This window comes from Narcine bancroftii, chromosome 3 (genome assembly GCF_036971445.1).
Source record: "Narcine bancroftii isolate sNarBan1 chromosome 3, sNarBan1.hap1, whole genome shotgun sequence".
In the NCBI taxonomy this organism is placed as follows: domain Eukaryota; kingdom Metazoa; phylum Chordata; class Chondrichthyes; order Torpediniformes; family Narcinidae; genus Narcine; species Narcine bancroftii.
In genome coordinates this window covers 49,064,132-49,175,492 of record NC_091471.1, presented here as the reverse complement: position 1 = coordinate 49,175,492, position 111,361 = coordinate 49,064,132, and the positions used below count along the sequence as shown (strand labels likewise).

General features: G+C 40.8%; 2 protein-coding genes across 3 annotated transcripts in view; both read left to right on the top strand.

Moving 5' to 3' along the window:
* Positions 1–24,495: 24,495 nt before the first annotated feature.
* lman1 (lectin, mannose-binding, 1) lies at positions 24,496–91,893 on the top strand. 2 transcript variants are annotated; one of them, XM_069924027.1, is made up of 13 exons: positions 24,496–24,685; positions 49,403–49,557; positions 49,637–49,744; positions 52,221–52,282; positions 56,353–56,452; positions 59,269–59,392; positions 59,512–59,570; positions 62,631–62,763; positions 64,245–64,432; positions 67,787–67,857; positions 80,432–80,576; positions 82,209–82,330; positions 89,586–91,893. In XM_069924027.1, the coding sequence occupies exons 1-13, from the start codon at positions 24,526–24,528 to the stop codon at positions 89,620–89,622; spliced, it is 1,464 nt and encodes a 487-aa protein (XP_069780128.1). In that variant the 5' UTR covers positions 24,496–24,525; the 3' UTR covers positions 89,623–91,893. The 2 variants fall into 2 exon arrangements, with proteins under 2 accessions (XP_069780128.1, XP_069780127.1); XM_069924026.1 differs by having other exon boundaries at positions 64,242–64,432.
* Positions 91,894–99,227: 7,334 nt separating this feature from the next.
* Positions 99,228–111,361, top strand: part of LOC138756099 (complexin-4-like) — a 52,084-nt gene continuing 39,950 nt past the window's right edge. Inside the window, exon 1 of the mRNA XM_069922755.1 lies at positions 99,228–99,394. Within this exon, the coding sequence (XP_069778856.1) occupies positions 99,228–99,394 (167 nt within the window). The remainder of the gene's footprint in view (positions 99,395–111,361) is intronic.

Sequence of the window (111,361 nt, the reverse complement as noted above, 5' to 3'; positions counted from 1 at the left end):
TTGACTGTTGCTACCGACCTCTTTGAATGACAGAGCCAACAGTACCTAATACTAATAGATTATACTCAGGCTGGTTCAAGATAGACCTTCTCCAAAACGCAACATCTGCGGCCATCATCACCAAACTAAAACGGCACTTTTCAGTACATTGGTTACCTCATACATTTCTCTTAGACAATGGCAGTCAATTCACCAGCCAGAGGCTCCGCGACTTTGTGACAGCATGAGACTTCACCCACATTACCAGCAGCTCAGATTACCCACAATCAAATGGGCTGGTTGAAAGAGCAATGAGAAGAGCCAAGCAGCTAATGGAGAAGTCCCACAGACAGAAGGGAGACAGGAGGATCAGGGAAAATGGAGAGTGGCTGAATGGAAAGCAGAGAAGTCAATGTTAATTTCATCCAGTTGGAGAGTGTCCAGACAGAATATTAGGTGTTGCTCCTCCAAATTGCAGTTAGCCTCAGTTTGGTAGTGCACGAGGCCATGGACAGACGTGTTGGTGTGAGAGTGGAGTGTGGAATTGAAATGGTTGGTCACTGGGAGATGCCCACTGTTGCTGCAGACAGAGTGAAGGTGCTACTTGCACGGAGTTGTGGGACACAATGGTCTGTTGCTGTGCTGTAGGTCAAAATTTAAAAAAAAATATTATTCAGGTCCTGGCTGCTTTTTGCTCATTCCTTGATGAAAGGCCCTGGCCTGAAACATTGGTTATGTATTTTTTATCTTTGCTACATAAAGAACACTGTGTGACTTGATGACTTTCTCCAATATTTTAGTGTAAACTGTAATTTCCTTTCTTTTGCCTCTATCCCTTCTTAAAGAGTAGAGTGATATTTCAAAATTACTAGTTCTCTGGAACCATTCCTGACTCTAGCGATTCTTGAAAGATCACAAGTGATATGACAACAATATCTTTCAGAACCCCTATCTGGTCCAGGTGGCTTATCCAGCCTCCAGCAGCCCAAGCACCATCTTCTTAGTAATTGAAACTATAGTCACTTCTGCCCCCTAACTTCCTTGAATTTCATGCACTTCACTAGTGTCTTCCATAGTGGAGACTGATGCAAAATATCTATTCAGTTCACTACCACTCCTTTGGTCCTTATTACCACTTCTCCGGTGTCATTTCCAGGTGTCCAATGTCAACATTTGCCTTTTTTTTACTCTTTATCTATCTGAAATCACTTTTGTTATCCTTGTTTAAGTCATTGGCTTGGTTACTATCATATTTTTCCCTTTATTTTTTTTTGTTGCTTTCTGTTGGTTTTGGTTTGTTTTGTCAGGCAAAGATTCCTCATCCTCCCTTTAGAATGCTTTTTCTTCTTTGGGACAAAATGATCCTGCGTCTTTTTAATTGTTCCCAAATCTGCCATTGCTGCTCTATGGTCTTGCACGCTAGAATCAACTTTGGCCAGCTCGTCTGTCATGACTCTGTAGTTATCTTTACTTCACTGTAATGCTGATGTATCCAATTTTAGCTTATCCTCCACAAACTGCACGGTCCATTCTATCATAATGTGATCACTACTTCCTAATGGTTCTTAAGCTCCCTCGTCAAATCCAGTTCAGTGCACAGCAACAAATCCAGAATGGCCTTTTAAACAAGTATCTTGTTCTAAAGTGGGTGATGTCATCAGACATTTAACAGATATATTCAATCATTTTAGTGAGTGTGAAATTATTAGTGGACCCACCCCCTACAGTTACATTCTCTTCACCCTCCTCCAATTAGACCGAAGAATCATGAGCTTGAAAGCGCACTCCACCAGATTCAAGGACAGTTTCTTTCACTGTGATGGGACTATTAAATAAACCTCTCATTAATAAAATGCTAACATTGCATTGATTTTATCTTAACCTTTTTTTTTCTCTATAACAATATACTCTACATTTTTACAATTAACTTGAACTACCTATTGTACTCAGGTATAGGTGGACATAACTGGATGGCAAGCAAACAAAGTTGTACAGTGCCCTGATAACTGTAGAAGCGATCATGTCTGAGCAGGGGATGGCAAAGGGGAAACATGAAAACTCATTGATGACTATTTCAGTTGATGGAGGGGAGGAGGCCCTTGAAGTCCATACTAAAGCATTCAAAAGACCATGTGGCTTTCACCAGGTGTGCCCTATCTGGTTGGTAGAAGTGCAGTTTGCACTCTGCGCAAACCCAGCTGTCCCTGGTCGTGTCTCTAACCTCATTGATTGAGTACAGAAGATTACGAGATTTAATAAAGTGAAAAAAATCTCATGATACTGGGGTGGCAGAGGTAATTGTGGAAGGTTTTGAGGTGGTCTATCATGTCTCTTGGAATAGGGCATCTGGGGGCTCATTGAACCAGATTACTGGTAATTGTAGTTACAGGTGGAGAGTTCAATCCTCCACCGCAGAATTTATCATTCTTTATCTTACCCTGCTGTTTATTGTTAAATGTGAATGTCGTGACCCATTGGTCTCTGAGCAGGGTAAAATGTCTGCCAGCCAATTAATGTCTCCAGTGCTGCACCATCTCAACTATTGCCTGAGCCTCCTTCTTGATGGAGGAGTGTCAGATTAGGGCCCTGGAGGGTACGGGAGAAGAAGGCCATGGGCCAACTTGCCTTGTTGAGGGTGACGGCCAGGGCAAATATATTGTGCTTCAGCGATGTCTTCTTTTATAGGACTGAAGGGTGCCTGGGCCTCTCTTGTCAGGGGGAAGGATGTGAACTTGATAAGAGGGTGGGCTTTGTCTACTTAATTAGTTAACCATTAAGCATAATAGGAAGAGAAACCCAGACACCTTTTCAGGACCTTGAGGCTGTGAGGGAGGGAGAGCTCTAGCAGTGGGTTCAAGCAGTTGGGGTCGGTCCAATAACAGTCAAGGCGGGTAGTGCAGAAAACACATTTATCCCTGTTGTAGGTGAGATTTAGGCGATTGGCTGTTGTGAGGAATTTCTGGAGGTTGGCGTCATGATCTTGCAGGCCATGGCTGCAAATTATGATGTTATCTAGGTAGGGGAAGGTGACACACAGGTTGTTTTGGTCCACTATTCTGTCCATCTTCCGCTGGAAAACAGAGATGCCGTTAGTAACATCGAAGGGGACCCTGAGGAAATGGTAGGGGCGGCCATGTGCCAGAAAGGTGGTCCTCCAGAAGGATGGGAAGCTGGTGGTAGGCAGATTTCAAGTCAATCGCAGAGAACACACGATATTGGGCAACTTGACTGAACATGTCCACCTAGATCACCACTACTTGGGCTCTACATGGGCTGGTACTGTACTTGATGATCCCCTCATTCAGGAGTCACCGGGACGTCTGCTTCAATAAATGCCCTGTCCTCTTCACTGTATTGCCTGCTCTTTGTAGTGACTGGTTTACAGTTGTGAGTGAGGTTCGCAAACAGTGGTGGGGGATCGATACAGATTAACGAGAAGGCGTGTCAGTTGGGCCAGGGGGGAAAGGGGGATGGTGGGGGAGGAGCAGGGCAGCATACTGACAAACTGCGGGTTTCGAAGCATGAGGAGGGGAGAAGGGACAGTTGTATTGCATTGTAACATTCTTGAGGGGCACTGTAAGTCCAACCCCAGCAGCACTGATGTGCAGAGCTGCAACATGATAAAGAGTTTAAAGTTCCTGTAAGTCATGTCCCACAAGGTCAGCATCACAGTGGTGTAGCTACAGATCTTGGCTGAGTGGGACTTTGAGGCCAGGACAACTTTTTAGTTTACTGGCCTTGATTTAAGGAAGTAATGCTACACTGTGTTGGGGTGGATAAAACTCTCAGTGCTCCCGCTAGCAAAAAGGCACTTGTCATCTGATCATTGATTAAGATGTCCATCATAGACTGGGAGAGTTGATGTAAACTGTTTTGGTCCAGCACCACAGTAGCTAGTGTCCATTCATAGTCAGGCCCGTGTAGACTCGTAGTCTGGAAACATAATGGTGTTGCCCTTGAGGTGGTGTGGTTATCCCCGGAAGTTGGCAGTGTCCAACATGGTGACCCTTGTGTTGTGGCATGATCATCCCTGGAAGCTGATGGCGGCTAAGATGGAGGTTCCCGTACTGTGCATATAACAGCGTTGGGACTGGAAGGTAGCTGCGATCGACATACCTTTGTGTAGTGCCCTTTCTTTCTGGACTTCGAGCACATAGGGACCTTCAGCGGGAGGCATTTTCAGGGATGCTTTGGTTGGCCGCAAACATAGGAACATAGGAACATAGGAAGTAGGAACAGGACTAGGCCAAAAATGGCCCATCGAGCCTGCTCCGTCATTCAATACAATCATGGCTGATCTAATTTATGACCTAACTCCACCTACCTGCCTTCTCTCCATATCCCCTAATTCCTCTATCTTGTAAAAATTTATCTAACCGAATTTTAAATATGTTTAATGAGACAGCCTCAACCACTTCCCTGGTTAGAGAATTCCAAACATTCACTAATCTCTGGGAAAAACTATTTTTCCTCATCTCTGTCCTAAATCTACTCCCCCGAATCTTGAGGCTGTGTCCTCTCATTTTAGTTTCCACGGCCAGCTCAAAAAACCTTCCTACATCTATCCTATCCATACCCTTCATAATCCTATATGTTTCTATAAGATCTCCTCTCATTCTTCTGAACTCAAGCGAATGCAATCCTAGACAATTTAATCTTTCATCATAAGTCAATCCCTTCATCCCAGGGATCAACCTAGTAAACCTCCTCTGGACCGTCTCCAAAGCCAGTATATCCTTCCTCAAATATGGAGACCAGAACTGGACACAGTACTCCAGGTGCGGTCTCACCAGTACCTTATACAGTTGCAACATTACCTCCCTACTCCTGAATTCAATTCCTCTAGCAATGAAGGCCAACATTTCATTTGCCTTCTTAATAACCTGCTGCACCTGCAACCTAACTTTTTGCGATTCATGCACAAGCACTCCCTAGTCCCTCTGCACAACAGCATGCTGTAGTTTCTCACCCTTTAAATAATATTCAGCTCTTTTATTTTTCTTGCCAAAGTGGGATAACCTCACACTTACTAACATTGTACTCCATCTGCCAGACCTTTGCCCACTCATCCAGCTTAACTATATCCCTCTGCAGACTCTCCACATCCTCATTACAGTTTGCTCTTCCACTCAATTTGGTGTCATCCGCAAACTTGGCTACACCACATTTTGTCCCCTCCTCCAAGTCATCAATGTAAGTGATGAACAGTTGTGGGCCTAACACTGACCCCTGCGGCACCCCACTTACCACTCTCTGCCAACCTGAAAAACTCCCATTTATCCTGACTCTCTGCCTCCTGTCAGACAACCAATTTTCAATCCAGGCCAATAGACTTCCCCGGACTCCACTTTCCTGTAACTTATTGAGAAGTCTCTTGTGCAAAACTAGCACTTCGGGTGCTCCTGGGAGGATGGGGTCATGGTGAGTTTGCTCATCGAATGCGGTAGCAAGCTGCTGGCCTGTGCACCCACGTCCAAAGATGCCATCCCCCATGTGGACCCCGTGCCATTCACCAAGTAGGTTTCCATGTTACGCAGGGCGATCACCAGTGATTTCACAAAGTTGATCACCCTCTTAAGTCCAACTTACTCTGCTCAATAGTCTTTGGTGCATGTAGTCTGACCTGATGCCTGAAACGTAGGTGTCCCAGATCATGTCCACTATGTTTTGGATGCCCAACACTGACTGGAAGTTGCAAGCTCATGTTAGTCCATGCAGGGCCTGGAGGAAATCATCACTCAATTCACCCGGTTGCTGTCTGCAGGTAGCCAGCCTGTGCCTGGCATATACCTCATCGACTTTCTCCCTGTAATGGTCTTTGAGTATGTTCATTGCCTCCGTGTACATTGAGGCATCCCTGATCATTGGGAACACTCGATGTCCGACCCGGGAGAAGAGTGGGTGGAGCTTGTTTGCCTCTGTGACCATGACTCCACTGGAGTTCTGTAGGAAGATCTCAAAATTGTGCAGTCAGAGTTCAAAGCAGTCTGAGGCTTCTGGCGATTGTGGGTCAATTTCCAGCTTATCAGGCTTCAAGAGTTGTTCCATCGTTGGAAAAACAATTGATGTGCTATTAATAACTCAAAAGACTAGAGTTGCAGAACTATCAGATTTTATTTACAATCAACTTGAAGGTCATCCTGTGCTGTGCTGTGACCCGGAAGGGGTTATGGTGTTGGAGCCTTTGGGAGGAGCAATGGGTACAGTCACAGGATGGAGTGGAGCCAGATGAATGAGTTTACAGCAGTTCACTATAACTTACTAAACAATTGAGTGGTAAAGCATATAGTGAAACAAAGGAATATTTGAGTATGTGTCTAGATTCCTAAAGGTAGTTGAAGTACCTTTGAAGACAAACAGGATATTGCCTTCATGGCTAATTTTAAAAAAAATATAAGAGTAGAGAACACATTCTGGAATTATATAAAACTCCACTTTGGCAACCTTGTACAGTGTCTGGTTACAGCATTGGAATATGTATGGATCAAATTCAGAGGAAATTTATGACAATGTTGTCAGGAATGGAGAATTTGAGTTTTGAATAAAAATTGGCTGAGAAGGTATTGAATTGAGATGGATAAAATCACGAAAGACCTATTGCAGGTCAATTATCAGGAAGTGTAGATTTAAGGTAATTGGTACAAGGCAGAGAGGTGATTGGAAGTTTCTTTTAATCCAAAGAGTTCCAGAGGACTGAATTTAATACCTGAATGGATAGTGCAGGTAGCAACACTCAATGCACTTAAAATGTACTTGGATGAGCACTCGACGTTCACAAGACTCTGAATGAGGAGTTGAAAAGTGGAATGAATTAAACTTGATCTTTTTAGGATGGCACAATACATTTCAATAATGATTAAGAGATGTCCTGTAAATGAAAATTACATATTGTAGATAATTCCAAGAATCTCACAGTTTTTATTTATCTTACATTTGTGTACATTTTTCTTTCCAACCCTGGATAAAATTGGCATGAATGTAAAGGAAGGAATTGCCCTCCTCCCCATCATGAATCTAAGCTGCTTATTTGTTCAATTTAAAACAAAACAAAAAGGCACAACAGTTTCCATAAAGTTGTTGCTCTGTGTTTCAGAGGGTGCAGAAATCATTGCAGTGTGAAAAATTGAATTATTTGAGTTATATTTGCACCATTCTCACAGGTAATAATTACAATTTAAGTATATTTTAATTGACAATTTAATGCAAATAAACCTTGCAGGAATAATCCACAGAAAAGTAGAAAAGTATATAAAGAATGAAAATGGAGCTGTAAATCTTATGATTTACAATGTAATCCAGTAACTGTTTAGAAATCAGCTAATTAGGAATCTTTTTACAGCATCTAATTTCTTACTTCCATAATAGCAAGTGAGTTCAACACAGCTATTGTCAACAGTATGGGTTTACAGCTTTTGTTCACTCATGTATTTAGCCCTCTTTACAGGATTAGGAGTACAATTTGCTATTTTAGTCTAATTGGATAAATGGACTAAAGATTTTGTCTGGGCCATGGTCTTCCATGTTTGAAGCAATAGAAAATCAATTACAAGCTTTTTTTAATACTAATGGGAGAGAAGGAGATGGCAGAGGAACTAAATGCATTCTTCACTGTGGAAGACACTAGCAGTGTGCCAGATGCTGAAGGGTATCAGGGAAGGGAAGTGAGCACAGTTACTATTACAAGGGAGAAGGTGCTCAGAAAGCTCAGTGGTCTAAGGGTGCATAAGCCTCTCAGACCAGATGGATTGTCCCCCAGGTTCTGAAATTAATAGCGGTAGAGATTGTGGAGGCATTGGTAAATGCATTCCTGGAATCAATAAATTTTGGTATGGTCTTGGAGAACTGGAAAATCAGAAATATCATCACTATTCAAGAAGGGAGGGAGGCAACAGAAAGGAATTTATAGACTGGTTAGTCTAACATCAGTAGTTGGAAAGATGTTAGAGTCGATTGTCAAGGATGCACTTGGAGGCATATGAAAAGATAGATGTTTTCCTTAAGGTAAAATCTTGCTTGACAAACCTATTGGAATTCTTTGTGTTCTGTGGATCTAAGTGACAAGCAGGCTAGATAAAGGAGAGGCACTGGATATTATGCGTTTGGATTTTCAGAGGTCCTTTGACAAGGTGCCACACGAGGCTACTTAACCAGATAAGAGCCCATGATATAACAGGAAACAGAGCAGTGTGGGTAAAGCATTGATTGATTGGCAGGAAGCAGAGAGTCAGCATACAAGGATCGTATTCCGATTGACTGTCAGTTGTGAGTGGTGTTCCACAGGGGTCAATGTTGAGGCTGCTTCTTTTTACAGTATATTGTATATTAATGATTCAGATTATGGAATTGCAGTGAACTGGAATTCACTGTCTATGTATTTTTCAGATGGCTAGCTCCTCCCTTGGCTCCACACTCACCTACCCCAATATAAACCCTGGTTTCCCACCTTACCTCTGATTAACATGAGGACTATTGTGTCTACTGGCCATTGATTGCAAGTTATTAAAAGCACTTTAGTACTCCTCACTAGTCATTGAGTGCAATCAGTCACGTTACAATTTTAATAACTTAACTTTGAAACAGGATTGAAGCCCTGTTGAAGCCAGGGATGCTCTGTAATGATAGTGAACGTGGTTGCATTTGCTACTAGCAAGGTCTTAAGGATTATACTTGGCTGCTAGCAGGGGATAACGCAGAGCAAGAAACTGCAGTAATGGAGGTTTGCAGCCTCATGGTTGTTTACATCAATTTGAAAGTAAAGAACCTTTTCCTTCATCCATGTGTTGTCTAATAACTCACACAGATGAATACAAGATGAAACATGGTGTCAGAAGTGGGAAGAAGGAAATTAAAAGGAAATACTTTAAAAGGCAAAATCTAAAGTCAGCAACTGAATAGTGAAGAGAAGCTAATGAAGTAAAAAATGGAAGGATTACACCCATCAGCAAAACTTCAGCTGACAGGTAATGTTGCTGAAAATTGGAACAGATGCAAACAATATTTTGGATTGTATTTAGAGGCAGTTGGAGCTGATTAGAAAAGTGATACATTGAAAGCATCATTTTTCTTACAATATCATGAGTGATGAAACCCTAGAGGTGTATAATAACTTCATATTTGCTGCTGAAGAAGACAAAATGAAAGTGGAAAAAAATAATGGAACAGTTTGAGGCATACTGCATTCCTAAACATAATGTGACGTTTGAGAGAACAGATTTTTCACGTTACAGAAAACAGAAAAAAGTATTAATCAGTAAGTGACTGAATTGAGAAACAGAAGCAAAATGTGAATTTGGTGGACTGACCGACTCGGTGATAAAAGACAGACTTGTGTGTCTAAGGGAAAGACTACAAAGAGAGCAAAATCTAGACTTGGAAAAAGCCATAGCACTCTGTAGGGCTATAGAAACTGTAAAATTGCAGGCAAAAGAGCAACTAGCTGCAATGTGGATGCAATGAGCAAGAATAGACATAAACTGTTTAACAAAAAGAGTGCCAAAGTGGAAAGAGAGGTATGGCCAGTGAACAAAAATGAAAGGGACAATTGAAAGCCATGTCATCGATGCGGTGCACAAAACCTATCAAAAGCATCCAGCATATGGTAAGACATGCTATATGTGCAACAAAAGCAATAATTATGCCTGTTGCTGTAGAAACCAAGTGCAACAAAAAAAAAAGGTTAATGCAGTAGTTTTTCAGCAAGTTAGATGCATCATCAGGATTTTGACAGTTAAAATTGGATGAAGCAAGTTCAAGACTGTGCACGTAATAGTCCATTTGGCAGATACAGATTCCTAAGGTTACCATTCAGAATTGCCTCACTCCTGAAGGGCATCATAAAACTGTCCATATGGTCAATGAGCACATGGACAGAGTTGATACCTCAATGGATGACATCATAGTATGGGGAACCACGAGAATGGAGCATGATGAGAGACTAATGAATGGGCTGGAAGCAACAAGGAAAGCAAACCTGAAGCTGAATAGAGAGAAATGCCAGCTAAGCTAATATTTGGAGGAGATATTATTGGCAGTGATGGCATCAGACCAGATCCCAGTAACATGTCCACCATTGGGAACAATGCAAAGGCCACAATGCAAAAAGGATCTACAGAGGTATAATGGAATGGTCAACTATATGGGTAAATTCATATCCAACCTCTCAGAAAAGATTATTTCATTGAGAAGATTAACAGAAAAGAACATTGAATGGGAGTGGAATCATGAACATAAAAAGTCATGGAGTGAACTAAAGAAACTGCTCACAGAGGAACCAGTTCTGAGGTTTTACGACCCAACGAGACCCATCAAGACATCATCAGATGTATCACATAGTGGGCACAATGCAGTTCTTCTGCAAAAAAATATGATGACTAGCAACCCACTGCATGTGCATCATGCTCAATGACAGACATGGAGATGCGATACGCTCAAATCGAAAAGGAGCTGCTCAGCATCATATTCATCAGTCTGTGTCAGGACAAGCAATCAGTTTAGAGAATGACCATAAGCCCTTTATTGCATTGTTCCAAAAGCCATTAAATGAATGTCCACTTAGAATACAAAGAATAATGATTAGGTTGCAATGCTATGCACTGAATGTGGCGTACAATCTGGGTAAGCTAATGTACACAGCAGACACGTTATCTAGAGCTGTTGACACAAGAGAGCCCGCAAACACCAAAGTGGATAAAGACATGAACGCCTTTGTGGACATGATCACAAGTGTTCTGCCTGTATCAGATGCAAAAATGGAGCTCATAAAGTCAGAGACAAAGATGAAACACTGAGAAAAAACATCTTGGATGGATGGCCAAACATGAAGCAGGACTGCTCACCTGACATTGCAGACTGGAACTGCAGGGCGGAACTATCAGAAGATGAAGAGATCATCTACAAAAGAAGTAAAATCCTTATCCCAAAGAGATTGAAAAAAGAAATGCTAAAAAGGATCCATGGAGGACATCTCTGAATCAAAAAGTGTAAAGAGCACGAGAGGTGATGTACTGGCCAAGAATCAACAATGATCTAACAAATTAAGTGTCAAACAGTACAATATAGTGGGAATATCAAGCAAGCAATCCTCCAGAACCACTAAACCCACACCCAGCACCACATGGACCTTACCAGAAGGTAGGCACTGACCTAGTCGTATGTCAAGGGAAGGACTATCTTGTAGTCACAGACTATTCCCTGTATCCAGAGGTGTGTATACTGAACACCACCACTGCAGATGCTGTTATAATAGGTATGAAAGCCATATTCTCCAGACATGGCATGGCAAGTGAGGTCTTCACAGACAATGGACCCCAGTTTTTTAAATTCAAAGTTCTGATAGTTTGCCAAAGAGTGGACTTTGTACACACCATATCAAGTCCTCATTTTCCACAGTGCAATGGTCTAGTGGAAAAATTGGTACAGACAGTAAAAATACTGATGTACAAGGCAAAAGACAGTGGATCGGACTTCTACCAGAGCATGTTAGTATATCGCACAATGCTGCTCGAATGTGGTATGTCACCCTTACAACTCTTTATGGGATGTAGGCCAGGATCAAACCTATCCATTCAGGAGAATCTCCTAAAAATAAAAGAGGGGGATAAAATGAGGAAATTCAAAGAAAAACAGAAAGAAACACAAAAGTATTATTTTGACAGAGGAACAAAAAACCTTCCAGAACTCTACACTGGTGACCAGGTAAGGCTGAAAGACAAAACAAATTTAAGGAGTCAGAAGGGAACTGTCCTTAGTGAAGTCCAACCGAGGTCATACACCATTCAGACAGATGAATGTGCTGTTCTGTGAAGAAATCATTAAGATCTTCAAATGGTACCAGCCACAGTAGATGGAAAGACGGATACTGTTGAACAACCTGAATACACAGCTGAGAAGACATTGTCTGAGGCAACAATTGAAATTCAAGGACAATCAATCAGGAGATCATCAAGACATGTGAATCCTCCTCAGAGGCTCATAGAACAACTTTAAAGACTCCTGTTATTGAATGAAGTAGTGATATCTTATTCTCTCTTCAGGTTTTAGTGTATGCAATTGTTGTGACAGGTTATGTTATATTTTATATTGTATATAGATATGCTTTTGGAAGATAAATTGGGGGTTTTTAGTGTAGGTCACATACAAACACTTCAAAACAAATTTCACTTAAAATGCAAGAGTTTGGCTCAAGCCAGACAGTCCAGGCTCCAAGAGCCTTTGCAAAAACTTTGAAGAATGCCTATAAGGACTTCACAAGTAGGTGTCAATTGGACATGCTGTGGAGGAATGGAATATTGTTTTGGAACCAACAGATGGATGATCTCGGAAGACTGGAGTCTAGTGCCACAGTCCGAGAGCAGCTTGCAGTTCTAAGAGAGTCATGTGGTTTTCTCTGTGAGGGAGAGAGAGAGAGAGAGAGAGAGAGAGAGAGAGAGAGAGAGAGAGAGAGAGAGAGAGAGAGCGAGAGACAGACAGACAGACAGAGGGAGGGAGAATTCAGTTCTACAGTTCAGCAACAGCAGCTGGGACAGGACATGACAACCTGGCAAGCTTGTGGAAAAACCCCATTTTGAAGATGGGTTGTGAGTTCTTAGTTCAGCCTTTATGATCCATTCAAGAGGAAATTGCTGGCTGTATAAAGTTTCACTTGAAATAAGAGAAACAGAAGAGGAACTCTGTGGTGACCTGAAAGAAAGAAAGACGTTATCATCTGGAAAGCCCTGATGGGGCAAATTTCTTCAGCAAGACACTGAAGTGGCTGATCAGAAGGAATCAGTTGTGGATGTCCAGTGAGCAACAAGAAAACTGGCAAGAACCTTCCTGAGCAGTAACCATTTACTTTTCAAGCACCAGAGCCTGGTGAAATTCATAAATGTTAAATTCTGTGTGTCATATAAATATTGTCTGCAACCGGTGAACTTGGAGGAGTGAGAAGAGAGATTGAACTGTGAATCAAAGAATTTTTCTGAACTTACACATGAATTACATACACATGAACTTAGAATTAGAAGGGGGGTTAAGTTAATAGTAATAAGTTAAAGTTTTATCCTGTTTTCATGTTTCATGTTTAATAAGTTCCTGGTGTTAAAAGTTAAAATTGCAGAGTTATACAAAGAAACCATGTTATTAAAAATAAGTTACTTTTGTTTTAAGAAAGCGAGGTGTAATGATAGTGATCAGGGTTGCATTTGCTACTAGCAAAGTCTTAAGGATATAGTTGCTGTTTGATTATACATAGCTGCCAGCAGGGGGCTAATACAGAGCAAGAGATTGCATATGTAAGATCTGTAATGGAGGCTTGCAGCCTCATGACATACCTCATGGCTGTTTACATCAATTTTAAAGTAAAGAACCTTTTTCCTTTATACATGTGTTGTCTAATAACTCACACAGACAAATACAAGATGAAACATGCTCCAAGTCTTTTCTGTCCCCTGAGGCCCCGGAGAAATTCATCTACTGGCTGGAATGCTTCCAGTCCCACCTGATGGCCACATAAGATGTCTTCAACTCGGATCATTTCCGGAGATCGGCACTTCTCTCTCAAGTCAGCCCCAAAGGGTACGCTGATATCAGATAATGTGCTCCTATAAGTCAGCCCACTACATGATGTGCTGGTAAGGCAATGACTCTTTCATCTGGGTGTGTCTCTGGAAGACTGTGTTCTTGAACAGTGTGCCCTGACCAGAAAATGCCATTATGAAGCGGCCTCGGCCCAGATGAGAGAGGAGGAACAAATCCAGGACACCCTCGTGGCAGGAGTGAGGTTAAGGTACGTGAGGCTAGAGCTGGGGAAGGAAGACTTGGGCAGCACCCTGGAACTGGCGAAAGCACTCGACCAGGACCAACTGGGAGCTGATGACCTCACAAGTAACCATATAACCATATAACCACTTATAGCACAGAACAGGCCAGTTCGGCCCTACTAATCCTTCTTTGGCTTGGCTTCGCGGACGAAGATTTATGGAGGGGGTAAAAGTCCACGTCAGCTGCAGGCTCGTTTGTGGCTGACAAGTCCGATGCGGGACAGGCAGACACGGTTGCAGCGGCTGCAGGGGAAAATTGGTTGGTTGGGGTTGGGTGTTGGGTTTTTCCTCCTTTGCCTTTTGTCAGTGAGGTGGGCTCTGCGGTCTTCTTCAAAGGAGGTTGCTGCCCGCCAAACTGTGAGGCGCCAAGATGCACGGTTTGAGGCGATATCAGCCCACTGGCGGTGGTCAATGTGGCAGGCACCAAGAGATTTCTTTAGGCAGTCCTTGTACCTCTTCTTTGGTGCACCTCTGTCACGGTGGCCAGTGGAGAGCTCGCCATATAACACGATCTTGGGAAGGCGATGGTCCTCCATTCTGGAGACGTGACCCATCCAGCGCAGCTGGATCTTCAGCAGCGTGGACTCGATGCTGTCGACCTCTGCCATCTCGAGTACTTCGACGTTAGGGATGAAAGCGCTCCAATGGATGTTGAGGATGGAGCGGAGACAACGCTGGTGGAAGCGTTCTAGGATCCGTAGGTGATGCCGGTAGAGGACCCATGATTCGGAGCCAAACAGGAGTGTGGGTATGACAACGGCTCTGTATACGCTTATCTTTGTGAGGTTTTTCAGTTGGTTGTTTTTCCAGACTCTTTTGTGTAGTCTTCCAAAGGCGCTATTTGCCTTGGCGAGTCTGTTGTCTATCTCATTGTCGATCCTTGCATCTGATGAAATGGTGCAGCCGAGATAGGTAAACTGGTTGACCGTTTTGAGTTTTGTGTGCCCGATGGAGATGTGGGGGGGCTGGTAGTCATGGTGGGGAGCTGGCTGATGGAGGACCTCAGTTTTCTTCAGGCTGACTTCCAGGCCAAACATTTTGGCAGTTTCCGCAAAGCAGGACGTCAAGCGCTGAAGAGCTGGCTCTGAATGGGCAACTAAAGCGGCATCGTCTGCAAAGAGTAGTTCACGGACAAGTTTCTCTTGTGTCTTGGTGTGAGCGTGCAGGCGCCTCAGATTGAAGAGACTGCCATCCGTGCGGTACCGGATGTAAACAGCGTCTTCATTGTTGGGGTCTTTCATGGCTTGGTTCAGCATCATGCTGAAGAAGATTGAAAAGAGGGTTGGTGCGAGAACACAGCCTTGCTTCACACCATTGTTAATGGAGAAGGGTTCAGAGAGCTCATTGCTGTATCTGACCTGACCTTGTTGGTTTTCGTGCAGTTGGATAATCATGTTGAGGAACTTTGGGGGACATCCGATGCGCTCTAGTATTTGCCAAAGCCCTTTCCTGCTCACGGTGTCGAAGGCTTTGGTGAGGTCAACAAAGGTGATGTAGAGTCCTTTGTTTTGTTCTCTGCACTTTTCTTGGAGCTGTCTGAGGGCAAAGACCATGTCAGTAGTTCCTCTGTTTGCGCGAAAGCCGCACTGTGATTCTGGGAGAATATTCTCGGCGACACTAGGTATTATTCTATTTAGTAGAATCCTAGTGAAGATTTTGCCTGCAATGGAGAGCAGCGTGATTCCCCTGTAGTTTGAGCAAATTCCCACCCTCCTTGTCCCACTGACCAGCACCCGGTCCATACCCCATATCCTTAAATGTAACCAATGAAAGTGGTGCCTTTTCAGAGAACCAGATCATTGGGGCACTGGTGACCCCCGCAGCACCAGCGTCGACTGCTGCAGCCACGCGCCACCGGTGATGCTACATTTATGGACAGGCACAGCACTCCCATATCTGATGCCCCATGAAGGGATCCATGTGCTCAGGACGTGGTAAGTGAGGGCACTGGGTGAAGGTCTGCCAGGCTAAAGGGAACTCAAAGATGGTGACTGCGTGTGCAATTCCTGAACCATTACTCGACCTGTGACCAAGTCCCGAAGGGCTGGCATCAGCCTCTTCTTGCTGCTCGCCACCAGCATCTTGCCGTGCCTCATGGTGTGACCCGCCACTGGAAGTGAAGCATCGTGGGAAGCCACAGTGGCCATCTTGCTGCACCTCGAGGTCAACACCACCTAGTCTTTCACTAGATAACAATGGAGAGCAGCCATCTTGCCATGTCTCATGGTCGACACCATCCTGTCTGCCTGCAGGCCAAGAGGAGAGAGTTGACATCAGCATGGAAAGCGATGGGGTTTCTGGAGCACTGGCATCAGTTGTCCTGGATCAGGCAATATTCACCAATTGAATAACTCAATGATGGAGCTGAGGGTAAACAGACAACTGAGAGATTGTTTAGTAGACACTGGTTCCACTGAGAGCTCTATAAACTCTGCAACAGCTCTGTGGTACAACTTAAGAGTGTAAGTGATGGACTATCACAATTTCCTAGCATTGCACTCACATTCTGCGATGTTCCAGGGGTACTGTATAATACATCTAACTGTAAAAGAAGGGGTATTTTGTAAGTTCAATTGTATGTACTGAACGATTTGTGTGCTTCAGTGTTGCTGGGCCTGGACCTTCAATCACGGTACAGAACGGAGGGTCTCAAAAGCCGGACACCACATGCAGTCTCTCTTCCCAAAATATTGATATTCCCCCCCCCCCCCCACTGTTTCCGAACCTGACTCCCATTTTCAAACTAATAGCCTCAAAGAGCAGGCGATACAGTGCTGGGGATCAGGAATTTATTAGAGCCAAGAGGCAGCAACTGTTCAAAGAAAATATCATGGAGCCTAACAACAGCCCATGGAGAGCCCAGGTGATAGTCATAAAAGGGGAAGATAAGTCCAGGCTAGTGATTGACTATAGCCAAACAATTAATCATTTCACACTCCTGGACACTTACCCCCTCCCTCAAATTTCGGACGGTAAACAAAATTGCGCAGTACTGGGTCTATTTGACCATTGGCCTGAAAGCTGCATACCATCAGTTACTGATTCTTTCTGAGGACCACTCCTAAACAACATTTGAGGCTGACAGATGGCTTTATCAGTCCCAGAGGTTCCCTTTTGGTGTCACTAATGGGGTCTCGGTCTTCCAGAGACAGATGGATAAAATGGTCGACAAATATGTGTTGAAGGCCACCCTTTCCTTGTCACAACCACATCACCATTTGTGACACTCTCTAGAAAACCATGACACCAACCTCCAGAATTTTCTCCACACAACCAAGGCCCTGAATCTCACATACAACTCCAGTAAGTGAGTGTTCTGGACTAAATGTCTGGCAATTCTGGGCTACGTTATGGAGAATGGCGTCATTGGTCCTGACCCTGATCAAATGCCGGAGACCATGAAGGCCTTAAGGAGGTGCCTCGGCATCTTTTCTTACCACGCCCAGTGGATCCCTCACTACATGGATAATGTCCGCCCCCTCTTAATATCCACCTCCTTCCCATTATCGGCTGAAGCCCAGGCAGCCTTTGACTACGTATGGAACTACATCTCAAAGGCCACCATGCATGTGGTGGACAAGAATGCACCCGTCCAGGTGGAAAGCAATGCCTCTGACATAGCTCTAACCGCTACCCTCAACCAGGCGGGCAGTCTGGTTGCTTTTTTTCCCCACATCCTACAAGGCCACGAGCTTCTGAACCCATCAATAGAGGAAGAGGTGCAAGCCATAATAGAGGCCATAAGGCACTAGAGGCATTACCTGGCCAGCGGAAAATTTACACTGCTCACCAAACAACAACTGGTGGCATTTATGTTTAATAATGCAAAAAGGGGTAAAATAAAGAATGATAAGGTCACCAGGTGGAGGATTAAACTCTCCATCTATAATTATGATATAACATACAGGCCAGGAACTCTCAATGAGCCTCCAGATGCCGTATCCAGAGGAAGCTGTGCCTCTGCACACACCGTCCAGTTGCGATCACTGAACAATGAGCTTTGCCACCTAGGTGTCTTTCGCATGGCACACAACCTTCCCTATGCCATTGAGGATATCAGGGAAATGACCAGGTCTTGCAGGTCTGCTCAAAGTGCACTTCTACCACCCTGACAAAGCACATCTGATAAAGGTATCCCGCCCTTTCAAATGACTCAGTATTGATTTCAAGGGTCTCCTCACTCCAATGGAAATGTGTACTTTCTCAACGTTATCGATGAGTATTCACATTTTCCATTCGCCATCCCCTACCCAGACATGACCAGCACTACGGGCATCAGGGCCTTGTCACCCTGTTTGGATATCGCAACTATATCCATAGCGACCAGAGTTTATCATTTATGAGCGAACAGCTATGCTAGTATCTGCTTTTAAGAGACATTGCCTCAAGCAGGATGACTAGCTACAATCCCCGGGGGAACAGACAAGTTGAAAAAGGGAGCACGATGGTATGGAAGGTCATGAAATTGACTCTCTGGTCTAAAGGCCTTCCAGATTCATGCTGGCAAGAAGTCCGTCCCACGGCACTCCACTCCATAAGGTCACTCCTCTGCACTGCGACCAATGCAACTCCTCATGAACTCATGTTCACTTTCCAGAGGAAATCCACATCCGGGACCACTCTCCCAGTTTGGCTAATGGCACTGGGGCCAGTTTTGCTGAGAAAGCACATGAGGAGGAGCAAGACAGACTCCCTGATTGAGAAAGCACACCTGCTGCACGCCAACTCAATGTATGCCTACATAGCATACCCTGATGGCAGAGAGGACACCACCTTGATTAGAGACCTGGGACCCTCCAGAACGAGTATCTGAGGCTTCAAACGAGCCAGGAACCACCAAGTACCTCACCCAGGGTTCCGGACGACTCTGCTTGGGAAGTGGGTCAATCCACTCCATGACCAAAGCTGGAGCCCTCGAGACCCAGTAACCCTGTACCACAGGGGGTCTAGGAAGCCCAAAGTCCTCCAGTACTGAGGCCCTCATCCAGAATAACTAGACTCCCTGACAGATTTAACATAAATATTTGTAAATTTTGAATGTTTTTCACCCACAGGTTCTATTCTGAAGGAAGGGGTGATTGCAGTGAACTGGAATTCACTGCTCACTGTATTGTTCAGATAGCTGGCTCCTTCCTCACCTACCCCAATATAAACCCTGGTTTTCCTGCTTTACCTCAGATTCACCTGAGGACTATTTTATCTACTGGCCATTGATTGTAAGCTATTAAAAGGCTGTTTGTACTCCTCACTTGTCTCTGAGTCGCGTTACAATATCACTGTCCACAACTTTCTGATGATTATATTTAGACTGATTGAATAGTTTGCTAAATTGGATTTGTCCTGCTTTTTGTGAGCAGGATACTCTTGACCAAGAAACATCAATTTTTAGAAGAGTTGAAACCTCAAAAGATTGTTGTGTGACACAGGTCAAAGTCTAGATTCATGATTTGATTACAGGGAATTAAAAACACAATGCTAGAAAGACGCAGGTCAAACAGTGTACTTTGGAGAGCAAAGATAAAGATACAAAACCAACATTTTGGGCTTGAGTCCTTTATCAAGGTATCTTTACCTTTGCTGAGAAAGCACCTGAGGAGGAGCAAGACAGTACACTGTCTGACCTGTTGAGCTTCTCCAGCATTGTGTTTTTACTTCAATCACAGTGTTTGCAGACTTTTGTGTTTTATTTCTGATTATTGGGAATTGTTTATTCAATCACCCAGACTCTGAGCAGAAATTTGTAAAGAACCTCTTACCTCACCTTGTACGTGGTGGAATTTTCATCTCAGAATTTAATCATGTCTTATTGGAATCTCACAGCTGATTTACTTGGTTGCTGCACAGAAAACTGAAAATAGCCATAAAGGTGCACCAAATCACTGACTGGCTTTGATATTGTGGAGCTTTGATCTGATCTATTGATTGTGACATTGCTTCACTCTGAATATTGCATACTGTTTTCACTATTTAGTATACAAATATTTCAGTATGCCTGGTGCTGAAATGCCCTTCAGTACTCCTTGTTGAACCACATGTCATTCCTTGTCCTAGTGTGGCCAAGCTTTAGGCTGGTCAGTCTGACTTTTGAGGATTCTGTCCTCCATCTGGCGCCACCTCGAGACAGACATTAATTTGTCCTCCATTTGGGGGTGTACACCCCTAAATGGATGATAAATGAAGGGCAGAAACTGCAAGAGAAGGGGGATAAATACAGCATCCCAGGGTCTGAAGGGGATGCATGGTCATGTTTCTTTTCATGTGCATGCATGGCCATGTTTCTTCTCACATGCATGTTTAAGTCCCGGATGGCATATGTATGATGGATTGGAATACCGGGTATATCCTTCCATCAGAGGGAGGGGAAAGTGTGACAGCGGCACACAAAGGTTCATGGCAGGTAAGTAACTCACCTGCACCCCCAGCTGAGAGAGTTTTCTGATGCTATATTCCCTCTAAGTTATGCATGTTGTGTGTGCACACTGTTACAAGCCCAGAGGATCCCAAAATCCAGCAGGAATAGATATTCACCAAGACAAGCGGTCACTGAAACAAAAGTTGCTTTTAATTATCTTTAAACATGAAAACAGAATCAGACTTTAACTTATCACTATTGACTTAACTGACATAACATAACCCCCTTCTAATTTTAAACACAAATGTATGTAATGTGTGTGTAAGTTCAGAACGGTTCTTTGATTCACAGTCCAGTCTCACTTCTCACTCCTCCAAGTTCACTGCAGGCAATTCTTATACTGTGCACAGAATTTAACATTTAGGAAGTTCACCAGGCTTTGATGCTTGTAAGGTAAATGGTTGCCGCTCAGGAAGGTTCTTGTTGGTTTTCAGAGAGAGACTTGTTGTTCACTGGACACCCACAATTGATTCCTTGTAACCAGTCACTTCAGTGTCTTGCCGAAGAAACATGCCCCATCAGGGTTCTCCAGATGGTAATCTCTTTCTTCAGGTCACCACAGAGTGCCTTTTAGTTTCTTTTATTTCAGGTGAAACATTAGACAGCCAGTCCTCTTTTCTTACATGAAGCACAAGGGCTTTGACCAGGTTGAACTAAGCACTCACAACCCGTCTTCCAAATAGGGTTTTTCCACAAGCTTGCCAGCTTGTCCTGTTCCAGTTCCAGATGCTGCTGCTGACTGTAAAACTGCAGAAATGATCTGTCTCTCTCTCTCCCTCTCTCACCCAGAGAAAAAACCTGTTTGACTCCCTCTGCTTGCAAACCCACATGACCCTCTTAGAACAGCAAGTTGCACTCGAGACTATCTGCAGCTCCGACGAGCTCTTTCATCTGTTGCATTTTTGTAAACAACAATCCAGTGGTGAAGTCTCTGGGACCCTCTCCAAAACTTTTGCAAAGGGTCTGAGGCCCCGACATGTCAAGCATTAGCAGTGCTCTAGTATTTGAAATAAGATCTATTTTAAAGTGTTTGTATGTGACCTACACTAATAAACCCTGCCCAAATTTATCTTCCCAAAACATTTTCTGTCACAGCCTGTAAACACACAAATGTGCGCACACCCTTCCATTTGTGCACACAAACATGTGCACAAATTAGAGGGATGCCCTCCAATTTGTACATTTGGAAATGCCCACCCTACCTTGGCCTAATAGGAATGTTAGAGGAACCTGTTGGACCATAAAGTTATAGAGAGTGATACTGTTATTTTCTGCTGTTAATGACACTCCGCAGTGCCTTATACATGCCAGGTCTTGAGCTTCCTTCTCTGAATCCATACCATTTATCAGTTTGCTATGCCACAGATGTGCTGGATGACCCAGTCTGAAGATGACTTTGGGGGCAGGTAAATCCAAATTTTTACAATCCACTAGCTGAAAGAATTTCTTATCTCTACCCTCTCCTTTTTGTTTTGAGAGTGTGTTAGATAATCTGATTGGTTCTAGATATCCTAGTTGATAATTTGGGGAGGAACAGTTATCATAGCTGTTAGCGTGATGCTATTACAGTGCCAGCGATGCAGGTACGAATCTGGCGCTGTCTGTTTGTGCGTTCTCCCCGTGTCTGCATGGGTTTCCACCTGGTGTTCCAGTTTCCTCTCATCCTTCAAAATGTAGGTCAATTAGGTGTAATTGGGCAGCATGGGCTCATGGGCCAGAAGGGGCTGTTACCCTGCTGTGTGTCTAAACTAAAAAAAAGTGGATAATGATTCTGTTATTCCTCTTTAACTTTCTGTGAACCATATTTTGTTTCATTGGTTTCCCTTGATTTTGCAATATCCTGCCATTTGTGCCCTCTATCATATGCTCCCTTATTTTATTTACTAATCTCTCCCTGAATGTCTGACATTTTTGCAGTTGTGAAAGGTCATTTACCTGAAGTGTGAACTCTATTTCTCTTCAAGGACTCAGTAGTGGAGAGGGTCTAGAACTTCAAATTCCTGGGTGTCATCATCTCTGAGGATCTCTCCTGGAACCTCCATGTTGATGCAATCACAAAGAAGGCTCGCCAGCAACTCTACTTTGAAGTATTTGAGGTGATTCAGTGTGTCACTGAAGAGTCTCGTAACTTCTACGGGTGTACCTTGGAGAGCATTCTGACTGATTGTATTATGCCTGGTTTGGAGGCACCAACTCTCAGAACAAGGATAAACTCCAGAGGGTTGTTAACTCAGCTTGTGACATCACAGGCACAGACTTCACTCCATCAAGGACATCTTCATGAGGTGGTGTCTTTAAAAAGCAGCCTCTATCCTCAAGACCCCACCACCCAGGCTTACCCTCTTCACTCTGCTTTCTTTCTTTGGCTTGGCTTCGCGGACGAAGATTTATGGAGGGGGTAAAAGTCCACGTCTGCTGCAGGCTCGTTTGTGGCTGACAAGTCCGATGCGGGACAGGCAGACACGGTTGCAACTGAAAAATCTCACAAAGATAAGCGTATACAGAGCCGTTGTCATACCCACACTCCTGTTCGGCTCCGAATCATGGGTCCTCTACCGGCATCACCTACGGCTCCTAGAACGCTTCCACCAGCGTTGTTGTCACTCTGCTACCATCAGGATAAAGGTACAGGAGCCTAAAGACAAGCACTCAATGGCATAAGGAGAGCTTCTTCTCCGCTGCCATCAGATTCCTGAATAATCAATGAACCAAAGACACTGCCTTACTGTTCATGGTTATAAGGTGAATGTTGGCACTTCGATGCTGTCACAAACACCAGAATTCATGACAATACCGTGGTGGGGCTCATAAGCAAGAATGATGAGTCAACTTACAGAGAGGAGGTGCAGAGACAACAATCTACACCAGAACGTCAATAAAACAAAGGAGATGGTGGTGGACTTCAGGAGATCCCAGAAGTATCATTTTCTGCTGATCATTGACGTTCCACCATCAAGCTAGTCAAGAGCAACCAAATCCTTGGTGTGCACCTGGCAGAGAATCTCTCCTGGTCCCCCAAGACCAGATCCATTGCCAAGAAGGCCCAACAATGCCTTTACCTCCTGTGGAGGTTGAGAAAAGTCGATCTTTGACCCTCCACCCTCGCTACATTCTATAGAGCATCCTGTGTAACTGCATCACTGCCTGGTTCAGGAACTGCACGGTAGACAGCCACTTCTGTTGGCTGTCTGCACCCGCGGCAGCCACTGTACTTCTACGATGCTATTGTGCATGCATGAGTCCCCGCGAGGTGCGCAAGTTAAAAAAATAGGAGACGGAGCTTGGTTGGTGGTGGACGCTATTTTCAGGGGGTCCCGTTATACATTGTATTCTTGAATTTAACAGTAAAGCATTCGTCAGAGTTTGCTGCTTTGAGTTGTCTGGTTATTCGATGCATCAACAAACATGGTGTCAGAAGTCTGAACCTGAAGCCTTCAAGTGAAAAGTGAGTAAGCAATGCAACACATTTATGACTGCACCATAATGGCAGACAGATTCAGAAGGCCTGACCTGGTCATGTTTGAAGGCAATGTGGCTGAAAATTGGCGCTTATTCAAACAAGAATACGACATTTTCACTACGGCAGAGCATAGTGATAAGTCTGCCCGAGTCAAAACATATATTTTACTAGATTTAATGGGCTCTGACGCCATTGAAAGGGAAAGATCATTCACATGCGTGACAATGAGCAAAGGCCATCCCCAAGTGCCTGGCTTATGAAACCACGGAAGAGAACAGCAGAAAGGCGCGAGCGTAGACGCAGTCCAGGTGGGACCTGCAAACAGGTAGTGGCCAGAAGCCAGAAGATGACCCATTATGGCCACTGTTTGTGGAAAGCCATAAACATTGTGAAGGACACCACACACCCCTCCCACAATCTGGTCTCCCTCCTGCCATCCGAGAAGAGGCATAGAAGCATTCTGGCCCTCACGATCAGATTGCAATACAGTGTCCCCCCCCTCAAATCCGTGAGGCTTCTGGACTCCAAGGACACAAAGCTGGTATATGGAACATGATAAAGACCAATGAACGCAACTTGACAATAGATTCGGATTCTTTCTCCACATGAACTCTCTCGGTGAGTTTATGTTCACTGCAAATCAGTGCAATTGCTGGCTGGGAAATGCAGGAACTGTATCCTGAAGCTAACCTGGACACAAACACCATGGCAAAGCCACCTTGAGGAGAGGAAGAGAGGGGGGGGGTGGCTGTATTGCAATGGAGCTGCGACAACCCCGCCTGCCCTTTGATGGTGCCGCCGCCCAATGGGAAAGCGCCGTGTTGGCTCGAGCAGCCTTCCCGACGTGCTCCAGCCGCTCGTCAGCGCTGGGAAAGATGGCGGCGTTGAGCGGTTTCTTGCCGCTGCTTCAGTTTTTGGTGGTCGGCTGGGTGGCTGCCGATTTACCGACTCGCCGCTTCGAGTACAAGTTTAGCTTCAAGGGCCCCCACCTGGTACATAGCGACGGCACCATCCCCTTCTGGACGCACGCTGGCAGTAAGTGGGAGCCCCGGCGGGGGCGGTCGGCGGCCGCGCGGGTGGGGGGGGGGGGTTCACCGGCATTGCGGGTCGGCAGAGCCAGAAAGGTGTCGGGCTGTGCTGAGTCGGTCCTGCTTTGGAGGATGGTCAAGCCCGCGGACACCGAGGTTGAGCCGAGCGGATCCTCTCGTTGAGGAGAGCCAAGTTCTCTCGGACTGAGCCTTTCGCGATCTCCTTCCAATCGCTTTAACTTTATTCGATCTCTTGGATGTTTCCTACAGTAGTTAGTCACTGCGGGAAGTGTTCCTGATTTACAGCAGCTATTCCGAGATGAATTTGGCAGTTTCCCGTTTGGAAGACCGTTAATGTACAGTACACTTGCAGTGCCCGTTATAAGGGTGTGTCTCAATTTACAGGTCGCATTTATGGCTGCTAATTGTAGTTCACCTCTGGAAGTCGACAAGCCATGGACAGAAATTTCCACTGAGTTTATATATTTTCGTGCCACAATTTAACCAGATGTGTATCTCGATCAGACTTCTATTTGGGATTCACGAGGTCTGGCTTTCATTTCAAAATCCTTTTTTTATCCCTCTTTGTATCTGGCGATTTCTTCCCTTGGTAGAACTTGAACTCGAATTTGTTTTGGGGTCTGATGTTTGTTAAACTCAACTTGATGCGCCCGGTGGTGCTGACTGAGTGATTTCCAGAAGGCATTCAGTAAATTGTTGCATAAAATACTTGCCTTTGTGAGTGATGCATGGAGTGGGGATAATGTTGGGAACATCATCAAGGAATGGTTAGGTGATAGAATGCAGAGAGATGGGTTAAATGGATCGTTCTCATCTTGCCAATCAGTGATGAGTGGAGTTCCTCAAGTAGGCCCACAACTGTTCATTATGTATGTTAATAGTTTGGAACAAGATTTGTATCAAATATTTAGTGGTGGGACCAAATAGACTAATGAACATACCATTTCAATTACTTTGGTGATTGCCAATCTTGGGACAGTGACTGGACTTGGGAGGTTCGGAGGAGGGTATAAAGAGTTACTGAGGGGTTGTCAATGAACTGAATGAGTGGTTAAGAATGTTACAGATTAAATATGAAACAAAAAAGCAAGGTTTTCCACTTTGCACAAAACAGAAAAGCAAAGCTTTTTTAAATGATGAGAGATTAGGAAATGTTGCTGTTAAAAGGGATCAAGTTATTCTTGTATGCAAGTTGCTGGAAAACCAATTTTCAGTAGAGCAAGCAACTAGGAGGCCTTTATTTTGAGTGGATTTGCATATTGGAGTGAGATGGCTCAAATCATAGATCTTTGTGTATGTTTATTTTGTTGTGTAAAATAAAAGGTTGCACTCTTTCAGTATATCATTGATTCACTAGACTGGTTTCTGGAATAGCAAATGTGCTGAATAAGCTTAAGAATTCTCCAGATTTCAGATTGAAAGTTCATTTCTTTCAGGGCCAAACAGGATCTCTTCGGAGCATAGATAGGATAGGTGGTTCTTTATGTGGCAGATGGAGAAGACTAAGACTAGAGGACATAGGTTTAGGGTGAGAGGGGAAAGTTTAAGCACACAGGTGATTGTCGGTACATCAAATGAACAGTGAAAATAAGTGGTAGAAGGGACCATTGTAAAGTTCAAAAGACATTTGGAGAGGTGCATGAATAGGAAAAATTTAAAGGAGCTATTCTCAACCTTTTTTCTGGTCATGGCCCCCTTAAAACTCAGTTTATAGGCCCCCTTCCCTGTGAAGCAGTTATGTTTTGTTGGTTTTTTCCATGATTTCAGTTCACAATCCCCATTAAATGTTCAATGATGCCGAGGGCGGCTATTTGGCCTCTGTGAATATGGCTGGTTTACAGGAATATGGGCCTAATGCAGACAAATGGGATTAGTGTAGACAGATACCTTGGTTGTCATGGGCCAGTTGAGCTGAAGTCTCTGTTTCCACTTTGTAAAGCTCTGAATGTGTTTGAATGATTATGGCAATGGGGTAGGAAATGGGATTGAGGTGGAAGATTGGCCATTATCTTGAGGAGAGGGGGAGGAGAAAGCCCAATGGTATTGCCTCCTATTTCTGATGTTCTGAACTCTTCTGATTTTGAACATTCAAGTCAAACAAATACAGGTAAAATTTGGCTGGATGCCTTTGTAATAAAAATAGCAATTTAGGTGAAGTCAGCAAGAGAGTAAGACACTGACTGGCATCAAAACCTGCAAATGGATAGAAAAACAGCATTGATTGAGCTTGAGTCATTGTGCTGCACGCCATTCTAATTGACATTTAGCAGATGTGTGCATTTCCCAAATGAAAGCATCTGATGGACGTTTTGCTTGTTTTTCTTCATTATGTGTTGCTGGTTAAAATGAACCTTGGTGTACAGTTGCAACTTAGTTATGCAAGCAACTGTTTCTAGTTATCTTGTTCAATAAAACTAAATCTAAGGATTTCAACAGTGATGTGCTCTATCAAGCTTTAGAATCACAACCTGTTGATGTTCAGGGATTCTTCAATTCAGTGTCTGCATATTTCATTATAAAGCTGAAAGATATTGCAAATTTGATGTTATATTTGAGTTCTGCTGTGCATCTGATTTAGCTGCTGAGTCCAGTCACTGTCCCAAGATTGGCATACAAGTGGCAATCACCAAAGTAATTGAAATGCTATGTTCTGGTTAATTTTGTTTTAAAAATGTGAAAATATCTTAACTGCTTTAAGATGTCAGAGGATGTCATTGTAGTTCTGAGGAGGGACAAAGTCCCCATTTGCTGTGAGCTTGTTGCTGCTTCTAGTCTATATTACCTCATGGAGGAGTCATTGAATGAAAGCCCACCATGCAGCCTATTCATTAATGCTGTGGCAAGTAAGAGGCATTGCTAAGTGCAGGCAATGGTTGAGATTGAATGTAGCTGTAATATTCCTTTTGGTTCTTATTTGAACTGTTCTGGGCAGGTTCATGCATATGCAGAGTATGTGTTGATTCAAGTGTAGAACAGCCAGAAGTGCTAGATGCAGGGGCACGTTAGTGTGGCAGTTAGCACAACACCACTGACTTGGGTTCAAATCCGTCGCTGTACGTTTGGTGTTTGTATGTTTTTCCTCATGTCTGCAGGTGCTCCATTTTGCTCCCACCCTTCAAAACATATGGGGGTTATAAATTATTTGGGCAGCATGTGCTTGTGTTGTGGAAGGGCCTGAAACCATGCTGCATGTCTAAATTTAAAAAAATATGTATGAATTTAAAAATAGGTGCATGGACCTTCAGTCATTGTGGGGGACTTCAATCAAGCCATCTTAAAGAAGGTACCCCTAAACTACCACCAGCATGTCTTCACCACTGCTACACTATCATTAAGGATGCTGACCACTCCATTTCCAGCCTCGCACTTTGGAAAGTCAGGCCACCTATCCATGCTCCTCCTTGCATAAGACATACTGGAGAGTGTGGAGCCAACAGTGAAGAGTCATCCAGTCTGGATGGAGTCCCCAGCCTAGTGCTGAAAACCTGTGCTGACCAACAGGGCGATGTATTCACAGATATCTCCATCTCCCTCCAGCCGGTCATGGTACCCACCTGTTTCAAATGGGCCTCAATCGTGCTAGTGCTCAGTGACTATTGGCCAGTGCCACTCACATCCACAGTGATGATGAAGAGCTTTGAGAGGCTGGTGTTGAAGCCTATCAGCTCTTGTCTTGGTGGCAACGTAGATCCATTCCAATTTGCTTACCACAACAATGGGTGCCATTTCATTAGCTTTGTATAAAACCCTGGAGCAGTTGGACAGCAAAGATGCATTCATCAGTATGTTTTTTATCAACTTCAGTTCAGTATCCAATGCCATCATTCCCTCAAAACTGATCAACAAACTCCCAGGAATTGGATCCCAATCCTATGTAATTGGATCCTGGATTTCCTCACCTCCGGACCACAGTCATTGAGGATTGGTAAGAACATCTGCACAATCTCCATCAGTACCAGACCATCACAGGGCTGCATTCTTAATCCCCTAACTCAACTCGCCTGTGTCTGTAGCTCAGTATGACAATAACACCATTTACAAATTTGCTGATGACATCACGGTAGTGGTTTGTTAAAAAGGAGGGTCGAGTCAGAATATAAGAGGGAAATTGAAAACTTAGATGACTGGTGCACTAATAACAACCTCACACTCAATGTCACCAAAACCAAGGAGTTGATCATGGACTTTAGGAAGACAAAACTAGAGGTGTACGATCCAGTGATCATTGGAGCATCAGAGGTGGTGAGGTGAAGCAACTTTAAATTTATGCGAGTCACCATCTGAGGACCTTTCCTGGACCCAGCATACTAATGTAATCATAAAGGAAGTACAGTGAAACCTCGTTAGAACACGATTCATTAATCTGCGGAATCACTTATAGCGCAGGTGTCTGTGGACCCCAAACATTGATTTTAGGAGGCCAGGCTAATGGCCACAAACTCAAAAATGGATTCTTATGACTCATTTACAAGATGTGTATGTTAACATGTGGAGTTTAAAGGTCTTATTATAGGGTTTGAGTCCCACTATTCTGTTTTCCTGCTTCCTGGATCATGACGTATATGCATCTGTTCTGCGATTTGGCTATAACATGGTATGAAATCTCGGACCCCAACTACCATGTTCTATCGAGGTTTTACTGTATGTGGAGGTTTGGTATGACCATGGCAAACTTCAATACATAGTGGAAAGTATGGTGACTGGCTGCATTACAGCCTGCAATGGGGCGTCAATACCTGGGAGTGGAAACCAATGCAAAAGGTAGTGGACATTTTAAGGCAAAACAAGACTGTATTGTCAACAGTGATACATCTCTCCTGGGTAAGCTCAATTCTTTCTGTAAAAACACACAGTGCTGGAGAAACTCGGCAGGTCAAAAGTGTCCTTTATATAGAAAGGTAAAAATACATAACTTGAGCCCTTCATAAAAATATGGGAAAAATGTCAGCAGGCATTCAGCAAAAGACTAAGGGGGTGAGGTGTGGTTGTAAAGACAGGAAGTGATAGGTGGAGAAAGGAAGGGAGGAGAGATTGAAGGGAGGGGGAAAGGAGCAAGAAGAACTGGAAAGGGAAAGGGGAAGAATGAGGGGGAAGAGGAGAGCAGGTTAGCATAAACTGGAAAAGTCGATGTTAATGCTCTCTGGTTGGAGAGTGCCCAGACACAATATCAGGTGTTGTTCCTCCAATTTGCGAATGGTCTTGGCAGGATAGTACATAAGGCCATGCACAGACATGTGAGTAAGGGAGTGTGACACAGAACTGAAATGGTTGGCTACTGGGAGGTCTCTCTCTGTTGTGGATGGAGCAAAGGTGTTCAGCGAAGCAATCTCCCAATCTGTGCCCAGTCTCTCCAATGTAGAGAAGGCCACAAATGGAGCACTGAATACAGTAAATCAGTCCTATGCATACACAAGTAAAGTGTTGATTCACTTGAAAGGCTTGTTTGGGGCCCTGGACCAAGGTAAGGGAGGAGGTGTGGACTCAAGAATTGCACCTCCTGCAGCCACAGGGAAAGGTGGGGGGAGGGGGGGGGGGAAAGATTGCATGATGGAGTCACGGAAGGAGCGCTCTCTATGGAAGGCAGAAAGAGGAAGAGAGGGGAAGAAGTGTCTGCTGGTGGGATCCTCTTTTAAGTGCTGGAAATTCCAGAGGATAATGTGCTGAATGTGGAGGCTGGTGGATGTTAGGTTGGGACAAGGAGGACTCTTGTTTGTTGTGACTAGAGGTGGGGGAGGGGGGCAGGGCAGATGAATGGGAAATGGAGGAGATGTGAGTGAGGGCTGAGTTGATGGTGGTAGAGGGGAAGCCAAGTTTGTGGAAGAAGGCAGACAATTCCTTCTGTGCTTGCTTCAAAAGAGAAAACAATGAAAGACCTTTGTGGGCCTCTGGTGACTGCTCCCAGTATCTTATGGGGCTGATGTGAAAAGGGTGAATCCTGAAAGCATTTAGCCCAGATCATATACTATCAATTGTTCTATAGATTTTTTTTCCCTCAAATACCAATTAATCTGCAACAAGAAAGAATTTTGGTGCATGTATATAATCTATCTCCCATTATTACTGTTCTGAATCTTCTGCGTTTTCTAATAGTTGTGGTAACTGCATTCCTTCCAGATGTGTTTGTTGTGGGCCTTAGTGGGTAAAGAGATTTGCCACTGGTCAACCTTTGACCAGTGCTAATGGCCACAGTTTGTGGCCAAGTCAAGTTTGGTATCTACTCCGTGATCTCTAAGATGATGATGGTGGTAGACATCATGGTAATGTCTCTGGATATCAATTAGAGATGGTTGGATTCTACAATACCAGACAAAGACAATTGGAGATAGAGTGCAATTATTAATTGGCTGAGCAAATACGTAGTTTTATATGGATGAATGCAAGATTATTTGCTTTCTTTCTAAAACCAGAAAGATTAATTTTCTGAATGGTGAAAATGCATAGCACCTATCCTTTGCTCCCCACCATCCTGGCCATGTTTCAAAGTTTTAACCTAAAAGTCATAGATCAATAAAATAGGAATAATAAGCAAGTGTAAAGGTCTTCCATTTTGGATTTCTTTTTCAGCCAAAAACACAGGATGTCTTCTTTGTGAACTATTGGAAGCAGTTGAGATGTATGCACCTGTAGCAATGTAATGGGTAGTTATTTCATGATTTTTAAATGCTTCATAACCTGCATTTCAAGGAGAATGGCCTCAATTTCTTTATTAAAATCACATAAAACCCTCATTTGTGGCTCTCCAAAGCTTTCACATCTTTCATAGTGCGGCACTCAGAATTTAAACACCATTCTCTAGCTGTGACTGAACCAAGGTTTGATAATAATACATCATATAATCCTTGCTTGTGTATTTTCTACCTCTGTTTATATATAAACCCCAGTATTCATTCTCAATCTGTCCTGCCACTTTAACAGATGGTGCACATAGACCCCAGACATCTTTATTTTTACCCCTTTTCAGAATTGTGGCCTCAATTATTCTGACCAAAATGTGACATTTAATATATCATCTGCCACCTATCTACCCACTTCATCAGCCTATGTATCGTCATAGTTCACAATGTCCGTAAGATCTATGTCATCTTCAACTTTTTGGTGTGAAGGGAGGTCCACGTTATTTATGAATAGCAGTGGGGAAAATTCTATCAGTATTCTGCAATCTCCCTTTTGAATGAAGTCATCGGTTTTTTTTGTTAAAAATGGTGTTGGTCCTGATAGGGTTGGCCCAATCTTGGTAGTTAGTGGTGGTGGTTCTTGCATAATATTGAATCCTGTTAATTTTCCAATTTTCATGCCATGTTCTTTAATCGTGACAAGCTTTTTGAGACAATATCTAATGCTTTGTGGAAGTCCACGTGTACTACATGACATATTTGTCCAAGTAACTACTAATTATGACCTTGATTGTTTCTAGAGTTTTCGCCAACCTTGAGATTAAATGAGCTAATCTGTAGTTACTGGTTCAGAATCTTTAATTTTTAATTTAGACATACAGCACAGTAACAGGCCCATTCAGATCACAATTCCTTGCTGCCCAATTTACACCCAATTAACCACTACACCTCCAGTATGTTTCAAACAGTGGAAGGAAGCTGGAGCCCCTGAGGGAAAACCCACAAAAACACGGGGAGAACATACAAACTCCTTACAGCGGGAGATTTGAATGCCAATCACTGGCGCTGTAAAGACATGGCGCTAACTGCTGCCCTAATTGTGCCATCCCAATGTTTGAGTAATTGCATTTAAGTCCTCTGGTTTCTATCCTTCCTTCAACAACCCAAGATATATCCCATCTGAGTTAGTGACTTGTCTTTTAAGAGCAAAAGGCTTTTCCATAGCTCTTATTAAATCCCATCCAAGATCTCAATTACACTTCCCTTGGTGAAGATTTATATAAACTATCCATGTCCTGTGCTATTGGGGTAATTTTCCCATTAGTTCTCTGATCAAACCCAACTCTATTATCCTGCCTCATCCCAATGACCTGGGGGGGAAAAAAAAGGTAAATTAAGACATCATAATAGTTCGGCACAGACTGAAAGGCTGAAGGGTATGGTTATCGATGCTGTATGGTTCTCTCTCCCTTTCCTGCTAAATTGATTTGAGGTACCTTGTCAGGAACTAATAGTCTCAAAATACAAAATGTGCTGCAGTTAGAGGTTCCCACCTACTGCAAAAGGGCATGAATTATGCTGTTGCCCAAAAAGAGCAGCATGAGCTACCTCAATGACTATTGCCCAGTAGCACTAACATCTTCTGTGATGATGCTTTGAGAGTGATCATGGCCAAAATTAACATGTACCTAAGCAAACACGTGCCCACTGCAATTCACCTGTCATCACAATTGCTCCACGGCAGATGCAATATCACTAGTTCTCCACTCAGCTCTGGATCATCTTGAAAACAGCAACGCATAGATATGGTTGCTCTTCATAAACTACAGCTCAGCCTTCAACACCATTATTCCCTCAGAGCTTCAGACCCTGGACATCTGCACCCCTCTCTGCAACTGGATACTTGACTTCCTCATCGAAAGACAACAGTCAATATGAATTGGAAACAATGACACCTCCTCAAGGATGTGTGCTAAGCCCACTGCTCTACTCACTACATATCCATGACTGTGCGGCCAGGCACAATTCCAATGCTGTCTACCAATTAGCCAATGACACCATGATTGACAGCAGAATAACAAAAATGGGAATGAGGAAGCATACATGAGTGAAAAAGATTAGCTCGTTGAGTGGTGTCAAACCAACAGCCTTGCACTCAACATTAGCAAAACCAAGGAGATGATTGTGGACTTCAGGAGGAAGTTAGAGAATGTGAATCAGTATTTATAGAGGGCTCAGTAGTGGAGAGGGTCAAGAAGTTCAAATTGCTGGGCACCAGACTTTACTCCATTGAGGACATCTATAAGAGGTGGTGTCTTAAGACCATTGTGTCCATGCCCTTGAGAAAAAGATACAGGAGGCCAAAGACAAACACTCAATGGCACAGGGACAGCTTCTTCCCTGCTACAATCAGATTCCTGAGTGATCAAGGAACCAAAGACACTGCCTTACTTTAACTTTTTGTGCACTGTTTTGTTTACCGTATATTTTGGCATAGAAGTCAAGTTGTGAAGCCCCCCAAAAAATCTAGTATTTAAAAAAAAAATGGGGGTTGACTTGTATGCCATATATACTTTTGAGACCTTAAATTCAGCTCAAAATCCAATCTGCATTGATCCGACGTCTAAGTTGACCCTTGAAAAACCAGAAAAAAACCTAATTGCAACACACTTTCATTAAGATTTTTATTGAAAACAACAACACTATTAGCACCCTTCAAAAATCGCTATCATTGTTTTACAAGATCACATGAAAAAGTAACAGGAGCAGGCCATTTGGCCCATCAAGTCTGCCCCGTGAAACCTCCCTGAGCTAAACTGTTCTCTGAAAATAACACATTTAAATCCTTTAAAAATCACTCTCCCTATCATCGTCTGAAGCAAAGATGGAAGCAAACACATCCATTTTCTCACTGTTTAAACAGTCATCATATGGGTCCCAATCTGTATCTGATGAGGTGGTTTCAGATTCATTGTCCCACAATAAATCATCTTCTGTGCCATTAATTGCACAAAAAATGCTGCACTTTTAAAATTATTTTATCACCGTGTATACTTTAACTTTGGCCCATGCCTTGAGCACAGTTACACAGCATATCAAATGATGCATTGCCTCATCTTTTGTGAACTACTTTTCTGCACTTGACATCCATGTACCTGTATTCCATTCCTCGCGCATATGGTCTTCTGAATGGCTTGTTCAAGCAGATATCGAGAGGTCCAATATAGACATCAAACCACTAGGGATAACCGCCATGGAAGTATTACGTAGTGCTAATCTACTTTTAGTGTTCTCAATTAAGTGGCTACAAAACATATCCCAGACCAGCAAACTCTGTTCTTTCCACTGACCGCCTGTTCCACACATTGTCTGTCCATAGTTTTACAACATGTTCATCCATCCATTTTTTTAATGAAAATATACAAAAATACCTGCAGGGAATTTCATTTTCAGTTTAATTTTGCATTTGAAGATTATCATGGGTCTTAATTTTATCCTTTTGGCCATGCACGATAACACCACAGTAAACTTGGTCTTTTTGTGGCCTGTACTTTTGGTTTGCACAGTTACAACACCTTTCCATTCCATTATTCTATTGCCTATCATGTTGAAATTCATGGGGGATTTGTCCATGTTTCCAATTATTTACTAATGCAAACTGGTGTTTCTACTGGTTCCATATAATAAACTAGTGAAAACTTACTTTATGATCTAGATCATTTAGTAGTTTCTGTGCAATTTTTGTTTCTTCTTGTCATAATATGAGATTTTTTCCTGTTCATAAAACAATTGCACTCGTCTACTGAAGCCTCAAAATCCTCACTGGGTGAGGTCTGGGTGCATATGTTCTTATTTTATTTCGGGTGACCATGTAGCAATCTTGCTTCTGTTCACGTACCCATTCTGCATCATGGTTTTCCAACTCTGGTCAACGAGTGATTCCTTTTCTCAATGAACATTGTCTTTTTGGTATTTTTATTAAAGTCTCTTCTTTCTTTCTCCATTCTCTTATCAACTTCTCATGCATATCAAATTTTCTTGCAGCAGTGCAGTTAATGGTTTTCTTGGCCATTTCTATCACTTTCAACAGAACTCACTTCATATTTTCATCACGTGCTGCGTTGTGTCAATGGACCCTCCATGATAGCAATCACCTCCAGCCAACACTCAGCAAATCAATTTGCTTGATCTATGTTGGTTGACGTATACACCCGTCAATGGCCCATCTCGGACATCACGAGCTTTGGGGGGTCGACTTGTACGTTGATCAGTGGGGCACTTCATGCACCCAGAAAAGTGGGGTTGACTTAAATGCTGGACAAACCATAAAACTCTTAAAATGAGGCTGAAAAAGGGGAAAATATTTTATGAATGTGCTGCCTCGAAACAATGGAACTCTTTGACTTGTTTATGACAATAAATACTGATTCTGAAATATATAAACAATGGACAATTTTCAAAAGGGGTGCTTTCTGAAAAAAAATAGAGATTATGATGGACAACTTCAAGATGAACACAAGGGAATCATTTCAGATTTGCTGTATCACGGAAATTGGAGAAACATTACATTAACTTATTGAATTTAACATGTTTAATTGCATAATGATGTTGACACAAGTTCTCAGTTGTCTTCGCTTTGCACAACAAATGTGAGCCCAGGGTTTGTCTTGGCCACCAACCTTACAAGCAAAGTAGAGCTTGTAGATTCATGATTGAAGATTCAATTTATTGTCATTGTAATAAAATTGTCATTACATGAAATTGCTTTTGCCTGCTGTAAGGCAGAGAGATTCACCGTTGGCAGAAATTGCCTGAAGTGCCTCCATACAGCCAGAAAGAGAAGGAAATGAGAGTTCCTGCAGTCACTGAGTATCTGTAAATTCGCCTGCACAGCCACACAGTCCAGTCCAAACCATTTGCAACCTGAGCTCCAGATCCAAACCTCTGACGTGGTCAGGAACCCTTCAGTGCCTTCGGCACCCCCTCGCATCCTGGTTCTGATACCCCTTCAGCCAGTCTCCAGCACCCCACAGCCTCCGTGGGTTCCTCACCATGAGTCGTCAGCAGTCCACTGCATGCTTTGGTATTTCAGCTCCTGATCTGCCACTGTGGTCACCGTTTCGTGGGTCACCTCCTCAGATGGGGGGATGGTTATAGACGACAGTTTCCAAATTCTAGCATTTCCCAATATCAGAACCTGTCATCTTCAAAGAGACGTGGGGCGATATTCCAAATTACTATCCAATAAACTAAACTTTGTAGATGTAGCTTTAATTTGTTGATAAAACAGATAAACATTTTGGATAACTTCACATTAAGATTTTTATAATGATGAATAAGCAAAGCATTTGACTATTTAAAGACAACTATATACAACTTTAAACATATATAAGAAGAAATAGATGAAATAAGACTAATTCAAAGAAAAGTATCTCAAGCTCGCGTCTCCTTCATTGTTCATCGAAGAGTGAGATGCAAGCTCTTGGTCTGCTCGGATATTATGACATATGATGTCATAGTCACTTATAGTAACACTACAAACAATATTCTTCAAGGGATAGACACAAAATTAACTAAGAATCAAAAACACAAGGTTTTAACCTTTACAATGGGCTCCTTGTTTTCTGGTGCTCTCTGCCAGTCCTCCGCTCCCTTGGAGACTGCAGCCCTAGTAGCTGCCACTGGTCAGAGGTTCTGGGTGCATACCCTGCAGCTGCAGGATTTTAAATAAAGCTACTATCCACTACTTTAACAGGCCGTTCAAAGCCTGCGTAGAGCTAATGACAGTTGATTGGGCGATTAGACACCGTGGAAGGGCTGTATCTCTCCTCCTCGCCCCCCATGGGTCAGCACCAGTGGCAACACTGCTGTTACAGCGGCTCCATTTTGCAGCCTTTCTTTGTACAGTAAATGCAGTCATGCTGTATCTGAGCTGTAAATGTATACTCGTTACAAATGTAACAGAATGTATCACAGCTGTTGTTACATTAATGAGACATTCTGCTGTATTGAATCTTTCTGAAGACAAATGTTATTGTTAAGTATGCTCACTATGCTATTGCCTGAAGGACCTGCGCAACAACATCCATTCAATCTAGATCAATGTAATACACAGCATTATATATGTGAGCTCCTTTTATTAATTTTGAATATTTAATTTTATTTTTTTTCCAAAATCATACATAATAAAATTTTCACTATTACAAATATTAAACTTCTTACAAATAACAACAAACAAAAACAAAACAGTCTATCCCTCTCTCCACCTCCCCCTCCGCCCCCGCCCCTGCACACTGTCAGAGCTTGTGTATCTTTTAAATATATAGAATAAAATTGGGGAAACGACGTTTAAATGTAGTTGCATTTATAGTCCTTTTTTTTTTTAATCGCTGTATTTGGGCCCCTATGTGGTCCTGGTCTGGCTGCCAGACCATTACAAAAGTGTCATATTAATTCTTTAAATTGTTATTTTTTTTCCCGATAGGTATACAGCTGTTCATTTTCACAGTTCATTGTGCTATAAGTAGAGGGGAGTCAGACTTCCAAGTGATCACAATACATTTTTTTTGCTACACTACAGCCAGTGCTATTTTTATGAATTGGTTTTGATATTTATTCAATTTGTTGTTTATTTCCATAAAATTACCTAGTCAATATAGCTCTAGGTCACTCATGAATGCCACTCCTGTTATCCTGGTTAATTTTTCCGTGATGTCTTGCCAAAATGGCCTCACCTTTACGCATGACCTCGTAGCATGTTTAAAAAAAAAGATCCTGTCTCAGTTCCACATCTGAAACACCTCTCTGATATTTCTGCTTTTGACCTATGTAATTTCTGTGGGGTAAGATATAATTGATGTTTTAAAAAAAATTATACAGAGACAATTTGTATCATGCATTTATAATTGATGTCATTGCTGTCCTGACCAGCTTCTTTCTGAAATCACTACACCCAAGTCTGACTCCCATTTTCCTTGACCTCCATAATCCTGGTTTTGCACTTTCACTCTGGAGAGTATAGTACATTTTTGTTATCAATTTGGATGTATTCCCCATCCAGACCATTTGTTCCATTTAACTAATTTCAGGTGGGGTCAACGTTGGCCCCCCAACTTTCTCTTAAGAACAATCTAAGCTAAGAAAGCAGAAGAAGGTTTCATTGGTCACTTCGTATTTATGATTTAATTGCTTGAAGGACACTAGATCCTTCCATGTAGCAGTCTTCAATATATCTTGTACCTTAGTCATACCATGATTTTAATATTCTATTGCCTATGTTCATGGGCAATAGCACATTTTTACACAGTGGTGCTTTTATTATTGAAATCCCTACTTTTTTTCCTATATATTCATTAATTTCTTGACATGTTCTGATCATATATATTAGTATGGGATTGTCTTTTTTTAATATAGAATTTTTAAAGTAATGGAATAGTCAGCGATTGAAAAAGATGCTGCAGTCTTGGCATCACTTTCAATTTGATGCATTTAATCCTTCCCACTAAAGCATTTGGTTTCTGCAGGTCCATTTCTACTCAAGAAGAGGAACATAATTTAGACAAATTTTGTAAGTTGCAAGTCACTATTCCAAGATATTTTATTCCATCGGTCTTCCATTTAAATTTACTTCATTTGCGGTATCTTTCATATTCAAAATTTGTTAATGGCATCATCTCGCTTTTGTCCATATTAATTTATAACCTGATATTTTTCCATATTTTTCTAGTGTTCCTTGTAATTGTTCCAAAGATTTATCCGGTCTGATGGATAAAATAGCACGTCATCAGCAAATAGACTAATTTTATTTTCTTGTCCAACTTTAAAGCCCTTTATGTCAGGATCTCTTCCAGTGGTTCAGTTGCTAAATTAAAAAGTGCATGTCTACAAAATATACTCAAGGCGAACACTGCTGACATCTGATTATTATTTATAATTTTAGCTCGTTGTTTATGGTATAAAGTTTTTATCCAGTTTATAAATGTTCTGCTTATTCAAATTTTTTTGCATTGTTTTAAATAGAAAGGGCATTCCAAATGGTCAAATTCTTTTTCTGCATCCAGTGGCACTGTAATGCTTGGATTCCATTAGAAATATATTAAATAATCTTCCTAGACTATTTGAGGAATGTCATCCTTTAACAAATCCTGCTTGATCTGTATGTATCAATTTTGGTAAATATTGTCCTAACCTATTAGCCAATGCTTTTGCTAGTTTAACAGGAATAGTGGTCTATATGACAAAATTTATAATGGGTCCTTTTTTTTGGTAACTCTAATAATCCTGAGAATGATTCCTGGGGACAGTCTGTTTCTCCTGCTTGGACCACAACATTAGCAGAGGCATTAATAGTTCTTTAAATTGTCTGTAAAACTCAAGTAGGAATCCATCCTCCCCCATTGATTTATTAGCCTATAGGGTACCCAGGGCCTTTTCAATTTCTTCCCTTGTAAAGGGAGTGTCTAGTTCTATCCTTTCTCTCTTTTAGTTTTGAAAATTCAACATTTGACAAAAATGTTTCCATTTAATTCTCATCTCCTAGTATATTTGTATAATTTTGTGTAATATTGTTTAAAAATGTAATTGATTTCCTTTATTATATGCTAAAGTGTCTGTCTCTGTTTTTATAGCATTTATCATTCTTGATTCTTCCTTTTCTTGAATCTGCCAAGATAAAACTGTGTCCATTCATCTAATTCATATTATTGTTGATTAATTTTTAATATAGATTTTTCTGTTTTATATCTTTACATTGAATTATATCTTAGCTTTTTATTCGCCAATAATCTGTATTCTTCTTGTAGTCCTGTTCTTTGATTTTTTTCTAAATTCTATAATATCTTTCTCCAGACTATTCTGCCCGCCATGTGTTCTTTCAAGATTCTTTGTATAGAATATAATTTGTCCTTTCAAATATGCTTTGAGCATGTCCCATATATATTTAAAAAAAAAACTATTGTTAGAAGAAATCTGATTTGTTTCATAAAATATTTGTCTCTTTATTAATTCACAGAAGTCTGTTATTTTAAGTAACATGATATTAAAGTGCCATCTGTATACATTTTCTTGGTTTTCAATTATTGAAATAGTTAATATTAGTGGTCCAATATGAGCTTTACTAGCCATCTGTTTTATCACTCTACTTTTTAACTGGGCAGACATTTAAAATTAAGTCAATCCTTGTATGTGAATCGTGGACTCTCTGTGGAATTTAATGGCCTCCATATATCGATTTAAAATTTAGATCCTTCAGATGTGAAATTGTGGTTTTTGCTGGTTTCACCCTCATTACTGTTCTTGCAGATTTATCTAATATTGGGTCCAAGCAAAAATTAAAATCTTATCCAACCCAAATATTTTGTCTTCCCTCTGTTGTTTTTAAGAAGGTATCCTTAAAGGTTTTATCATAATAATTTGGAGGATAAATATTCATAAATGTCCATGCTTCTCCATAAATTTTACAATGTACCATTACATACCTTCCAGCTTGATCAATCGAGTGTCTTCGATTAACACTGGTGTATTTTTAATTAGAATCGCTACCCCTCTTGCCTTTGAACTAAAGGAAGATATTATTTGTTCTATCCATCCTCTTTTTCATTTGTCATGTTCCATTTTGGTAAGATGTATTTCCTGCAAAAAAGATTAATTATATCTGCTTTTAATTTGTTTAGGTGTGCCAAGACCCTTTTTCTTCTTCACCATCTTGTTTATCCTGTTAATATTAAGACTAATAAGCTAGTGTTCTATCCCTACCATTTTTCAAACAAATATTATATAATAATAAAATCTTTCCAATTTTAAAAAAAAATACTGTATTATTTCCATTTTCACTTCCCCTGAAAGGAGCCCGTCCCCTGAAAGGAGCCCGTCCCCTGAAAGGAGCCCGTCCCCTGAAAGGAGCCCGTCCCCTGAAAGGAGCCCGTCCCCTGAAAGGAGCCCGTCCCCTGAAAGGAGCCCGTCCCCTGAAAGGAGCCCGTCCCCTGAAAGGAGCCCGTCCCCTGAAAGGAGCCCGTCCCCTGAAAGGAGCCCGTCCCCTGAAAGGAGCCCGTCCCCTGAAAGGAGCCCGTCCCCTGAAAGGAGCCCGTCCCCTGAAAGGAGCCCGTCCCCTGAAAGGAGCCCGTCCCCTGAAAGGAGCCCGTCCCCTGAAAGGAGCCCGTCCCCTGAAAGGAGCCCGTCCCCTGAAAGGAGCCCGTCCCCTGAAAGGAGCCCGTCCCCTGAATATGATATTCCTCGCAATACGTTATTTTGTTATTTTCAGTTGAGAGCTTATTTAAGAAAGAAATTAGGATCAGAAATGGTTTTTAAAAATTTGGAGCAAATTATAGTTGATCAACAGACTAAAAAATTATTTCAATTGCAAATATTTTGTTATAGGAAAGTCTAATACTATTGATGTAAGATATAGATTACTCCATTATAATTTTTGACATCGATTGTATATCACATCTCAGAAATTGAGTAGATGGAGATCAAATTTATTGGATCAATGTTTTAGATGTGGAAAAGAAATTGGAAATTTTTTTCATTCTGCCTGGTCCTGTTTGAAGGTTCATTTTTTGGAGGGGGGGGTTTCTGTAAGTAAATTCTTGCAAAGAATAACTGGAGTGATTTTTCCATTTAAACCCTGAATTATTGTTGTTAGGAAATTTTGAAATTATTACTCCTAGATTATTATTGTCAAATTCTCAATTAAAACTTGCTAAGTTAGCTTTAGTAATAGCAAGGAAATGTATTGTTGTAACATGGAAATCTGACGTTTCATTAACATTAGACCGATGGCATGCTGGGATTCCTTTTGAAAAAAATACTTATAATTTGAGGGGTAAATATTCCTTATTTCTATAAATTTGGACCCATATGCTATAATTGTGAGGTTGCTACTGCTGGAGAGGTTACGCTCAAAGAAGAGACACGCTACGGGAGTGAATTCAACACTGATTTTAAAATGCCCTTTAAACCCTCCCTCCTCTCCCAAACCTAATCTAATCCCATAACTAAGATACATAATATCGTTACTGCATAATAATTAATTCACATAGCATCAGATGACACTCAAGGATCCCAAAAAATATAGTAAAATTGTTATTTATTGATTTATTGTGGTGGCAACTCTCCTTATAAAGGGCTCAGAACCCCATCCCTGACGTCATCGTGCCACCTGATTGGTTGCATTACGATCTGCTTCCTGGGATTGGTGGTTTAGGTCTATCTGGGGAGCGGCCAATCAATGTGCCCCTTTCATCCACGGGTGTGATTGCTTCCCTAGCTCCACCTGATTGGCTGCTGCTGGCCAGCCCATCGGAGTGGGGTGCTGCAACCTCGTGCTGCTGAGCCAGGCGCCAACTTCGGAGAGTGTAGCCCGTCTCGGATGGGTGTGTAGGCTACAAGTTACCAGTGTCGAGTCGCTTCTTTGGGCATGGTGCAGTCGGCGGCCTGCTACAAGGCTAAAATATTTTTTTAAATTCTCCGGACCAGTGAAGTTTTCCCTGGAAGAATAACAATTTTACGATATTTTTTGGGATCCTTGAGTGTCATCTGATGCTATCTGAATTAATTATTATGCAGTAATGATATTATGTATCTTAGTTATGGGATTAGATTAGGTTTGGGAGGGGAGCGAGGGTTTAAAGGGTATTTTTAAAGTTTTAGTTAGGTTTTTTTCATATATATATTTTCAGCATATATTTATTAACATTGTATTATGGTTTGTTTATTATGTTGATTAAATAAAATATTTTTAAAAAATAAGCATTTCCCTTGTAAGAAGCATACACATTTCCCCTAGCAATAATTGAACCGGTAAGTTCCATCTTTTAAAACTGCACCTCTCCTGGGGCTATTTTTCCCCCTTTAAATCAGAGTTCCCAGCCTGCTACTTTCTTTGCCACTTTCCTTTCTTTCCAAAGCTCTCCATGCAAATTACAAAGATTTTTCTTTTAGCAGTAAGAATAAGACAGTTTAGTATTACTAAATTTTTTTTTTTTAAAAAGTCTTTTGGTTAGTCCCGTTTTTAAAATGGTCTTCTCATCTTTTCATAGCTTTTTTTAAAAAATTCTTCCACTTCATTGTTCTTCTGAGACATCAATTCTCAACATCTCTTGGGTAAGTCATTGGAGATTTAAAGTTTTTAGATTGCAGTTGTCTCTTTCCTTCATCAAATTCATTTATTTGACCAAGGCAGGGTGAAAGTCCTGAAAAACATTATTTTTACATTGTCCGTCACTAATGGTTCATTGTTAATTTTTGAGTATTTGTATGCTGCTCCCAAGATGGCATCCTTCTCCTGGTAACTTAAAAGTCTTACCTGGACTGGTTGCTGTTCACTGGTTCTGAGGGTCCAGTGAAGCCTTTCAATTTGCATCTTTGCATTTAACTTGCTTTGCCCCAGCATTTGTGGGATGCATGTTTCAAAGAAGCTCATCGGGTCTTTCCCTGCGATTCCTTCTCTCATTTCATTGATTCTTGCATTTTTCTGCTGCTGAAATTTTCCATTTGATTGGTCTTGTCCATCAATCCTTTTCTGTCTGTGTCCCATGATTTTGCATTTTCTTCTAGATGTTTCAGAGTCCAGAGGACCCCAAAACCTAGCAGCAATAGATCTGCACCACAACACAGGGTTACTTAAACAAAAGTAGATTTTAATTATAATTGAACAAGAAAACAGAATTAATCTTTAATTTATTACTTAACCTGCCTAACCTACTTAATCCCCCCCCATACTAAGTGCAGGTGTGTGTAATGTATATTTAAGATTAGAAAAGTTCTTTGGATCGCCGTCCAATCTCACTGGTTGCAGGCAATTCTTGTTCTGTGCACAGAACAAAGTAATTGGTGCTTAACAGGCAAATGATTACCACTCAGGAGGGTTCTTGCTGGTTTTCAGAGAGAGATTCCTTTTCCAGGACATCTGCAACTGATTCCTTCTCAGTCAGTCTTGCTGATTAAACTTGCCCCCTTCATGGTTCTCCAGATGATCCTCTTTCTTTCAGGTCACCTTTCAGACCACCAGCCTTCTCTTTTGACCAGGCAGCTTTCCAAAGTTTGCCAGCTTGTTCTTCTGGAACTGATTTCTGTGCCTCCTTCTGTCTCTCTGTTTCACACCCTCCTTCTCTGAGATCAAAACTCTTCTGGCCTGCCTGCAAAGATCACATGCTCTCCCAGGTAAGCTGCTGAATGTTGCTACTTTGTTGCTCCTCTGCAAAAAGCATCCTGCAGAAATTCTTAAATGTGTGTGTGCAAGCTGCTCTAGCAATTCCTCCCAAGCCACCTCAAAATACTCGGTCACATAGAGCCTTTAGCCCAGGGGTGTCAAACTCAAATTCACGGAGGGCCAAAATTAAAAACTTGGACTAAGTCGAGGGCCGAACTAAATATTTATTGAAAATTTTCAACAACATCTGCATGTTTTCTCTTCTTTCAACATATGTAATGTTAAACTTTTTCTTATTAAAATAAATGTTTAATAATAGTTTTGGATAAACTCTTTCCAGAAGCATTAACAAATGAGAAATAAAATATTCAATAAATAATATTTCTCTATAGAGGATTTGTCAAATGTTGCTAGTGTGCTGTCGAATAGTAAAAATCTGAGGGCTATTGAGAATGTGGGAGAATAACATGATTCCTGAAACAATCAAATGGGTGACTGATTGTGGGCATGAAGTCTAGCAGGGTTATTTGCCATGCCCTTTTTCCATTGGTACAGATATCCTTTGATTGACACACTTTTCAAGTTTTATGCCCAATGAGCTTGTATCCAGGTGCAGGACCATTTTTAACCAGGAATATATTTATCACTGTGACATGAAACTATTGGAAGATCGTTTTATCCTGAGATTAAAGTTCATAATACTTACTCAGGCCTGTGTGCGGGAGGGCGGGGTTTGCGGGCGATCGGGTTGGACAACGACAGTGCGGGGGCATCGGCTCTCGCTGCAGGGCGGCATCTCGGCGGATCAGCGGCCCCGTCACCGTGAGTCGCAGGTCGGCCTGCGGCAGGGAGGGGGAGTGGGCAACGGTCCTGGCGAGGTCAGGCCCGAGGCCTCCGGTTCCGGGCGCTGGGAAGTGGCCTTGGCTTCCCCTGACACCGGCCAGGCCCCAAAACCGGCCAGAGACCCTGCAACGTAAACAGAGGAGGTGGGGGCGATTAGCAGGCTGACGCCAATGCATTCTGGGATTTGTTGTATTACTGTGCATGCACTATACTGGCGCGGCTGACAGCGGGCCACCTCTAATACATTTTTGAAATGATCTTGCGGGCCAAATATAATTATATCGTGGGCCAAATTTGGCCCGCGGGCCAGAGTTTGACATGTGTGCTTTAGCCTGTCTTGTTTTGTTCCAGCTCAGCCTCCACTTGAGTCATTTGTTCCATTAAATCTTCCACGATTTCTTTAATTTTTGATATCTTTAATGATATGACTCAGTGCTGATTTAATACTTGTGAAAAGAGTGCACAAAGTTTCCATCTTGTTTAGGACGGTGGCTATATCTTGGGCCAATTCTCCCCCCCCCCCCCCCCCATTGCAAGCTCTGCTGGGTTCAGCTGGTCCCAAGGCCCCCCCTGAGCTGCTCCTCATCAGGCTTTCACTTACTGTTCCTGATGAGCTGTTGCCTCTTCAGTTTTTGTTTCTGGTTGCCTTGGTCATTTAGCACTAGTTTTTATCCATTTTTGACAATAAAATTCTGATTTTTGTGCTTTCAAACTGTCTTTTTAATACTTTATTGGAGAGCTCTTGCAAAACATGTCTGCTCAGGTCCTCAGAATGTCCATGTCCCCTGTGAGCTCCTGTTAGTGCCTGTCTGCATCCATCCTGTCGAGGCATGCCCAGGCCTAAGAAAACATTTGCATAGCACCCACACTAAGTGCATGACTGAACTAACCAAAATTGATTTGTAGGGAATATATTTGTAGATTTAAAATATGACAGGAAATTACAAAAATAGGTTGTATCTAAAAAAAAAAGTACGTGAATGGTGATTTTTCATGATCAGTAGCCCAAAATCTATTAAGTACATCCAATTGTTCCGGAATCAAGTGTAATAGATTACTTAAGAATTATACCTTAACACCACAAAAATTACATGTTTTAAAATCTCAAATTCTGAATGTGTTTTAGGTATGGTATAGAGGTTGGAACATTTATACATTCAACCTGGCTCTGCATGAAAGTAAGATCCTTTTGGTATGACTTGGCAGAAATTTTGACAAATTATAGAAGTGGATTTAGTGAACATCTTATGGTTATAGGCACCAAACTATCAAAATATCAAATGCAGTTTGTGAGGATTGCACTCGCCAGGAAATTGTATAGCTGTTATGTGGCTGTTCGACTCCCCCCCCCTACTTATTACTCACTGGAATCTGGAAATGCAAATTTATGTCCCCCTGGAAAAGATAGAAATATGACTGGTTTTTTAAAATTCGAAACTGGCTTAAGGATATAATTAACCCCCAAAAAGGTTTAAATAACATAGTTAGGTTAATAGTGTTGAATTCCTGAATATCAATATATGGACTAATTAATGAAGGCATACTCAAACACCCCTTCTTTTTTTAAATTTTTTTTTAATGTTAGCAGTTGGCGGGGGCGGGTGAGATTTTGGCGGTCATATGAGACTCCATAATTTTAAAATACTATTTATATGATGTATGTAATAATGTTCTAAATGAGTCTTGGAAAAATTAAAATAAAATATTTTAAAACACTTTAAAAGAAATTCTTAATTTCTTTTATGGAAATCAAATGCTTGTTTTTAAATTCACTGGGTCTATGTAGCAATGAAGGGCGGCACAATACTTTATAGTGCCAGCAACCCAGGTTTGAATGTAAGGAGTTTGTATGTTCTTCCCATGTCTGCCTGGGTTTCCTCTGGGTGCTCCAGTTTCCTCCCACCCATCAATATAATATAGATTATACATTAATAGGTATATTTGGGGGCTCATGGGTCAGAAGGGACTGTTATTGTTCTGTATGTCTTATCAATTTATTTTTAATTACTTTCGTTGGCCAGGCCTGTTTCTTGTGCATTTAATCTTTTCATCATCATGAAGAAGTGTGTGAATTTTTTTTGTCAGTTGTGTATTTTCAAATATATGTTATCAAATCTTGACATTACCCTTTGAACAACTCAGCACAAAGTTTGCCAGTGGGTACAAGTACAAACAAATATGAAATTCCATATACATTCATCTCTGAAAGTGTGAACTCTAAATCTAAATGGACTGATTATCTGAAGGATAAATCAGTGATACTTCACATGCTGAAGTTGTTGACATTTCATTTGTCTTGTAGGGAATAAATGTATATGCATAAATCAAATTTAATTGCAGTATTTTCAATACCATGTCATTGTTGGGTCTGGGTGGGGGTGAAGGGGTCAAGACAAGAAACAGAGGAGATGTGGGTGAGGGCTGAGTAAATAGCAGTAGAGAGGAAAGTCACATTTTTTTTGAAGAAGGGTATCTCACATGTCCTGGAACAGAAAGCCTCATCCTGAGAGCAATGCAGTGGAGACAGAGGATTTGAGAGAAGGGAATAGAATCCTTGCAGAAAACAGTAGACCCTTTCATATTGCCATGTAAAATGGGGTTAACCAGGCAATTTGCTTGGTTGATGACCCAGGTATTTGAAAGGGGTCAACAGGGTCCTACACCTATCTCTGAGGTGGTCAGGGAACCCAATAAAACTTACCCAGGCATCCTCCAGTGGAAAGGGAAATGGTGGACCTCGTTACTCTGGTCACGTCAGTGCTTGCGTGCGTGTGTCACAGAATAAACCCTTGGCTGGCTCAATGCAGGATGCCATTGCAGTGCTGCCTTGATGTGCCACTGCCATGAATGGGGGAAGGGATGGTGCTGTGATGTGCCGCTGGCAATGGAATTATGGGTAAGGAAGATGGCCATTGCTCCCGCACTCCTGCATTGAACTGTCACTGCGAACTGGAGCGGCAAGTCGTGGCAGCTGCATGTCATGGTGGGGGGAAGGGGGAAAATGACAGCTAGGAGCAGGGGTGACTGATGAGGGAGCATTCAGGAGAACTTAACTTTAAACAGAAAGGGATTGTCTGTAGGGCTACCTGACACGACACTCACCATGTTATTGTAGGGGCGGGATCCCTCTTAAATTGCCAGGTTGACGATTTAACAGGTAAGTTAGGCTGCTATTTGAAAGGCGCATCCTGCAGGTGTTGAAATTTGAAAGCACCTACTGGGAAGAGGTGCAGTCAAGGTAACTGGGAGTTGGTGAGTTTATAAAATACGCCTACAGGTAGTTTGTCTAGAAATGGAAACCAAGATCGAGAAGGGAGAGAGTCGCCAGAAATGGACTAAATGAATACGAGGTCAGAGTGGAAGATGACAGAAAAGTGGATAAAGATATGAACTCGCCAAGAGGCAGTGCCTATTCATCATTATAATGGACTAGAGTCAAGGAGCATTGTCTATGTAGGCTTCCAACATGGATTGTTCCACATGTCCATTGAAAAGATAAGCATAGCTGGGGTCCATCTCAGAATGATTACTGAGGCAATTTTATACAACAATCAATGCCTTTGATTTTTTTTTTCTTACATTTTCTGGATGTTTGACTTTAAATTCCAGTTTATTTTCCTGGAAGATGCAATACCTATGGGTTAGCTAAAATAAAACAAGAATACTTTCAAGCATAACACAACTTTTGGATTGTTGTTCATTGTTTTTTTGCGAATGGTTTATCTTTTTAAATTATTTCTTTGGGTCCAATGTGTGGTAATTACACTTTGACAATCAATTTTCTAAAGAATATCTTTACTCTTATAAAAGCTCATGTTTGGTGACTTCACTTTGTATTTTGAAATGCTTGCCTTGGATTTTTTAATATCAATCATTAAGGCTCCATCAGAGTCTGCTGAAAAACACCTGATCAAAGTTGAATAGTGAACAATCTGGTTAATATCATGCTGTTTAACGTGGCTTTTATGTTTTAATGAGTTTTGAGTTTTATTATGGAAATCTTGCTAGGGCTTTGCCTACTTCAGAATCGCTTGATAAAAGCTTGGGGTAAATTGCGGTTTTGTCATCTGTGCATTTTCTTTGGTTGTTTTTCCAGACGCAATAGCTAGTACAGACCAAGTCAGGATAACACCATCACTGCGAAGTCAAAAGGGATCTGTTTGGACAAAAAGCAAATTCAGTTTTGAAAATTGGGAAATTGAAGTTACTTTCCGTGTCACAGGAAGAGGAAGGGTTGGAGCTGATGGACTGGTAATGACATCTTAAAATGATTTTTGTATTTTGAAAATGACTAGTATTTGCAAACTTAATTTCCTTCCTTTCATTCCAGGCAGTCTGGTACACAGCAGGTCAAGGCTTAGATGGTCCAGTTTTTGGAGCATCCGACTCATGGAATGGTCTTGGAATTTTTTTTGATTCCTTTGATAATGATGGAAAGGTATGTATAAATAATTTCAAAGTACTCTGATTCTTTTTTTTCTTTGGCTTGGCTTCGCGGACGAAGATTTATGGAGGGGGTAAAAAGTCCACGTCAGCTGCAGGCTCGTTTGTGGCTGACAAGTTCGATGCGGGACAGGCAGACACGATTGCAGCGGTTGCAAGGGAAAATTGGTTGGTTGGGGTTGGGTGTTGGGTTTTTCCTCCTTTGCCTTTTGTCAGTGAGGTGGGCTCTGCGGTCTTCTTCAAAGGAGGTTGCTGCCCGCCAAACTGTGAGGCGCCAAGATGCACGGTTTGAGGCGTTATCAGCCCACTGGCGGTGGTCAATGTGGCAGGCACCAAGAGATTTCTTTAGGCAGTCCTTGTACCTTTTCTTTGGTGCACCTCTGTTACGGTGGCCAGTGGAGAGCTTGCCATATAACACGATCTTGGGAAGGCGATGGTCCTCCATTCTGGAGACGTGACCCATCCAGCGCAGCTGGATCTTCAGCAGCGTGGACTCGATGCTGTCGACCTCTGCCATCTCGAGTACTTCGACGTTAGGGGTGTAAGCGCTCCAATGGATGTTGAGGATGGAGCGGAGACAACGCTGGTGGAAGCGTTCTAGGAGCCGTAGGTGGTGCCGGTAGAGGACCCATGATTCGGAGCCGAACAGGAGTGTGGGTATGACAACGGCTCTGTATACGCTTATCTTTGTGAGGTTTTTCAGTTGGTTGTTTTTCCAGACTCTTTTGTGTAGTCTTCCAAAGGCGCTATTTGCCTTGGCGAGTCTGTTGTCTATCTCATTGTCGATCCTTGCATCTGATGAAATGGTGCAGCCGAGATAGGTAAACTGGTTGACCGTTTTGAGTTTTGTTCTCCATTTCAGGCAAAATCTTCGCTAGGATTCTACTAAATAGAATAATACCTAGTGTCGCCGAGAATATTGTCCCAGAATCACAGTGCGGCTTTCGCGCAAACAGAGGAACCACTGACATGGTCTTTGCCCTCAGACAGCTCCAAGAAAAGTGCAGAGAACAAAACAAAGGACTCTACATCACCTTTGTTGACCTCACCAAAGCCTTCGACACCGTGAGCAGGAAAGGGCTTTGGCAAATACTAGAGCGCATTGGATGTCCACCAAAGTTCCTCAACATGATTATCCAACTGCACGAAAACCAACAAGGTCAGGTCAGATACAGCAATGAGCTCTCTGAACCCTTCTCCATTAACAATGGCGTGAAGCAAGGCTGTGTTGTCGCACCAACCCTCTTTTCAATCTTCTTCAGCATGATGCTGAACCAAGCCATGAAAGACCCCAACAATGAAGACGCTGTTTACATCCGGTACCGCACGGATGGCAGTCTCTTCAATCTGAGGCGCCTGCAAGCTCACACCAAGACACAAGAGAAACTTGTCCGTGAACTACTCTTTGCAGATGATGCCGCTTTAGTTGCCCATTCAGAGCCAGCTCTTCAGCGCTTGACGTCCTGCTTTGCGGAAACTGCCAAAATGTTTGGCCTGGAAGTCAGCCTGAAGAAAACTGAGGTCCTCCATCAGCCAGCTCCCCACCATGACTACCAGCCCCCCCACATCTCCATCGGGCACACAAAACTCAAAACGGTCAACCAGTTTACTCTGATTCTCGACAGCTTGGAAAGTAGCATTTCAATAATTTCATAAAACAAAATATGAGTTGACTTCAGTTTTTTTCCATAAAACCCTGGCTGGATTTTTTCCACCCCCACCTTCATAATCCTTGGTTCCCTCAGTGTCCAAAACTGTCATTCATATTCCCTCAGGATTGTGAATACAGTGACAAATGTTTTCACATATTTGGCACAGACAGATGATCAATTCACAGGCTCTTCAAACAATGTTTGCAGCATTCTCCATTTTCACCTTTTTTTTAGATCTCAAAATTGTTTGCAATCCATTTTCATTCTCATGGCAATAGATGCTGCATACAATTGACTTGTCACATCAAGATGTTCAAAATTAGCCAAGTTTGAAAATGCTTCTGAATGATAAGGACTTTGATTTATTCATATAAGGATATAAATTAAAGGAAAACCCATTATCTGATCCATTCAGTATGCAAAGTTCTATTTTTCTGCCGCCATCCCATCCTGTATTGATCTTGCCATCAATAATGCAGAAAATGACCAGAATATGCCTTTTTTTGGTGTAAGTAAATGGTATTGTAATAAATTCTGTGCATTGACGTTCACAATCATGTTCTGGATTTTGTTCTTATAAAAAGTTGCTTCAGTGATCATATTGTTTGAATTTTTAAATATTACTCCTCTGCCCTATGCTTTGGAATGATTTTTATGGAGTTAATTTAATAGTTATTTTGAACACCTTTATCAAAGTACTTGATTGTTATATTTGTATCTATATTGAACATCATATAGAATCTGCATTAATTTTGAAATCAAAGATTACTTGTAGAATCATGACGGAAAATAAAAATGAGCATGTTTTCTAACTTACAGAAAAATAACCCAGTAATACTTGTGGTTGGAAATAATGGAAATCAGCTTTATGATCATCAGAAGTAAGTTTTCTTAACTTTAACAAAATGTATAAAGTATTACTATGGAATATGTTTAGACTCAGGCTCTTAGTTGTGCTGGTAGGCGACAGCTAACCCTGGAATATTTAATGTTAAATCCTGGTTCACATGGCAAGTGTTCCATTTCCTTATGTGGGTAGATCTCTTTCTAGGTGATTTATTCAAAATGAATTACAAGTATTAGTCATTTTAGTCTTTACCTTTGCCCTGATCTATAACATATATTAGGCCTATAAATTTTGGAAGGAAATGGGAGGACTTTGAATCAATGCATCCCTTCCTTAAATGAGTGTATAATATTTATTCAACCTATTCTGAGTGTGCAGATGTTCAACAGATATATTTGCAAATATCAAATAGAGGTAGATTTAAATCCTCCAGTCTTGAACTTGTAGTCGCACTGTGTTGCAGCAAGAGAAAGGAGTTTGATTCAAGTGGTGTCCAGTTGAAAACTGATTAATTGTTCACATATGCGTGCATTTTTAAACATTTCTCCCAGGAACCCCCGCATGACGTGGGGTGGAAATGACGTCCCTTTCCCTCCTGGTTGCTGACGTCAGCAGTTCACCTGTAACTTTCGAACTGCACTTAGTTGAGGTGCCACGTGCCTGGTGCCTGTGCTGGTTGTTTGGGTGAGCAACCTCGCCTTCGGTGCAGGCACTGTTACTGGTTGGTCGAGGTCTAGGTGTGCTGGTTTGAGGCGGTTGATGGTGAATATCTCTTCAAGCCTGCCGATGTCCAGAACGCAATTTGTGCCATTGTGGCATTCCACATTGAACGCCTCCTTATAGGGTCGCTGTGGGGGGGGGGGGGTGGGGGGACTGTGCACACCTCTCCAGATAAAGACTTACTTAAGCACTAAGTCCTTAGGCACAAAGGGTATTGTAGTGCCATGGCAATATGTTGGAATTTGGGCCAGTTTACTGAGCTGCTCACACAGTTTGTTGATGGCCTCTGATGGCACATCGTCCTTCCCTCGAGCTGTGGTCATGAACTCTCTGGGCACCATGAGTGGGATGCTGTTTACCAGCTCTGCCGATGAAGACTTCAGGTCCACTTTGGGTGCCGTTTGTATGCCAAGCAGCACCAAGGGCAGTTTGTCTACTCAGTCTGACCTGTGGAGGCATGCCATCAGGGTGGCCTTTAAGTGCCTGTGGATGCGCTCAACCAGGCCATTCGACTGCGGGTGTTTCCAGCAGGCGCCACAGTGCGGTCTACAGTGTGGAAGTGAATTGTGGACTACATGGGCTGGAGGCTGAAACATGCTACTCTGGTGGAAAGGATGGCCCTGGCGCACAATTCTGTGGGGGCGTCTGCTAGGGGAATTGCCTCCAGCCATCTTCACCATGATGAGCAGGTACCTTGATTCCCTTGACGTCAGTAGGGGGCAAACAATGTCTACATACACATGCTCGAATCTCCACTGTGATGCCTTCACGTGCCATTGTTCCTTGGTGGTTTGGCAGTCTGCACATGTGCTGGCTCATCTTTCTTCATGTCAACCCTTTATCCTAGCAATCTTCAATTCAAGTAATCTTTATTAAGCATGAAGACCAAACTGTTTGATGTACTGCAGGTGCAATCTCACCAGTATCTTGTAAAGTTGCATCAAAGATTTCCTACTACTTTACCCTTCACCCTTGAAATAAAGGTCTACGTTTCATTAACCTTACTAATTATTTGCCAAACATCCTTCTTTCTTTGGCTTGGCTTCGCGGACGAAGATTTATGGAGAGGGTAAAAAGTCCACGTCAGCTGCAGGCTCGTTTGTGGCTGACCAGTCCGATGCGGGACAAGTCAGACACGATTGCAGCGGTTGCAAGGGAAAATTGGTTGGTTGGGGTTGGGTGTTGGGTTTTTCCTCCTTTGCCTTTTGTCAGTGAGGTGGGCTCTGCGGTCTTCTTCAAAGGAGGCTGCTGCCCGCCAAACTGTGAGGCGCCAAGATGCACGGTTTGAGGCGTTATCAGCCCACTGGCGGTGGTCAATGTGGCAGGCACCAAGAGATTTCTTTAGGCAGTCCTTGTACCTTTTCTTTGGTGCACCTCTGTCACGGTGGCCAGTGGAGAGCTCGCCATATAATACGATCTTGGGAAGGCGATGGTCCTCCATTCTGGAGACGTGACCCATCCAGCGCAGCTGGATCTTCAGCAGCGTGGACTCGATGCTGTCGACCTCTGCCATCTCGAGTACCTCGACGTTAGGGGTGTGAGCGCTCCAATGGATGTTGAGGATGGAGCGGAGACAACGCTGGTGGAAGCGTTCTAGGAGCCGTAGGTGGTGCCGGTAGAGGACCCATGATTCGGAGCCGAACAGGAGTGTGGGTATGACAACGGCTCTGTATACGCTTATCTTTGTGAGGTTTTTCAGTTGGTTGTTTTTCCAGACTTTTTTGTGTAGTCTTCCAAAGGCGCTATTTGCCTTGGCGAGTCTGTTGTCTATCTCATTGTCGATCCTTGCATCTGATGAAATGGTGCAGCCGAGATAGGTAAACTGGTTGACCGTTTTGAGTTTTGTGTGCCCGATGGAGATGTGGGGGGGCTGGTAGTCATGGTGGGGAGCTGGCTGATGGAGGACCTCAGTTTTCTTCAGGCTGACTTCCAGGCCAAACATTTTGGCAGTTTCCGCAAAGCAGGACGTCAAGCGCTGAAGAGCTGGCTCTGAATGGGCAACTAAAGCGGCATCATCTGCAAAGAGTAGTTCACGGACAAGTTTCTCTTGTGTCTTGGTGTGAGCTTGCAGGCGCCTCAGATTGAAGAGACTGCCATCCGTGCGGTACCGGATGTAAACAGCGTCTTCATTGTTGGGGTCTTTCATGGCTTGGTTCAGCATCATGCTGAAGAAGATTGAAAAGAGGGTTGGTGCGAGAACACAGCCTTGCTTCACGCCATTGTTAATGGAGAAGGGTTCAGAGAGCTCATTGCTGTATCTGACCCGACCTTGTTGGTTTTCGTGCAGTTGGATAATCATGTTGAGGAACTTTGGGGGACATCCGATGCGCTCTAGTATTTGCCAAAGCCCTTTCCTGCTCACGGTGTCGAAGGCTTTGGTGAGGTCAACAAAGGTGATGTAGAGTCCTTTGTTTTGTTCTCTACACTTTTCTTGGAGCTGTCTGAGGGCAAAGACCATGTCAGTGGTTCCTCTGTTAGCGCGAAAGCCGCACTGTGATTCTGGGAGAATATTCTCTGCGACACTAGGTATTATTCTATTTAGTAGAATCCTAGCGAAGATTTTGCCTGCAATGGAGAGCAACGTGATTCCCCTGTAGTTTGAGCAGTCTGATTTCTCGCCTTTGTTTTTGTACAGGGTGATGATGGTGGCATCACGAAGATCCTGAGGCAGTTTACCTTGGTCCCAACAAAGCTTGAAAAACTCATGCAGTTTGGCATGCAGAGTTTTGCCGCCAGCCTTCCAGACTTCTGGGGGGATTCCATCCATACCTGCTGCTTTGCCACTTTTCAGTTGTTCGATTGCCTTATATGTCTCATCCAGGGTGGGAACCTCATCCAGCTCTAGCCTTAGGGGCTGTTGAGGGAGCTGGAGCAGGGCGGAATCTTGGACTGAGCGGTTGGTACTGAAAAGAAATACACCAAAAATACACCAAAATGCATTGCATTCAGTCTTGCAAGTGTTTTTCTTCCCTGCACAATTTGGTTAAAAACACAATTCTGGAGAAGCTCAGCAGGCCAGACAGTGTACTTTGGTTATGTAATTTTATCTTTGCTACATAATTCACATTGTTTGATCTGCTGAGTTTCTCCAGCATTATGTTTTTTTTAATTCAACCACAGTGTCTGCAGACCTTCATGTGTACCTTTTGGTAACCCATTTATATTTTTATCATCAGTAAAGCTGTCTTTAACCAGCACCAGTTTAATCCATTCATATTAATAAATGGTAGCTGTTCAGCACCCACAAAATTTATACAAAATTCCAGAACTTGGTCATCAGAAGTAGAAAATAATGCCTATGAAACTGAATTCCGTTTTTTTTTGTGTTCATTGGACGATCGACCCTGTGCTTTGTTTTGATACCAAAATAATTTATATCTGCAGTGATGGTGCAACACAAGCGTTGGGTTCCTGTTTAAGAGATTTTAGAAACAAGCCTTATCCTGTAAGAGCCAGAATTATCTACTACAGAAAAACATTGACTGTAAGTCTCCTGTGCTTTGACGTGGTCAAAATAAATTGCAGCCTAGTGAGATTATTTGACAAGAAAAATTGATCTGAACAACAGTTAAACTGGAAATGACTTCAACTTCTGTTGATGACATGTATTTGATTTTTTTAAAAATAATTTCACTACTTATCTTCAAGATTTAGAAATCAATAGATCCTTTTAAAAATAAAGTTTTATATTGAAACAATTGTGGAAATGTAGTTTTAAGCTGCTTTTCAAATCAGCTTCTTGTATAACTTTTTAAAAAACTGTTACCTATTATGATTCTGAGTATTGTATTATTGACTGCCAAATTTATATCCCTTGTTCTTTCTTTAGGATATATTCCTTTATTTATTTTGCATGTTTTCAGCATTTTTTTTTGTCTCTCATAATCCTTCTATTAGTATTATTTATCCATTCTACTTTTCCTTATACTTTTCTTTTTAAGTTGGGGCAAAGCATGCCTGCTTTGAGGAGAACCAAACAGTGCCTATTCAAATCCCTGTGATGTATGTCTCTGAGGACGATATCAGAATATCATTCAAAGGGGTGAATTGTTGCAAGGCATCAGGCCCTGATGGTGTACCTGGCAGGGTACTAAAAATCTGCGCCAACCAACGAGCCAGTGTTCACGGATATTTTCATCCTCTCATTGCTGCAATCAAAGATTCCCACCTGCTTCAAAAGGGTGTTGATCATCCCAGGGCCCAAGAAGAGCGGTGTGAACTTCCTCAATGACTGTAGCTACTGTGATGAAATGATTTGAGAGGCTGGCTGTAGCCAGAATTAATATGTACCTAAGCAAAGGCCTGGACCCTATAGTCACAGTCGCTCCACAGCAGATGCAATATCGCTGGCTCTCCACTCAGCTCTGGATTACCTCTAAACAGCAACTTGTACATGATGGCTGCTCTTCATCGATTACGGCTTAGCCTTCAACACCATTATTCCCTCAGTGCTAGTCAAGAAGCTACAAACTGGGCTTCTGCACCTCCCTTGACTTTCTCATCAAAAGATCACAGTCAGTATGAATTTGGAAACGATATCTCCTTCTCATTGATTGTCAAGATAGTCACACCTCAAAGATGCATGCTTAACCCACTGCTCTACACCCATGACTGTGTGGACAGGCACAATTCCAATACCATCTACAAGTTTGCCGAAGACACCACAGTTGTTGGCAGAATCACAAACGACAATGAGGAAGTGTACAGGAGGGAGAGCAATCAGCTCGTTGAGTGGTGTCACGCCAACAACCTTGCGCTCAACGTCAGCCAAACCAAGGAGATGATTGTGGACTTCAAGAGGAAGTCAGGGGAACATAACCCAGTCCTCATTGAGGGCTCAGTAGGGGAGAGGGTCAAGAACTTTAAATTCCTAGGTGTCGGCATCCATGTTGATGCAATCACAAAGAAGGCTCACCAGTGCTATATTTTGAAGTGCTTGAGGAGATTCTGTATGTCACTGAAGATTCTCAAACTTCTATAGGTGTACCGTGGAGAGCATTGTGGCTGGTTGCATCAGTCTGGTATAGAGACGCAAAATCTCAGGACAAGAAAAAACTCCACAGAGTTGTTAACTCGGCCTGCGACATCACAGACACCAGACTTCACTCCATTGAGTACATCTACAATGTACTTAAAAAAGTGTCTTAAGAAAGCAGCCTCTATTCTCAAAGATCCCCACCACCCAGGCCATGCCCTCTTCACTCTGGTACCATCAGGGAAAAAGGTACAGGAGCCTAAAGATGAGCACTCAATGGCACAAGGACAGCTTCTTCCCCGCTGTTATCAGATTCCTGAATAATCAATGAACCAAAGATGCTGCCTTACTCTTCATGCACTATTACATTTTTTTAAATTTATTCTTGTAAGGGGGTTTATATGAACATTTTCACTCTGATCCTGCAGCAAACACCAAATTTCATGACTTGGTCATGATAATAAATTCTGATTCATTTGATTGTACACATTATGTAATACTTACTTTAATATCATCATTTTCAAAATAATTGATCCTTTTCAGGTTTTACAAATTTTAAACATTTTATTTCTCCATTAAACCTCATTTACTTTTCTTAGCCCATCAAGCATTTTTGGCATTCCCATTGCCCCATTTATTTTCTTGTCATTTTCTTGCTTGCAAGCCCTTCATTTAACCACCAAGTGTTCTGTCACCTGCATACAAGAGGGTGTGTTTTCAGAAGTTGGTGGGAATAGTAAATACATGCAATGTGCATTGTATCTCTTGGATTTTTTGATATTCCGGTCTGGGAAAGTCTTAAAATGTTGCTTTTTTTTTGTATGGCTGTTTTAGATTTTCTGATTTGCTTTGATCAGATATGTTTTACTGTTCTTTTCTCCCCATGGATTAAATTGACCATCCTTTTTGTAAAGAAGTGAAAACTCAAGTGAAACTGAAGGTATAGGCAGCTTTTCATGGAATCTTTGGTGCAGAACATGTTTACTAAATCACCAAGATTTGAACAATATTCTTGTTTTCCTTTCAGAAGTTTAATACCTAGGTTTTAAGTAAAGGATTGTTTTAATAGTTATCCCGTGTAGCTTTATTTTGTGGGTGGGAATGGACAGAGATCTAGATATTGTTCCAGCCATGCAAGCTTGAAATGTCTTCATTATAAACAAAAGGTGCTTTCTAAACTGTATTCAGACTTTTCCCAAAAAATAATCTTGCCTATGAATTTGCCTGACAATCTGCTATCAGCTGCCAAAGGAAGTCTTGTTTTAGTACTTATTTGGGTAGATTAACATCCTGATTGGCAAATTTGTCTTGTCTTTCTGTTGTAGGTCATGATACACAATGGCTTTACTCCAAATAATGATGATTATGAACTTTGTGCCAGAATAGAAAATATGGTACTTCCATTTGAGGGTTACTTTGGAATATCTGCAGCCACAGGGGCTCTTGCAGGTAGGATTGCAGGGATTTATTTTTCAAAACTATTGGTTAAAGGTTTTTTTAAAAAGTTATTATGTATTTCACAATTGAATATGTAAATTAAAAAATATTTCACTTTTGTTCCTTCACAGATGATCACGATGTCCTGTCTTTTCTGGCATTCAGACTTTTTGAGCCTGGCAAACCAGTGGTGAGTTTTTCCCACCGAATTTCTGGAGTCAACCCAGTGAATCTCTTCTGCCTTCAAAGCCGGTATATCCTTCCTCAAGTAAAGAGACCAGAAATGCACATAATGTTCCAGGTGCAATCTCACCAGTACCCCATACTGTTGCAGCAGCATCTCCCTACACTTAAATTCAATCCCGCTATCAATGCCCAATGTCCCATCCTTTTAATTATTTTTACTGATCATTTATGATTGGATGGGATACTATTTGGTTCATGCCATTACTGGAACGTTATACAATTTATGTATAACAAATTGTAGTAATCCTTTTGAATACAATTTTCCTGTATTCTTTGATATTTTCAAATAGCAAAAGCAACAGAGAAATTGCTATTATTAACAGCTCCTATAAAATGAATTGCAGTGATCCATGGGCTGGAATAGGGATCTCCAAAGTGGACGATCTTGACTCCTGTCGGTCTAACACTGGGCCAATTGAACTTTTGTGGTGGAAAGCAGGGACGGATCAACGGAAAATAGCGCCTATGGCAACGGTGGCCAACCTCTTGCAAGAGTGGGACTTGGTGGTTGCCGTGCTGTATTTGGCTTTGCCCTTTGAATAAGTTGAGAGTGAATGGGAGGATGGACTGAGCGTAGGAGAAAGATGTCTGTGTTCTTTGTAAAAAGCAAACCAGATTGAGGAAGAAACACTAAATGAAAATGACACAACATGATTGAAGGGAAAAATTAAATTATTGTTTATATTCACCGGAATTAATGTGTTGAGTCCAAAAGTACAGGTGATTTGCTTAATTAAGTTACACATACACAAAAACTCTAAAGAGAAAAACTTTCATGCTGATTTCAATAGCCAAATTCCGCAAGCTCTTCCTCCATGGTTCCTTTGGAGGCAACTGCATAGCCACCCTGCAGATTATTGATGCTGTTTTACTAAAGATAACTGATATATGTCCCGCTGGATGAGAGGAACAGGTGGCAGATGTCTGTGGAGCTCAGCCCGGGAACACTGGTTGTTCGAGGCGGCCTCCTCACCAGGTCAAGGATTTTCAGTGGAGCTCATGTTGAGTTCCAGCCTGTCTCCAGAAAACTCAGCCCACAATGCGTGATCTGTCAGGTGAGGTGGGGGTGAAGGCGGTCTCAGGGCTGTGGAGATGCAAGGCAGGTGATTTTTGTTGGATGCCTGTTTTCGGCTTTGTTTGAAGCGACACTGCCTGGGATGGTAACTCCATTTCCCGCCCCACAAAAGTCCAAAGCCGCCACCACCCCTCCCCCATCTCCAGTGCCAGGATTCCTTGCTTGGGGGTTAATGTGGGATCAAGTGTTCCATGAAGAGGTCGATGTTCTAAAAAGTTTGGGGACCCCTGGACGAGAAGAAAGTTTGTATCAATTCTCCAGTTATTATATTTACACTTCAGTTTTGATTTCACAATGGAGGACACATATTATTTTCTTCTGATGCTGGAAAACACGTTATAGTGAGAGGAAGAAACTAGTCAGGAAAAGGTGTTAGGAAAAACTAAAGCAATTAAAGACTCTTAAATCTCTAAGACCTGGGAAATCTATCACAGGGAACTTATCAGTACTTATTGGGTGACTGTTAGGAGAGGGAAGGGGAATAGGCAGACAATTTAAAGCATTCTTGTGGCCATTCCCCTCAACAGCAAGGGGACACTAAACTAGGTAGGAAGGTTAGGCTTCAGGATGCAGAGAAGCTACAGATTGATTTGGACAAATTGAGTTTGTGAGGCAGACACTGTAAAATATAGCTAAATGGAAAGCCCATTCACTTGTCAATAACAGGAAGGCAGACTCTGATCTGAAAGGCAATAGATTGGGAAAGGAAGAGATGCCACACAGCTTGAATGTCCTTGTGGACTAGACACCTGGAAAGTAAGTATGTAGGTGTGGCAGTCCAGTTAAGATAAATTGTCTGCTGGACTTAATAGTGAGAGTATTCAAGTGTAGGAGCAGGGATGTTTTGCTGCGCTACACTTTAGAAGATTGAGAGATTATAGAAACTTAATCAGAGAGTATACAACTTGGAAAATGTCTTGCTGGGCTTTTACAAGCTAAGGAAATCATTTAGGGCAGGGACCTATTCCAAAGAGACTCAAATATACCTTGTGTAAATTTAGCTTTCCAGTTCAAGGCTAAGAAGACAACTTATAACATGGTTGAGTGAAAACAAAAAACTAAATTAATGGAGGCATTTCTCAGATGGACCAAAACATGGGTGGCTGAAAGTTAGTCTAGAGAGGTACGAGATGTTGGATTTAGAGAGGGTGAACAAACCAAATGATTATGTAATGTATATGGGTGTATATCAAAGCACAGAAGAAATGGAAGATGTTATAAACTATGTTGACAAATCTATAAAGGTGACAGGAAAGTGGTCAAGAAAAGAGGAATGAAACTATTTTTGTTCAGACATAGGTTCTGGATAGTCCTGCTGTAACTTGGGGACACTTCTTGTGCCATGGCTAGATTGCAGTGTAGAGTTATGGTCACCAGAATGCAAAGAGTGACATTTTAAAAAGATGCTGCCAGCAATGGGAAAAGCTTAGGAGGAACAATGAGCTCATTTAGAAATGTGTAAAACATTTGAAGTTTGGGCAAAGATTTTTAATCAAGCTGTATAAAGCTGAATGGATTCAGGTATATGGAAGATTATTGCCATTTGGAGATGAGGAGATGAAAGGAATAATGAATTTAAAGTTCTGGAAAATGAACTGCATTTGTACTCTTTCACCTTGCATGAGCATATGCCTGACTCCCATATAGATTTCTGTAACTAGCAATTTGTTGTTTCCATGGTTAAGATAACTGATTCCATACAGACCATGGAATGAACTGGCCCTTCTCAAAGAATGGAGTTTGGTCCAAAGCCACAGATTCAAAACACAATTGTAGTTTTTTACAGAACCTTGGAACTAGTAGAGATTTTCTGATGATACTTCTAGCTGTGGTCCTAGCAATTAACTGGGCCAGCTTCCCTGATAAATAATAGTTCTTAAATTGCAATAACGTGATATCACTTAATTTAAGCTTTGCTCTTTGGTACAGGAGCCTGCTGATTCAATGATTCCTCAAGAAGAAAAGGAGAAATATAAAGAAGAGTATGAAAATTTCCAGCAGGCACTTGATAAAAAGAAAGAGGAATTCCAAAAAGATCATCCTGATGTGCAAGGAGAAACAGGTTGGGGAAAGATTTTGATTCTTCTTTTGGTTGCAATATAAGGCTTGGTTGCGAAATTTTTGGTTAATTTGCACATAAATTTATGGCAATAGCAACGTCATACAAAATGTGCATTTTCATCCATTTTGCTTCAAGGCATGAAGCTTACCAGATGGAGAGACTGACAAGTAAACAGTTTTGGGTCTGAGAAGTAACATGGTGTGACTTTAGCATTAATGTGGCCCAATGGACTTAATGTTACTCTAATTTAAATGTTATTGTTCATTATTGAAATTAAATGCTAGCATACTTTGGTAGATTTTAAAATAATAAAAAAAATCTAGCCTCCCCAAACACAAAAATATCCAAACTGAATGAGAAGTTAAAATTTCACGCCTTATAAATAGCAAATGACGTTCTTGCTCTGAAATGTGAGGCGAAAAAGCTTGGATTTCATATACTGTAAAATACCAACACCATACAATAAATATTTAATTAAGAATTGTGTTTTATTTGTACAATAAGTTTCCAATTATCCAGAAACCAATCTACTGGAAATTCTCGAATAGCTGAAAAGATTTTCTGCTGATGATGTCACAATTTGAAAAAAGTTGAATTTTTTTACCCACGATGCTCAGGTTGGGGTGGGGGGTGCGGTTCCTGTCATGCGGTTAGCACCATTGGAATCAACGGAGCTCTCGAGTACTGTTCAAAGATACAGTTCATTTGCTGCATTTTGTAAGCAGAGATGTGTTTTTTTTTGGTAAGAATTGAAACATTATTTCATCCTTGAAAACCCTTCTCTTGTTATTTGTTGTTGTTTAACCACGGATACAAGTGTTCTGCTGATCTGCTTAGACATTTGATTTTTCTGAAAATTCCCAAGCATTTTGGATAACCGGAAATGTACTGTATTGCTAAAAAGTCCATTTAGAATCTACACCAATTATCTTCAGATTACAAGATTTGTTTTGATTCAGTATTCATTTCTAGGATTTTAAGGTATAGCATATTTAACAATATTTAAAAAGTGTGCACACAGTAATTATTGGGCTGTATCAGATCCTCACATGATCCTTTCTGGTATCAAATCAAACACACTTTTGAACAGAATGATGATCAGTAGCACTGAACAATTTTGAACACTAAGTAATAGTTCTATCACACTGACAGAGCATTAAATTGACTTTGATAAAGCTGAAATAGGAAAGTAACCAAGATGGTAACATTTGTACCTCTAAAGTACCAGTTAGCGATGATCTCCAAGAGATCAAACCACCTAACATTAATGTTTAATGACATTGTAATTTCCCACTGTAAATATTAATAAACTATTAATAGCCTGAAAAATTTATTTCTGGTTATTATTATGTATGTATTTCTGATATTGGCATTCCTTTTTCTCAGATTTCCTTACATGTTTTAAAGTGACCATGGACTATTACGTAGCTGATATGTTATATCAAAAATGATATTAAAAATATATATTTGCAATTCAGTAGATGATATGTTTGAAAGTGTGAACGAGCGAGAATTGAGACAGATCTTTGAAGGCCAGAATCGTATCCACCTTGAAATCAAACAACTGAACAAGCAACTCACCATGATTCTGGATGAGCAGAGGAGATACGTCTCTCTTGTAAGTGAGGAGATTTCCAAGAAGGGAACTAATGTCCCACAGACAGGACAGGTGAGTGCCACATCTGTCTGATTTTCAGACTAAAAATCATGTTTAATTTCTTAACTTTTTATTCAGTATAATTCAGTATGAGTGTCTGCAGTTATGTAATTGTCACACTCTTGTTATTTGTGCATTTTAACTTGTTTATTCCCAGGATATGGATGGTGCACTATTTTTGTCTATCCTTCATTGTTCTTTGATCTTGTATTCATTCTCATTTGTCTTTAAAGAGAAAACAAATTTCTTGTTCTCCAAATTATTTAACATCCTATTTCAAAAGCCTCATTTCAGAACAGGCATTTGCATTTGTCAACAAGGTATCCTGATAATGACTGTTCAGGTTTTCAATTTGTACAATACTTTAGTCAGATTGTGTTTTTGTTACTGTGAGAGGATTCTTAGTTGAGACATTGCAATCATCACTAGCTTTAATGTGCAGCCTAATGTGAAATATAACTTAATCCACTAAATCAGTTGTGATTAAGCTTTGCTTTAGCACTAAAGTATCCTGTCATAGATTTGTAAATGGGTGTGCTGGAGAATTAGGATCAAAGGGTGTGGAATAATCAAACCACCATGCAAGGTCTTGATGTTTTAAATGTTTTCTGTGTGCATTTTTAAAAAAATTCCAGTCTAAATGATTTAAATTAATAAACTGCACATCAGTCTACTTCTGTGATGGTTTCAGTGTCTAATCTATTATGAGCAATATATAAAACGTAGAAGAGTATAGGAAAAGAACCATGTGTGTGTGCTGAATATGATGTCCAAATCAAACAAATTCTGCTGCCTGCTGGCACTTGATTGATAACCTTATTCATGCATCTATCTAGAAGCCCCTTAAATACTATTATAGTTTGTGCTTCTACCACAACCCCTGGCAGCCCATTCCAGGTACATGTACTGTTTTTTTTTTAAAAGTACTTGCCTCACTCATCCTTCTTAAACTTGCTTCTCCTCCCATGTCTGTTAGTGTGTGTTATGTTTTTACCCTGGAGAAAAGATTTTGAGTCCACCCTATCAATAATTCTCAGTTGCTCATCAGCTTCCATTACTCCAGAGAAAACATCCGAAGTTTGTCCAACCGCTCCCTATAACTCGTACCTTCTTAACCAAGATGTTAGTCCTGGTAAACTTCTGTACCCTTTTCAAAGCCCCCACGTCTTTGCTGTTTTGGTGTGTAATGTACAGATGTAAAGGTCCATCATTATTCCAAGTGTGCCCTAAGCATAGGTTTTTTGTATAGCCGCAACATGAAGGAAACATACCATGTGCCTTCTTCCACCCCCTCCCCCCCCCCCACCCCCCATCTACTTGTATGGCCACTTTCAAGTGTCTATGGACCTGGATCTTCAGATTCCTCTGCACACATATTGCTATGAATGTTGTTTTCCCCTTGAATTTGACCATCTATCATTTTTTGCCTTTATCTGTAACTGATCTGTATCCTGTTGTATTTTTTGATAACCCTCTACACCATCCACAACTTCACCAATCTTTTTTCTTCTGCAAACTTAATAACACACCCTCCTAGTTTTTCATCCATATCATGTAGTCCCAACACCCATTCTTCTGAAATACCACTGGTTTAGACCTAGCAAGAATAACACCCATCCACCACTGTCATTTTGTTTTCAAAGTCAAATGATCAATTCACTCTGGTTCCCATGCATCTACTTCTGCCGATAGTGAGCGACCTTGTCAAATGCCTTGTTTACAATACCTACTGTCCTAACATCATTAACCACCTTTACATCCTCAAAAAACTTGAACATATTGGTAAGATGTGACTTGCCCCTCAAAAAAACCATGCAGATTGACCATGACTTTCTGAATGAACTTAAATTCTACCCCTAAATATAATTTCCAATAGTTTCCCTACTACTGGTGTATGGCTTGCTGGTGAGACCTTGCATGTTCCTGGTGAGATCTCAATCCAGCAATCTCTTCACTTGTCTCTTCAATAATCTGAGATCAGTCCATCAGGACCTGGGGACATGTCCGCTTCATTGCTCCTCAACAGAGTCAGCACTATATCTTAATCTCAAAATCCCTTAACACGTGAGCATTCTCCACATTATGCTTCTTATCACTATTTTCAAGTTCCTTCTGTTCAGTCCAAGCACAAAATCCATCCTTTGTCCTTGAGTGAAACTATCCTCTGCCTTGTTAGTCACTAAGTGTTTATAATATCTTTGGATTCCCTTTAATCCTGCTTGCCAAGGACATTTCATGGCCTCTTTTGGCTTTTGTAATGCCTTGCATGAGCTTCTTCCTCCAGACTTTATATTCCTTCAAGACCCTGTCTGATTGCAGCTTCCTAAACCTTATATATACATGCCTCCTTTTTGACTAAAGTCATAACCTCTCTCAAATCCAAGGTTCTCTCATTTGCCATCCCTGTCCTTCCTTCACACTTGAATAAGAATGTTTTGGACTCCAATTTGTTCGTCCTCAAAACAACTGCCACGTGTTGGTTGTGTGCTTGTTTGTGTGCTCCCAATTAAGTGCTCCAGTTCCTGTCCAATAATGTCATAATTTCCCCCCATCCACCAAAAAAAAAGACCCAAACTTTTCCTTGTTCATAAGTATGTTGAAAGTTGGGGAATTGTGATCACTGTTCCCAAAATGCTCTTGCACCAAAACTCCAACCACTTGGTCAGGTTCATTTATCAAATAAAGGTCGAGTTTGGCCCCCCTTCTTGATTGGACTATGTACATGTTCCATCAAGAACTCTCCTGTCCATAATTAACAACTTCTTTCCCCCATCTAAGCTTCTGTTATGACAGACATCTTAGTCAACATTGGGGAAATTCAAGCCTCACCCCCCCCCCCCCCCACTAACCCCCACGACAGCCCTGTTGCTTTGCGACTTTCCATAATCTGGTCCTCCACCTGCCAGTGGCTATTGGGATGGCTATAGTATATCCCTATCTGAGTGAATACACAATTCTTATTTCTGATGTCTACCCACACTGCTTCAGTCATTGAGCTCTTCATTCATCCTTTGAGTATAGCTGTAATATTCTTCCTGATTACCAATGCAAGACCTTCATCTCCTTTACCTCCTTTATCCCACAAGGTGCATTGAGCTGCCAATCCTGTAGCCCCAAATCTCAAATGACCATAATGTCATAATTCTAGGTACATATGTTCATGTTGATTAAATAAAATATTCTAGAAATTGCAGCATTGATCACTCACAGTGTGATTCAAGTACAAAAATAATTGAAACCAAGATCAGGGCATTTCGTCTACATGTATAATATTTTTTTTAGGATTTGTATATTAATTAGTGGATATTGGACAGATTTTTTGTTTTTTTTAATCCAAAGTTTACAACAAGTTTATTTTCTGTTTAGCTACCTCAAGCTGATCTGGAAAATGTTGTGAGATACCAGCAAGAGGTGCTGAGACATGTTGGTGAATTGAAGTGAGTAATAATTCTGGTCTGTAACATTTTGAACAGAATTCTATCTGGTGTGGAAGACGGTTCAAGAATGTTGTAACTTGTAAAATTACGATTAAAAAAGAATGTAGTTTTCATTTGATGAGATTTAAAGCCCTCCACTTCATCTAGCTGCTCAACTCCAAAAATCAAGATGGTCTTGCAGCTTGACCTTGTTTTAAATTTGTGTCCCTCTCAGCAAGAAACTGTTCAACCAATGTTGGAAATTGAACAACTACTAAGCCAGTGAATCAAATGGTAAATCATCCTAAAATAGCAAACCGCTTCAGGTGTTGTGAACCAATGACTGAAACAGTAAAAGCTGATGTTTCCAAACCAAAAATTGAGGCATTTGCTTGGAGGGGGATTCAATCTTCATGAAAATAGGGGGAAAAAACGACAATGTTATACCTTCACTTTTGTGAATCATCTTGAATATTTGCACTTCCCTAAAATTGCTTCATAGAAAGGCATGAAACAAGGTAATTTTCTTCCACCCTAAAAATGATGAGATTTGATTCTTGGACAGCTACAGTAAAGTATTTTGGGACCTGTTTGTAAATGCTATTCCTTTCACTGGAAAAATAATGCATGTAAAAATTCCAAAGTTGATTTTTGAAGTGGCCATTTTTATATTGAGTTTCTAAACCAGGTTTATTTTCATCGTTCAAGGTGGCCTTCTTGAACCTTTTTGAATAATTCTTGTCTCCACACTTGGCTCTATTCATTAATTGAAATCTCTATTCATGTTAGCTTTTCACCTGACACTCATCGCAAACCCAAACTATTTTCTGTCCTAACTTTCAGCTGGTCCTATTCACCCATCATCTCTATGGTCTTTGACCTACACTGGCTCCTAGTTGTTCAATATTGTATTTTAATATCGATACACTTTCAAACCTCTCCAAATCGTATCCCTCGCCATTTCTGAGATCATGGGACTGATTTAATTCTAGCTGTAAGTTCTGCTGCTTGGACCTAAACTCTGTTCAATGCTTTTAGTAAAAATGTTTTGGGGTCTCCTTAATTTCATATTTTATTTGAGCTGCTGTATCAAATAAATATTGATCTAAATTACACAAGAAATTCTGATGAAAGGAAACCTGAAATATTCCAGAAATATTAAATATGAACCCTTTCGCAAATACTGCTTAATCTTGAGTATTTGAGTTGAGTATATAAGATTGAGAGGCTTACTTAATCTTGTATAAGATTACGAGAGGTGGACAGCCAGCACTTTTTTCCTGAAGTAACAGTAGGAAATACCAGAGGACATCTCTAAGATGAGTGGAGGAAAGTTTTGGGGAGATTTCAGAGTTTTACACAGAGAGTGGCCGGTGCCTAGAAAGCATCACTGGGGGTGGTGGGGGCTGGTACAATAGGTACATTCAAAAGGCTTTTGGATAGGCACATGAATGTAAGAAAAATAGAGGGTTATGGGTGTATGGTAGATTGTTGTGAAGTAAGTGTATGTAGGTCAGCATAACATGGGCCGTCGGGCCTGTGTGCTGTAATATTCTTTCTTCTATTTCCACCATATTTTACCTATATATTTGTATTTTTAATTGCACTATTCATATTTGCTTCGAAAGACATTGCATGCTAAAATGTGTGATACTTTTAGAATTGCATAAGATTTACAAGGTCCAGCAAAATTTCTATGGCTTGTCAGTGTTAATGCATGGAAAAACACTCAAGTCGTATTCCACCTCACTGAGTACGAATAAGGTGAAAATTCCAATTTTTCTTTTGAAAGATTGTGCAGTGTTTATGCTTCAAATGAGTGAAAAATAAATTTAAGATGGTTCTTTAAACCAAATAATAAATGTGCCAAATGCTTCATCTGGAGGGGTGGATTTTTCTGGGTAGACATCTAACTGGGCTCAATAGCCTTTCCCAATTAGCCTGATGGTTCTTCTTTTGAAGGAACAGTATTCTGGTTTAAGATTTAATTTCCATGCACTATCATTTATTCAGGCACAGGAAAGGACATTCAACCAATCAGGTCCACATCCATTCCCAAGAGACAATCCCATGAGTCACATTTCCTTGGACAGTATCTGTGAAACTTGCACTGTCATTCTCACATATCCATTCACTTTGATTCTCTTGCTACCTCTGAACATCAAGAGGTGGTTTGAAATAGATAGTTAACCCAACCTCAGATGTGAAAGGAAAATGAAGCACGTGAAAATCCATGCAGTCACCTTTATGAACTTAGGATCATAATTGCCTAATTCATTATTGGGAAGTCCTTCTATATCTAAATTATAAAATGCTACTTTTCAAAGTAAGACATTCAAAATGTTTTATTGCTAAAGCACTATCACTCCTTTATTTTCTATTTAAGAACAGATGGTATTTGGCCAATTGGAGGTTTATTTGTAATGTTACAGAATTGCATGTTTTTAAGTGCATCTCATCTTATTATCTATTGAATTACTTGAATTACTAAAACAGATGAACAGAGATGATCATCTTTTCCAAAATTATACATTATGCAAATCGACAACCTTGTTACTTCATTCTTTGGATTATGATTTTAATAATCTTCACTTAATTTGAGGAAAACAGATTGGGTTTCCTTTCAATTACTGCCTTGTCTCATTCCAGCTTTCTGTTGTACTTTAAAGTACATTCCAAAACTTGCTGGATTAAAGCAATGTCTGATTTTAAAAAAAAATACATGAACAATAATCCCAGCCTTGAATTTTAAATCTTAAGAGAGCAACTTTTTTGTTTTAGATGGATTTGCTTGTTTAATGTCTTAAAATTATTAATCAGTTAAAGCAGAAGAACAAAAACATCTAGAACAAGTTGTAATTTTGAAGTCAACATCTCTTTATTAAACAAAGATATCAGAAGGATTAGGTAAATTGTTATCAGTAATACTCCATTGTCCAATACTTACTTACTTTACTTTGGCTTGGCTTCGCGGACGAAGATTTATGGAGGGGGTAAAAAGTCCACGTCAGCTGCAGGCTCGTTTGTGGCTGACCAGTCCGATGCATATAGATTTGGAGCTTAATTTCTTAAACATTCTTATTGACTTTTTTGTACATTCAATCTAACAACTTAATTTCTACATATCATTCCCATTAGCTCTTTTGGCAAGATGCTGTGTACATGCTGATGCCCATTTATTAATCTGCAATATCCTCTTAGAAGCATACAATGTAGAATCATAGTTAACATCCTGTCAGAACATCTTTATTCACATATGAAAGATTTTTGATTAATATTTTATTGGTAAAGCGTTGGAATTTGGGTTATAAACCAGAAAGTGGCATTTCCTGAAATAATCTTAACAACATTTATGTGCTGTTAAAAATTTATTGATTTTTTTTTCTCTAAGCCACTTTAAGCTACTGAATCAAGGTAGTGTATAGGGATAAAGGCTGAGCATTACTTCAGTCACTAGGAAATTTTTAGAGGACATTAAAGGGCATGAGTTTAACGTGAGGGAGGAAGTTTAAATGATACGTGTGGGTCATATATTTTGGACAGTGGTGCCTGGAACAGTCTTGCAAGAGTAGAAGTAAAAGCAGACATCATAATATTTAAGAAAGTATCTAAATACATACATTAGTATGAAGGGGTATCTTTCATGAGCAAACAGCAGATTTTTAATTGGACATCATGTTTGTACAGACAAGTGAGGCAAAGAGCCTGTTCCCAGGATGTACTGGTATGCTTTTCTCATTGAAAACATCCATCTCAAAGTAGTGTGTCCATTATATCGAACAAATGATTGGTATTGGCTGGTAAGTAAAGATGTGGTTATTTAGGAAGTAATGAAGAGATGAGAAAAAAAAAGCAGATGGTTTGTGAATCTAAACCGAGTTTAAGAGCTGAAATACTATAATTGTTGAGGAGGAAAGAAAATTACGTTCCTTGAAAAATGTACTGTATTGTGATTTTTCTCTAATGTAGCAGCATGTCATCTGAGTATATGCCAGGAAGTGAGAATTTAAAGAATTACTTATTTACTTTTTCCTCCACATAAATTCCAAGTGAGCAAATTTGTATTCCAAATATGTTCACCATTAAGAATACAGGTGGTGATCTGCGAATTCTGTAAGAGTGAATTTGCATTACCCAAAGAACTTTGATGCCATGGTTAACTTTTTCAAATCTAATCATGTTTATGATGATGGTCAAAATATGGGTGAGACAGGTTGGCAAACAGATTCTATCCCATCCTGATTTGGGTTCCTTGTGTATATAACTATAAGGGATATGAACTAACTTTAGCCAATCCTTTCCTTTTGCAGTCCTTCTGATGTGTTTAGTTTTTAGCCTGCTTTCATTTTTTGCTTGACTATTTTATTCTACCCTTGATTTTTCTCAGCAATGTCATAATGCTTATTTGCTGAATTCTGAAATGTTCCTGTCCTGTTGTATGATTTTTAGCACCTTGTTTTTATTTGAGATAGTGGTATAAACTAGTCATGGTGGCAGGGGCTAATTTTTTAACAACCTGTGTGTTTTATTGTACTTGTTATTTTTAAACTGCTGCTAAGTTAAAAAGTAAAGAACTCTTTTGGGAGAAATTCATTAATTTCAGTAGTTTCCAAATTTTGTTTGTCGAATTCCACATTTTGACCCTAATGCACAAAGGTGTCAGACTTGCTTACATTTTAATGGGTAACATTGGACAGCAATTTTTTTTTAAGGTTTGCTTGTTTAAAAAAAAAATTGGGGATTATGATAGACAACTTCAAGCTGAACACAAATATAATGTCAGATTTGCTGTATCACTTAGGAAGTTGTGGAAACACGAAATTCAATAAAAGTTCATCTAAAATGTTTAATCACATAACAATGCTGACACCGTTTTAGTTCAACTGACCTAAAAATGTTTTGTCACGGGTTTTCATTTGTTCTCAGCATCTGATGCCTCTCATGTCAGTGTCCAACAGTAGTCCACCTTGATATCACTTTTCCATGGTTGCAATGTCCAGGTGAAACCTTTCACCATGTTCATCACTGACTGCACCAAGATCAGCAGGGAAGACGTCCAAGTACAAATGCAGAAAATGAGTTTTCATGACACGATGCACTTCATGGTTTTGTTTGCTTGAAGCATGTTTAAAAAAAAATTAAAGGAAATCACAAAAATAGGTTGTATCTTTTTTGTTTAAAAAAAAAGCTACATGATAGGAAAATTTTAAGATGATTTTCGTGATCACAAAGTCCATAAAGTACACCCAGAAGTGTTCAGGAAGCAATATCTTTGTTGTTCAGTGTAATTATTCACAGTTCCATTCATAATTCTTGGAATGTGCAAACAAAATAATGGTTCCAATGGCAAAATAAATGGAAATTTGATAAAGACTAATTCTAACACCTGGATTAGTTTGACTCTGAGAAATGTAATGAAGACTTTTTTTTATTTTAAAGTAACACAGGTTTAACAATGGAACCTTGTTTTTTGAGAAATATTGAGGCCCTGGTTAAGGAGAAAAGGGAGGTGCATGGCAGATTTTCACAGAAAGGAACAAACAAGATCCTTAAGAAATGCAAGAAAACACTTAGAGACAAGGTGAGGGGAAATCCCATGGGCTTCTACAGATATATAAAGAGTAAAAGGATAACAAGTGACAAAATTGGTCTTGGAGATCAGAGTGGCAGTCTATGCATGGAACCAGAGGAGGTGGGAGAGATCTTAAATGTACTTTTTCTATCTATTTATTCAGGAAATGGACACAGTCTATAGAAAGGAGGTAAAGCAGCAGGACCCGAGACAGATTAAAAAGGAGATGCTTGTTGTTGAATTGCGAATAAGGGTGGATAAATCCCTTGAGCCTGACAAAATATTCTCTCGGGCCTTGTAGAATGGCAAGGGTCCAAGCAGTGGTATTTAAAGCTTGCTTTGCCACAGATGAAGTGTCAGCGAATTGGGAGGTGCCTAATGTTTTTCAGTTGTTTAAGAAAAGCTTTAATAATAATCTAGGAAATTATAGGCTTGCAAACCTGGCATCAGTAGTGGGTAAGTTGTTGGAAGACATCGTAAAAGACTGGATATACAAGTACTTGGATGGGTGGACTTATTAGTGATCACCAACATGGCTTTGTGTGTGACAGGTGATGTCTAATTATTTGTAACTTAGGGATTCAGATTTTTAGACAGATAACAGGCATGACATCACATACAACCCTGAGATTCTCTTTCTTGCAAGTGAGGCAGAATTACCACTTATTGGTAGTGCAAAAAATCTGTACACAATGTGCACATAAACAAACTGATCAAAATAAGAGTAAGAGTCCTTGAATGATTTCCTGATTGAGTTTATTGTTGAGGAGTCTGATGGTAGAAGGGTAGTAGCTGTTCCTGAACCTGGTGGTGCAAATCTTGTGTCACCTATATCTCTTCCCTGATGGCAGCACAGAGAATAAAGCATGTGCTGGGTGGTGTTCATCCTTGATAATTGCTGCTCCTCTCTGACAATAATGTTCCTTGATGGTAGGGAGGGTTTTGCCTGTGATGGCCTGGGCTGTGTCTACTAACATTTGCAGGGCTTTACACTCAGAGTTATTGGTGTCCTCATGCCAGACCATGATGGAGCCAGTCAGCACACTTTCCACTATTCCTCTGTAGAAATTGGCCAGGATTTCCAATATCATACCAAACCTCTGCAATCTCCTGGAGAAGTAGAGGTGCTGACATGCTTTCTTCACCATGCCATTAGCGTGTTAGGTCCAAGAAAGATCCTCCAAGATGGTGACTCCCAAGAACTAAAATTCGCTCCTATTCTCCACCTCTGATCTCCCAATGATCACTGGATTGTAGACCTCTGGTTTCCCTTCCTGTAGTCAACAATCAGTCCTTGGTTTTAATGTCATTGAGTGTGAGGTTGTTGTTGGTGCACCATTCAGCCAAGTTTTCAATCTTCCCCCTGAATGCTGACTCATTGCCCCTTTTTATACAACTCACTGCTGTGGTATTAGCGAATTTGTACATGATGTAATTGTCGTACAGAGGCACACAGTCATAGGTGCATGAATGTAACATAGGAATGTTCATGATGGAAAGGACTTTAGTAAGGCCTTTGACAAGATCCTGCCATGGGAGATTGGTCAAGAGATTCAGTCGTTTGGCATCTAGAATTAGATAGTAAATTGGATTAGACACTGGCTCTGCAGGAGAAGTCAGGGCATGATAGTCGAGGATTGGCTCTCTGACTGGAGGGCTTAGGGATTAGTCCTAGATCCATGGTTGTTTGTCATCTATGTAAATGATTAAGTGGATAATTTGTATCAGCAAGTTTGTGTGTGTTGGGGGGTGGTTAGTGAACAGTGAGGAAGGCTTCAAAGCTTGTCATGGAATTTGGGCCATCTGGAAAAATTGGCTGCAAAAATGCAGGTGGAATTTAATGTGGATTAAGTGTAAGGTTTTGCACTTTGGAAGAACAAACCAGAGTAAGAGTTGTTTGGTAAACGGTAGAGCAATGCAGAGTGTGGTAGAGCAGAGGGATTTGGAAATACAGATACATAATTCCTTGAAAGTGGCAGCAGACATAAAGGCACATTGACCTTCATGAATCAAAGTATTGAGCTCAGAAGTTGGCATGTTAAGTTGAAGTTGTATAAGACATTGGTGAGGCCAAATTTGGAATATTCTGTGCAGTTTTCATCACCTTTACTACAGGGCAAGAGATCAATAAGATTGAAGTAGTGCAGAGAAAGTTTAAGGGATGTTGTTGGGATTTGAGGAGCTGATTTATGGCGAAATGCTCAATAGGTTTGGACTTTATTCCCTGGAGCGTTGGAGAATGAGGGGAGATTTGATATATACACAATTATGAGGTGCATAGGTAGGATAACTTCAAGCAGGATTTTTTCCACAGGTTGGGGGAGACAAGATTTAGGGGACATGGGTTGAGGGTGAAATGTGAAATTTTAAGGGGAACATGAGGGAGAACTTCACTTCGAGGGTGGCAAGAGTGAGGAATGAGCTGCCAGTGGAAGGGTTGGATGTGGGTTCAATTTTGACATTTAAAAGAAAATTGTATAGGCATGTGGATGGGAGGGGTATTGGGGGGTTACAGGCTGAATCCAGGTTGACTGGACTAGGCATGGGCATTGTGGGCCAATGAGTGGCTTCTGTGCTAAGGTGATCAAAGGTTCCATTAGCTGTGATATTTAAGAGTAGACTTTAATGAACAAATATAGATTACAAAGGTATGGTATATTCACTTTTTAACTTAAACCTGTAAGCAGTTACAGCATTGCAACTAGATTCTTGATGTCAAACACATTTCTGGGTTATAGATTCTGCTTTTGATTTTAAGTTCGATTTTTCTAGCACTTTTTTGAAGCTGGCAAATTTTAAAATATCAGTATCCTTTATAACTTAACTGCAAAGAATATGCATGACCAAGAATTTATTTACTGCAATAAGCGATTCATTTCTCCTCATGTTGCAAAAACATTGCTGTTTGACAAAGTGTGTAGAGATTTATGAGGAACCAATTTGAATGAAATGTATGGTTTCAGACAGATTAACTGAGGAATGGTTCAAAGATCAAATTCATGATTATGTATTACGTTAACAGACAGGGATTAAAAGGCCCAATAAAATTGCCTCTAGCACTTGCTTTAATCTACTTTAGAAAGAGGCAGAGCTGTTGCACAACATCACAATGTCTGGCATTTGTTAAAAATCTCACAACTCATAATTAAAAAATAATGGTGGTAACGGACGTGCTATCAATGATTCTCAAAAGAGTAAAGCACTTTAATTTTTTCTGTGCAGAAGAATTTAAGGATAATTTTGAAAGAATTACACATTTAGTAATGATTTATGGTAATTTCCAAACAAAATCACCAAAATACTGTGATTCTTGTGAATCATCACTGCAGAATAACTTCTAAACTCTGATTTGTTATAAATATGAGAGGTTCTAGCAGAAGTAGGGTGCATAGTTAGTGCAACACTATAACAGCACCAGCGACTCCTGCACGATAAAGAGTTTGAATATTCTTACGACTTATGCATCCTCCGGATGCTCCAATTTCCTCCCAACCTCCAAAAACATATGGGATGTGCAGGGTATTGGGATAGCACAAGCTCGTAGGCTGGAAGTCCCAGTTACTACGGCCTTCCTTAAAGAAATAATTTTATACTAAAAGTTTGTCATCGATTAATCTAAATAAGTTAACCCAACCAACCTTTTAAAGGCAAAGGCCTTCAATAACCAATAAAACTGAGTAATGCTGTTAAAAGTTGTAAATTTTATTACTTAAAACCTACATTTTTTTAAAATAAAAGATGAATATGGAAGAAGCGGTCTTGAAGGATTACTTGACTTTTTGATTGGGTGCTTTGGCTAGAATTTTCTTCTATCTTTACACAAGCTTGCTGTGAATGGCCCCCTAACTGTTTAAATGTGTCCCCTGAAGTTTCAACATAAGAATAATGTTAATATTTTTTCCTTGGACAATCTGAAAAAATGTGAATTATTGTAAATTTAGTAATCGAATTGCCCCCACTTTCAAAAATAGGTGTAGTTAGCCTGCTTGCATTTTGGGCCTTTGTTGCCTGATTCCTACAGTTGTAGGCTCAAGTCCCATCCCAAAGGGTTGAGCACAACAGTTAGGAAGGCATTGGGTGAGGAAGACCACTGCAGCGTCTGTGGTTTTGTCTTTTTAGATTGGTTGTTCTGGATACCTTGGATTAGTGCCAAATATCCTTTGATACAGTTTAAAGAGAACCATAGAACACTACTGCACAGAAACAGTCCCCTTCAGCCCTTCTAGTCTATGCCGATCCATTTTTTTTGCATAGTCCCAATGACCTGAACCCAGACCATAGCAGTGGAGTTTCATAGTCATTTTATCAACCTCAATCTTGTGCAAAGGCCAAATAATGCAGAACTGAAAATACTCAGCATGGAAAGAGAAATTTTTATTTTAAAATCTAAAACATTATCTGGTCACTGTATCATTGCTACTCTTAGAACTTTTTTATTTATTTATTTTTTATTTTTCACACCATAAATCACATTAGCCATGATATACACTATTTCTTTTTCACACATATACAGTGACTTTTTCTCCCCCCCCCCCCTTTCCTCCCAAACCACCCCCCCACCCCCCCCTCATCCATTTTAGGTATACAATCTAGGTTGCATTAAGCCAGTCAGACAATGTTGTCATTCAACAAAATTACACCAGAAATTCTACTGAGTCCATTCTTTTCTTTCCTTCTCCTTCCATCAACTTAGGTAATGTTTGTCCCCGGTAGGTTTTCGCTATTGTATTTAATGTAAGGCTCCTATACTTGTTCGAATATTTCAATATTATTTCTTAACCTATATGTTATTTTTTCTAATGGAATACATTTATTCATTTAAATTTAGTAGTTTCTTCCTTTTAATTTGGTTATGTATTCCATTAATATTTAAAGACATATAGTTCAGCGTAGCCCTTTTATATTTTGTTTATCTTCTCTTTCCGTTTTTCCATCATTACCTTTCCTCCTTTTCCATTTCTGTTTTCTTATTTTCAACTCTTTATAAGACAACATTCCTACAACATCCAACATTTTCCTTATTCTCCTATTTCTATCTTATTTATCCCCAATCTCCCCTTCACCTCCTGAGTTGTCCTTTATCCCTTGTCGGACAACCACATCTCCCCTCTCCATTTGGATTTGCGAATCCACTCGCAAGCGTCAACTGATTTTGCAGTGACCGCTATTTCCCCCCACCCCGCCTCCCCCAGAAAAGATTTCACTTTTCATATGTCACAAAGGTCACTCTTTTAATTTCCTCCTTATTCTCTCTATTCCATTACCTTCCCTTATTAATTCTTGTCTATACTATCTATATTTTCCTCTAAGTACAGATACATTCATGTATGCTCATTGTCTCTATTCACTCTTATACCTCTTACCCGCATACATATCAATCGTGATCATTTTTACTCTCATTACCCGTCTTCATCCCTCAGTCTATTTTTGTCTTTACCCACATACATATCAATCGTGATCATTTTAACTCTCATTACCCGTCTTCCTCCCTCAGTCTATTTTTGTAATTGTTCTGCAAATTTTCGTGCTTCTTCTGGATCCGAGAATAGTCTGTTTTGTTGTCCTGGGATAAATATTTTCAATACCGCTGGATGCTTTAGTATAAATTTATACCCTTTCTTCCATAAAATCGCCTTTGCTGTATTGAACTCTTTTCTCTTCTTTAGGAGTTCAAAACTTATATCTGGATAAATGAAGATTTTTTGCCCTTTATACTCCAGTGGTTTGTTGCCCTCTCTTACTTTTTCCATTGTCTTCTCCAGTACCTTTTCTCTTGTAGTATATCTTAGGAATTTTACTACAATAGATCTTGGTTTTTGTTGTGGTTGTGGTTTAGAGGCCAATACTCTATGTGCCCTTTCTATTTCCATTTCTTGCTGTAGTTCTGGACATCCTAGGGTCTTAGGGATCCACTCTTTTATAAACTCCCTCATATTCTTGCCTTCTTCATCTTCCTTAAGGCCCACTATCTTTATGTTATTTCTTCTGTTATGGTTTTCCATTGTATCTATTTTTTGAGCAAGTAGTTCTTGTGTCTCTTTAGTTTTTTTATTAGATTTCTCCAATTTCTTTTTTAAGTCTTCTACCTCCATTTCTGCTGCTACTGCCCGCTCTTCCATCTTGTCCATTTTCTTTCCCATTTCTGTTAAGGTCATCTCCATTTTATTTATTTTCTCTTCTGTGTTGTTTATTCTTTTTCTTAAATCCTTAAATTCCTGTGTTTGCCATTCTTTAAATGACTCCATGTATCCTTTAATAAGAGCAAGTATATCCTTTACCTTGCCTTTCTTTTCTTCTTCTATTTCACTGTACTCTTCCTCTTCTTCTTCCTCTGGGTTGACCATCTGTTGTTTCTTTGGTGCCCTTTCCTCCTCTTCTTTCTTGTTTCTATTGTCTTCTGTGGTCTCTTCTTGCTGCAGGTGTTCTGCAGCTGTCGTTGCCGGCTGTGGAGATCGACTCCCCAGCTGGTCCCCCCTCCCGTCGGTGTGTTTTTTTTCATTCACTTTTACTCGGCTCTGCGAGCCATTTTTGTAGTCCATTATTTACCGACCTGAGGGAGCGGGTTTCTCTCTCCGCAGCGGGCCTCTTCGGACAGGTAAGGCCTTCACCTTTTTCCTCCTTTGTCTTCTCTTCCTCTCTTCTTACCGTTGCTTTCGATTTTTCTTTTTTTGTCGCCATCTTCTTTCCACTTTTATACTCACTTTTCTGTAACTTTTATTTCTGTGCCTTTGTGTTTTTCTTTGTTTTTCCCGACTTTTCTGGAGAGGGCTGGAGTTCACCGTCCGGCCACTACTCCATCACGTGACTCCTCGCTACTCTTGGAACTTCATGCAAACTGCAACAACCAATTTGCTCATTGCATCAATGACTACAATTCATATTCCCATCTGAATTGCTTTGGGATGTCCTGTTATGAAAGCTACAATGTCAATTTGTGATGAATTGAATTAGTATCATGTTGAAAGTTTTAAATGTAACTAGTCATCTTTTACCATTCACACCAGGATTTGTATATCTGTTTAGGAATTCAGTAACTAATGCTTTGAGTCAAGCTGCTCATCTTCCTGGTGGTGCAACTGGAGGCTATGAAGTGGCTCAACATTTCAATGATGTCAAAGAACACCTTCACATAGTGAAAAGAGACCTTGGTGCACTGGTGCAGAGAAATGTAAGTCCTTTAAGAGTGATGCTTTATAATTTTGAACAAAATGAGCTTTTGTGCAATGGTTAAAAGTTGTTCAGCCATCCAAAGATCTTTAGATCTAATGATTATTGCATAATATAAAAGTTCATGTGCAATTATCAGTGAAATGGAGGAAACAGGAAATAATTTCGCTCTGCAGTAGCATTATTCACTTACTGATATATTCTAACTTCATTATTTGGTCCACTCCTGAAGGTTAGTTAACTAAAGCCACCAAAAAAATACTGCGGTGAACTCTTTTCCTTTTTCACATACAGAAACAAAATGCCTATTGTATAATTGTTTCAGTAGAACTACTCTATTTAATCATTGAATAAATTAATGATTTATGGGAGAGGATGATTTAACATTTCAACTTTGCATATCCTCTATGTCAGGTGGAAACTTTGTCAATAAGTTTAGGCCTTTTGACAAGTTCTGGGCAAGGAATAGGACTTTAAATCCCCCATGTTTAAAAAAAAAACAAAAAAAAACTGCCTTCATACAGCATTGCAGTTTTAAATGACTTCATTAAAATCCAGAATAATCTGCTGGAAATCTTGAAATAAAATGGGATTTAAAAAAAAATCAGTGTTAAAACATCATCAGCCATGAACCATTGGATGCATTCATTCATGACACAGCCTGTAGCTTGCATTCACTCCTGAATTAATGAATGTAGCTGCACTAAGCTTTTGTAGTACCCATGATATTACAGTACTAAAATTGAGTTCCACTGCCACTGTTGCCGAACAGTACGGAAGTAACAGGTCTCGGTACATGTATCAGTGGCACTTTTTGATACCTCTCACTATCAAAGCCTTTTGAATAGTTTAAATGTCTCGGATAATCAAACATTTAACCATATAATTTTAAAAACATTTTTAAATATTTAAAATACCTTTTGCTTATATTTAAATCTGTTAAACTCCGTATAGCATGACTGAGCACCGAACCTAGATCCTATGCTAAGTTGAGTCATAGAGCAGGAAATCGAATGCATCACAATCCAAACTCCACGTTTCTGCACACTCGTGAAGAAATGCAAAAGTTAGATATGCACTTAACAGTAAATGGGAAATGTGTAACAGTTCATCAACATTTGATTTACTGCTTGGGACATAGATCTGGTTTAAAAAAAAGCATATAACAAGCAAATAGTCTTTTTATCAGAGTAGTGTAATCTGAACTAAAAGGTTTAAGGTGAAGGGAGATTTTAAAAGGAATTTACGTGTTCCCAGTCAGAGGGTGGTGAGTATATGGAACAAGCTGCCACAAGTGGGTACAATGTCGATTTTGACAAGAGTTGCCATTTGGCCCAATAAGTCTTTGCTGACTCTTAGAGAAATTCCAATCCCCCACTTTTTCCCCTTTCATACTTGACTGTTTAAAACATCCTGATTCACATTAACTAGAAATACTTAAAGTAGCTATTTAATTGAACAAGTAGCTCATCTTTGGGGTGTGGGTAGAAACCCGTGTACATGGGTGACTGGAGATAGTTGCTTTCTACTGACATGTACACTTGATTGGAGCATCAGTTAAGATTTCATAAATCTCTGCTGCTTGAGGATTCTACTCTCTATTCATAATTCATAACTTGTATGTTTTTAACAGGTAAATATTGAGAAGCCTAAATGCCCAGAATTACCCCCATTCCCATCATGTTTATCTACAACTCATTTCTTCATGTTTGTGGCCTTTCAAACGGTATTGTTCATTGGTTATATAATGTATAGGTAAGTCTAACTTATATTGAAGTTAACGTTTTTGGTTTGTAATGCTTCTAGGAATGCAAATGATGAGTTTCAATTCATTTTTAAGATTAAATGGAATAAACAATATTCAATGGCACTAATTTTCCTTTGGCAAAATGCAGTGATGATCAGTATAATTGTTCAAAATCACTAACAATTTGGCTGTTATTAAATTGAATATAATGGATTAATCTTTATGGATATCTGCTGTATTTTTCCCAATGGAACACATGCTCTATTTGTATTAGCAAAAATACCCATAAATACCTAATAAGTTGTTGTTGCATTGACAAAGGTTATAACTGAGCTGGCTAGGAAATTAAAGGCTTGTTGTGAAAATAGGTCAGAAACATTATGTCCAGAGCATGAAAAGGTCAAGTTTTGATTATTCAAAAGCATTCCAAGTCATAGGCTTTTTTTTAAAACAACCTCTGGTTTATTTTTCTCTTTCCTGAAGTTGCTGTTTTTTCCTCACCAAAATTTCTTTGCCTTCCTGACATCCCATCTCAACTATCTGTCTTTCCTTAATTTTTAAATGTTCAAATCTCCATAAATTAGATATGTGCCATGAGATTTTGTCAGTAATCTTTAAGGACAATACTCAATCTTTAACAATACTCAATTTGTGAATTCCAGTTGTCTTCTAGTTCAAAATAGCTTGCTTCCATAACTTAATCTTTTTGGATTTAAAAAGTTCCATGCCTTATCAGAAATTAACATTTTTAATTGCCTCTCAAGGTCTGATCACATTGCTTATGGTTTTGATTCATTTTTAATGAATCTGTTTTTGGAGGAAATGAGAATAAAAATGTACCCAACATGCTTGGGAAATGGAGTGGAACATGAAAGTCTGCACACGCAGTAATTGAAGTAAAACACAATGCTGGAGAATCTCAACAGGTCAAATAGTGTACTTTATATAGCAAAGATATATACTTAACCAACATTTTGGGCTTGAGCCCTTCTTCAAGGTACAGTATGACAAAATGGAGGCAGGCACATGAATAAAATGATGGGGTTAGGGCAGGAGGAGGAAAACAAGACCCACAGGCAGGAGATAATAGGTGCAAAAGGCAGGGAGGGCATGAGAAAACTGGGGGAGGGGGATTAGCTTGGTGAATGAAGAGGTCAGATGGTGGAGAGCTGAGGGAAGGGAGACCCAAGGTATAGCGAAGAGAGAATGGAGAGAGGTGTAGCAGAAACCGGAGAATGCCATCCAGTTGGAAAGTGCCCAGACAAAATGATAGGCATTATTCCTCCAATTTACGGGAGGCCCTGGTTTGGCAGTGCATGAGGCCATGAGCAGTCATGTCGACATGGGAAAGGGGCACAGAATTGAAATGGTTGGCCACTGGGAGATCCCTGGCATTGCGAACAAACCAAAGGTGTTCAGCAAAGTGATCTCCCAGTCTCCATCCTGTCTGTCTGATATAGAGAAGGCCACAATGGGAGCACTGGATGCAGTAGATAACTCCTGCAAATTCAAAAGTGAAGTATTCCTTCACTTGGAAGGACTGTTTGTAACCCAAAATGTTGGTAACGGAGGAGATGTGTGTACATGTGTGGCACTTCATGCAGTCACATGGGAAGGTGCCAAAGGCAATTTATGGGAAAGATGAGTGGTTGAGGGAGTCGCAGAGGGAGCGAGGTATAGATGATGGGATCATGTTGCAGGTGCTAGAAATTATGGAGGATAATTTGTTGGATATGGAGGCTGGTAGGGTAGGAGTTGAGGACAAGGAGAAATCCTGTTTTGGTTGCATCTAGTGGAAGAGGCGCCAGGATAGTTGTGTGGGAAATGGAGGAGATGCGACTAAGGGCTGAGTTGATGGTGGTAGAGGATAAGCCATATTTTTTTGAAGGAAGACATGTTTGATTATCTGAAATGTAAGACCTCTTCCTAGGAGTAGATGCAATGGAGACAGGAATTGAGAGAAAGCAGAAAGAACTCAGATCAAGTTCACACCATTCTCAAGAGGGAGGGTGAGTAGCCAGATGTTGTGGTCTATGTAGGCACCAATGAATTTGATAGGAAGGGTGATGAGGCCTTGCCAAGAGAATTCTGGAAGATAGGTGCTAGGTTGAAGGATAACCTCCAGGGTGGTGATCTCAAGATTGCTACCTGTGCCATGTGGTAGTGAGGTTAGAAATAGGATGATAAATCAGCTTAACATGTGGCTAAAAACATGGTGCAGGAGGGCAGGTTTCTAGATCACTGGGCTCTCTTCTGGGGAAGTTGGGACCTTTTCTGTCTGGATGGTTTGCTTCTGAATTGGAGGGAGACTGATATTGTTGCTGGAAGATTTGCTAGTGCTGCTCCAGGGGAGAGGATGAGAAGACTGCATGCAAAGTTATAAATCAAAGGGTTGTACTTAGTGGAAATATTTTTCAGGTTCATCTACTTGAATGCAAGAAATACTGCAGGAAAAGCAGACAAGTTTAGAATGTGGATTGACACATGGAATTATGACATTGTGAGACTTAGTTGCAGAAAGGGCAGGATTGGCAGCTCAATGTTCTGTGCTTCTGTTGTGCAAGTAAGCAGGAGGGATGAAAGGTAGAAGAGTGGAATTGCTCGTCTGTTCACAGCTGTGGTCAGGCAGGACAGATCAGAGAGTTCACCTACTGAAGCTGCATGAGTGAAGCTGGGAATGTAAAAGTGATGACCACACTCATGGGGTTCTATTATAGACCGCCCGATAGCGAGAATTGGAGGAACAAATCTGTAGAGAGATAGCAAATAGCTGCAGGAAATAAAATTGTGATTAGTAAGAGATTTCACATTTCCATATATTGACTGGGACTCTCATACTGTAAAAGGGCTGGATGACTTGGTGTTCAAGAAAGTTTTCTAAATCAATATATAGAGGTACTAACTAGAGAGAGAATGCAATACTGGATCTCCTATTAGGGAATCAGACAGGACAGGTGACAGAAGTATATGCAAGGGAATATTTTGGATCCAGCGGTCCTAATGCCATTAGTTTCAAGTTAATTATAGATAAGGATAGGTCTGTTCCTTGGGTTTAGATTCTAAACTGGAGAAAGATCAATTTTGAGGAAGTGACAAAAGATCTAGAAAGTGTGGATTGGGATAAGTTGTTTTCTGGCAAGGATGTTTTCAGTAAGTGGAAGGCAAAATTTTGAGAGTACCAAGTTTGTATGTTCCTGTAAGGATTAAGGCAAAGTTAACAAGTGCAGAGAACCTTGGTTTTCATGGGAGATTGGGGATCTAGTTAAGAAGAAGAAAGAGGTGAATAGCAGGTATAATCAACAAGGAGCAAATTAAAGTACTTGGAGTTTTTAAAAAATATAAAAATAAATAAGGAAATCAAGAGGGCTAAAAGAAGACATGAGGTGACTTTGGCAGACAATGTGAAGGAAAATCCTGAGGGTTTCCGGAGATGTATTAAGAGCAAATGGACAAATTGGTCCCCTTGAAGATCAGAGTAGTTAGCTATAAACAGAAGAGGAAGAGCTGGGAGAGATCTTAAATGTTTTTGTTTTGCATCACCCTCTAACTTCCCCAATAAAAATAATTCTGGTGCCTGAGTGTATTGAACTTCAGTATTTTATTTTTCCAGGAAATTGTCCAAATTTTCCCAGAGAGGCCTCACTTTAGGGCATGACCGGGTTGAATGCAAGAAAGTGCCTATTTTTTGACCACATCGAAAACATTGGTCTGATATTTCAGATTTCAATTTGTGTACTTTTTGTGGAGTAAGGTATAGCTGATACAAGAAGTTACATTGCACCAGCAGATACCTTACATTAATTGTGTTAAGCATGTTGTCCCACCTAAGTCAGACCATCAAAATGGATCAATTTTTATACCCAAATCTGATTCCCACCTTTGTCTTGATTTATCAAGCCCCTTTTTAGGGGTTGCAATATGGTTTTTACCACTGAGGTTAGGTGAGATGAGGACATGAGTTCAGGGTGAAAGGGGAAACGTTAAGAGGAAACTTTCGGGGGAATTTCTTCACACAGATTATAGTGAGAGTTTGGAATGAGCTGCCAGCTGAAGTGAATGTGGGCTCAATTTTAACTTTAAAGAAAAATTTCATTAGTTATATGGATGATAGAGGTATGGAGGGCTATGGATTGGATGCAGATCAGTGGCACTTGGCAGAATAATAGTTTGGCACAGACTAGAAGGGCCTGTTTTCCTTACAGGGTGTTACTGTGTGTGCGACTGGCTTGGAACCTGACCAACCTAATGGAATCTTTTTAGGAAATCTCAAGTAGGGTGGAGAAGGGAGAGGTTGTGGATGTAGTGTATTTATATTTTCAAAAAACCTTCGATAAGGTGCCACATAAGAGGCTGCTTAATAAGATGAGAGCACATGCAATTTCTGGAAAAATAATAGATTGGGTAGAGCCTTGTCGATAGGCAGGAAGCAAAGGGTGGGAATAAAGGGATCCTATTCTAGTTGTTTGCCTGTTACTAGTGGTGTTCTGCAAGAATCGGTGTTGGGGCCACTTCTTTTAACAATGTATATTGATGATTTAGATGGTGGATTAAATGGCTTTGTGGCAAAGTTTGCTGATGACATGAAGATAGGTGGTAGAGTACGAAGTGTAGAAGAAATCAAAAGCTTGCAGAGAGACTTAGCTTAGGAGAATGGATGAAGAAATGGCAGATGAGATAAAGTGATGAGAAATGTATGATTGTGCATTTTGGTAGAGGAAATAAACAGTTGGATTATTTGGATGGGGAGAACATTCAAACCTCAGAAGTACAAAGGGACTTGGGGATCCTCGTGCATGATAACCTGAAAGTTGACTGCCAAGTTGGATCAGTGGTGAAAAAAGCGAATGCTGTGTTGGCATTTGTTTCAAAAGAGATTGTGTATAAGAATAAAGAGGTGTTGATGAGGCTCTATGGGGCACTGGTGAGACCTCATTTGGAGTACTGTGTGCAGTTTTGGGCCCCATAATCTTAGAAAGGACATAGAAAGGTTGGAGAGGGTACAGAGGAGGTTTACCAGAATGATTCCAGGAATCAGAAGGCTAACATAAGAGGAACGCTTAGCGGCTCTTGGACTCTATTTAGATTATAGAAGAATGAGAGGGGATCTCATAGAAACATTTCGAATAATGAATAGATTGGACAGAGTAAATGTAAATAAGATATTTCCTCTGTTGGTTGATTCCAGGACAAGAGGTCACAGTCCTAGAATTAAAACGTACCAATTTGTAGCAGAGATGAGGTGAAATTTCTTTAGCTATCATGGGACATAGGGACAAGGCCGGAACTCTGAACTAGATGCGAGAACAGTTTAGCTCAGGGAGGTTTCACGGAGCAGACTTGATAGGCCAAATGGCCTGCTTCTGTTCCTTTTTCATATGATCTTGTAAAACAATTAATTCCTCTGAAATGGAAGTAGGAATGCAAAGGGATTTAAAGAAGACATTTTTTTTATCAGTGGAGTTGCACTTTTTATTATATATATGTGCATGTATTCATTCCACAGTTCTTTCACATATGAATACTAGACCTGTAATCTGCCAAATTTTGCACGAGTCCACTTAAATATGTCGGTTATCCATACTCCTGCTAATAGTTCTGTATTTATGGTTCTCCAAGCATGAGCCAGACATCACTTATTTCTTCTGATTGACAGTTCAATGCTGTTTTTCCAGTGATCTTGATGTCTTGGGATATTTAATCCTCTTCAATGACTAATTATTTTTTTCTCTGCTGTGGAAATTTTGTTATGACTGAAATTTAAATGTAAAAAAAATTGCTGTATGTATTATCCTATTTCATCTGCAGAGATGTTACTGTTTATCCTGTCCTTCCTGCTGTGATTAAAGTTGTTGTTTGTATCCCAATTGCTGCCCTCTGATTTTATCTTTATTTAATGTATTCATTTGCTACTTTTTAATTACCTTCAGTATGAATGTCAAGATTTTTAGTTTAATTTTCTTTTAAGCTATTGAGTCATAAATGTGCACTGGCAATAATATGCATGACAGTTGAATTAATAATTTTAACAAAGAATCAAAAGAATACCAACCAGTTTTTTTTTAATGTAGGTGTTAGCATGTACTGGTTTAGTTTCTACTAAGTTATCCTGATTAAATTATTGATGTTATTTGACAAAATTGCTGGGAAGTCTGACAGCATCTGTGGAAAGAAAATCAGTTAATTTTTCAGGTCTTGGGTCCTTCATTAAACACACTCGATCTGTGATCTCTGTATAGTCAAGAGGTTATGGTGAAGGAACAACAAAGACATTTAAGGAGCCCCAGTGTTGAAAATTTCATCATAGTCATTCAGTTCTCTCAATCCCCCATTTCTGTGGCATTTGCTTTGAGACATTCCACACAAGTCCTTACCATATGCCTACCTGCCTGCCCCTCAACCATACCCATTAAACACATCTATTTCCTGCACCTATGCTTTTATCACTTGTCATGAACAGAATAAAGACTGACCTCCCCTGCTTCTTTCCTTTCCACCCTGCTAACCTCTGTATTGAGCTGATCAGTATTTGGGGTTCCTACCAACTTGAACAAGATTCCACCACAAGACACACAGGCCCCTTTTTTTCTTAAAAGAATCATACCCTTTGTGTCTCTCCAGTATTTTCTTCAGTCCTATCTACTGCTACCAATCAGATGGAAATTCCCCATTAAATCACAGAAACTCAGTCTATGTCCTTTTTCCACTATCCAGAATACCAAATAGTATTTCTGGGGGATGCAGTGATACATTTGCACTTCCAAACTATTATAGAAAATAGGTGCAACACATCATTAAACAAAGAATTCTGATCTCATCTTAACTGTCCCTTTATTCATTGTGTCCTCCCACCATCTCTGAGCTGAACCTAACATTCCTTTAACTGATGAAGGATCCCAAATGTGAAATGTTTTTTTTTGTTTCACAGATGCTGCCCGAGGTTTTTTCTTTGTTTTTAAAAATGCATTTTTATTTTAGCTTTCAATAAAAAAATCATTAAAGTAGCATATAAGCAAACCTTCCCACATCAGCTAATGGTTGGAATTTTTGTGACCAACAAGCTGCATAAATTCTAGTTCCTCAAAATGAACAATTCTGCTCATCTATTCTTCAGAAATTTAAAATTGAAATTCCTTTGAATTCAAGTAATCACCCCCTCCCCAAAAAGCTGCGCTGAATGGTATTTTGCATTTTCCTGTATAGATCAGTTTGTCAGCTGTGTAATCATTTGTCTCATATACTAATGATTATTCCTTTCAATTGCAGGAGTCAGCAGGAAGCAGCCGCAAAGAAATTCTTTTGATATTATTGTTCTTAGTTTACTTTGTTAGTACCTTGGAATGAAACAAAGGAAAACTGTAAATGAAATTTTTTAACAAAATATTTTTCAACAAACTAAGTTATTGTGGTATGTTATTTCCTTGAATTGCAGAAGTTTTTTTGTGCATTCAAATTATTTTTCTACAGCTAAAATGAAGCTGTGGGCAGTTAATTTTTTAATTCTTCATTATAGAGTTAATGTTACAGAAGAATGAAATGTTTACATGATAAAGCAATAACTAAGAATGACAATATCTGGGACATTTGTGAAATTAGTTAATGAGGATTAGATTAAAAAATACTTGGCCATGTAACCATTGTTTGATTTTACAACCATGTCTTGCTTCTCATGGATGTGCCTTTTTAAGTTGCATCCTTCAAATTTTGCCCTTTTTCATCTTGGTTTTAATTCATGTAAGTGACAGTGTGGATTTTTTCATAATTTTTTTTCTCTTGCTCATTCCGATTCGTTGTTTGCACACTCAAATTAGTTTCAATCGTGAATTTGCAAATTTCAAATGCCCTTTTTGGCAAGTCTAACTTCCACCTGAAATAGTACCTGAATATTATTGCTATTATTAGTGGTTCCTAAATTTTTTTTTTCCTGTCATGTATTTTCATGTACACGTCACTTCCTTGTAAAGACCCAAGTATTTTGGAATTGATTGTTGCTCTTGTATCTGGAAGGAACTTCTGGCACATTGTCTGTCGCTCTCGGTCTCTCTCGCTGGTGTGCTTGTTCTTGCGTGTGCACCCGCCCTCTCTGTCGCTCTCTCTCGCCCGCCCTCTCTGTCACTCGGGGGGGGGGGGGGTTGGGTGGAAACTGCCCAAAAGACATGTTAGAATTTCATATTTTTAAAAAATAAAAGTACCGAAACTCTTCTTGTCTGTCGTCTTGCTCATCTCTAACCTGACTTTTTTTTCAATCAGTAGACCTAACCTTTTGAATTTTACTTCCTTTCAAATTTCTAATCTTCCTTCACCATATTTTGAAGTCCAGACTAATGTTAATGTCGCCTATTCTTAATTCTTTCTCCCTCCTCCTCAACACATTAACTTATTGCCCATCTACCATAATTTGTTTTTTTCAGCCTCCAAAACAGCCAGTTTTTATTTATGCTGTCAGTAATTCTGAAAGAATGATAAAAATCAATGGCCTGAACCTTGAGGTGTTGATATCAGTGTATATCCAATGTAAAGCAATTAAGAATTCCATTCCTATAGACATTTGACCTCCAGCATTTCAGAGTGCTGACTTCAAAATATTCATCCAGATGTTTCTAAAGAGTAAGATTCCACAATTTAGTTTGAACTTCTTATTATGTGTTGAACTTGAAGAGTCATTCCAAAGGCAACATTATAGTGCAGCACCTAAAGTGTGTGTAACTTAATTAAATGTGTGAACAAAAAATGTCTGATAGTCAAATGTGAATTTGAATATTCCGATTGATAATGAGGTCAGTCAAGGTGAAAGCTCAAAAGGAATACGTTGAGGTGCTTGAAAATGCCTCAGTTTGTTATTATGATGAATAGGCCAATTTTCCTCAGTTTGTAAATGAAAACAATCCTGAGATTTGAAATTCAGAATGCTTTTTCAACTTAAACAGGTGTTTGCTCGTCCTGATAACCTGAGAGAGGATAGAGAGTATCAGAAAATTCTTGTTTCCAAAGTGTCTTGACCTATAATATAGGAGGTAGTATAGGAACATGGGAAATAGGAACAGGAATAGGCCAAAAATGGCCCATCGAGCCTGCTCCGCCATTCAATACGATCAAGGCTGATCTAATTTATGACCTATCTCCACCTACCTGCCTTCTCCCCATATCCCCTAATTCCTCTATCTATGAACCATCCATGTGACTTGTTGATTCTTTCATTTCAAATGCAAAAGGGACTTGTATATAATAGGTATTTTAAGGGTAATCTATGAAGTTTCCTGCATTGTGAACATTGTGTGAGCACCATATTATATACTTAGCCAAGCTATATGGGATACTGTAGTGTACAGTACCTGTAAACTTGTATTTGTAAGTAGAGATCAATGTGGGGACCAACACGGCAGTGGGATCAGAGTGGGGACTGACTCGGGGCTGTGGGGAGAGAGCGGGGCATTCGGATCAATTTTGGATAGTGTTTGGCCACGGGTAAAGCTTTTATTTGGGTGTTTAGAGACTTTAACCGGCCACAAAAAATAATGTTTTAATAAAAATATCATGATAAAATGGTTGAACATTATTAAAACTTTGAAATCAAGTTCAGTTAAGATTTGTTACCTCCTTTTTGCACTGTTGCAAATGTTCTCTTGTTTTAAAAACCTGCAAACGTAGGTTGCATAAAATAGTGGTTAGCTCAACACTGTTATAGCGCCAGTGGTTGGGACCGGGCTGTCTGTGAGGAGTTGGTATATTCTCCCTGTGTCTGCCTGGGTTTGCTTCAGTTTCCTCCTACCCTTCAAAAGCAAACTGGGCACTGGAGGTTAACTGGGTGGCACGGTCTCTTGGGCTGAAAGGCCCTATTACAGTGTTGCATGTCTAAATTTAAAATTTAAGTAGTTGGTGTCCTCCAGTGATCTTTGCAATTCAAGGAAACAAAGGATGATGAACCCTACACTTGTCAAATGCGATCAGCTCTTGTAGATTGTAAGTAAAAGAGCTACTGATATTTATAATGATAAGCATCCTCTTTCTCACTGAATAGGGCATTAATTGAATCTGTGGACATGTGACCCATTACTTGTCTTAGTTCGTATTTGGAGCATTTTGTTTCTTGTGTTTTTTAAAAGCTTGCACCTGCAGCCAGGGGGAACAGTTTAACTCATCAAAAATTGTAGGTTTTAAATTTAAATGGTAACACTCCCTTAACTCAGCTCTGTGTTGTCAGCATTTTTCTGTACCTAGTAGTTGGTTTGTTTCTAAACATTAAACTTTTAAGTATAACAAGAGGATGTTGGAAGTGTATAGTATATAGGCAAGATTTATGGGAATTGAAAATGGTTAATGTTTCAGGTCAATATCTTCCATCAGAGAAATCGCACACATTTTAAGTACCTGAAGATGAGGAAGATGGAGAAAACAAAGGCAATGTTATTGGAGGCTGAGTTGTAAAGATGCAAGTTATAGAGGAAGCCTATTGCAAATGATCAGAGGACAAATATCAATGAAAGAAATAAGAGAAAGTCAAAAGCAATGCTGGAACTGAAGTGCAAAACTACAGATGCTGCAAATCTCAGCAAGGAAGATGGTATCCATGGTGAGAAAAATGGAAATTAATGTTCCAGATTGATGATCTTTCATCAGAATTGACCAATTCTAATGCACATCTGCTTTTCCAAGATTGTTAAACAGCCCATTTAAATTGTTAGTGATCTAATGCAGCCATTCGCAACGTTATTTTGACTATAGCCCCCTTATGTCTCTGCTCCTTTCCCTGTCAAGTCTAGTTGGTTTCTTCCATACTTCTCCTACTGACTACACAAAAAAATCATTTAAAGTGTTTTATAATTTCAATTTATGCCCCCCCCCCATCCTAAATGTGCTGTACAGGCCAAGATGAGAATGGCTGTTGTAAAGTATAAAGTCAGGTGATGAAATTATGTGACGACGTTATGTTGGGCCTTATTGGAACAGTGCGAGAGACTAAAGGCAGAGGTCAGAGTGAGATAGAAAATTAAAATCATAAGCAATTGAAAGTTAAGAATCACTTTTTACACATGAACAGTGGCATCAAGCAAAATGGTCACCCAACCTGCATTTGGTTTTGATTAAATGTGAGCACTAAACATCATATTCTAAATTGGAACAGGTGCATTGTGAATTGCTGTTTCATACACAATATATTAAAGTTGATATATTGCATTTGATGATCAGGATGCAATTCTAGAAGTAGAGGACATGGGTTTAAGGTGAGAGCAGAGATGTAAGATTTTGATTCGGAAGGTAGTCTATTTGGAATGAGCTGCCAGAGAAAACTAGATATAGGCACAATGTTGATATTCATCAGACATTTGGACTGATTCATGGATAGGAATGGCTTAGAAGGATGTGTCCCAATTGCAGACAAATGGTATGAGCCTAGACCGTTGGCAAACATGCATGAGTTGAACCAAAGAGACTGTACCTCTGCCCCGCCAATCGTGCGGGCTGGTTTGTCGCAGCAGATTTGTGCCTCACCACAACATCCTCAAAAAGATCATTTAGGCTTGTGAGGAATGATATTCCCTTCACATATCTATGCTGACTAACATCTCCAAATTTTCGTAGTCCTGTCCTTAAAAATCCTCTCCATTATTTTTTATAACACTGGTCTTTAATTTCCAGGATTCCCCCTATTACCTTTTAAAACAAGGGGACCACATTTGCCACTCTCCAATCTTCCAGCACCTTCCCTGTGGCCAAGGAGGTCTCAATGATCATAGCCAATGCCCCAGCTATCTCTTCCATCCCTTTCCACAGCCACCTGGAGAATATGGCATCTGGCCCCAAGGACTTATCAATCTTAATGTTTTTTAAGAAGATCCAATGTTTCCTGTTCCTTGGTCTCCATATTATCCAGTACATAAGCCTGTTCTATTTCTGACCTTGCCCGAATCAAGGTCCTTTTCTGTGAATACTGAAGCAAAGTATTCATTTAGGACTTCCCCAACCTCCTCCACCTCGAGGATATGTTGTCTCCTTTACCGTTAGCGGCATTCTTGTCATCTTGAGCAAACAATGAACTGCTGGAGGAAGGCAGTTTGGGTTGGGATCTTGTATCGAGACTAAATAGGAAGGGGAGATGATAACCTTTTCAATGAGTGCAAGGCACTGGGGAGGTGATGAGGCAATGGATACAAGGTGGGGGAGGAATGGGAAAGACCAATTAATAGTGGGGAGGGGGGAATGTTATAAATTAAAAATGGAAATTATTAAAGGGAGAAGGTTCCCTCGAATTAGAAAAGTAAATGCTAATCCTGATGGCCTTAAGACTGTCCAGGAGGAATAATGAGATATTAAGTGAGATTCAAATGAACACCTGCAGTCTATGGGTCCAAGCTTCAACTTCCAGTTGCCAACCATTTCAATTCCCTTGACCATTCCCACACTGATGTCTGCCATCAGCTTTATCCATTGCAAGGGTGAGGTCAATGTAAAATCAAGGAACAACACATATTCCTTCCAGACAAGCTTAAACCCAACGACATGAAAACATTGATTATTTATTGTTTTAAAACTTTGGGCAACCTCTCGACTATTTTTTTTTAAAACCTTTTACACTAACCTCCTTCACATCCCCACCCCACCATGAATGGAGCCAAGAGAGAAGAGATCTTAATTTAAAAAAAAAATCTCTTGGAGAGGACATTGAGTTTTAGAAATGAGCCAAAACACTAATTCGAGGGAACCTTCTCTATTTGATTCCACTGTTTCTCCCTTTAATAATTTCCAATTTTAATTTTATAACCTCCCCCCTCCCTTCCCCACCATCATGGAACCAATACAGATTACAGAGGAGGAGGTTCTTGCTGGCTTGAAGCAAAGAAGGGTTAATTAATCCTTATTAACCCTAATGGGGTAGTTGGCCTCATCAGAAGCAATGAGTCGCACGACAGAGAAGAGGTGGAAAATCTCATGATGTGGATAAGATGAGATAGTCATGGACTTCAGGAGGATCAGGAACAACTACCCTCCACTACACATCAATAACTCTGTAGTGGGGATCACCAAGTTCCTTGAGTTAATTAACAGCACCTATGGTAGAGGGATGACTTAAGGTGGTATGTGCGTGGAAAGAAAAAAGTTTGAAAACCACTGATTTAATTAGTGACCTATCGTGGACACACATCTCAAGGTGCAACCAGCCACCATTATGTCAACCTGCAGGAGAACTTATCAAAAACGTCCCAGCTGGCTCCATCACAGTATGGGAATTTGCTGCATCGAACTAGATCTGAGGTCAATCCACAGTACCATAAGAGTGACAGAGAGGATCACTGGAGTCAGGTCCCTTGCATCCCGCACACAGCATCTTCCAGCTGCTCCCGTCAGCAAAGAGATACAGGAGGATCAGAGCCAGCACCATCAGGCTGAGCAACAGCTCCTTTCCACGGGTAGTGAAAATGCTGCACGACCAAAGGAACTGCTCATACTGACCATCCAAAAATAATATTCATGAAACTTTATATTTATGAATGCTTTTCCTGCATATATATTGTTTATAAGTGCATTGTCTGTTTATATGTCTGCGTGTTATGTATTGAGGACAAGAGAACGCTGTTTTATTGGATTGTACTTGTGCAATCACATGACAATAAACTTAACTTGATTAATCCCTTGGGCCCTTCCCTTATTGCCTCCTCTAGAATCCCCCTTTCATCCATTTTTGTTCTACCACCTACTACGCACATGTTTTCCTCACTGAATCCCCTCCACCATCTGGTTCCGTCTATTCTACGACTCCCTTAAATATTTCCATTATCATCTTCCAACACCTTACAGCAATCTCCACTTTTACCCTTTCCTTCCCACATCTGGCTCCATCTGTCTTTCACTCCTTGATCCACCTTTCACCACCACCTCTCCTCTTAATACATTATCTCCCCTCTCCACTTTGTCCTGGTACAAGGTAATAAACTAAAATTTCAAACAGACTTGCCTTAAAAGCCCCAAAAGCTGCTTGACGTGCCTAGTTCCTCCAGCAATTTTAGTTCTAGCACATACCACCTGGGCACTTGAATGGGATTACATTTAATATTGGGTAAGGGTCAAAGTGGGGGGGAGGGGGATGGGGGAGGAATCAGGACAATGAGTTTTAAATTATTTAAAATTGAAGCTTAAGATGTACAACAATATAAAATCATGGAATTATGCAATACAGAAATAGATCATTCAGCCTAACTTGTACCCAGCCATCTGAGCTCAATTTAAAGACATACAGCATGGAAACAGGCACTTCCATCCCACAAGGCCAAGCTGGCAAATTACCCTAATTAACCTACAGCCACCTTACATTTTGAAGTGTGGGAGGAAAGCTGAGCTCCTGGAGAAAACCCATGCAGACACAGGGAGAACATGAACATTTTTAACAGCATCGGATTCAAACCCGGGTCGATGGCACTGTAATAACATTGCGCTAACCAGTATGCTTCTTGTGCCCTTCCAGTCTTCATGAGCTAGTCTCATTTCCTTGCATTTGGCTCCTATCCTAAACATTTGCTCTCCTTTTTCTTTGGCTTGGCTTCGCAGACGAAGATTTATGGAGGGGTAAATGTCCACGTCAGCTGCAGGCTCGTTTGTGGCTGACAAGTCCGATGCAGGACAGGCAGTCTCATTTCCTTGCATTTGGCTCCTATCCTAAACATTTGCTCTCCTTTTCTCTTTCTTTGGCTTGGCTTCGCAGACGAAGATTTATGGAGGGGTAAATGTCCACGTCAGCTGCAGGCTCGTTTGTGGCTGACAAGTCCGATGCAGGACAGGCAGACACGGTTGCAGGGGAAAATTGGTTGGTTGGGGTTGGGTGTTGGGTTTTTCCTCCTTTGTCTTTTGTTAGTGAGGTGGGCTCTGCAGTCTTCTTCAAAGGAGGTTGCTGCCCGCCGAACTGTGAGGCGCCAAGATGCACGGCAATATCAACCCACTGTCTGTGGTCAATGTGGCAGGCACAAAGATATTTCTTTAGGCAGTCCTTGTACCTCTTCTTTGGTGCACCTCTGTCACAGTGGCCAGTGGAGAGCTCGCCATATAACACGATCTTGGGAAGGCGATGGTCCTCCATTCTGGAGACGTGACCTACCCAGCGCAGTTGGATCTTCAGCAGTGTGGATTTGATGCTGTCGGCCTCTGCCATCTCGAGTACTTCGATGTTAGGGATGAAGTTGCTCCAATGAATGTTGAGGATGGAGCGGAGACAACGCTGGTGGAAGCGTTCTAGGAGCCGTAGGTGATGCCGGTAGAGGGCCCATGATTCGGAGCCGAACAGGAGTGTGGGTATGACAGCGCCTCTGTATACGCTAATCTTTGTGAGGTTTTTCAGTTGGTTGTTTTTCCAGATTCTTTTGTGTCGTCTTCCAAAGGTGCTATTTGCCTTGGCGAGTCTGTTGTCTATCTCCTAACACCTCTCTAAATACCTGCCTCAACCAGTTCCTCTGGCTGTTTATTTTACATAGCCATTACCATCTCACCCTCTGTGTAAAAGAGTTGCCTCTGTAGTCCCTTTTAAATCTTTCTGATCTTGCCTTAAATCTATACCCATCAAATGATTGGAACACACGATAATATTGTAACCATTGGAGTAGAATGAAAGGGATTCCTCAAAATAATCTTGTTATTTGTCTATTTTTGATATGAAAGGATTCATCCTGAATAGCCTGTATAGAAGCAAAATCAAATCTACTTCATTTTCCCCAAAACATATTACATAACTGGATTTTATATGAATAAAACTTCAATCAGGAATAATGAATCTCTTCTGTGACTATCTGGACTATCAGGCAAATGCAATGTTAATAATTAGACATCGTGTTTTGTCTCTGAATTTTCACACACAAATGAATTGAAATTGCAATATTGAAACTATATCTTCTCCCAGAACCCTTGATATGAAAAAAACCTTGTGGTTTTTAATCCCATGCAATGGCATTTCATCAAATAATACCACATGGAGAACATAATTCTTCCACAATAAAAAGGTAATCTGTTGCATTTATCAAGGATTTTACTTTTATTGCTTTAAAATTGAACTGGTTTTGTACTGAATAGAAAAAAAATTATACCATTGCCTGAGCAAAGTAGAGAGTAAATGCCTCAAGTGTTTGTAATGAACAAATTCCAATAATTTTTGTTATTAACTGGAAACATTCTTCATGAAATGTTGCTTTCAATATCTATCAAAATTATTCTCAAATACAGTACAATTTTTAACTTTATAAGGACACAAAAATCATAAAGGATGCCAAGTAATGAAAGATGGATGATCAGCCATATTTATTTTATTTCACTTGATAATTTTTAACAAATAACATTGATTTTTACCAAATTTGTATCCTGTTCACCATGTCATTGGGATGTGATGGCACTGATAAATTTTTGTCAGTAACTCTTCAGAGAGAGGCAATAATGACAAGATGCCTTCTTGTGTTGTGTCCAGAAATTTGTATTTCTTTAAATATTCAGCCTGACTGATCATCTGACTAGAGTTGGGAGTATTCTGAATACAAACTTTTTTTATTTGCATGGTTTATTTTAGCAGCCACTGCATGGTCCTAATTAAAAAGAGATGTTTAATTGCATTTATCAAATCAAAACTTAAAACTGAAAAAAACTTTTTTTTGGTAATGAAATAAACAAGATTCTACAGAAAATGGCTTTTGTAAACATTAGTTTCAATATTAACAGAAATAGATGTTGGGTTATAATGAATGTACAGCGTGATCCAAACCATCTGTCTCAGGAAGATTCAAGAGTTCAATGGTTTAATCCAGATTAGTAAACCAAAACCATTTTCTCAAAGTCACTTTAATGTAAAAGCCAGTCTGACTGACTGGTTCTCTCTTTATTTTCCTCACATATCTTCTATTTGCAGCATCAAATCTAATCTGTTATTTTCTTCATAAAGAAATGTCTTTTTTGTTGAAATCAATGGTGAGTGGGCAGGTGAAGAATTTGGGACTTGGAGGTGGAAGTGAAGAAAGTAAAGAGGAAGGAGGTACCTCAGATCCTGCAGCTGCAGCTGGCATGACAAGAGAAGAATATGAAGAATACCAAAAGCAGATGGTGGAAGAAAAGTAAGTTAAAGGCTCTAAAAATTATTTGAATTGCTTTAATTCTATATGCCCATTTTCAAGAATAGCATCGATCTGTGGAAAATAATTATATGGAATTTGGAGCATAAAATATTGTTAGCAGTACATTTTACAAGATTGTGGGTTTTTAAAGGATGTGGCTAATTATTTATGCATCGAGCTTTGTTCCTATCAATGTGTGGATCCGATAGAAAACATTTACTAAACAATTTCTCTACATCATTACTTGTTAACAATATTATAGAAAAATGTAACTCCTACTTGGCTTCAGATGAAATTTTAAATATTGAGGAAATAAAACATCAAATTTGTATAAGCTCAGAAACTTCTAGTACTTGACAGAAAGTACTTTGAGGAGGTTATCACTTTGCACTATCCCCAAACATATTCTGTTTGAAATGATTGTCTCGGACATTTTTCAGGTTGTTGGAGGCAAGGCATATATTAATATTCAAGTATATTCCATGAGAACACAAGACCAGACACCACTCTTTATTTTAGCTTTGAAAATTTGTTGGTAGGAGAAATAACATCCCCTCTGTTAAAAATTATTACCTGTATTAATTAATTGAAAAATAATTATTAATGTTGAGTTTCCATTTTTCGTTTCTGGATACGTCCATATAGAATGGAAAGAAACAGCCACTTTAATTTTGTATCTTCAATGAAAAAGTTTTTTTTTCATTTTCTTCAGAAGGAAATGTTTATGGCTCACTGGTCTCTCTATTTTATGCAAATAGATGGATGAGACTTTACAGCAATCCAGCAGACACTTTGAGATGTTAATCCATGCATTAAATCTTGCACATAGTAACAAATTACTGTACTCAGATTTACAAACTTTGACACAACTAGTTTTACATTAAAATAATTCCTATCCCATCAATAAACCAGAAACAATATATGCAAAAATGTTGCTTGAAGTACTAATAGTGGTGGTCAACTCAGTTTCTTTCAACTCAAATTTTATTTAAACATCTAACCTCGAGGTTGAAAAGTCATTGATGCATTTTTTTAAGATTCAGTTCAAAGGTTGGTTCTGAAAAATCAATAAAAAACTGATGCTGGAAATCTAAAACAAAATCAAAATTGCTAGACATACTCAGCATTTTAGGCTACGTTTGTGGGACTAGAATCAGAATCAATATTTTAGTTTTAGAGACCCTTCAGCAGTGGCCCAATCAAAAACAAATGTAGATGTTAGAAATGTAAAATAAATGAAGGGCCTCTAGCCCCAAAGGTAAACTCTTCTTTCTTCCACAGATGCAGACTGTCACCCCTGTCTGACCTGCTGAGCTCTCCCAGCATGTTCTGCTAAACAAAATTCACTTAAATTACTATTATCCAAAATCTATTTTTTTTTTCTAATCTAAGCTCTAAATTCTTTACTAGATGGTGATTTTTTTTTCTCTAGCTTAACATTTTTCCCTCAGAAATATTGCTATCATATTAATTGTAACAGATTTCTTAATTTATGAAGTTATTGTTAACAATAATAAGTGAACAATCTTTTATTATCAAAACTATTGACTAATTTGAAAATCTTTTTCAATTTTTTTTAATGTTTATAATAATAAAACTTGTAAACACATAATGTATATGGATATGTAATAATCCATAAATAAAAGGAGGCTACCGCCTCCTTTCTGCCCGGACCGGGGCCTCCACCTGCTTCGCTCTACCGAGGCCGGGGATGCCGCCTCCCCCTCGCTTTTGCCTGGATCGGGGCCGCCGCCGCCAACCTTCTGCTTGGACTGGGGCCGGGGACGCCGCCGCCTTCTTTCTGCCCGGACTGGGGCCTCTGCCTGCTTCGCTCTACCGAGGCCAGGGCCACCGCCTCCCCCTCGCTTTTGCCCGGATCGGGGCCGCCGCCATCTACCTTCTGCTCGAACTGGGGCCGGGGCCACCACCGCCTTCCCTGTGCCCAGACCGGGGCCACCGCCTCCTTTCTGCCCAGACCGGGGCCTCCGCCTGCTTCACTCTGCCGAGGCTGGGGCCGCCGCCTCCCCTTTGCTTTTTACATTTTACACCCCAGTTACACAGCAGTAAGAAAGGGTATGACTCAGTCAACCCCGTCAGAATCCAACCGGGTCCCTGACCTACCTCAGAGGTAGTTAGAGAACCCAATTAAACTTACCTAGGCCATGTCCACAGGTGATTTGTGACCAGGTATGGTCCACCTAGGAGGGGAGGCAGGCCCCTCCAGCCCGGGTAAGAAACCTGCATAGGAGAAGGCCACTCCGATATAAAACCTATGACCCAAGGACCTTGCTGTCACGTCCCAGATTGCTTGGCCACGGCACACGAACCATGGGTGTAAAGGGTGGGGCCAGTACTGCGCACACTGCACTCCACCTAAAAGCACCTTTGCGCAGGCCCGAGGACATGTCCACGTCCTCCCCCTCAAAAGATGCTCACAAACTCAAGCTAGCATCCCGGAACATCAGAACCATGTTAGACAAGGCGGACAGCCACCGACCTGAACGTCGGTCTGAACCTCATCGCACATGAACTCCTCAGACTTGACATCGACATAGCCACTCTCAGTGAAGTAGGCAGCTTCCAAGAACACGGCGAGGGCTACACACTCTACTGGTCTGGCAAGCCTATGGATGAATGACGCCTATCTGGTGTAGGCTTCATGGTCAAGAACTCCATTGCCTCCAAACTCGAAAACCTCCCGACAGGCCATTCGGACTGGATCATGTCCATGCGACTCCCCCTTCAAAACAAGCGTCGCATCACCCTCATCAGTGTCTATGCTCCAACCCTCCAGGCGGAACCAGCAGAAAAGGACAAGTTCTACACTGGTTTGTGCAACCTCATTCAACGCACCCCTACAGCCAACAAGGTTGACTTCAACGCTTGCGTCGGCAAAAAGACTCATAAACCTGGCCAGGAATCCTGGGCAAGCTTGGTGTCGGCAAGTGCAACGACAACGGGCGCCTCCTGTTGGAGCTCTGCGCAGAACAGCGGCTTGTCATTACCAACACCCTTTTTCAGCAGAGGGACAGCCTGAAGACTACCTGGATGCATCCCCGATCCAAACACTGGCACCTCCTGGACTACGTCCTGGTGCAAGAAAGAGACAAACGAGATGTGCTCCACACCAGGGTCATGCTCAGCGCGGAATGCCACACTGACCACCGGCTGGTTCGCTGCAAGCTCAACCTTCACTTCAAGCCAAAGTCCAGGAACAGTAAAGCCCCCAGAAAGAGGTTCAATGTTGGAAACTTGCAGTCAGACGAAGTGAGAGGAAACTTCCAGGCAAACCTCAAAGCAAAGCTGGAGGATGCAATCTGCCTCATGGACTCTTACCCTGAAACCCTCTGGGATCAGCTGAAGACTGTCATACTGCAATCCACTGAAGAGGTACTGGGCTTTTCCTCCAGGAAAAACAAGGACTGGTTCGACGAAAACAACCAGGAAATCCAGGAGCTGCTGGCAAAGAAGCGAGCTGCCGACCAGGCTCACCTTGCAAAGCCGTCCTGGCCAGAGAAGAAACGAGCCTTCCGTCACGCATGCAGCCATCTTCAGCGCAAACTCTGGGAGATACAAAATGAGTGGTGGACTAGCCTTGCCAAACGAACCCAGCTCAGCGCGGACATTGGCGACTTCAGGGGTTTTAACGAGGCTCTAAAGGCTGTGTACGGCCCCTCACCCCAAGTCCAAAGCCCGCTGCACAGCTCAGATGGCAAAGTCCTCCTCAGCAACAAGATCTCCATCCTCAACTGATGGTCAGAACACTTCTAATCTCTTTTCAGTGCCAACCGCTCAGTCCAAGAATCCACCCTCCTCCAGCTCCCTCAACAGCCCTTAAGGCTAGAGCTGGATGAGGTCCTCACCCGGAAAGAGACATATAAGGCAATTGAACAACTGAAAAGTGGCAAAGCAGCAGGTATGGATGGAATCCCCCCCAGAAGTCTGGAAGGCTGGCGGCAAAACTCTGCATGCCAAACTGAATGAGTTTTTCAAGCTCTGCTGGGACCAAGGAAAGCTGCCTCAGGACCTTAGTGATGCCATCATCATCACCCTGTACAAATACAAAGGCGAGAAATCAGACTGCTCAAACTACAGGGGAATCATGCTGCTCTCCATTGCAAGCAAAATCTTCACTAGGATTCTCCTAAATAGAATAATACCTAGTGTCACCGAAAATGTTCTCCCAGAATCACAGTGCGGCTTTCGCGCAAACAGAGGAACTACTGACATGGTCTTTGCCCTCAGACAGCTCCAAGAAAAGTGCAGAGAACAAAACAAAGGACTCTTCATCACCTTTGTTGACCTCACCAAAGCCTTCGACACCGTGAGTAGGAAAGGGCTTTGGCAAATACTAGAGCGCCTCGGATGCCCCCCAAAGTTCCTCAACATGGTTATCCAACTGCACGAAAACCAAGAAGGTCGGGTCAGATACAGCAATGAGCTCTCTGAACCCTTCTCCATTAACAATGGCGTGAAGCAAGACTGCATTCTCGCACCAACCCTCTTTTCAATCTTCTTCAGCATGATGCTGAAACAAGCCATGAAAGACATCCACAATGAAGACGCTGTTTACATCCGGTACCGCACGGATGGCAGTCTCTTCAATCTGAGGCGCCTGCAAGCTCACACCAAGACACAAGAGCAACTTGTCCGTGAACTACTCTTTGCAGACGATGCTGATTTAGTTGCCCATTCAGAGCCAGCTATTCAGCGCTTGACGTCCTGTGTTGCGAAAACTGCCAAAATGTTTGGCCTGGAAGTCAGCCTGAAGAAAACTGAGGTCCTCCATCAGCCAGCTCCCCACCATGACTACCAGCCCCCCCACATCTCCATCGGGCACACAAAACTCAAAACGGTCAACCAGTTTACCTTTCTCGGCTGCACCATTTCTTGGATGCAAGGATCGACAACGAGATAGACAACAGACTCGCCAAGACAAATAGAGCCTTTGGAAGACTACACAAAAGAGTCTGGAACAACAACCAACTGAAAAACCTCACAAAGATTAGCGTATACAGAGCCGTTGTCATACCCACACTCCTGTTCTGCTCCGAATCATGGGTCCTTTACCGGCATCACCTACGGCTCCTAGAACGCTTCCACCAGCATTGTCTCCGCACCATCCTCAACATTCATTGGAGCAACTTCATCCCTAACATCGAAGTACTCGAGATGGCAGAGGCCGACAGCATCGAATCCATGCTGCTGAAGATCAAACTGCGCTTGGTAGGTCACGTCTCCAGAGTAGAGGACCATCGCCTTCCCAAGATCGTGTTATATGGCGAGCTCTCCACTGGCCACCGAGACAGAGGTGCACCATGAAAGAGGTACAAGGACTGCCTAAAGAAAGCTCTTGGTGCCTGCCACATTGACCACCGCCAGTGGGCTGATATCGCCTCAAACCATGCATCTTGGCGCCTCACAGTTCGGCGGGCAGCAACCTCCTTTGAAGAAGACCGCAGAGCCCACCTCACTGTCAAAAGACAAAGGAGGAAAAAACCAACACCCAACCCCAACCAACCAATTTTCCCTTGCAACCGCTGCAACCATGTCTGCCTGTCCTGCATCGGGCTTGTCAGCCACAAATGAGCCTGCAACTGGCGTGGACATTACCCCTCCATAAATCTTTGTCCGCGAAGCCAAGCCAAAGAGAGACAGAAAGTAGCACAACACTTCATATAAAGCTATAATAATCAGTACCCATATCACTAATCACCTCTAAACACTGAATTAAAGAATAATATGAAATATTATTATAAAATATAATATCTATATCCACTATCTAGACCGGAGTTCTATGACGAAAAAGTTAGTACTCAGCTCTGGAAAAAGAGAGCACGGAAAAATTATCAAATTTGTTATTGTTCTAGAAGTTCTGAAAATAGTTCATAAATGGCCCCTTATATTTTGAAATTACATAATTGTATCAGGCACAGAGCAGTGGATTTTCTCTAGATTAAGGCAAGACTTAATTTTACAGAGCCATTATGCACGAGTGGGTGGAGCAGCATCCTTCCACATTTCCATCTATGTAAAAGATATTATTTGATCTTTAGTTGGCATTAAAGTCGCGCCATTCTCTCCAGTAGTGCTGAAAAGTGCAACTAAAGGAAGCTCTGTCAAGAATTATTGTTAAAGTCTGAAAAACCTCCATTGAGTATCTTCTAAGGCTCAAACAAGTCCAAAACATATGGATTAATGTAGCATTCCCATTGTTACATCTGTCACAATGAGGACTTGTATTTGGATAAATACTAGAAAGTTTATTGTTGAGCTCTATAACTAAATTGTAAGCGAGAATGATGAGCACATAATGTTGAGATATTAACCAATTTAAAGATCAAATCCCAACTTTCTTCAGATATTTCAAAATGTAAGTCCTGATCCCATGTTTTTTTGATAATCTAACTAGAGAACCTGGTGTTATTCTCTGTATGGAATAGGTTGCAAGCATAGAGGAGTTCAAAAACCATGAAACAATCAGTCCTAGCAAAGAGAGGAACTTTTCCCATTGACATAAGAGGAAGCGACATGAAAGATTTTTTTTAAACACTGGGTGTTTAGACTTGGGGATGCCTCATCAGTGGTTGTCATAGACTTGCAACATAGAAATAGGCCATTCATCACTATTTTATTTCATTCTACCCACATTCTCTGAAATTCCCCCCAAATTCTACCATCACTGATGGACTCGGGGTCATTTGCAGTGGCTAATTAACATATCAAAGATTAAGATGTGAGTGGAAGCCAGAGCACCCAATGGAGCACTAGATGATCAAAAGATGAAAGTACAAATGCCACACAGACAATGCTGTGGACCTGGAGACTGCCCTAATTTCATTCCAGATACTTAATTTAATGCTAAAACCAGTGGATTAGAGTGCCATCGTCTAACCAAGTTTATTACCAAGTGCAAGTGTATCAGACCAAGCAAGGGTTTCCTGAGAGGATACTCCTCTCACATTATAATTACATCATTTATATTGTCAGCTACTTTGAATAACTTCACATGAATGTAACATGATAACAGAAAATTATATTTCAATCAAATATGATTTTCATAAAGGAGTAAACAAAATTCACAAATGAGCTGATGACACCAGATATCCAATTTCTAATTTAGCCCAATTTATCCAGTCAGATTGAACAGTTCCTACTCTTAAGTGATTATTCCAACTTTAATGAAAGGTTTCTGATGACCGTCAGTGACATGACCCTCATTTAGGTTGGGTGTGGATTAGTACAAGAAATGTATTTTTTTTATACTCAGTTCTACAATAAGGTAGTAAGTGAAAATGTCTAGGTTATTTAGAGTTCAGGAATCTATCACTCTGGTTTCTAATGAAATAATTTATTTCATTCTTTTTCTGGCCACAATGACATTTCTTTCTTTCTCAGTCACTGTTGTTCCTTTGGCCTGCTCAATGAGCGTCACTTGAAAACAGAATTTGCATAATTTAATTTTGAGATACAGCATGGTAACAGGCCATTCCAGCCCGCTACCCAATTCCATCCATACGATTTTGGAATGTGGGAGGAAACCTGAGCACCCAGACCAAAAACAGATGGACACTGGGAGAAGATACCAGCCAAAACATTGTGGTAAAATACCTTATAGACAGTATCGGATTTAAACCCAGGTCACTGGTGTCATGACAATGAATATGTATGAGATGTACCGGAAGTCATGTGGTATGAGAGAGAGAGATAAGAACACAAGCAGGAGAACAAAGGAAACCGGAGAATAAAAAGAAACTGGGAAGTTTACCTGATAAAAGTTGTGTTTAATGTTTTATTAACTTCACATTTCGGGCCACAAATGTGACATTGGCGACGAGGATGAAAGAAGCTTGAAGAAAATGAAAGACTAAACAAGATTACAGAGGTTTACAGACAACTTCAAGGTGATAAGAATTTTCTCTGTGACTCAGTACTTTTGGGGCTGGAATACTTCCTCATGGCTGGGGCAGTCGGTGACTTTCTAACACATAGTGGAATTGCACATTTTGACCCAACGGGTGATGCAAGCACTGTAAGTGTGAAGTGGAAGGCATGGCTGGAAGAATTTGAATCCTATGCCAACAGTCGTGGCCTATTTCTAGATACCGGTACAGTTGAACAAAAAGCGCAGAGAAGGGCGTTACTTCTTTTCACGGCAGGACCTGCAGTTCGGGAAACATTTAAGACACTTTTAAATACTGGAAGAAAGGATGAGTACCAGAAAGCGGTAGATGCATTAAATGCACACTATGTAGTGACACCGAATGCTACATTTCAACGCCATTTGTTTCGGAGAACGAGACAAGAAAATGGCCAGACAATTGCTCAGTACGTGACGAGACTACGCCAGCTAGCTGTTGGATGCAATTACATGCCAGCTGATTTGGACAACTAATTATTGGATCAAGTCGTACAGCACTGTAGATCAGATAAACTCAGAAGACGTCTACTGGAAAGAGGGAGTGAGTTGGAACTCACCGATGCTTTAACCATTGCTGCTGCATTAGAGGCTGTTGAAGGGCAATTTCATACCATGACCCTGAAAGACAACTCAAGCCAGCAAATTAAGAGGCTCTCACATCGCCATAACCAGCCAAGATATACGCCGACACAGGACGTGGAGTGTTATCGATATGGAAACCGAGGTCACTTTGGAAAAGACCCATATTGCCCGGCCAAAGCGAAAATTTTTCAGAAAGTGTGGAGGTAAGGACCTTTTTGCAAAGAAGTGCAAAAACAAGTCCATTGCAGACCAGAAGAGGAAGAATACAACTTCCAAAGGCAAAGCCTGGGGGAAAGGAAAGTATCCTGGAAAGAAAGATACCATTCGCCAGATAGATGGTGACGATGATGATACCCAGGAGGAACAGAGTTGTTACCAATTTACGTTGAATGAAGTACATCATGAGAAGGTCCCAGTGATCATTGGTGGAGTGACAGTGCAGGTCATTGTAGACTCAGGCAGTGACAGTAATGTGATTGATCGACATTTATGGGAGAAGTTGAAAAAGAAAAAGATCATCTGTACCTCAAAGAAGTGTTCCAAGAAACTGTATCTATACACAGCAACCAAGCCATTGCAGACCATTGGATGTTTTACTGCAACTGTTGAAGCTGGAGATAAGTACACCGAAGCAGAGTTTATGGTCATAGAAGAGAGGGGAGAACCATTGCTGAGTAGAAGCACAGCGCAAGACTTGGCAATACTTCATATTGGAGCTTGTGTCAATTCAATTCAGTCATACGAGGATATGAAGCAAGAATTCCCTGCAGTCTTCCAAGGAGTAGGAAAGCTGAAAGGTCGACAATTGAAGCTAGAGGTAGATGAAACGGTCAAACCCAAGGCGCAACCAGTGCGCAGAACTCTGTTTGGACTTTGTGGGAAAGTCGAAGCCAAAATTAAAGAATTGATCGAACAAGACATTATTGAACCGGTGGAATATTCGACACAATGGGTCAGTCCAGTAGTGATTGTGCCCAAACCAAAGGTGACATAAGACTATGTGTTGACATGAGAATGGCCAATGAAGCTATAATTAGAGAACGACACCTTATACCAACAGTGGAAGAAATACTTCAAGAACTAACTACCAGCAAGGTATTCTCAAAAATTGATCTGAAATGGGGCTATTATCAATTAGAGCTGGATCCAGGTTCCCGAGATGTGACAACATTTGTGACTCACTGTGGATTGTATCGTTACAAGAGACTATCATTTGGAATTAATGCAGCTTCGGAGATCTACCAGTATGAAATTCATCGAGTGATTCAAGGCATTCCTGGAGTTGCCAACATTTCTGACGACATCATAGTCCATGCACCAACGAAAGAAGAGCATGACAAATGGTTGAGGCGTGTACTTTCTAAACTACAGGAGGCAGGCCTTACCGTGAATGGAAACAAGTGCCAGTTCGGTGTGTCAGAAATGGACTTCATGGGACACAGACTTACACGGGAAGGACTAAACCCTGCAGAGGCCAAGATGAAAGCTATTGCAGAGGCACGTGCACCTCAGAACGCAACAGAGGTGAGGAGTTTCCTAGGATTGGTCAATTTTTGTGCAAAGTTCATTCCTAATTTCGCTACAGTGGCAGAACCACTAAGGAAACTAACCAGGAAATGAGTACCATTTCATTTTGGATCTGAGCAGAAGAAAGCGTTCACAGCACTGAAGCAAAGCCAGCCAGGTTGGTTTAGGAGCCGTGTTGGTCCAGATGCATGATGGAGGACCAAGAATCATTGCCTATGCCAGCAGATCATTATCAAATGTGGAAAGAAGATACTCTCAGACAGAGAAAGAAGCACTCGGACTTGTATGGGCCTGTGAGAGGTTCCATGCATATTTATACGGCATTGAATTTGAACTCATCACAGATCATAAGCCATTAGAGGTGATCTATGCACCTAGATCCATACCATGTGCCAGAATAGAGAGATGGGTACTCAGACTACAACCCTAGAAAGTAATCCACATTGCAGGGAAAACAAACATTGCTGATCCGCTGTCCAGATTGGTGAAGGATGGAGGTCCACAATCCAAGTCAGAATTGGGAACAGAAACAGAGAGCTTTGTACGCTTCGTAGCTATTCAGACGACACCGAAAGCTGTGACCTCGAAGGAGGTCGAGAGAGAATCCGAACGTGATCCAGAACTCATGGAAGTAAGAGAATGCATACAGATTGGACAATGGGACAAGTGTACTCACAAGGCTTACATTCCCATTAGAGACGAACTTTGTTGCATCGGACAGTGTGTATTAAGAGGTTGCAAATTGGTGCCAGAAATAAAGGAAATCCGAGACGACCAGGAGATGAGGGACCACGATGCTGAAAAGAAGGGTGCAGCAAAGCTGGACACAGATTCGAAACGTGGAGCCAAGTACTCAGACATCATGCCAGGAGATAATGTTCTAGTGAGGCATGAAACTGGTGGTAAGCTAGACACACCTTATTACCATCAACCCTATACTGTCGTATCCAGAAGTGGCAGTATGGTGACAGTCAAGTCTCCGACTGGAGTCCTGTATAAGAGAAATGTATCAAGTGTAAAAAGGTACCAGTCCAGAGATACATCGAGCGAAGAGGTTGAAAGGCCAGCACTCCTGATGAAGGGACTAGAGCGCCAGAAACACCCGAAGCCGTGGCGAGCAGTACTTCTGACGCCGAGAGTGAACAACTGAGAAGCGACGACAATATCGCAGGCAGGCCGAAACGAAACCGGAAAGTGCCCAAACGATACGAAGACTTTGTGCCATAGTTTTAATAAGAACTTTGGGACAGTATTTTAATCTTATATCATAAAGTGCATGTATGAATGCTGTAGGAAGTAAACTTTATGTAGTTGAGTTATAGTATTACCATTAGTTACGAGGTTTGTAAGTTTCCAAGGGATATTGGTAAGTGAAGGTAAAGTTTATTTCTGATTAAAGGAGGGATGTCATGATAATTAATATGTATGAGATGTACCGGAAGTCACGTGGTATGAGAGAGAGAGATAAGAACACAAGCAGGAGAACAAAGGAAACCGGAGAATAAAAAGACACTGGGAAGTTTACCTGATAAAAGTTGTGTTTAATCTTTTATTAACTTCACATTTCGGGCCACAAATGTGACAACTGGCATTATAATAGGTCACTGGCATTGCACTAACTGCTACACTAATCGTGCCTTAAATGAAAATCAAAATTGAAAACACTCAGTTGGTCGGGTGACATCTGTGGAAGGAATCCTTCAATCTGAAAGTTTAGCTCTGTTTCAATTTCCACAGGAGCTGCCTAAGCTGCTGAGTGTTGCTAACAAAGTTTATATTTTATTCTTTATGCCTTTGAGCATTTAAATCAAATTTAAAAACTTTTTGTAGCATAGTCATATTTGCAATGTAGTTATTGCAATGCAATAGCCAAGTTAAGCCCAGAAAATTTCCATAAATGTAATTCTGACAACCCATAATTTGTGTTTGTGTTTCAA

Bases quoted from the DNA above. Each gene is read 5' to 3' on its own strand.
- lman1 (XM_069924026.1), top strand. From the start codon at position 24,526: ATGGCGGCGTTGAGCGGTTTCTTGCCGCTGCTTCAGTTTTTGGTGGTC. The intron at 56,453-59,268 runs GTAAGTCTCCTG...TTTCTGTTGTAG, and splicing joins ACTACAGAAAAACATTGACT to GTCATGATACACAATGGCTT. The intron at 80,577-82,208 runs GTAAGTCCTTTA...TGTTTTTAACAG, and splicing joins GTGCACTGGTGCAGAGAAAT to GTAAATATTGAGAAGCCTAA.